Consider the following 144,179-nt stretch of genomic DNA (forward strand, 5'->3'; position numbering starts at 1 on the left):
ATGAAATAATTAATGATAAATATTTTCTTCATTGGCCTAGTGAGTGCATATTGAGATTTATTGAACCAAAGACAGAGAGAAAGGATCAATGTTGAACTAAACAAAATTTGTAATGTCCTCGAGTGTGTAGACCATGTGAAGAAACACATTACTAGTGAGTTTGGTTTATAGTTGAAGGTGAAAAGAATTTTGTTCAATGTCAAAACAATAATATGTTATTTCTTTATTTGGTGTTTGGTAAAGTATGAAGCTCCATTTGCAACCGAGGCAAACGGATTCTTAAACATGCCCTACATTGTCTCTATGTAGGCTGAACATTTTGAAATGATATAAATGAAGAATTTATAGAATTTTGTGAAAATATTATTATAAAAATTAATTAAATTATATCTTATATTTCATGATAAACGAGTTTAATTAAATAAAAATAAAGACTTAAATATATTTTGTCCCTATATTACAAGATTACTTTGATTTGATCTTCTTATTTTTTTTCTTCCTGTTTTGATTTTTTTTTTCTCTTTTCTTCTGTAGTCCTTTACATCACTGTTTCAGTCTTTATAAAATTGTGAACTATTTTACATAGTCTCTCTTATATTAGAAAGTTTTTATTTTTAGTTCATATATTTTTTTAAAACATTTTCCAATTTATATAGTCACGTTATCAATCTTTTTTGGTGCACTCCTTATTCATAAAAGTAAAAGAAGTGTGATTTGGGGCAAGCATCTGAGTATAGAATGTAAATTTAGTTTTGGGAACTGCTAAAGTGTGCAATGAAGTCATCGATCGGGAAACTTGACACAGAAGAAAAGAAAAATGATGGAAAAGAAAACATGATGAATTTTGAGATTTCAAGCGGCATAATCTTGTTGGTATCATGTTTCGTAATTCCGTCACTAAATTATTTAAAAGGACTAAAAGTTAGGATTTTATTAATAAAAACTTGATAGTTAGGCTATTAAACAAGAACATTAACACCTCACATGATTTAGACAAGAGTATGTTTATGTTATGATACCTAATTATAAGTGATAAATAATTTTTTTAAATTATAATCAATAGTCATAAAATTTTAAAGATATTTAAATTTATTATTTTTTTATATTCTTTATTTATTAATTATATTTTCTATGCTTTCACTTATAATCAATATTAAATATAACAATTACTTAAACTAAAAAGATATATTTGGTATAAAACAAATCTATAGCAAAATTAATTAAAATTAACCATATTACGTTTTTTAATCTTGATGATTTGTCCTATATTACTTATATTTATCACTACCAATAGTTTATTAATATCTTTCATTTTTATATTTATATTTTTCTCTTTTTTATTTACCTATTTATGTCTTGATGCATCAAGTAAGATATAGATGTACATTTATCATTATATTTGTATACGTGTGTGATCAATAACTCTAGACAACTAGTTATCATCGATACATCAGAGAATTTGTTATAGGATGATAATTGGGTTTAGTTGTCTCACAATAAATGTAACACCCCAGTTTTCAAAAAGGTTATTATTATTATTATTATTATTATTATTATTATTATTATATGGTATTTGGTCATAATTATTTTAATAATTATAGAGAAATATTATTTTGTACGTTTTTTGGACAATTATTTTGTACGTATTAAATAAGTATTTTTATTATCATTTTTAAATAAATATTTATATGTTTTAAGAGAATGTTGATTTTATATGATATTTTGTTATTGAAATTATATTATTATATTTTGGGTCAAAAATATATAATATACATGTATTTATTTTATTTAATTATTTTGAGGAAAAATAGAAGTGGGTTAGAAGAGAAGGAAAATGGGTTGGGTTGACCCAGCCTAATGGATTAATTTTAAGAAAAGGAGTTAGGTAACGTTAATCCTATCTACCTCATTTGCGTTCTGAAGGGTTAGGAAAAAAAAAGGAGAAACAAAGAGCTCTAAGGAAGAGTACTCAAGAACGATCTTAGATCACACCAAGACCATTTGTCTTTTGCTCATCCAGGTAAGGGGCGAGTGAGAAACCTCGCTTTGGGTGTGGGAATATCTGTTGGGTAATGGGATTGACCCCCAATCCTGTGTTTGTTGTATTTTTTGTATGCTCATGTACGAGGGATTTTTCTCCAATTGTATCTATTTTGCCTATTATTTTTCTTATATGTAATTAATGGTATGATCTGAGATCTCTATGGGTTCCTATGGGAAATCCTATTGCCGAGTTATACCGATTACAAGCGGCCAATGTGAATAAAATGCGATGTGTTGAAAATGTAGTTGCTAGTAGATGATATTGTATATCTATTGTTGTAGATGTTGTGTTGCTTTAAGTTGCAAGTTGAAAGTGGAATTCCATTGTTATTTATTATATGTTGATGCTATTTTTTTATGATTATTTTTGTGAGCTTACCCAACGTGTTTTCCCTATGTGGTTGGGATTGCGATGACCATACCTTAATATGCGAGTAGATCAGGTGTTCTGCTAGACTAAGTGAGCTTTTTTTTTGTTGGGACTCAAGAGGAGGGCTGACGTTGTATTTAGTTGATTGGTAGTAGGGATGGCAACGGGGCGGGGTGGGTACGAGTTTCATGATACCCGTCCCCGTTCCCGCAAGTTAAACCCATCCCCGTCCCTGTACCATTCGGGTATGTGATTTTCATCTCCATCTCCGTCCCCGTCGGGTATCGGGTATGTCAATTTTTTTGTTATTTTTTGTAAAAAAAATGATATTTTTAAATTATTTTTTATTATATTATAAATATAATTAAATTATTTATCTATCTCATACTATAATAAATAATCACACATAAAAAATATTAAAATTCTTTAATATAATTAAATTGAAAGTGTGTAATAAATTAAAAATGGGAACGGGGACGGGTACGGGTACGGGGTGGGTAAGTACATACCTGTACCCGCACCCGTACCCGTACCCGATTTAATATATCAGGTTTTACCCGTACCCATACCCGGTCAAACCGGATATTTTCCGTTAAAGTCGAGACGGGTTTGGGTATTACCCATGGGTACGGGTATATTTGTCATCCCTAATTGGTAGCTTTTGACTACCTAGTTGTTGTATAGGGTATTATTTCTTACTTTCAATTATATATATTATGGAACTTTTTAGTTGTATATTCTCATTATATATATAACTGTTTAGTGGTGAGATTTTATTTTATACTTGTATCTGAACACTATAGACAGTGTGAGACCTGACGGGTCGTTACAACACACATGCCTTTAATGCTAATAGGAAATCCACTAGAATTTAATTATATTTACAAGGATGTCTTGTGAGTTTCTTTTACTATTCAAGGAATCATGGGCTTATGTAGCCTTCGGATCAGATTTAAATATTACTGAAAAACATGAACAAACTATTAGCACACAAATGAGAACTCTTCTATTTTAAGATTTTAAACTAAGAAATTTTCATTATTAAAACTATAATTAGGCGTGATTCAACATCTATTTCATATAAAATGAGAATAATTACATAGAAAAAGAAGTTAAGTTATAACATGAAAACATCCATGCAACATAAATCCACTACAAATTTATCTTTTTAACAATATAAAACAAAACAAAATGAGTTGGTGGGTTGATCCATCAAGTTGGCGAGTTTGATGGGTTGATGGGCTTATTTACCCAACCCAACCCACCAAAAATAGGCGAGATGCCACATCGGCTCATAGGGTTTCACCAATATTGTTATCCCTAATCAATGGTGATTTTATCTAAAGGAAAAAATACATAAATAACAAATAAAGGTAAAACTAAAAGTATTTGAAACAAATATAAATAAATTAGTTAATATATATTTATTAATATGTAATCATCTAGTGTTTATTGTATTATTGATTAATATTTGTTATAGATAAAATAAATTTATTAACATTAGTATTTAAAGTAATATTAATTAATATTTGTTACAAAACTATTAGTATAAGTTATTATTAAAACAAAATTTGTTAATTCAAGTGGTTTGACACTTGTGTTCTTTGACCAAGGACAGGGGCTCAACCTTATCTCGCGATTAGAGGTACCATTTTATACTTATAGGTGTCAACTAGGTAGGAAGAAGATATATCTCCTTATTAAACAAAAGAAATGTAAGGATTATTATAAATATGTGATAATAAAGAAGTTATTGTAATTTTGAAATCAAGATCCATTTAAGACTCTTTAAAAAAAAATCCAGAATTAATTGCACAAAATCTTACATTTACTTGCCTATTTCTTAGAACTTCTATATAAATGCCTTCAATTTGTTTATACTTTCACTCAAACTTTGACTTGTATGAAAATCAATAAAAAACACATCCAAGTAATATAAGTAATGGCTTTTAGAGGGTTTGTGTTTTGTCTAGCTGTGATCGTGGTGATGATTATGTGGAGTGAAAATGCTGCTCAATCTGATTGCAATAGTGAAATCATTAGCCTGAGCCCTTGTTTGGAATACATAAAGGGAACAGGAAATTCATCTACCCCATCAACTACATGTTGCTCACAACTCTCAATCGTAGTCCAATCTTCACCACAATGCCTTTGTCTCGTGGTTAATGGTGGGGGTTCCATTTTAGGAATTCCCATAAATCAAACTCTTGCTCTCAATCTCCCTGCTACTTGTAAGGTGCAAACACCACCCATTAGCCTGTGCAAACATATTCCCCCTCGTTTTTAATATGAAACCACACTAATAAGGAATGTTGAATAAAAGAATTTCATGTCGAGTTATTTGTTCATGATACATGTCATTTGTTTTGCTTACCTACTTTAATTTTTTTATTAATTTTTTATTCCCCCTATAATTAAACAAAGAACATGATTAGTTAAATTGGTCAATGAAGTTTTTACCAAATACAAATTTACTCATAAACTTATTTACAAAGTTTATTAAAGTAAATTAAAAAATTCATAAGAAGGTCTAACTTTTCTCTATATAAATGAATGAGTTAATTTGTATTTACATACAACTAAATTAACTAGATGGATCATGAATACTTCAATAAATTATTAAGTTAATTATTTTTTATTTATGTTTATAGATAAAATCATTTAGTTATATATATATATATATATATATATATATATATATATATAATTGATTATGTTGACATATCAATTATATATGATATTAATGCAACATGTTGTCGCACTTTGAAATAATGCAAGTTATTTATTTTTATGATATCTTCTCTCTTCCCTCCTCTTTCACTTTATTTCATCTCTCCTAAAAAATTGTCAATAGTAAATGTTGATGTCTTGGTAAATATACCAATATCAACTTGTAATAAGTGATGAGTACAAGTTGTCTCTATAAGGACTTGACCGATATTGATCATATTTCACACTTAAGTTAATTAAGCAAGTAATTACTAATCATAGTTCTATTAACATAAGACACAAATTTTGTTTTGTAATTTGAAATTAAAACTAAAGATAAGATGCAATAAGTAATAAAATAGAACTAAATTCGGTTAATCTAGACTATTGGGACCAAACTTCACTAATAGGCATGACTATTAAATTTGCATCATTGGTACCCATTTGACCTTGACCATTTTTAATAGAAAATTCCAACTTTGATTGGGTACAAGTTTTTTCCAACAAGGAAAATCAGGTTCACGTATATAACACTTTGCCTTGCCCCCACCTCTGTACCCACTTTGCTGCATTTTTTTACATTTTTTTTTACCATGAACACACACACAGACACATACATATATGTAAATTAAAGATAAGTTTTTAATTTTTGTAAATATTAAAAATAAAATTGAATTATTTTAATAATTAAATAGTTTAAATTATAACAATAATTAAGTAACAAACTTAAAATAATACATTTAATTAAAAATATAATTTAACTCATAAATTTTTATTTATAAGTTTTATCATATTTATTATTTTTTTAATATATTATTTGCATTATAATATAATTATTAACTAAATGTTTCTTTTATTTAAAATTTATAAGTAAATAAAAATTATAAATAAAAAAAAACTATGATGAATTTCTCATAGGTTTACTTGAATTCAAAATTTTTTTTATGGATATAAAGAGATTTTAAAATTATATTATTTACATTTATGATATTATTTTATTTTACTAAGAGATAAAATTGTTTTGATGAAATAAAGGTTAAAAAATTAAATAAATAAATTTTATTCGATGGGAGAACTTTTATCCAACTATGTAACACGTATACAATTAAATAATTTTTTTAATATTTTTTAAGAGAAAAAATTGTTTGATAAAATAAAAGTAAAAAACCAAATAAAATAAATTTTGTTTGAACGGAAAAGGTTTTTCAGCTATGTGACACGGATATAACCAAATATTTTTGTTAATATATTTGATAGAATATAAAAGTAAAAAAGTAACAATAAATAAAATAAATAAATTAGTTTGAACCGGAATTTTTTTCCAGCTACGGGAAATTTTGTTTGATATAATATAATAAGTAGTAAAATCAAACTTAATTTAGTTGATCTAGAAAAAGTAATTAATATAATGATAATTGTAACACCCCAATTTTTTAAAAAAGGTATTTTTGTAATTAATGGCATTTTCGCAATTTTATTAAAATTTAAGGGGTAAAAGGGTAACTTGGAACGGGCTGTTCCAAAATTGGAACGGGCAGTTCCAAGCAATAAAAATATACTGAAATTCCAAGTTGAGAACGAGTCCAGAACGGGCCGTTCCAACAAGGAGAACGGGTCGTTCTGATGAGATTGAGAACGGGCCGTTCTGGTTTCAGAACGGGTCGTTCTGCTTTTTGAAAATGGGACGTTCCGATATTAGAACGGGCCGTTCCAGTTGAGAATTTTACGCATATTTGAACGTTCCGGAACGGGCCGTTCTGAAATCAGTACGGGCCGTTCCGGGTGCGTCAGATTGCCTATAAATAGGAGGCAGGGGGTTGTGAAAAATCATACAGCCAGAAGTGGAAATTTAGAGAGAGAAAGAGAAAGAGAGAGAGAGAGAGAGAGAGAAAGAGAAAGAGAAAGAAAGAGGGAAAGAGAGGGAAAGAAAGAGGGAATCCAGAGGGAGGAGATTCTGCTCAAGTTTTAGCTCTTACTTATCCAGGTAAGGGGGAGGAGAACCTTATCTCTTTAAAATTTTGTCTACTACTATTTTTATGTTATTTTTTATGTATATTTATTTAGTGGGGTGTCCCTAACCTCATTTATTTGCTTAACCTTTGATTATTTTTGTCTATAATAATTATTAAGGTGTTCATATTTTATATTGTTTCATTATTTTATAATGATTGTCATTTTTATTTATATCATTGGTATTCTTAATATATTCTTTTTACATGGATATATTTATTGTAAATATATTTATAATCAACTATGTTATAGTTGTGATATCTTTGACTCGTTTTGTTGTTATTTCTTCACGTATTTATGAAGATAAATATTGTTCTATGGCCATAGAAGATAAAGTTTGAATTATTTGTAGCTGGAGGTTTGACCTTGGGGATTTAAATGAGTAAGAAATGAAGGTGAAATATTCTATTGTTGATTAAGGTGAAATATCCTTTTATTGGTTGATGTTATGATGATGCTCATTTATCCTGACTAGTCACTACAAGTATAATTCAAATTTTATTGTATCATGAAAATCTAATATATGAGTTGTATATATATTTATATTTATATATATACCTATATATACGTTTAATATTGATTACAAATAATTCTGTTTATTCTTTTGAATTATTGTATTTATTGGATATTGTTCTTACTCCTCTCTTTTCTTTGTTTTTATAAATTAAATATATTACAAAATAGATGGATCTACTTTGGATTCCAGATCATTTTGCAGTTGATATAGTTGTGGTATTCCTTGGAAGGAGGCTATTTGATGAATCTATTACAATTTTTGTAAATTTATTTTCATTATCAATGTAAATATTGTAACAAAAGTGAAAGAAAAATATATTGTGTAAAATAATACATTATTGTAAATATTTTAGAATGATATATCATGTATTAAATTCACAAAATATGATTGTTCTTTACCTTTATCTTTATTATGAAAAAAAAATATTGTTAACGATATAATTGTGAAAATATTATATAAGAAAATATATAATTATTATATAAATTGGGCGTTAGAATCGGGCGTTACATTAAGTGGTATCAGAGCAGGTCGATCCAATCGGCCGTGAGTTATGAGTTTACCGTGCTCTTTTGGTAGAGTTTATAGTTTTAGCGAATGAATCCAAGAAGGTTTTGAATGTTTTGATAAAAAGGCTCAAGTGTACATCTCTGTTATTTTATTTTACATGATTTGGAAGTTATAAATTATTCCTAACTAGGAGGCACTGCCACCTTTACTGGAATCAATTTATATTTCCTTTATTACTTTTAAAATCTTATTATATGATTTATTATATTTGATGCTTATATATTGATTTTTTATGGGTTAGGTTGAATAAGGGTTTTATTTTAGTTTCTAAGTTCTTTGTGCTAAATGTGTAAGTTATTTTGGTTTAGGATTGTAGGAAGAAGCTTAAATAATGGTTTGAAAGTGTTTTAAGGTATTTTTGTGGCTTTAGACTTTGGTGCGCTCTTTTGGCTGATCAATACAAGGAATGTCTTAGCTGCAGTTTTGTTGAGCCAGTACAAGTATTATATTGATAGAGTTGGATTTTATGATCTTCATAAAGTTGTAGTCTTAGATGTTAACTTTTCAAGGGCACCAAAATCAAGTACAATGGAGATTAGAACTTTCGTTATGACTATTTTAGTAAACAAAGGTCTAGCTGTTAGCGCTGATTATATCTATTACAATTTTTGAAAATTTTAGCTAAGTATATGATCATTTTAGAATTTCAAGTCTTCATAAGAGTGATAGCTTATCCTGTTAGCTTTCTTTTGGTGATAGGTTTGAGATCATTTGGATGATTATAATTTTCTATGTATCATTTTCTTTGATAGTTGTTAAAGAGATATATATGTTATCATATGATGTTTGTGAGTTACTAGGAAATCAATTTTATTCTGATATTCTGAGGTGTTGTCTTGTGGATCAAAAGTTTCTTTGAGGTTGTATGATGTTATGGGGAAAAAGGTTGTTCATGTACAGGTCATACGTAGTAAACGGTAATTGATTCATACATGCTTAAGGATGGTATATATGAAGGATTAAAGTAAGTATTTTGATATGATTTGATATGCATGTATGTTGATATGTGGATAGATAACTTTAGGGATCAAGTAATGAATATTTGTGTGTTTAGTGAGATTGACCTTAGGATGTGATATTATCATATTGGAGTTAAGGGTGAAGATATATCCAAGACAACATTACGCTAAGTTATCTAAGTATGAATTTTTATTGTATAAAGTGAATTTTCTAGATCTTGTAATTTCTAGTGGAGATATGATATAGATCTATCTAGAATTGTATTTAAGTGGGAGATACCTAAGTCAATTAGTGAGATTAAGAGCTTTCTTGCATTAACTTATTAATATAGGAAATTTATTGAGAAAATTTCTAAGATATCATTACTTTTGTCTGGATTCACCAAAAAGAGAGAGTTGCCTTTATGGAATAGTAAGTGAAGGTAGTTTTCAAACTCTTAAGGAAATATTGCTTAGTGTTAAGATTATCGGATTTTAGTAAGTGTTATGTGTTATATAGTGATGCTTCGAAAACGGGTTTGAGTGGATCGTTGATGTAAGAAGTAAAGGTAGTAGCTTATATTTCTAGGTATCTAGGTATGAAGAAAAAATTCATGAAAAAAAAATATTACCTTACCCATAACCTTGAATTAGAGATTGTAATATTTACACTTAAGATTTTGGAGACATTACTGGTATGATTCTAAGTTTGAGATATTTAGTGATCATAAGAATCTTACACATCTGTTTGATCCAAAGGAGTTGAATATGAGACAAAGAGATAGTTGAAAACTGTTAATGATTAAGATTTTAATTTTAGTTGTTATTTGGAAAAAGTCAATGTGGTAATCGATACTTTGAGTACGAAAGCTCTGTATATATCTCCTCTTATGGTTAAAGGGATGTATATTTGCTCACATTAGAAATTTAAGTTTGACTTGGGTGTAGATGGAATGATGAAATTAGAGATCTGGTATGTGTACCTAGTGAACTTATGCTTAAGTGTTTGATCTTTGGAAAGGTTGTGGAAAGACTCACAAAAGTTAAACCAATATTGTGACAGGTGCCTTGATTATGATGATCACTGATATATTATTTTTGATTATTTAAGGATTGGATTTGATTGAAGAATTTAGAAACTTAAGCGTGATGTGTAAGCTCACCCTTAGGAACATTGAATTGAGTATGTTGAAAGGACTAATAGATTAATAGATGTGATTAGAGGACTCAGGAGTTAAATCTTTTTTTTTTTTTTTTTTAGTGAGCTAAGTGGAAAAGATTGATAGAGGTATAAATAGCTCTTTACGCTTGAAAGTTGATGATGTTTTGAGATTCAAAGATAGAATCTATGTGCTTAGTAATCTCGAATTAAGGAAGATGATCTTAGAAGAAGGACATAAAAATACTTTTAGTATTCATTTAGGAGATACTAAAATGTATCAGAGTTGTGCAGCGGAAGCATGGCCTAAGGAGAAAAGAGAAGTAGAGGAATTTGGATACTAGTATATAATATGCCAAAAGTTTGAGGTGAAACACTAGAGTCTTTAATATTTTTACAGTCTTTAGACGTCCTAATTTGGAAATAAGATTCTGTATCCATGGACTTAGTTGTAGTTATGTATGATATTCTTAAGAAATTTGATCTTATGGATAGACTTACCGAGTTTGCGCATCTTGTACTTATGAACATTAGATAGAGAGATTGATAGATTTGTGCATCAATAAGGTAAAAAGTGCTACATGGGAATTAGAAAGCAAGATGCAAGAAGCTTATCCATTTCTATTTTCAGGTAAATTTCGGGGAGGAAATTTCTAAAAGGAGGGGAGAATTGTAACACCCCAATTTTTTTAAAAAGGTATTTTTGTAATTAATGGCATTTTCGCAATTTTATTAAAATTTGACGGGTAAAAGGGTAACTTGGAATGGGCTGTTCCAAAATTGGAATGGGCTGTTCCAAAATTGGAACGGGCCGTTCCAAGCAATAAAAATATACTGAAATTCCAAGTTGAGAACGGGTCCAGAACGGGCCGTTCCAACAAGGAGAACAGGCCGTTCTGATGAGATTGAGAACGGGCCGTTCTGGTTTCAGAACGGGCCGTTCTGGTTTCAGAACGGGCCGTTCTGCTTTTTGAAAACGGGCCGTTCCGATATTAGAACGGGCCGTTCCAGTTGAGAATTTTACGCATATTTGAACGTTCCGGAACGGGCCATTCCGAAATCAGTACGGGCCGTTCCGGGTGCGTCAGATTGCCTATAAATAGGAGGCAGGGGGCTGTGAAAAATCATACAGCCAGAAGTGGAAATTTAGAGAGAGAAAGAGAAAGAGAGAGAGAGAGAAAGAGAAAGAGAAAGAAAGAGGGAAAGAGAGGGAAAGAAAGAGGGAATCCAGAGGGAGGAGATTCTGCTCAAGTTTTAGCTCTTACTTATCCAGGTAAGGGGGAGGAGAACCTTATCTCTTTAAAATTTTGTCTACTACTATTTTTATGTTATTTTTTATGTATATTTATTTAGTGGGGTGTCCCTAACCTCATTTATTTGCTTAACCTTTGATTATTTTTGTCTATAATAATTATTAAGGTGTTCATATTTTATATTGTTTCATTATTTTATAATGATTGTCATTTTTATTTATATCATTGGTATTCTTAATATATTCTTTTTACATGGATATATTTATTGTAAATATATTTATAATCAACTATGTTATAGTTGTGATATCTTTGACTCGTTTTGTTGTTATTTCTTCACGTATTTATGAAGATAAATATTGTTCTATGGCCATAGAAGATAAAGTTTGAATTATTTGTAGCTGGAGGTTTGACCTTGGGGATTTAAATGAGTAAGAAATGAAGGTGAAATATCCTATTGTTGATTAAGGTGAAATATCCTTTTATTGGTTGATGTTATGATGATGCTCATTTATCCTGACTAGTCACTACAAGTATAATTCAAATTTTATTGTATCATGAAAATCTAATATATGAGCTGTATATATATTTATATTTATATATATACCTATATATACGTTTAATATTGATTACAAATAATTCTGTTTATTCTTTTGAATTATTGTATTTATTGGATATTGTTCTTACTCCTCTCTTTTCTTTGTTTTTATAAATTAAATATATTACAAAATAGATGGATCTACTTTGGATTCCAGATCATTTTGCAGTTGATATAGTTGTGGTATTCCTTGGAAGGAGGCTATTTGATGAATCTATTACAATTTTTGTAAATTTATTTTCATTATCAATGTAAATATTGTAACAAAAGTGAAAGAAAAATATATTGTGTAAAATAATACATTATTGTAAATATTTTAGAACGATATATCATGTATTAAATTCACAAAATATGATTGTTCTTTACCTTTATCTTTATTATGAAAAAAAAATATTGTTAACGATATAATTGTGAAAATATTATATAAGAAAATATATAATTATTATATAAATTGGGCGTTAGAATCGGGCGTTACAATGTTATGGAAAGAGGTCATATTAGACTAGACTTTGAATATATAAGTCAAATTGATTTTAAAATATTATAGTCTAAGTGTGACCATTATTTATCATAAACTTTTTTTATAAGTTTGGCTAGGTCTTGTTAATAGTTTGGTCCGACCTATTAACTTATTTAAAATGCTATTTCACATTAACAACAGTAAATAGGTTAATAAACTTAATTTTAAATAAGTCAATAAACATAAAGTAAGATGGACCACTCATACATATTCATGTATAGCAACATATGCTCACGAATAGGCTATAATGGAAAAAAGGATAATTTTGTAAAAAAAACTTACTAAATATTCCTTATATCCTATTTAGAATATGCTAAATAATCAAATGAAGGAGAAGAGCAGGTGAAGTTGTTGATGATGAAATTGTTGTTGCTAGAATTTCTATTTTCAGTTTATTGATTTCATAAGTACAATAAATGTAAAAAACTTAAATATAATAGAAATGTAAAAAATAATAATAATTTAATTTTTTATTATTACAAAATTAATTATTTAATTATATTGTTAATAAATATAATATGTATATTAATTTTTTTATATTATCCTATATAGATAAAAAGAGGTTAGCTTATCAAGTTTAACAATTTTTTTTAGAAGTCTAAGTCTAACTTGTTTTAATTAATAATTTTTTTAAAAGTACAAACCTGACATTCTTATTAAATAGGCTAATCCAAATCAGACATTAAAAAGGTCAAATTATAGACACATATTTAAAGACTAAACTACTTTGATCCCTAATGTCACGTGATATCTATCAATGTGTTAAAACTTTTTTTGTAATAAACTATTGAGGTTAAGACAATTCGTGTCGCTATATATTTTATTTAAATAAAAATAAAATATAAAAATAAGAAAGAAAAAGAAATTTAAAATAAGAAAGGTGGTGAGTTATACACGTATTGCAGTAGTTACAATAAAAAGTAAGTTAGTTCAATCTAAATTCTTGCATTACATATTAATTAAGTTAATTAAGTTAAGTTATAACATTCTACATAAAACACATTAGAAGAGGTTTATATTTATCTTAATTTACATTGGATAGTAGTCCTCCATATGAGTATGATGCCCTTGCTAACACTCAAGGTGTTACGTTTGTTAGAAAGCTAATATTTTATCTCTGTTTTCATGTATCCCTATGAAGAATTAAAAAAAAAATCAAATTATTAGCGAGGTGTAATTGCAAAAGATACAGTAGAACTTGAAAGTGAAACGAGGGATAGTTGCATTAATAATAATTATTATTAACCATTTCTAGTTAAATAAATATTTATTTGTTTTACATTTTTTATCGGTGTTTTTGTTTTCTATTTGAAAAGTTCTATTCAACAAAATTCGGTTTCGTTAAATTTGCATGAACTATGATTTTCACCAAAAACCATTTATATATATATATATATATATATATATATATAATTTTATAATTAATATTTATTTTAAAATGAATTTATGAATAAAAAAATCAAAATGAGTTTGATCCATATTTAATTTTTTGTTTGTCATTTCTCCCCTCTTATATCTTTGTTATGTTCACATATTAAGATAATAATAACTTTACCTAGGCGACCAAAGTTCATAGATATGTTTGTGTTTTCCTTTTTATCCTTTTCACATTATTGAGCCCACTTGTGCGACAAATGAATCTTGCCAAATATTTCGGTTATTTTTAAGACTTATTTCTTAGGCCGGTGGGACGCAACTTGAGACCAAGTGATGCAAAACTGGTCTATGTCGACTGGTTAAGATCCAATGACCAAAAGTAAACTGAGTCCTTACTCTCATAAAATGGTGAATTAAAGTATGAATACTCACTGATTAAAATATTTATATTTAATATTTAGTCGTGTCTGGAATAACATTGTTCTTAGAAACAATGAGACACATGAAAAATGTTGGCTACAGATGTTTCTCTTTATCCAATGATGAGAGAACAAATAAAATATAATAAAAAAATTAAATTATATTTTTAATCTCTCTGTTTTTATTAATTTATAATCTTGATTATTTTATTTTAAAATTTAAATATTTAGACTCTTATTTTTAAAATATGCAATTTTGATCCTATGTGAATTTGATGTTTGATAATTGTTAAATTTTAACATTAAATTGTACTTTAAGGTCTAAAGTAAGTGGCACCAACAACATCAACAAATAACAAATAATATAATTGTTGTGATCTAAAATCCCACACCACTAGAGGTAGACCCCATTTTGGTTAGCATGTTTGTGCACTTGTTCCTCTCACGAAAGATACGAATGAAGGTGATGTTCTAGACACTTGAAATTCTAAATGTGATTTATAACAATAACATAAGGACAAAAATGGTTATTCTGGACAATAATCTGAAGGACAACTAATGAGTCTGATTTACATATGTGATGATGAATGTTCATGGTCCAAGCAATCAATCCCTTTCAACATAGCTAACAATTATGCATAAAGGTTTGTGACGAGGTCACGCGAACCTCAGAAGCCTTTCACCCAATCACCAAATGAATTGTGTAAGAGAAGCCTTTCATCCAATCACCAAATGAATTGTGTAAGAGACCTTCATAACCCGAAGGGCTTAGGTTGCCCATAAAGCTTCCATCCATGTTGAGCTTAATAACATGTTTAATTCAGGGGATGAATCAAAGTTACTTCTCCCCTAGAAGATGTTGTTTTGTTGACAAATCCCCAAAAATAATGTCATGCACATTTTTGATTTGGTTAACAATATACCAAAATGACCACTTCACATTCTCCAAAACTTCTCTATTTCTTTCTTTTCAGATAAACCAGTAGATGCAAACTATTAGCAAGTAATGCCACATTACTAAAATATGAATTAAATCCTAACAATTAATAGATAGTAATTTGAAGAGAGGACTAAAATTTTATGTTTTTGATAATAGAGGGATCAAATGTCTCTAATTTAGAATAGAGAGACCAATCTTACATATTAACAAAAATAAAAAAATCTAAAGTCCCATTTAACCTAAAAGAAAATAAAGAAAAAAGTCACAAAAATTTATTTAACCTTATTCAATTCAGTTATATGTCCACAACAATATCTCACGTGACCTTTTTTCTCTCATGTAGGGTGTAGCCCTATTTACAAATTTGATGATTCTTTCCCTATCTAGAGTATGTATCTTAACATTATAAGAGGAAATAAATTCTTAAAATAAAAATAATATTTTAATTCAGAACAACATTATAGATAAAAAAAATGAATTATTTCTTTAAAAAATTACCAGTTAATTTACGTTTCAAATTTAACAAAAAAAAAAAATATTTTCAAATGTATTTATAAGTCTAATATGTATTATCGCAGATCAAGTGGTAACTTTAAATTCCTCTCCGAAAGTTGTTTCAGTAATCTTAACAAAGAACCGGTGATCGGCTAGGGTTGATGTTAAGTTTAAAGGGAAAAAAAAGTGATTATATATGTGTATATATATATATATGTTAGCCACTCTGATGTAATATAACTAAAACGAATGCTATGGTGGGGAAGTTTGATAAATGTTGTACGTTGAAAAAGTGTGTTTTCATTCATTTATTTATTTAAAATATATAAAATTACAAATAAACCATTCTTAAAATATTTGTAAAACTAAAAATTGTTCCCTCTTCTATGATGATCTTCCACTGGAAACTCTCTACAACCTCGCCTTTGATGCCTGTGACTCCCACTCCGGACAATGGTGTTTAGGAAAAAGAAAGAAAAGGTTAAAGAAAGTCATTAGAGTAGCAATAGCTTTAATGTCGTATGTTTCATTATGTAAGAAATATCCTTCTGAGACCATTGAAAGAACCTTAAAATTAATAATATGGATATAGGAGAGCTTATTTAATACAAATTGTTTCCTTGAGTGGGATTTCACTAAAGAAGAAATTGACAAGGATTCTGGCTTCTTCATCCTCCATCCTGCCATGGAGTCCCTCTCTGAGATGAAACAGTGGTGCCATCATGAAAAATGGAAGGGACAGACAAACATTCTATCATTCTGGTTTAGGACAAAATAGACATTTATCAACAGATAATAAAATTAAATCAATAATAATTTTTTGTATCAAAAAATCCAATTATAAATTTGAACGTCCATATTTTTTTTTTAATAAATATATCCTATGACTTAAAATAATTGATTCACTAGTGAACCATATTTTCAAAAGATATTTATTTATTTCTTTACTGTGAACCACATCACATGTGAGTAAGGTTGATGGTAGAAATTGCCTTAAACTAGATTTTGTTGCACTTATATGTGATATTTATTTATTTCTTTACTAACGTTGTTGTTCAGTGTTTCAGGTTTCAACTTCATTCAACTTGCGTCCGCCGTTTCAATTACTACAATCTTAAGGACTTATAATGGCTGACGCATCAAATAACGCTACCGCCAACGCTACTGCCGCTCCACCACCCGCAACCACGTATGCAAAGACCTTGCCTGATGTCTCCAAAATTGAAGTCTTTGCTGGCCAAAATTTCCGCCGATGGCAAGAACGCATCCACTCCATACTAGACATGCACGGTGTTGCTTATGCTCTTACTGTTCCCAAGCCAGATTCCTCCACTTCGGCATCCGCTTCCAAATCAGATGACTGGTCTTACGCCAACAAGGTTTGCCGTCATACTATTCTTAGTGCTTTATCTAACGATCTCTTTGATGTGTACTGCTCATACAAGGAAGCCAAAGATATATGAGACTCAATGATATTGAAGTACACTGCCGAGGACTCTGTTAGACAACGCTTCATCATAGGTAACTATTATCGTTGGGAGATGACCGAAGAAAAAGACATTAAAGTGCAAATAAATGAATATCATAAACTACTGGAGGATCTCAAATCAGAAAATCTTTCTCTACCTGATGAATTCGTTTCGGAGCTGCTCATTGAAAAATTACCAGAAAGTTGGACTGATTACAAGCAACACCTAAAGCATAGGCACAAACAAATGTCGCTCACAGATCTTATCACCCACATCATAATAGAGGACGCAAACCGTAAGGAGTGTGCTGCAGCAAAGGCAAAATCATTGGCGGCAAAGGCAAACGTGGTACAAGTGCAAGAACAACCCAACAAAAAGAGGTACGATCAAAAGAAAAATAAGTACAATTCTAAGAACTCTTTCCCTCGTGCTACTAACCCTGTCTTTAAGAAAAAAGGCAATTGCTTTGTCTGTGGAAAGCCAGGTCACCATGCACCTTAGTGCCATTTTCGAGCAACGAGAAACGACAACCCTCCTAAAGCTAAGGTTAACCTAGCTGAAGGGGATGATATTATTGTTGCGGTCGTTTCTCAGGTAAATATTGTGACCAATGTAAGCAAATGGGTGGTAGACTCTGGGGCTACTCGCCACATATGTGCAAATAGAAATGCCTTTTCATCTTACACTGCTGTGGAGGATGGAGAAGAGCAAGTCTACCTTGGTGATTCTAGGACCACTCCAGTTCTACGAAAAGGCAAAGTTCTTATAAAGCTTACATCTGGTAAAACATTGGCTTTAAACGATGTGCTGCATGTTCCTTCCATCAGAGTCAACTTGGTTTCTGTAGCACTGTTAGGCAAAGTGGGGGTTAAAGTATCATTTGAATCTGATAAAATTGTTATGACCAAGAATAATGTTTTTGTGGGAAAGGGTTACTGTGACCAAGGTCTTTTTGTACTTAATGTTTCTGAAATAACAAGTGAATTTGCATCTTCTTCTGCTTATATGATTGATTCTTATGGTATGTGGCATGCTAGATTAGGACATGTAAATTCTGCGTATGTTTTAAAATTGAAACGACTAGGTATGATTAACATGCATGATGAACAAATTGGTAAATGTGAAATATGTGTTGAATCAAAGCTTATTAAGAAAACATGTCATTCTGTGTTTCGTGAATCTGAACCGCTTAGTTTAATTCATTCTGATCTTGCTGATTTAAAACAATCTATGTCTAGAGGTGGTAAAAACTATTTTGTGACTTTTATTGATGATTTTTCTAGATACACAAAAGTTTACTTGATTAAACATAAAGATGAGGCATTTGACATGTTTTTATCTTATAAAGCGGAAGTTGAAAATCAATTGAATAAAAGGATTAAAAGGATTAGATCTGACAGGGGTGGTGAATACATGTTATTTGATGACTATTGTGAAAAGGAAGGTATAATTCATGAGGTAACCCCACCTTATTCACCTGAATCCAATGGAGTAGCCAAAAGAAAAAATAGAACCCTTAAAGAAATGATGAATGCTTTATTAAATAGTTCCTCTGCTCCTGATAATCTTTGGGGAGAAGCCTTATTAACTGCATGTTTTCTACAAAATAGGATACCTCATAGAAGAACTGGTAAAACACCCTATGAGTTATGGAAAGGATATGTCCCTAACCTTAAGTATTTGAGGGTGTGGGGGTGTCTAGCTAAAGTTTTGTTACCTGATCCTAAGAAAAGGAAAATAGGGCCTAAAACTTCTGATTGCATGTTTATTGGTTATGCTGATCGTAGTGATGCCTATAGATTTCTTGTCCTTAAAAGTAGTGTGATTGATTGTAATACGATAGTAGAAACTAAGAATGCTGAATTTTTTGAGAACATCTTTCCTTTGAAGTCTAGTATCAACACTAGTTCTACTCAACCTTCACCTTTAGAGACCTCTAGTGAACATATGTTTGAGGACTTGAGGAGAAGTAAAAGACAAAGGAAAGAAACATCGTTTGGGAGTGATTTTTATACCTACCTAGTTGAGAATGATCCTATAAGTTTTTCAGAAGCTATTAGTTCTTCAGATGCAATATTTTGGAAAGAAGCTATTAGGTTTGAAATTGATTCTATTAAAGAAAACAATACATGGACTTTAGTAGACTTACCTAAAGGAGCAAAACCAATAGGTTGTAAGTGGATCTTTAAAAGAAAGTACAACCCTGATGGATCTATAGAAAAATATAAAGCTAGATTAGTAGCTAAGGGATTTACTCAAAAACAGGATATAGATTTCTTTGATACCTTTGCTCCTGTTGCCAGGATTTCCTCTATTCGAGTGTTAATAGCTTTAGCATCTATACATAGGCTTGTGATACATCAAATGGATGTAAAAGCCGCTTTCCTGAATGGTGAACTGGAAGAGGAAATTTATATGACTCAACCCGAAGGGTGTGAGGTCCCTGGTCAAGAAAATAAAGTGTATAGACTCTTAAAATCCTTATATGGTTTAAAACAAGCACCAAAACAATGGCATGAAAAATTTGATCAAGTGTTGCTTAATGATGGGTTTAGTTCCAGTAGTGCTGATAAATGTGTGTACACCAAATCTATGAATGATGATTGTGTTATCACATGCTTATATGTGGATGACATGCTCATTTTTGGTACTTGTGATGATATAGTGTTTAAAACTAAATCTTTTCTTGCATCTAATTTTGATATGAAAGACATGGGTGAGGCAAGTGTAATCTTGGGAGTTAAAGTTGTAAGGAAGGGTGATAGTATTTTACTATCCCAAGGACATTATGTTGAAAGACTTCTTAAGAAGTTTGATTATTATGACTGTAAGTCTGTGACTACCCCTTACGACGTTAACTCTCAACTGAAACAAAATAAAGGAGAGTCTCTGATAAGTGTCTAATTAGTTTGATTTAATACTCGCTTGGGACACTTATCTAGCACATTTTGTGTACATATTGATATTATTTTGATCTATATATGCTTAGAATCAAAGAGGTGCTTTTGATTAATGTTAGTATAGAAAATAGGAAGCCTTTGATCCAAATTGGTGCTTATTTTGTAGGTTTTGAAACCTGGAGAAGAATGGCTCAGCCATTCTGAAGCGCTCAGCGGATTCAAGTCAGAGAACTTCCCAAACTGAAGGCGCTCAGCCATTCTGAAGCGCCCAGCGGATTGGCCCCTGGAGGAGAAGGAATGCTCTCTGCCTCCAATCCGCTCAGCCATTCCCATCCGCTCAGCGGATTTCATCCAGGAACAAGGGGTTCTCTCTGCCTCTAAAGCACTCAGCGGATCTAAGGCGCTCAGCCCTTGAGGTTTCTTCATGGTGAAGAACTCCCAATCCGCTCAGCCGTTTCAAGGCACTGAGCGGATTCTTCTCTTTCCTGCCTACTCTATTTTAATTCTAGCAATTATAAAAGGGCAGGGGAGAGAGAAAAGGAAAACGGAGAGACGAAAACAAAGAGAAAAACAAGAGCTGGGAGCACAGGAGGAAGAAAGAACAGAGTGGGAACGAAGATTTGGAGGCTGGATCACTTGGGAACGAGGATCAACTCCTTTTCTTCATCTCTTCTTTTGTAATTTCTTCTTCCACTCCTTTGATCTTGTAAATGGCCATGAGGGGCTAAATCTTTGAGGATTGGTCTAGATGTAACTACTAACTCTTCTTCTTCTTAAATATATATATGCATTTCATTTTCATTACTTGTGTTTGATTCTTCTCTTAATGCTTATATCGGCTTGATCAGTCTCTTGCTCAATCTCAGTATGCCCAAATTATAGGGAGCTTACTGCATTTGATGAACTTTTCTAGACCCGACATTGCATATGCAGTAAGTAGACTGAGTAGATATACCCATTGTCCCAATCAAGATCATTGGGAAGCACTTGAGAGGTACCATGGATTATGGTATTGAGTATAGTGGATTTCCCGCTGTACTAGAAGGGTACAGTGATGCAAATTGGATCTCTGATTCAGATGAGACAAAATCCACTAGTGGCTATGTGTTTACACTTGGTGGTGGTGCGATTGCTTGGAGATCAGTCAGGCAATCTATTATTGCTAGATCAACCATGGAGTCAGAGTTTGTAGCTCTTGAAATGACTAGTACTGAGGCTGAGTGGTTAAGAAACTTCTTGGCAAACATTCCTCTAGGAATGAAACCAACCCCATCAGTGTCAATACATTGTGACAATCAGTCAGCAATAGCCATAGCTAAGAATAAATCGTACAATGGGAAGAATAGACATATACAATTGAGACATAATATAGTAAAGCAGCTGCTGAAGGATGGGACAATTTCCATCAATTATGTGAAGTCAGAAGGGAACTTGGCAGATCCTCTGACAAAACCCCTAGGGAGAAAAATGATTTATGAAACATCGAGAGGAATGGGACTAAAGCCAATTGAAAACAAACAAGTGATGGTAACCCAACCTTTGTGATTGGAGATCCCATGAATAGGGTTCATATGGGTAAGAACAAGTTACTTGTTAGTTCTGCTAGCACTAAAATTACATTCTTGTCCCTTCCTTAAATATGAGAAAGTGCTAGAGCTGCATTACTGAGAGGGTAAGTTTTATTGTCAAACTTTATGATGAGAAAGCTTGACACATTATAAAACTTTTAATGATTTTCATATCCCTTACGGGTGGTGTATGATTTGCAGCATGCACTTGATGAAATCACCTATATGAGTGTCAAGTGGGGCCGCTTGCATGAGATCTTGGCAAGATCTCTAAAGCACTCATGAATACCGGGCACGCGCATGGCCTAATAGCGCAAAACAGCGATAACGGCAGTGAATTGTGGGGGTGTAATATGATTGATAAAACCACTAATATACATCAAGTGCATTGGTTCATATAGCTTACTACTACAATCTCACTATATGTTAAGTATTATCAATCTAGGACTGGTTCATATAGCTTGCTACACCAGGTCCACTGTATTACAACCAATATGAGAACTCAGTTTCTTTTTCTATCCCTCCTTTAATGTAGTTAAATTTAAAGTATTTCCTTTCGAAATATGTGGGGGATTGTTGCACTTATATGTGATATTTCAAAAGGAAATAGTCCCACATTGCTTGGTCCACCTATATGTAGAGCCTTTATATATTAAAGTGCTCCTTAAGCTTCCAAAGAGGCAAGCAATGGGTAGTGGGCTCGCGCACGCGAGAATGGGCCTTGTGAGCCCATTGTAGTTCAAATCTGTCGATTTGCCCCCCCCTGCGCGTGCGATAATCGTATTCGGAAATATTTTTATTTTTGATTACATTAATTTTTCTTAAAATTAATTAAAGAAACCTTATCCGAATATGACCGTTTTTCCATTTCAAAATTCAAACTTCATTCTGTTTTGAAAAATCGATCAAATCTTATCACTAAAAATTCGGATCAGTTTCTTTAATTATACAGATTTATTATTTTAATTAATTCGGGTTAATTTCTTAAACGGTCAGATCCTTTTAGGGTTACTGAGACTCTATACATACAGGATGCGACATTTTTTTAATTAACCTACCCGAATACTTTTCTCTGCCTCTCTCTGAGTTCTCAAAACCTCGACTGCCAGTTCTGCTCCTCGTTACTGAGAAGACCCTGCTGTATCCTGGGGGGCTTGCGCGTATACCGCGAATAAGTCCTTAAGGTTAGTGCTATCACACGCCTCAGGGGATTTTACTAACGTTGTTGTTCAGTGTTTCAGGTTTCAACTTCATTCAACTTGCGTCCGCCGTTTCAATTACTACAAATTCAAGACAAGAATTATCTCAAATGCAGTATTTAATTACTTGCATTATTTACATATCGTCTTCAAATGCTTCATTTATAGACTTTTGGACCAACCGTATATAATTCGTAAGATGTATTTGTGACTTGTCCTTTATTTTCTCATTTGAAGCAGCAGACTTATTTTTCAATGTCTCAAACACTGCTTTAAATGTAGTTTATAAGACGTTCTTCTAAAATTCAATCTAAATTAGTTACAGTTTTTCATCTATTTATATGTTTCTGATCATGTGCTTTTTTTTACAAGATATTGAACAACTTTTATTTTTCCATATTTTTGTTCAGATAATATATGTTAAAATTATTGCAGATATAAAAGTTTTGTTAAATAGCCTTTTGGTTCAAAGAGTTTTGGGATTCGTGATGCTCCTTAAACAAACACACCCTTTCATGCTCAAATTAAGAAATATGATTTCACCAAGAGAACAATACAAATGTAAACTAGAGTTTTAACAACTTTAGTAGGAGTGGAGTTATGTATATTTACAAATGATGATAGTTGACTTTGGGGACATGTAATGTTTATCGACTCTAATGAGCTGGTTGGCTATATACAATTGTATTTTGATGTGAAAAACGCAGAACCATTGAATATATATTATTCTAGCTGTAATCAAGAATCACAAATCATCATCTAGTAGTTTTTTCAAGAGATTTTGATATGAAAAGGAAAGACTAATGTGACGAAAAAAGAGGTGTAGGCTTTAAGCAAGCAATATCTCATGATGTGCCCTAGAGTAGGGATAGCAAAGTGGGCCATGGCCCGCGGGCCGGCTCGTTGGCCCGCCAAAAATTGGCGGACCGGGCCAATCATTTCAACCCACAAAGCCCGCCTCGCCAAGCCCGCCAACCCGCCGGGCCAAATAGCGGTCCGGCCTGCCACAACCCGCCGGCCCGCATATTTTTTTTTTAATTTAATTATTTTTATGTTTATTTTATTTTGATGTAGAAGATGAGGATGAAGATGATTAAGAAAAAAAATAGAGATAGCTTCTTTCAAGAGAGCTTCTAATATTCTTAAAATAAAATTTTAAAGTTAATTAATTGTATTTAAACTTGTTTTGTAGACTATCAAAAAATTTAGTTTATAAATAATTTGTAAGTTTATAATTTGGTTTTGATTTTGGTGTAAATGGATTAATTTCTATTTGATTTTGTTTTAAGTTTGTAATTTGTTTTTGTTGAACATATATTAAGTACAATATGTTGTTAAGTCTCAATTTTACCTCTTTTTGGATGAGACTTATTGAACGAATTCCACTCATCCTCTGAACCATTACAATATAATTGTTCTCTTTTTGGTTCTTTTTGTGTGCAGATATAACTAACCCAAATTTAGCTAACAATACCTTAATACACCTCATTTTTTGTGCAGGTATTGAGCTAGGGACTTGAGGATTGAAGATCCATAGGATTGGAAACTAAAGAGGCTAAGGAGCAGAGAAGAAATTGCGCCAGGCGCAAGATGACTCGCATCGGGCTTGAGAAGAACAGAGCCTGGAAGCCATGGCGCCGGGCGAGATAATACACGCGTCGGGCGTGGTCGAGACAGAGAGTGCTTGAAACTCTCTGGAAGACATCGCGCCGGGCGTAAAAGGAAATTGCCCCGGGCTTACACTGAGGCAGAAAGTGCACAGAAGAGTACGCGCCGGGCGCGAAGACTTACACGCTGGGCGCGGAACCCTAATCTGATCTCCCCGGCCCGTATTTGAAGCCATTTTCGGGGGAGAAACCCCCATTCTCACATTGGGCGCCTCCATGAGCTGCGAAAGGGATTCCCAGGGCTTGGGATCGTCCGTGTGCGGATCTTTCCTTCGGTTCTTCACTTCCTCTTCCATCTCTATTTTTGTATTTGCCCTCATTGTTGTGAGTGGTTTCACCCATTTTGTGGGGTTAGATGTAACCAACGTACTCTATTGTAATCTTTACGGTTTTAATGATATATATACATGTTGTTTTATTCTTTGTTGTGTTTGTTTCTATTCTTAATGCTTGCTTTGGATTGATCACCCTTTGCATGATTTAAGGTTCCATGGGTATTGGAAAATAACCTTTGAAACTAGTTCTGAAACATATGCCTAGTGGTGATTGTATCTAGGGATAGAGCTTGACCCATTAGTAGTCTTAAACCCTAGTCCGTAATGCGGGTGTAGATATTGGGTACTCAAGGGATTGATATTCAATATCCGCACCTAGGCTCTTTCTCTAAGGGATTAGGTTTGAATAAACTCTTGGGTTGACTAAGCAATGAATTCAACAAGAGATTAAGGATACATTAGTGTTACGTTTGGTGAAATCTGACCCCCACAACCTCACAATACCACAATACCATTCCTTACCTTTTCCACTCACAAAACAATATTTATTTACAGCTTTCATTCCAATAGTCACAACTTTGAATTCACTGCACAAACTATGAAATTGGAATTATTCTTTAGTCACAAATAGTCAATAAATGCTTATATTACCTTCTAATCCCTGTGGATACGATATTTTTACTACTTGAACGGCCGGTATTCTTGCCGTGTTTGAGACCGTTGATAGAATTAAACGAATTTACAAATATTAACAAAAGTGTTTCAACGGAAATCTCAACAAGTTTTTGGCGCCGTTGCCGGGGATTAGCAAGGCAATTTAGTATTTATAGCTATTTGTGATTTAATCCTTTATTGTTTTGTTATTTTTTTTATGTTAGCAATGAGTTGTTGAAGCTAACCTGTGCGCTCTAGTCCTCTGCTTTCTCTTGTATGCAAAGTACTGTGAACTCGATTGACCAATTCCTCTGAGCAGTTGCTGAGCAATCCTCAGATTGAGCACAAAGCAAGGAGGAACAAGAGCAACAGGAGGAGAAGGAGAGTAGAGCACTTCAAGTTGGTCACCGTTAGGCTCGGGACAGTAAACAAGCGCTTCCTGGGAGGCAACCCAGAGATCTGAACTGTGTTTTAGATTTGTGTTGCATGTTGTTCTGTGATATATGTGTTGTTTTGTATTATGTGTTGGATTGTGTTATATGTTGTTTTATGTTATATATGTTTTGTGTTATATGTTGTTGTGTTATGTGTTGTTTGTGTTAATTGTTAAGTGTTTGAATCATGTTTGAATGAGTAAATATAGGGTATATTTTGTTTGGAGTGTGAGAGATGAGGTAACTCTGTTTCCGGGTGGTTATAAGGCCTCATTTCAAAGCAAATTTAGGCAAAACTGACCATATCAGGGTTACGCGCCCGACGTGATTTACCTTAGGCGGGGCGGGCCAGCATCTCCATCCCGTTTTACGGCCCGCCCCGTTTTTGGCGGGTCAATGGCGAGCCGGGCCAAAACGGGCCGGGCTGGCCCGTTTTGCCATCCCTACCCTAGAGTAAATCCATGGAATAAATCGAATAGTGAAGCATGAACTTTAACGAATGAACTTATTTTATGATTTTCTTTAGTCAAGCCAAAATATCATACCTTGGTTGATTGTGGGAGAGAAACTAACCTTTGTATTAAACCTATCAATTTAAATTTCTTGTGAAAATAAAGCTAAAGTTAATATTTTTATTTTGAATTTAGGGTTTATTATACTCAAGTCCTTAATATATTATACATTTATTAAAAATATATTGTTTTCCCCCATTTATCTATTTATGTTCCATTGTAATTTAACCCTACATTTAAGAACATGTTTTATTGTATCTCGAATATATATAAAAAAGTTAATTAATATAATATAATTAATTTCAGCTAGTTTCATTTATAAATAAAAAAACCTATTTTTTAAACCATTGCTCGTTGGAACTAGATATAAAAAAAAGTGTCAACAAAAATTCAATTTTAATTAAATGATGAAAGAATATTTTATGGAAGCATAATTATTAATTAAATAGTGAAATCAATTAAAATTTATTTATATTTAAAATTAATATGTACTACTCTATTTTTATTTAATAAGACCCAAATCATATTGTCTTACATATTAATTATCTTTAAACTAAAGATACTTCTAATTAAAGTGTATTCTCTTGATTTAGTAAAATACAATAATTATAAACATTTTAAAGATTGTCCATTCTAATTGATTAGGAGAAAAAAAAAGTATTAATTAGGATAAAGAAATAGTATAGAATATATACTTTAATTAGTTAGAAGATATATAAGTATTAATTAGAAAAAAAATATAAGAGTAATTTAAAAAAAACTCTTGATCCCATAATAAATGTTGTATTAAAAAAAATTATTTTCAAGTGTTATATTGTTATGTTATCTTTTCAATATGATATTAATTGTTTATTTTCTATTTATATCCTTAATAGTATTATGTAGAAAGTGATTATTATGTTACATTATATTTTACAAAAAAAGATTATTTATAAGATTATATTTATAAAATTATTATTCTCTTTCATTTATTTAAACTTTTGTTAATTGTATAAAATAATATAAGAGGACACTTATCATAAAATTGATAAAGTATATAATCGAAACAAATTTATTATTATCAAACAAATTAATTAAATTAACTATTTTTTAATACGATAAATCAGATAATTGGGCAACAAATACTTGTGTTTAAAACAAAGTATTATGTACGAAATAGTTTTACATTGATCAATTGGAGCATATATCTTTGCATTGTACTGTATTACTTTATGCGCCAAATCCAACTATTTTCATGTTGGAAAAAATCTATTTAAAAGTTTTATGTCGAAATGACCTTCGTTTTCTGCAACATGACTATTTTCATTTCAACTTATTCTTCCTAGCTAAAGATATGCTGTGAAAGCATTCAATATAGGCTACTTTAAAGTGTCACATGGTTGCTGACATCATTTCCAATAATGCCTACTCATGCACATAATAATAAAAAGATAATCACTCATACGTTTAGTATAATTTTTTTTTTATATTAACAATTAATCATATTTTTTAATAATAACATGTCATTTACTTATTTAATTAAATAATAATAAAATAAAATAATTTAAAAAATATGATTAATTGTTAGTGTAAAAAACTTTACACGGACAGTATATAAATGATTAACTCGTAACATTTCCTTCACTAGTAAAGCAAGTGCTATTCAATTTTCCCATTATTATTAAGCCCACTTCTTTCTCACAATCCTATTTCTCAATACCTTTTTTCCTCTTAATTTTGAAACAAAATCATTCCCACTATTTTACAATTAATATAGTTTAAGATTCTTTCACACAAATTAAGATCTATGATAAATATATTATTTTTAATTATGATAGTTGAATAATTTATAAAAAAAAATAAATTAAGAAAGCATAACCGTTAAACAGTTGTATTATAATTATTAAATATACTACATTGGAGCTTGAAAGTAGTTTAATAAGGAGGACGTAGAAAACAATGGATGTTTACATATTTTATTGCCATGATATATATACCAACTTAATAATTTATTAAATAAAGTCGTATTCTTACCACTCCTATAAACAATTGTAGTATATTAACTTTCAAAATTGAAAGAAAATTCGTCTGAGTTTCCTACTTAAAGCGGTGTTTTTAATGTGAATGGGAGAGTCATAAAACCTCCCTATTTTATATTTATTTGAGAGATTATATATACTAATACAATAATTTATAATATTATTTTTATCTTTCATTATCACATTATTTATTATTGATCAGAATGTATTAACATTAAATATAAATTTAAAAACTTACACTATTTTATTTTAGTATATAATATAATATTTAAAATATGTATAAATATCTATTTTTAAATAAAATATTTAAAATTTTTAAATTATATAAAATTTAATATATATAATCTTAAACATAATATTATATAATTCATAGATTGAATTGTTTATATTTATATTATATAAAAATTTATTAAAAATATAAAATTTGACTAAATTTTTAAATATGCATATGAAGTCAACAAATCCCAACTCATTTATTATATATCATGTAATTTAATCATTGGAATCAAATTAAATTTAAATTTTTTTATTATTATTATTATTTTATTAAAAGAACATATTGTGTACTTCTCTTAGTTATAAAATTTAATCATTGCACAAATAATAATTTACTTTTTTTTTTAATCAATCGTGTTCCTAGAAATGGCACTAAGTTGGGAGTTTTATTTTATTCGAAGTTGGAGGCGGAACGAATAAAAAATTGTTGGAGCGTGGTTGTGTCTGGTGTGCGTGAGAACAGCACATAGTGTGCTTTTGTTTTCTTTGAACAAAATAAATAATGAAATATCCTTTTACATAGAATTGTCACACCAATAGATATTTTCTTAGTGCACCCATCACAAACCTCAACAGAGAGGTATATTACACACAAATTCTTCTACCAAGCCAAAATATGCCATTTTAAAAGTTACATATCTTATTTTTCATCCTTTTTTTCTTTTTTTTTATTCTAAGATTGCATATCTTAAATTTTAGTTTTAGTTAAAGCAACAATTGTCATGTAAATTTTAATTTTAGTATTTAATGTTACATTAAATAAATAATTTATAGTGTAAAAGACTTTTATACTGTCTTTAAATTATAGATTTAAATGTGTTTTTTTTATGAATTGTGTAATTTTAATCTTTTATATTTTAATTTTTTAATATTATAGTGATGTAATTTTAATTTTTAATTTTTAATTAAATAATTTTAATCTTTTTAATATTATTATTTTATAATTTTAATTTTTCAAATATTATAACTATATAATTATTTATCAGAGTAATAATGTAAGGTATCATCGTACACCCATTATTACAACTCACATCTTGTTTGACTTAGGCTTAAAAGCTTTGGAATGGAGGATTGGACTTTCCCATGTATGAAATGGAAAAATAATGAGAAAATTGTTTTGAATTAAATGTGAGTTGAGTTGAATGTAGATTCTTTTAAACACACTCAATTGATGGGAAATTTCTGCTTTCCAATATTAACTAAAGAAAGGTGTGTTTTCAATCAAACAAAAATACAAACAAACATCACATGTACATGTACTCTCTCATTGGACTCCCCCATTTCTTAAATTTTATGTATATTTAAAAAAATGGCTATTTGTATTAAATTTTATTATTTTTTTAATATTATTTTTAAATTATTTTTTTTATAAATATTAAAAGGAGCAATCTTCAATTAAAAAGAATTTACTATCCCATTTTTATATATATAAATTGATTTTTTAACTCACAAAAATTTTAAAAAAGAAATATTTTTACTGTATAAAAAGGTAATTAATTTAGTTGATGAAAATAAATTTATTTTGTTTTATTTTTTCTAAAACTGTCCTTAAATCACTTCTCTTTCTTAATTAATACTCATGTATATCTTATAATTAATTAGAGTTCATGTCCTATATTAAAATAGTTTTAGATAAATATTAATTTTTATTTAATTAATAAAATAAAATTACTTAAATATCCTAATTTTAAAAAAGGAGTCTACAATTATTATAATAAATAAAGGATAAAAAATATCTTAAAAAATATATAAATAAAAATATTGTGTATGACGTTTATATATTATTATAGATAAATATAAGAGAGAAATATATTTAAACTTACATTTGAATTTAAGAAATATATACTAATAATTTATACCTACATATAAAATAAATTATAGCTATTTTTGTCTCTATATTTTTTTATAGATGATTTTATCTTTACATTTTTAAATAATAAAAATAATATTAAAAGTTAATTACTTTTGTAAGATTTAAAACTCAAATTCAAAATTTTGAGATTTAAAGACTAATCATAACATCAATTAGTTCAACAAAAGTTAACAATTCTTAAACAATTTTGTTAAATAAAATATGGAGATATAAGATGTTTTGACACTGCTAATAATAGTAATAATAATAATAATAATAATCTATAACATATATAAAAAGGATAGTCTCATTTGTTATATACATTTTATTTAGGTAATTTTATTCTTAAATTTTTAAATAACAAAAATAATATTTAAAATTATCTATCCTTACAAATTCAAAATTTAAATAGAAGATTTTGAAATTTGATGGTCACATGTATAATACTAATTGATTTAGTAAATATTATTAATTTTAAATATTTTTATTAAATAAAATATAAAAATAGGATGAATATCGCTAATAATAATAATAATATAATAATAATAATAATAATCGAATATTCTTTTAAAAGAAAACAAAATTCGAATTTTTGAGACGCTGCGTAAGGGAGAAAAACTAATGGTATAATATAACTTGAAAAGGAATAATTTTTAATAATATGAAGAAAAAGAAAATAGTATTAAAAAATGCATGCATTATGAAATGAGGAAAATGCAAGATCCAATTGATATAAAAATATTCGAAATTGCATGGGAATGAATGCAGGTGCAGGAAGCGCAGAGAGTCCACGCTATCGAGGTTGTTGAGCACGCGAGTGGGTGGCGCGTGGATGAGACTTACGCAGAGCATTACATAGTATAGCATAGCAATAGCACAGTGCGAAGGCAAAGCGCACTTGTTTCGTTTAGTTTTAGTTGATCACCGTTCACCTGCCGGTGACGGAATTCAAAAACACCCGCCTCTTTCTCTCTCTCTCTCGAGAATCTGTTCCATTCATCTCCTCTCGCTTCGATTCCCATTCGCTTTGGTAAGAATTTGATACACCGTTTTCGTAGTCGTCTAGGGGTATCTGATCTCTTGTTTTGCTTCATTTTCACGTTTTTTCCTTGCCTTGCTTCTCTCCTCATCGCATCGCATTGCCTAACTCCTCTTCCCTCCGATTCCACGCTGGTTTTCCTACCAACTCTGTTCCTCTCTCTCACTCTTTTTTATTTTATTTTTAAGTTTGTTGTTAATTCAATCGATTTTCATCTGTGCAACATCGTTTGTGGTGTGGTATCAATCTGTATGCCTATTCCCGTGACTATGAATTGCTTTCATCCTTTCTTTATGTGCTGTTTGCTGAGAGAAAGTCTTTCATCATCGGTTTATTAATTCCTTTTTATGTGTGAGAGAATGAAGATGTTCGCCTTTCTAGGTTTTTCCCTTCTTCTTCTCATGTTTGGTTTGTAAATCGAAGCCATAGTCATTATCTTTTCAAATAAGTGAATTAACGAGTGTTAGAAGGAAAGATGAATATGAGGAAGCTATGCTCATGCTTTACACTTTAGCTTATGATAAATTTGTGTAGCAGTGAAGGTTGTCAAATTCTCAAGCTAAAGTTTATGATCCCAAGTATCAAACTCTGTTTTAGATAAACTTTTTGAACAAGTGTAAACTCCTTATAAACTCTCGAGTCAACAAGTAGGTTAACGAATTTGAAAACAAATGTAATTTTTGCCTCCCATTGACTCCATAGTGTGTGTTTTACTATAACTCCAATGATTTGAAGAAATTAACTTATTTTTAAAATAATTTTCTCTTTAGGAGCTTATGGTTTTATGAAATTATGTATAATTTGATCATGTATGTAGTTTAATTTTATTTAGTACTAATGTACTATAACGCTATATTATTGTAGCTTATTACTTTACCTTTTTATGGAGTTGAAATGTTGAATTATTTTTTTGTTAAGAATAACATGTTATACTTATGCATATATTTCATTACTTGTTTTTTTAATATTATTTTTATGATAAATAAACTCTAACAAGCTTACAAGTCAAGCCTACATAAGTTTCAGGAGTTTATTGCAAAAATGAAAGATTGGGGCTGAGTATTTCAATCTGAATTTGAGGTTTATTGTCTATAGTTGGACTCTAATGCCATTTGTAGAGTAGGTATTGTGTAATATGAAAGAAAGGTAACATTGCTATGGTTGCATAATGATCACGAGTGGTGGTTCCTTGTTGCAAATGGCCTTTAGGCCATTGGTTTTTCTTTTTCTTTTTCTACTACAAATGAAAATAAACGCCTGACTAACTTATTGATCAAACAATAATGGTTTTGGATAGGGTAGAGAGAGACAGAGAGGAAGTGGTTGTGACTTCATTCTGGACCTAAATCACTGAACTATGAATTATTATCAGACATTGAATATCTATCTTACATTAAAACTTTGAGGTTTATGATCAAATGCAATGATGATTTACATTTAGTATGTTTCTGTTTTTACTTGTTTTCAGGATTGGACATGCTTTTTTATCTAGTCTGTCTTTGATGATGATGAGGTTTTATAGTCTTCAGAAGTTCTTACTAGTGAGTTGCTTTCATTTTTGAGAAACATTTTATATTACAGATTAGAGTACTTTTTTTCTTTCACAGATCTGAAGATTGATGACAAATAGTCTGGTTTGGGTATCAATAACAAAAGTCAAGTTGAGTAGTATTTTTCTGGTGAGCATTATCATGAGGGAAAATGAAGGGTTTAAGATTTTATAAATTGACTGAAAACTGATATTTATCCTTTTAATCATCAATGAAGGAAAATAATGGAAGCACATCCTACTTTCTCCATTGAAAGATCAAAGCAACTCAATAACATGGGGATGTCTGGAGCATTTTCTTCATCCTTGTCAGTCCTTCCAATACCCCCGGAAGAGATGTATCCCAAGCTGCCTGAATCACAGTTGGATTTTGTAGAACAAGAGCTTATGACAATGCCTCTTACTCATTCAAGTTATTTAAATTCCAGTGGAGTAGTTGGGCATATTTTTTCGTCTTCACCTGGATATTCAACTGATCTTCATCATTCATCTCTTTCACCTGATGAAAAAAACTCAACTAATGCTCATTTTATTTCACAATCATCAACTAACACAGCCCAATTTCCATTATCTTATTCTTCAAATGCTGGACCACCAACTTCAGCAGCACCAAGCCATTATTCCAAAGAAAACAGTGCTTCCTGGCATGCAGATCCCCTGCCAAGCTTTCTGGATTTTCCTGAAAATGGCTCTATTAATAATAATCGGGTAGAAAGTAGTGCCTGCCCTATCATTCCATCTGAGGAGTATTGCAAGCAAAATGATTGGCAGGAGTGGGCTGAGCGGCTAATCAGTGATGATGAAGCTTTGACTTCTAATTGGGATGACCTTCTTACAGACAACATTCAAGATCTTGAGCCAAAGGTGAAGTTTTTCATAACTCAAATCAATATTAGCTTTTATAGGAAACTGATAAGTAATTTATTCAAGCATTGTGGAAGGATCTCATATTGTTGCTTTAGGTGCCATTCCAGGTTTCAAAACCATTTTCACAGTTTCCAGGAAATCAATCCCAAGGCTATCAACAACCTCCTGCTGCATCATATGGAGAAAATTGCACTGGTGCTGCCCTCGCTTCCTCGGCAAATTCTGCTCCTGCCAAGTCACGAATGCGTTGGACACCAGAACTTCATGAGGCGTTTGTGGAGGCTGTCAACCAACTTGGGGGGAGTGAAAGTATGTTCATCTCCTCTTTTCTGTTTGTTAAGTCCTTAGCCTTAGTTTGTTAACCTCTGTCCTCATTTTTTTCCTGGTTTCTGTCTTATTTCTACAGGAGCCACTCCAAAGGGTGTGCTGAAGCTCATGAAAGTTGAAGGATTAACTATATATCATGTTAAAAGCCATTTGCAGGTATGTGCACTTTGCTTTTAACTCCCATGGGTTTGTTTGGTTGCATGTGTTTTTACTGAAACAGATTTGGCTTGAAATGAAGAAATACAGGACAGCTAGATATAGACCGGAGTCATCTGAAGGTACATAAGATATGGCTCGAAAAATATATAGTATGTACTAGCATGCTTATATTAAATATATGTTTTGTTTGAGTTTAGTAGTCTCTTGATGATGGCTTAAATTAAAACCAATATTTTACACTGCAAAATTTAAACTGTAGGATTAAACGCTCATATCATGCAGATCATTCTCGATTGGAAACTAGTTTTTCTTTAACAAGCTTTTCAAACATAAGAAATTTTACTAATTGATTTAATACCTATCAGTACATAATATTTTGTGTATTCAATGGTCATATTAATGCAAATAACCTTGAATGAGAAGCTATTGAATGGTGTAAAGTGCTTAATCTCTTGATTGATATACAAGTTTTGAGTAAGATTCAAGTTCACACAGATTCTTTTCGTATACTCTGCATAAATTAGTTGTGAAGTGCCTAAATGTAGCATTATCTTTTACACATATTCGAATATACAGATAAAATTAAAGCTAAAATATATTTTTTCTCTTTATAATATATCATTGTTTTCGTTTTACCCTTTTTTTTCTTCTTATTTGTGTCCCAATTAATTTATCTATTTCTTTTGTTTCATTTTAGTCCCTCTAGGAGTCTCTATTGAATGATGATGTGGTTAACACAGATTGAAGAATAAACCTAATGTTTCCTAAAAAAGCTAGGACTAAAATGAAAACCTTCCAATATAAAAGGAATCTATATCAAAAGTTCACAAATTTATAGGGACCGAAACAATAAGGTAAGAGACTAAAATGGAAAATAACTTAATAGGGACACAAAAAAAAATAAAATTAAGAGGATCAAATCGGAAAGGTGCTTAAATATTATTAGGATTAAAAATTTATTTAAGCCTAAAGTTACTTTTAGTAAATGACAACAAGGGGGTGTAGCAATTTTTTACTAATCTAAGCCTCTAGGATCTTAGAAACCTGTGCTTAATCAAGAAACAAAAAATTACCTTCTTATTTGTCCGAAAAAATTGACCCAGACCACTGCAATTAATGACTGGATGTGGTGTATCTTGAGTCACTTCCTTGAAACCTAGAGCGATACTCGTCTGTGTCGTAAGCTAATCTACAGTTTGTTGACTACTGTTGGCAGGAGTTATGGAGAAAAAAACAAGTTCCGTTGAAGACATGTCATCTCTTGATTTGAAAACGTAAGTACACTATTTACTGCTATTTTAAATAATTTCAGTTATGTAGTATTACGATAAATGTTGATGTTGGTATTTCAAATTGATAGACATCATTTCATTCTTTAACGTGACTTTGCTGGTACAAATGTTACATTCTCAGGAGAATTTAAATTGATTACGTTACATGGAATGTACGATATGTGGGATTTTGGAATTTAGCCCTGTTAAGTTTATTTCTTCTGATGACAGTTATTGTTCCATATCTCACCATTTAACCCTAGAAGAATACAATTAAACTCTCAATTAAGGGGGCGTTCAAGAATGGATATAAGGGGATTAAAATAAAAGAGAAAGAGATTACTGTACCTGTACCATCAAACACGGGCTGCTGGAAGGACCAAAATAGATTAGAATGAGGCTTTGCTAGTGACTTGTTTAGAATTTTCAGTGATCCGGGATTAAGACTACAATAAGGCCAATATATGGTTTTGTTATGATATAGAATAAAGGGAATTAGAGTAGTTATTAATTCAAACTTGCTAGGTGAGCCTTTATCATGTAAAGTTTTTGATAACATTTCAGATGCGGTAATTGTTATGATGACTTTACCGTTGCATTATTGACAGTGGTATTGAGATCACTGAAGCTCTACGACTACAAATGGAGGTTCAGAAGCGGTTGCATGAACAACTTGAGGTTTGAACTTTATTCCTCTAGGATTTCTTTTTACATATTAAATGAATTGTTAGAAGGGTGATTCAAAGATTTGTTCAACTTGCAAGCTTTATTTCTGTTGCAATCAATATTTTTGAAACTAGATCGGTCATTAATCATAGGAACAGTTCACTAGTCATGATTGAACTGTGGTCATGACATACACTCACATTCACAGAGAAAGAGGTTGGGGGTTCATAAACTTGCAACGATGCTATACGTTGCACCAATTCTTACACCATCAGTAACTTTTATAAGGGGGGAATTTTATTAATTCAGCCATTGAATCATAAACATATATTACTTCAATTGTTTGTATTAAAATTTGTCAAAATTGAACAACTAATAAGCATATGATCAAAAAATTCTTTATTAAATATGTTTTTTCAAAAAATTATATAACATTGTTAGTGTATATGGGTTACAACAAAAGGGAATATTTGTTTGTTTGTGCTTTTTGCTTTTTGCATTCTGTGATATCTTTAGGATATCTTCAGAATCTTTTTAGTGGACAGCTGTCCTGCCACCTCTCTAATTTTTCTCTCTCTGCTGGTTGCTTTTACAACCGTTTTCTCTCTTTTCTCTCACTGTTGTTTTTAGAAAAGGTTCCCTATATATTCAGCTCTCCTTGTATTCCTTTGTAAGCATCAACGATAATAAAACTTCACTATTACATTTTACCTCTCTTGATTTTATCTAACATGGTATCAAGAGCCTTCTGATCCTGTACCCGGATCTTAATTTTTCTTCCTCATCTCTTCTATGGCAACTTCAAATAATTCCTCTCCCTTTTCACAATTTTTCTCCAACTCCATAGCTGAAAAACTTGATGATTCAAATTATCTTCACTGGAGGCAGCAGATCGAACCAGTCATCAAATCCCACAAACTTCAACGGTTTGTGGTTAATCCGCAAATTCCACCCCGGTATCTGACAGATGCTGATCGTGATTCTGATATTGTTAATCCAGCATATGAAACCTGGGAGGTCCAGGATCAAATGCTTCTCACATGGCTGCAATCGACGCTCTCGAAGTCTATCCTTTCCCGTGTCATTGGCTCCGTTCACTCTTATCAAGTGTGGGACAAGGTTCACGAGTATTTTCATACTCAAACTAAAGCTCGTGCTCGACAGCTCCGCACTGACCTGCGTTCCACCACTCTTGATGGTCAGTCTATGCGTGATTTTCTGACTCAAATTAAAACTATTGCTGATGAACTTGCTGGAGTTGGGAGTCCTGTGTCTCTTGAAGAATATGTTGATGCTGTTCTTGAAGGTCTGCCTCAGGAGTATGCACCTGTGGTCTCTGTTATTGAAAGCAAGTTTGTCACTCCTCCTATTGCTGAAGTGGAAGCTCTTCTTCTTGCTCATGAGTCAAGAGCTAACCGGTTTCGTAAGCAATCCTTTTCTCCTTCAATTAATTACACTCAGGGTTATTCTCGTGGCAGTGTTAGTGGTGGTCACAGTGGGCGTCGTGGTGGTCGAGGTTCGGGCAGAGGCCGTGGTGGTCGTTTTGCTAATTTCCAGTGCCAGATTTGCTTCAAGTATGGCCATACTGCCAATGTTTGTTTCTATAGAGCTGATGTTAATTATCAACCTGCAGAATCCCTTGTTCTGTATGATCCTACCACACTGCAGCCTGTGCAGGTCACTTCTTCTTCAAATCTTAAAGGCTCCAACACTTGGGTGAATCCTAACCCGAAACAGCCCAGCCAGGAGGCTCGTGTTAATGTCACACCAAGTGCTATGGTTGCTAATACTTCTCAACCAGGTGCTAACTCTTCATGGATTCCTGATTCTGGTGCTTCATTTCATGTTACTGGTGAGCCTCAGAACATTCATCAACTTGAGCATTTTGATGGTCCAGACCAAATTTTCATAGGAAATGGTCAAGGTTTGCAAATCAATGGTTCTGGTACTTCCATTTTTATTTCTCCTATCAACTCTCAATTTAAGTTTCACCTGAATAATCTTCTCCATGTTCCTCTTATCACCAAAAATCTGTTGAGTGTCAGTAAGTTTGCTAAAGACAATTGTGTTTTCTTTGAGTTTCATGCTAATCATTGTCTTGTCAAATCTCAGGACACCAATGAGGTTCTTCTTCAAGGTGTTGTTGGTGCTGATGGGCTTTATTCTTTTCCTCATCTAAAGCTCCAAGGTCCCTCGGCATTGGTCTCTTCTTCAGCTCAAATACCCTCTCAGTCTGCTGTTTCACCTTCTGCAGTCTTAGATAGTTTCAATTTCAATAAAAATTCTGATGTATCTAGTTCTTCCACTATGTGGCATACTAGACTTGGTCATCCTAATTCTCATGTTCTTAAGCTTGTTCTTACACAATGTAACCTTCTCTCATCAAATACACATGTTACTGAATTTTGTTCATCTTGTTGTGTTGGAAAATCTCGTAGACTTCCTTCTTCTGCATCTCAAACTATATATTCTGCCCCCTTGGATGTAATTTTCACTGATTTATGGGGACCATCTCACATTACATCTTTTTCTGGTTATCTTTACTATGTTGCCTTTATTGATGCTTTCTCTAAATACACCTGGATATATCCCTTAAAATCAAAGGCTGAAACTCTATCTGTTTTTCAACAATTTAAGGCTATGGCTGAATTACAATTCAACACCAAAATTAAAAGTGTTCAATCTGATTGGGGAGGGGAATACCGAGCTTTTACTTCCTTTCTTGCCACAAATGGAATCCAACATAGAGTGATTTGTCCCCACACACATCATCAAAATGGTGTGGTTGAAAGGAAACATAGACATATTGTTGAAATTGGTCTCACCCTTCTTCATCATGCCTCCTTACCTCTAAAATTTTGGGATTTTGCTTTTACCACTGCTGTTTATCTTATCAATAGATTGCCTTCTGCTGCATTAAACTTTAATGTTCCTTTCACTACTTTATTCAACAAATCACCAGATTACAAATTCTTAAGAACCTTTGGTTGTGCTTGTTTTCCTTTCTTAAGACCATATGCCAGTCATAAACTTAATTTCAGATCCCAGGAGTGTGTTTTTCTGGGATACTCAAACTCTCACAAAGGGTATAAATGTCTCTCTTCTTCTGGCCGAATTTACATTTCAAAGGATGTCATCTTTAATGAACATAGGTTTCCTTACACAGATTTGTTTCAGCCAAGCCTTACACAAAATGTCTCTCCATGTCAATATTTCAATCTCAATCCAGATTTGTCTCCTCCTTGCACCACTTCAACTGTTCTCTCCCAGCAGCCTCCTTTGCCTTCTCAAATTGGTGATTCAAGTGTATCAATCATTCCTTCCGTGTCTTCTTCCCAAAATGTATCTCCTTCATCTCCTGAGTCTTCCTCACAAAATGTCTCTTCTCCTACCTCTTCCACTGCCCCTGCCAGTATACCAAGAACCATTAATAACCATCCTATGCAAACTAGGTCTAAATCTGGCTTTCATAATCCTCGGATACATCCATCCCTGTTCTTAGCTCATAGTGAACCTAAAACTGTTAAGCAAGCTCTTGCTGATCCTAACTGGTTCTCTGCTATGCAACAAGAGTACAATGCCTTAATGCTCAATCATACTTGGGATTTAGTTTCTCTGCCATCTGATCGCAAAGCAGTTGGATGTAAATGGGTTTTCAGAGTCAAGGAAAATGCTGATGGCTCTATAGATAAGCTCAAAGCTCGGCTAGTTGCAAAGGGTTTTCATCAAGTGCATGGTTTTGATTTTCATGAGACTTTCTCCCCTGTTATTAAACCTATAACTATTCGCATTATTCTTACTCTTGCTCTCACCAATAATTGGAATCTATTTCAGCTTGATGTAAATAATGCTTTTCTGAATGGCACTTTGGAAGAAACTATTTACATGGTGCAGCCTCCTGGATTTGAAGCTGGGGATAAGAGTCTGGTTTGCAAGCTAAACAAGGCCCTCTATGGCTTGAAACAAGCTCCTCGTCAATGGTTTAACAAATTAAAATTGACTCTAACTCGGTTTGGCTTTCAAGCTAGCAAATGTGATCCATCTCTGTTTCAGTACCAACATCAAACTCATACCATTTTTATTCTAGTTTATGTGGACGACATCATTATCACTGGCAGCTCTTCTTTGCTCATTCAACAAATCACCAACCAACTTGACTCAATTTTCTCTTTAAAGCAATTGGGAAGCTTGGATTACTTTCTAGGTATTGAGGTTAAACACTTGCCTGACAAGTCTCTGGTTCTGACTCAAAGCAAGTACATTCGAGACCTTCTTTTTAAAACTAATTTGGCTGAAGCTCATGGTGCTCCTTCTCCTATGTTCTCTAACTGCAAATTGTCCAGGTCTGGGAATGACTTCTTTCATGATCCCACTTTTTTTCGATCTGTTGTTGGTGCCTTACAGTATGCTACACTTACAAGACCTGAAATCAGTTTTGCTGTTAACAAAGTTTGTCAATTTATGGCTACTCCTCTTGACTCTCACTGGGTGGCTGTCAAACGTATCCTCAAGTATTTAAAAGGCACACTCTCTTATGGTCTTCATATTCAACCTGCTGCTGTAAACGGCCCCATCTCTCTCACTGCCTTTTGTGATGCTGATTGGGCCTCTGATATTGATGACAGGAGGTCCACTTCTGGTTCTGCTATCTTTTTTGGACCCAATTTGATATCTTGGTGGTCCAGGAAACAGCGTGTTATTGCTCGGTCCAGCACAGAAGCTGAATATCGCAGTATAGCCCAAGCCTCTGCTGAATTAACTTGGATTCAAGCCCTTTTGCAGGAACTTAAGGTTCCCTTTTCTACACCTACTTTACTCTGTGACAATCAAAGCGCGGTGGCCATTGCTCACAATCCTGTTTTCCACAGCAAAACAAAGCACATGGAGATTGATGTGTTCTTTGTTCGTGACAAAGTCCTATCCAAGCAACTTCTAGTTTATCACATACCAGCTCTTGATCAATGGGCTGATCTTCTTACTAAGCCTTTGTCTGCTGCTCGGTTTGAAGTTCTTAGGAACAAACTCAAAGTGCAAAGTTTTTGTGTCAAAACTTCACCTTGAGTTTGAGGGGGGCTGTTAGTGTATATGGGTTACAACAAAAGGGAATATTTGTTTGTTTGTGCTTTTTGCTTTTTGCATTCTGTGATATCTTTAGGATATCTTCAGAATCTTTTTAGTGGACAGCTGTCCTGCCACCTCTCTAATTTTTCTCTCTCTGCTGGTTGCTTTTACAACCGTTTTCTCTCTTTTCTCTCACTGTTGTTTTTAGAAAAGGTTCCCTATATATTCAGCTCTCCTTGTATTCCTTTGTAAGCATCAACGATAATAAAACTTCACTATTACATTTTACCTCTCTTGATTTTATCTAACAAACATCAATTTTGATATATATCAATGGAGTATTAAATATTTTTAGCTTAATATAAGATTTTGCAAATATAATACGAGAACTTTCAATCTAATGATAGATTTTAATGTAAAATTATCCAATAAAAAGTTATTAAATAGTATAAGAGATTATGTAACTTATAACAATATAAGTTGATCTCAACTTACATAGATAGATAGATAGATATAGAAAAAAAATTAAATTATTCTAAGAGTAATTCTTGGTAAAGTTACCGAGTTTAATAGCTTTTAAAATACATAAAATTTTAAGAATTTATTTGTTGAATTCAAACTTCTTATTAAATAGATTAAGTTAACAATTTTTTTTATAAAATTTAGAAACTATTTAATATTTCATTAAACAAATTTAGTTAACATATACTAATTTTTTTAAATATAAGTAAATGTTGACCCTAAGATTACATAATTATAATTGTTTGATTTATAAAATATTTGGTGCATGATTGTTCGAAATAATAATAGTTAATGCACTAATTGGGTGTTTGGTTAATGGTTCAACATCACATCAAAGGTTACTTGCATGTTGCATCTATTTGTCACACTTAAAAATCTTCCATTGACTAGTGATATAACTAAAATAGAATATATATAAGTAAAAAATAACTCTCATTTTTGAGCTGACTTTGGAATTGAGTTAGGCCTAAATTTATATTCTAGTACGGTAACAAAGTCTATCCTAACAATTGTTGTTAGGCCTATGTGGACATCCATTATTGGATCACCTACAAATATTTAGTCTTGCAAACTTTATAATCAAGATATTCAATTTTTGATGTGAAGAGTGTGTATTGAAAATCTCATATAGACTAGAGAAACAAATCCAAATTATATGATCAAAATAAAATATATAAGTGAGAGAAAACTTTCACCTATTAATCTAGCTTTTGAGGCTAAATTATGCTCAAATCCAAATTCTAAAACTCACATCACATATAAGCAAAAGCAACTTTGTACAGCTTCTCAATTTTTATTTTTTTAATGCACATCTGGGGAGTTTAATGTGAAACTAAGCACGCTCTTAGTGTTTGTTTGGTTCCACATTTGGAACAATCAGATGTTAATCTTAACAGATATAAACACAAAATTTCAACATTTTATAGATGTTTGGAGACCAGTACCAAACATGAGTAAAAAAGAGAGACACAAGTTCGAGTTGAAGCTACCAGGAGTAGCTTCTGCACCAACCCAAAATAAAATTTCTCTTTTAGGTACGTTTTTGCCCTTTCCTTCTCAAAGTGCAAGAATGGTTTGCTGAAGAAAGCCTTTGAGCTACCTGTGCCATGCAAAGCTGAAATTTGCCCTCTGAGCTATTTGTTGTGCTTCTGTTAGAGATGTCATATTCTTGGGCAACCCTCTCCTAAATATATTTTCAGTATCACTAATGGTCTACCATATTAAATAGTAGCGCTTAAGTTTCCATGTCTATTAGAGATCTGATGTTCTATTTCTCTCTATAGTTGCACATAAGATAGAGGAACACAATTTTTCAACTACAGCCACACACACCCAAACACGTACTTCGGAAATAGTATGTTAATGTATGACAATATGACATAATAAAATGTATTTAGCGTTAATGACTCGTGAATTTTAGTTTGTAGCAAGTCGTACTTAATTAATAGTAGCATGGAAAATAGTCTCCAATCCATGAAGTCTATTAGGAGACTATATACTTATGCAGTACCTGCTAGACCATATGAATGATATGCAGAACCTGTACGCGACTACATTCTTTTGAATAAGAAAGCTATTTTCATTCCCTAAATTCTCTCTCTCTCTCTCTCTCTCTCTCTCTCTTTCTCTCTAAATTCATGAATGATCGTTGAGATAATATCAAAATATTCACCATTTGGATTATTTGAAATTTAATATATTATATATAAAGGACTATTGATCAGAGTACTCTCAGGATTAATTTGATCCTCAAATAAATATTTATAAGGTGATTTTAAATTCAACATAGGAAGATCATATCAAATCTCCTGCTACATCACAAAAAGAAAAACAATAATAAATGGTAACTATTATGTTACTTGGTGGTTAAAAGTGTCACATTGACCGGTGAATGAAACATTCAAATATTCAACATATGTAAAAATTAAGAGGATGCTGTACTTTTAAGTCTCCATAGAATAGTAAAAGTAGAACATCAAAGCATACAACATACATAAAAGCTAAGAAGTGGGCAAGCCATCTCATATTCTCATTCATTGCATATAATGTCCCTTTATAGTGTGGCATTGGCCTTCCTTTGGCTCAAAAACGTTTTTGGTTGAGTTAATTATTTTTTTAAATGAAAACTCCAAACTGATTGTAATTTTTTTTTTACCAGTTTGGCTGGTTCTATGTGCGTTTAATTTTGTGGGTTTATTGGCCAAATACCAACTCAACTCACTGGTTTTCCAGTCAAACTAGCCGGTTTGGTTTGGTTTTCTCAACCATGGTTGCAATTGCCATGATTATAGAAAATCATGTTTTATAGCACATTGGCACCTGTGAGAATAAATTTGTACTAGTAATTGAAGTCAACTACAAGTGAAGTCTGTGTCTTTGTAAGCTTGGAGAAAGAAATTGAAGGCATGTAACTCTGTTGTGAAGAAAACATTTAATATTGTTTACTATTCATCTTGTTCTCTGTATTTTGGTTCTTATTTATTAGTTGTATTTTTTAATAAATTATCAGCTTCATTTACAGGTCATGCCCAATATATATTTTTGACTTGTTGAAGATACAAATTTTAGTTCTCAAATTTATAACCCTTTCTCATGAAAATTGTGTTATGTCGTTTTCATCTTAAGAAGATCAAAAGAATATGGTTACCAGGCTTGTTATGTAGGCAATTATTGGTATTTATTTCTGGCCGCGTAGGCAAGTACGTTTGTTTCTTTAATTAAGTATGGAACTAATGTCTGTGATATTGTGAATTATCTGAGGCATCCTACTTGTTTCTTTTATGGCGATCATATATCTTTCATAGGTCTAATACTGTTCTTCTCCTCCCCTTTTTTTCTCCGTCAGATTCAAAGAAATCTTCAGTTGCGAATAGAAGAACAAGGAAGGTACCTCCAAATGATGTTTGAGAAGCAATGTAAACCTGGAATGGAAACGTTTAAGACACCATCATCTACCATTGAGACTCCATCTGGAGTGTCTTCAAATACTACGAGAGATTTCACTGCCATAAATGAAACGGAAGCATCACAAGCGGGCCATTTCAGGTCAGGATCTGATCAAGCTAACCGCAGTACCACAGTTGAGGAAGGCTCACTAGAAAAGGGTGAGAAGCCCGATTCTCCCAAAACTCTACATGCTATTGCTAATGACGATAGTGCACAAGCCCCAAAGCGTCAAAGAACAGAGTAAGCCGTATGAATCTGCTGAAGCACAGTATCAACAGTGATAGTACAAGACAGTAATGAATCATGAAAATTTTCATTTAAGAAAAGATTAGGCTGAATGATTGGTCGAGGTCCGTAACTTATGAGTTCCTCCAGCCCCATTGTGGTCAATGAGTGCATTGTACATTTAGCAAGAGATGTTGCCTCAATTGCATTAAAGGCTTAGGTCAAGTTTTGCCGTTAGAAATCCTCCTTGGTAGATAGTTTGTAAATATCAATGTAAACCCTTACAGTAGTTTGGCATACTCTATGTTCTTAGAATGCGGAACACTTCCCGTGCCCTATAATTTACCGTGCCCCAGAAATAGAAAATAATGAGTCAAGTCAACGAGCTTGTAGCTCAACTTGATGATATCGGAGGTTCAACTGGTCACTTATCTTTTTTCTCTCTTTGCTTGCACCTCTAAGGCCTATCAAGTGGAGTATTGAACAACTACGTTATGTATTGGGACTGATTAAGATGGGTAAATTTCGATCTTCTTTTAGATCCTCAGTGTAATTAGAGTCCAGAAATCAATTTAAGAAAATATAACTTTTTTCAGAGCCTATTGTTTTCATTTACACGAGCTAATCTAAAACTTTGGTTAAGAAAAATCAAGCTTCGTGCGGCTTAGATTATCAGGTATTAATCTATACACAATTGCTAAATTATATAGACTTCCATAATAGCTAAATTTGAATTTTATTCCAAAATTTTACCATACAATAGAGCGAAATCGAAATGATTTGTACTATCTTTAATCTACACATGGTCCAGTCAAAACATGACATGAGTGGAAATCTGATCACCAACCTTAATAAAGTAAACCATGTCGCCCCACTACCACATCAAAATTCGATAGGTGGGTCGTCAATTGCAATGAATAGGTGGAAATGCACCCAATAGTAAATTAGTAAATTAGAACATGCGTATATTTATATTCTAATAATATTTGGATCTTTCAAAATCAGGAAGAGCTGCACCAGCAACATATTATATTAATGTAGTTATAAGCATGTGAATGATGGATTCATATATAAATATTTATGGAAGACCGAAAATAACAATGATTTTTTTTTTTTTTTTTTTAAGGAACGAGGAGTTTTAATAATATATTTTGAGTTAATCACTTATACACTTTCGGTGTAAAGATTTTTTACACAAGCAATCAGTTATATCTTTTAATTGTGTCATGTTACCGTTAAAAATAAATATTTATAGTGACATGACACAATTAAAAAATATAATTAATTGTCGGTGTAAATTTTTTTTTTACACAAGCAGTATATATGTAATTAATTCATATACTTTTTAACCCATTTCTCTTTATCAAAAATTATAAAATTACGAGAGACTTGTCAAAGAAGTGTGACACTTGTCAAATTTAATTTTTTTAATAAATTTCAAATAAGAATATTATAAAAAAAAATTATTTCCTAACATTTCTCATATTACAATTGATGAAGGTAGACAGTACCTCAGTCATAATTAGCCTTTTTTTTCGTACAATTTTTTTCTCAAAGGGAAAAGGAATAAAGATTATAAACAATATACATTAATTCATTTGTACATATGAAAAAATAAAATTGGTTGGTTGGTTGTAAATATGCAAATTAAAACCTCAGACAGTTCACAATCCATCACAACTACTTGTGCTGATGATATACAAGAATCAATCAATCATAAATGTCTCGTAATTAAGTAACATATATCATTATTAACAACGAGAGTTGTAGCTTGGTTCCAACTGTAGTAGCCAAACTTCCCAAGTCACGTCATGTCGAGAACCAGGGAGATTCTCCTTATTATTCACAATGGTTTCGTATTGTTCCATGAAATGGTGGGGACGTGACGCTGCAACCTGCATTTGCATGAGCATTTCGTTTTATCCATTAAAAATTTAGGAAAGACGCCTTTGAGGCCAAGCAATCTAGAAAGTCGAAACAATAATATTTTATCTTATTATGTTCAAACACTAGATATTTTATTCTCAACTCACCAATCCATCACTTACATCTTAGACTCAAATTAACCCACACGTACGACTTCCCAACTCGCTGTTTGATACATACTTTTCTCCTAATTCAAACACTTACAGTTGATATCTTATTGTCAAGTCACCACCCTATACTCTTCTTATGCATATAAGTACCATATTCTTCTACATTCTTCTCATCTTCCCTTAAATCTTAGTTATTTCCACTCCACTTGGCCTCTATCATATATACATACACATTATGAACCAGCTGGTGGCATAATCACTGGATCTGACTCCCGAAATGAATCCCATGCATTTCTCGCAAGACTCTGATGGCTCATGAGGTACATGTTATTGAGACCCTTCTTTTACTTTTGTTGGTTCGTTGCATGTTATATTTGTTATACTTATATACCCGCTGTGACACAAAATGTTTATTGTTTCCTGCTAGTTTCTCATCTCGTACCCATGAATTGGATCAAAGGAAGATGTTATGTGCATTTCCTTGTAGACCCTATGGACTCCATTTCGGGAGTGAGAGCTAGTGATTATGCCAGCGCAGCTCTCGATGCAAAAGCCTCAGATGATGATCAGTCATGCAATACATAGGATGCTATTCATGTGATAGAGACGCAAAATCATTAACTAATGAATCAGAATATATATTAGTGCATGGAGGGTAATAATAAAATATTCTCTTTCTCATTTTTCTACAAATAAGGTTTTTTTTTTTAATAAAAAGGAGAAGTTTTCTTACATGGATTGAGAAATGACAAAATGAAAGTTGCTCCCACGTGCACGAGACATTGGACATATAAAAGCATTAATTATTTTCTTCTTTGTTTCATTGACGTGCGAGAGAGTGCTGGAAAACATCCTGGCGTGGGAATGACAGTGATGGATCACCACCGGACACCACCACCAGAATATTCATTCAGGTTTGACAGTTTTTTCATTCTAATAAATTTATGTTTGATGTGCATTTCAATGTCGCCGCAAGAAGAATAAGAAGAAAGAAATACACGTTTTAAATGAATCAATGGGGCTATATTAACTTTACATTTAGATAAACTTTTTAAAAACATTTTGTAAGAAAAAAATATTAAGAAAAAATGAGAATAAATTCTTATATAAGCTAAAATTAGATTATACATAAACATAATTAATTTTTAAACTGTCATATACTTTCTCTGAAAAAAATTACAAATTAATTTGTATATAAATCATATCAATTTAATTTTATGAAATTTGTTTCATTTTTTCATTTTTTTAAAAAGTTTCTATGAATAATTAAGTTTATTCAAATAAATCTAGTGACTCATTTCACTCACGATTTTCATGAATATAAGAGGATAATGGATGATGTTACTTAAAAATTCTCCAAAATCTAATTTATTTTTATTTTTATATCTATACTATTAATATAAGATTTATCTTTTTTCTTTTAACACAAATTTTAAACTAATTTATTTATGTGACTACCTATTAATCACTTTCTCCTTCATTGTTTCTTAATTATTTATTCTTTCTTTCATCTACTTTAACATAACATTCAGTTTCCAAACCTTTCATTTATTTATATTATTTATTTAAATAGAAAGTCACGAAATGTGTGTCCATTATAGTCGACAGTAAAAACAATAAATCAATTTAGTATACACATTAACATTTTTTTAATCATTTTTACTCTTATTTTAAACCACACCTTCTCTCACTATATTTTATTTCTTTATTTCACTGTAAGTTTTACTTTTCAAACCCCTCTTTCTTTAAAACATTACATATTCTATTATTTGTATTTTAAAAATACATAAAATTACAAAATAATTATTCTAGTAATCTATAACTATAATAAGAGATCAGACCTTTGACCGTATACAATTTTTGTCCAGTTTTACCTTTCTAACTATTATTTTATAAATCATTATTTTTATTTTATTTTTTTTATAAATGCCACTCATAACTGCTTATACTTTTAATTAACCACATACTATTATATAATTTTTTATTTAAAAAATTTTCCAGAGGGTGTTTTTTTTCTTCCATATTAGTAATTATAATGAAGATGAGACGAGTATGATGATAAAAGAATGTTTCTAATAACTTTAAGTAATTAAATGTGTTACGAGCTTATACGAAATAGCTTCTATGAATTTGTCTCGTCCAAATTAAGTCACATGTCGTCTCAAATTTCTTTATCGTAAGAAACTCCATGCATATGAAAATTTTATCTAAAATTATCAAAATAATAGAATACTTCATTTGAAAGAATATTTTTTTGCATGGTTTAACCAAGATTTATTTCTTTTACCGACTTTTGGTTAAGTTCCTTTTATACCCACATATAAATGTAAAACAACATTTTTAATTTGTGAAGATATAGTTATATTATCACAATTTATACTTTTTAAAATGATTACATGCACATTCTTTTTCACACACACCACGACATTGAAAATCTAATCTCTCGGGTGAAAATTTAAACCCAATTTTTTCCGCTGTTTTTGGAAAATAAAAGCATCGTTAAAATCAAAATACTAAAACACTAAATTGTTCATCCCAAAATTGATAGGTAAATTGGGGTGGAAGGAAGAAAGCGATGGAGAAAAATGGAGAAAAAAAAAATTGGTGGGGAAAAAGGGGGAATTAGAAAGAAAATGAGATAAAACTGAGATGAAGAAAAAATTGGTATATCCTTAAAATAAACCAACGAAAGCCATGATCTTATGTGTATTCTATTTACGTTCATAATGCTTCAAATAATATTGATAAGTAATCAATTAATGTGGCTTTTAAATTTTTTACTCTCCTAAATTGTCAGTAAAAATAATATATATAAAAAAAAAATGAGGTTCAAATGACACTGATATTTCTTTAATGTTGTATATTCCCGTGGTACGATATTTTTTGCTTCTTCAATATTTAGTCGTTCATATTTTTTGAATATATGGATAGATTTAATGCAGATAAACAAAAACATTAAAACAAAAAGTTGTATTAAAATATTATTAATTAGGCATATACAAATATTGAAACAACAAAACTATTTTTTCTTTTCTTCGTTTTAGTCCGAAATAAGGGGAAAAAAAATAATGATAACAATTACTTGACCAAGTCAAACCCTAAACTCTAAAAAAAAATAAAAATTAATTTGTACCGTAAAAGATTAACCAAAGTTGTCGTACGTGTTACTTAATTATTAGTGTCATTTTAACATTTTCATGTTTAAAATGACAGTTGATCTGCCATAATAATAATCTCCCACTTAAGTAGCTATTATCTCGGTTAGGTCTAATTAATTATTGCTCATAACTCATTATCTCTACCATACTTCTAGATTATTACCATCCTGTCACGTCCAAATTCAATTAATCAGAAACAATTGTAAGGTCGTTTCACAATTTCCAAAAAGTTACTCCTTAAATTATCTTACCCGCAACTTTTAAGTTTTCACTGCTTGTATATATATATACCTTCAATTATACATATTCAAGACAAATTGTTTAAGATTAAAAATAAAATAATTCGATAATATATTTTGTAAAATTATCATTTTCACTGAAATATTTTTTTCTTTAAATTTTGTTTTTATTTATACAGTTATGTGTTATATATTTTTTAAACCGTATCTTTTAATAAAAATTAATTATTTAAAAAATCTTAAATAAATAACCGTTAATAGAATATGGCCTTTTTAATAAAAACCTACAATGAATAAGTTAGCTATAATTAATGAAAAAGTTTAGTGTATGTTGTTGTTATCAGCTGTCTTGCTCAATAGTGATACCAAGTCTTATATAAGTCTTTCAAAAGCATCAAATAACCATTAATTCATTATTTAAGTATCTAATTAATATGAGGATCCTTTTCAAATAAATATATTTTCCAATAAAACAGCAGATTTATTGAAATGGAGACCACTTGCAGAGGGATAATCTTAAAATGACACATCAGTGTTAATATAGAATAAAAACATTTTTTATTTTTTATTATATAATTTATACCTCTTTAATTAATATCTCTTTCATTTATTCTTTTACAATGTATATGTATATATGTATTTAGGGATGGCAATGGGGTCCCATGGGGTGGTAATAGTAAACTCGTCCCTGCCCCGTTAGATGAAAAAAAATTGACTTCATACTCATCCAATATTCGCGCGGGTATCCATTAAGCAAGTATTCATAAATTTCTTAAATATCCATGGATATTTATAAAATTTAAAAAATTAAAAAAAATTATTATAAATAATTTTAAGTTTATATTTAATGTCATTGAAATATTAAAAATAAAAATTCAGTGTTAATTTTGAACTTGTACTTAACGTTAATTTTGTTGAGATAATAACAAAAATGCAAGATAATACATAAATATATCAATAATTCAATTTTATAATTCCAACGAAAGTAAGCAACTTAAAATACATAAATCTTATTGGTCCAATCAAAGCTAGAAAATTAATCAAATTACATCCAACATAATTTTATAACATGCTTAACACGTGTCGGTAACTTCATCAACCTCACTTTTTATAAGAAAATAAGATGAGAGAATGTAGTTTTAGGGTTATGTGGTACAAAGATAATTAGGATATTTAAGAAATATTATTAAACGGGTACCCGCGGTTATGGATATAATCATACCCGCTCCCGCCCGTTTATAAACGGTAAAAAATTATTCGTCTCCATTATCTGCGAGTACCCAATTAACCTATCTATTTATTATCCGTAGCGCATTTTAGCCGCAAATACTCGCGGGTGCGAATATTTTTGTCATCCCTATATGTATTCAAATATATATATAAGTTACATTAATATAAATACACACCCATCAATCCTGTAAATAAAATCAAGAAAAATAAAAATAAAAGTAATCAAGGGAGTCTTTAAATCTAATTTTTTTTATTTTTAAAAATCAATTTTCAAATAATTTTTAAAAGGATGCAAAAAAGAGTAAGTAGTTAAAAAGAAATAAGAGTCACAGAAATTTTAAAATGAATAAATAAACTATTTGGAAAGCCTATGGAGCCTAGTTGAAAGCAACGTTCAATTCAATGAGTTTGATGACATTATTTTATGAATGATGATGATTTCAAATGCTGTAAAGGAAGCACAATTGCGATGGTTGAATTGCAACCTTAGTTTCCAAATAATTATGATGAATGCATGTCTCTCTTTCATACATTTACTGTGAGTTCAACTTTTTGTTTATTAAAAAAGAATTTTGATTGTGACAGTGTTCAACTGTGGAGGAGTCACAGAAGGAAAAGGAAGAAAGAATGAGATTCATGGATTAAACGGAGGTAATGATGTAAATTTACATTATAATTGTTTGAAATTTTAATCATTATTTTTAAGATATTCCCTTAGCATTCTTATCTAAGTTAAATATAATTATTTTATATTATTGACTATGTAATTTTATGATTAGACTCACTGATACTTTATTATCTTCACTTTTATTATTATTATCACATGCGTTATTATTCAAGGTTACCATTATTATTATTATTATCTTCTAAGACTCACAAATTTTCCGATTTTTCTCACATGTAACAAATTAAACATATATACATGTTTCTCTATTATTATTATTATTTCGTAAATTCTTAGGTGACCACTTTATATATCTTCTGAGCTTTTACATTTTTCTTTGAATACTTAGTTTGTTTAAATTTTCTTGTAATTGAACCTACATCAGCCCAAATGTGCTACGGTTGGTTTTGGGTCTAATTAAAGGTTTAGGTGATGCAATTACTTTGGGTTGAGAAGTGGGTTTTTAGAATGTATAGGCCTGTTTAATTTTGTTTTTTTATTCTATTTTTGTTTTTAATTATAAAATTGTTACCTTATCTATAATTTATTTCTTTTTTCCAAAGATGTGTACAAGAAAAAATATTTGTATAAGAAAAATTTTATATTCAGTATTTTCTAAATAAATATTTAAAAACGGAAAACAAATTAAAAACATAGAGACAGTTTTATAATTAAAGTAAAAATAGAAAATGAAAATACAAGTAAACGGGCTAAACTTTCCCTCTTTATAAATTAGGTCTAGGTTTCACAAAATTTGAGCCCAAAGTACAAGCCCATAATTTCCAAATTCGTGTATAGTGGGCCATAAATTCTAATTACACCTATTGGGTGTCTCATTTTTTATATCGAAGTCTTTCAATCTAGATTCCATCCAAATAGTTGTAGTTAAGTTATTGTTTGTGGGTTTAATCGTCAAGTATATTATCCATCCGTGTATTAAACACCATCTTAAAAATATTATTATAAAAATTAACAAATTAAGTGTATTAATTAATTTGTGGTTAAGTAATAGAGTAAAATTGTTTTATAATGTCTATATATATATATATATATTCATTATTTTTATGACAACGATAAATAAAAAAATTTCTTTCTATTTTGAATAGATCAATGAATTAAATATTAAATAAATTTGTATTGAAATGAGGGCATAAAGGTGTTCTTGTATTAGGATACACACTACTTGTCCTTGTTGTCGTGAGTCCGATCTTTGGTCTAGATCTTCTTGTTCCTTTTCGTGTAGTTCGAAGTAGGGGAGGGGTGCCTACAAAGACACTCCAACGCTCAAGTGCTCGGCGTATTAAATGCGGTAGTTGAAAGTTAGTTACGTACCTCGTTGAGGGTCTATTTATAGTAGTTGTTATTGGGTCGTGATTAGGGAATGAGCCCTGAAAAATTAGGGGTTAAATCAGTGTATTAGGTAAATTAATCTCTCCTTAATTGTCTTGGCATAACTCCGTAACTTGGCCGACCAAACCGACGACCTCTTACCCAGGCCGAATGGGTCGGTGTTCCCGGTTAGGTCGATCGACTCGGTCGAGTTGAGTGTTCGGCCTTGTCGACTACCATCCGGTATACAACCCCCGCAACGTCAAGGACTGTAAGGACGAAGGCGGTGATAAGTACTCGTGGCACGAAGCTCTGAAATCGGACATTACATGGGCTAACTATAAGGCTTGGGTTCTCGACGTAAGATAAACGAGCAGAGACGGTGCTAGCATGTTAGGCGTGGGGTGTGATGCCGGCCACTAGGAGTCGGGCGTGCATGGTGGTCCCATGGCACAGTGGCTTTCACCGACCTCGGTACTCGGACCTGGGTTTGGTGTTACGCTGGGTATGCATGGGAGGCCTTTCCGACCCCTCGAGATGAGACGGGTCGGTGTTACACAAGGCGTGGTTAGCCTTGCCAACCCCTCGAGATGAGACTAGGGTCGGTGTTATGCAAGGCGTGGTTAGCCTTGCTGACCCCTCGAGATGAGGATGGGCTCGTTTGTGCCACATTGATGGTGGATTGTCTTTCACCGACCTCAGTACTCGGACCTGGGTTTGGAGTTACGCTGGGCATCGGAGGCCTTGCCAACCCCTCGAGATGAGACTGGGGTCGACATTATGCAAGGCGTGATCAGCCTTGCCGACCTCTCAAGATAAGACAGGTCGGTGTTACATAAGGCGTGGTTAGCCTTGTCGACCCTTCGAGATGAGACGGTCGGTGTTACGCAAGGCGTGGTTAGCCTTGTCGACCTCTCAAGACGAGACTGGGGTCGATGTTACGCAAGGCGTGGTTAGCCTTGTCGACCCCTCGAGATGAGGATGGGCTCGTTTGTGCCACGTTGATCATGGACCGTCTCGGCGACCTGAACGGCGGTTGAGAGTCCCAACAGTCATGAGATCTAGGCTGTCCAAGCGTTTGGATCTAACAGCTGGGGATGCGAGGCGTCTTTTCACCTCCCCTTTTTTACCTTGCCTATAAATAGGAGGGGTGTGTGTGGATTTTACACGCTGTAAAATCTCCAAGAACCCTCAACCTTCAAGACTTATCCGAGATAACCGAGCAAGGTAAGAATTTGTGTTATTTAGTTCCTAGTACTAAATGGAGAGAGGTTACTCCTCGGCTAGGAGCTGGACATCGTCCGAGGCGTCGGGTGTTTCAACAGAGAAAGAGGGGTCGGACTCGAGTGAAGTCTCAAGGTTTCCTTCTTTACAATGTGAAGTGGTGTTCCCCTCGGACTTTGCCAACCAAGAGGATAGCGGGGACGAGGTGGTGGAGTTGTCGCCGCCTGTTACGTTAGCGGTGACCTCGGCACGTGTAGATGAAATGACCCCCCGAGCCGAAGCGAGTGGTGATGGTGCGGGTTGGTTTGATGATGTTCGGGACGAGGTCACCGGTCGCGTGAGTACCCGTGTGAAGATTGACTATGGGACGATTGAGATGCCCGGGTATGAGTGGGTAGATGGGGAGGTCGGTATCTATTTTTCCTCTTTCTCTGACTAGGGTTTGTTAGATAAATTTGTGACACTGGAGAAATGCTTCGGGAGTGGGGAAGGAGAGTTGCCCTTGATCGCCGAGGCGTGTCACGATAACGGGCCAGATACTGATTTCGTTTTTTTGGAGCCAGGGTCGGAGGAAAAGGATTATTTCTATGCTTACATGTACTAGTTTCAGGACCTTGACATAAAGCTGCCCTTCGATGATTTTCAGATGGGGGTGCTCCGAGTTCTGAATGTGGCGCCAACCCAACTACACCCGAACGCCTGGGCCGCCATGCAGGCCTTCTAGAATTTATGCCTCTACCTAGGCCTTACTCCTCGACTGCTCTCCTTTCTTTACTATTACATCTGTCGTCCAAGCAAGCCGGCGAAATGGGTCTCTTTGGCCGGCGTGCCGAAGCATGAATTTCTGAGGGCGTTCACGTCCTCATACAAGGGTTTTAAGAGTGGTTTCTTTAAGATCCGCTAGGGTTCGGACATGGACAATTGCTTCTATGATCGGTAGGGGTCTAAAGTATTCCCTTTCTATTGGACAAAGCATCCGACGCGTTTCGAGGCGATGGCTGCGTCTAAGCTCCCTGCCGAGGACCAAGAAATTTTGGATCTCCTTGACAAATTGCCGAAAGGGTTGCCTGTCCGAGGCCTTCTTGATATATTCGAAACTCCAAATTTTGAGTTAACTCTATTAGGTATGTTTTTTTGGCTTTGGTATTGTAGTAGTGTTTTAAATTGATATTAAAATTTGTTTTGTTGCAGGATTAATGACTGGTGTCGACGATGACTTAGATGTGACCGCCATGCTCGCAAACCGAGCAAAAGTTGCAAAGGTGAGCAGGAAAGTGCCACTTGCTCGGTCGGCCTTGAAGATTCAATGTGAGAAGCCACCGAACGTTTTGGTTCCGTTGGGCGACCCCAAGAAGAAAGTCAGATCAGCTCGGGTGCGATCGGCCGAGCAGAATATGGAGACTGATCGCCCAAGCTCGTCGACGAAGCGCTAGAAGCAACCAACCTTGGAGCAGTCAGGTTGCGGTGCCTTCGCCGTGCTGGTGGTGGTGGCCGAGTCCAACTTACTTGTGCCCTCTACCCAGACCGAGAAACTGGTCAGCCTGGACCTGACATCCAACGGCGGGCTTCAATACTTGGAGGGGATGTCTTCGGAGGCCGAATATAAGCTATTCTGTGAGCTTGATGCTCGGACCTCCTTGGTCGCAAAACACAGCATGATGAGGTCGACAATTTGGGAGGGTCGGCTTCAAGGGCGGCTTAGGGAGGCTGAGAACAACCTGCAAGAAGCGTTGACTGCCAATGCTAAGGTCATCGCATCGACAGAGGAGCTAAAAAAGGCCACCGATGCCTATAGGAGGGAGGCCAACGACTTGAAGTTGACTGTCCAGAAACTTCTGGTCGAGGTCGCCGTTGCGGCTGGTGAGATTGCTCGGCTGAATGAGGCCACCGCCAAGTTTAAGGCTGATGCTACCGAGAAGATACTTGCGCAGCACGACGCCGGCTTCCAACATGCCGTCCGACAGGAATTCTATTTCTGCGAGGTTCCCTCATACTTCACGTTCAACGTCAGTCGGGACTTCTATGGAGGGAAGTTTTTAAGTTACGCCGAGTTCCCCCATGGAGCCCAACCTGACGAAGAGGCTCCTCTTCGAGGGATTTCGACCCATGCTGAGGTGCCCGCGACCAGGGAGGAAGAGGCCGACATCGACGTGGTCGGCGACGAGAACGCGGACGACTCAGCTACTGTGTAAGAGTTGGTTCGGGGTGGGGGTAGGTCAGGGTTTAGGATTTGTAACCGGGCCATTAGTGCCTTTTGTAATATGTTTCGGCCATTGGCGCCGATAAAACCTAATTAATTTTTTGTGTAAGTAGCCATGCATGATCGACCATACTTAAATGATATTTTTGGTTTTGCTTTTAACTTTACCTTGCAATGTTCACTAATGCCTAGCTTTATAAATACGTAACCGAATTATATGGTCGACCGAGGAAGTAGGCTTCGCGATAGTGTATTTTTCGTTATTTAATGTTGTGTAGTGTCGGGACTAGGGTACTCGGTTCAGAAGAGATTGGTCAAGATGCTTGTTTCACCGAGGAGGGTACCTGTGAGTCGAGTTTACAATTCAAGTGGGTTCTCGACGTGCGTTTTCACCCATATAGTGCTCGACCTAAGAGCGATCAGCCTAGGTGTACCAACCTAGAAAAATACTTGGAAGGGAACCCTGTAAGATTGGTTGGCTTGGTATATACTTGACCAGGGCGGGCACTCGAGAAGGACACCTGAGAGGCTCGAGTGCCCAGCTTGAGCGGAGTGATCGGTGCTCGTCTTTGTCGGTTGTTTGGCGGGAGTCATACTTTTCGTGTGTGCGTGCTCTAGCCGAAGTCAACTGTTAAGGTGTTTGGCCCAGGTATGTCCTTAGCCGAGGAATGTGCTCAGGAAGAAAACCTGTCGGGGCATGAGAGGGATGACTCGACGAAATTCTCGGCCTACATATGGCGTAGGTGCGTGCTAATGCCGAGGATTAAACGTTAGAGAGCTCAGCCAGGTGCATCTTTAGCCGAGGAGGGTACTCGAGAGGGAAACCTGATAGGCCGAGTTTCATTGTTTTAGTCGGCGAAAGTGCTCGGCCAGGTGCGTCATTAGCCGAGGAGGATGCTCGGGAGGGAAACCTGATAGGCGTGAGTTTCGTTGTTTATGATTGGCGAGAGTGCTCAGCCTAGGTACGTCCTTAGCCGAGGAGGGTACTCGGGAGGGAAACCTGATAGGCGCGAGTTTCGTTGTTTGTGGTCAGCGAGAGTGCTCAGCCCAGGTACGTCCTTAGCCGAGGAGGGTACTCGAGAGGGAAACCTGATAGGCACACGTTTCGTTGTTTGTGGTTGACGAGAGTGCTCGGCCCAGGTACGTCCTTAGCCGAGGAGGGTACTCGGGAGGGAAACCTAATAGGCTCGAGTTTCATTGTTTTGTGGTCGGTGATAGTGATCGACTGCTTAGAGTGTTCGGTTAATGCTTAACGTGCGTAATCTTGGATCGGGCCTATGTGAGCAGCAGTATATATATATGAAGTTATCAACAATATCATACGAATTAAGATGTGAAACTTTGTATATTAATTTGAGTGCCTCGTTAAAAACCTTGCCGACCCAAAACCCTCCTTAGGAAAAAAAGAGTCGGTCAAGGAAAAGAATGCACGGTTGTACATCAGCTATAATACATCTTTAAATAAGTAGAGTTCCAAGTTCTAGGAATTGGTTCTCCTGATAAGTATTCTAGCTTGTATGCTCTGCTTTTCAGGTTGTGTCGTATGCGAAAGGGTCCGTCCCAGTTTGGGGCGAGTTTTCCATGCCTCGGGTCCTTCCTTGCTTCGCATGTGACTCTCCAAACAAGGTCGCCTTCCCAAAATTCTCTTGGTCGTACCTTGGTGTCAAAATTCATCTTGTAGCGTTGCTTGCATGCCTCGGCTATCACTAGTGCTCGATCTCGAATCTCTTCCACGACGTCCAGGTTTGCCCGGAGCTCGTCTTCATTGTTCGGCTCGTCGAAGAGCTCGGCGAAAGGATGGCTCCCCGATTTCCACCGGGAGCATTGCATCGGATCCATACACTAAGCAGAAAAGGGGTTTCTTGTGTGGTTGACTGGGGCGTACATCTATAGGCGCACAACACCTCGGGCAACTGTTCAGCCTAGGCTCTCTTTGCTTCTCCTAATCGTTTCTTCAACTCTGTTAGAATGACTTTGTTGGCCGACTCGGCTTGACCGTTAGTCTGTGGGTGCTCGACCGAAGTGACCTTGTGTTGTATTCCTAGGCCGGCTAAGAACTCGTTCAGCTTTCGGTCAGTGAATTGAAGGCCATTGTCGGTCGCCAAGGTTGACGGGATGCCGAATCGGGTGATGATATTCTTCCATAGAATTTTTTGAACTTGATTAGCCGAAATGCTTGCCAAGGGCTCGGCTTCAATCCATTTTCTGAATAAGTCCATGGCTACGATGAGGAAATTAGATTGGCCTTTGGCAACCGGGAAAGGTCCAAGTATGTCAGCTCCCTATGTGGCGAACGGCCATGCTGGAGGAATGCAATGCAGTTGCTCGGCCGGTTAGTGGATCAAGTTGCCGTATTTCTGACATGGTTGACACTTCTTCACAAAAGTCAAGCAATCGATATTCATGGTTGGCCAATAGTACCCGACACGCAAAAGTTTGGAGACGGTCGTTCGAGCTCCGGAATGCATTCCACAAATACCCTTGTGAACCTCCCGCATTACATAATCGGCCTCTGCGAGGTCTAAACACTTGAGTAGTGGAGTAGAGAAGCCACGTCTGTATAATTGACCTGCGATGACAACGTATCTACTGGCTTGTGTTCTCAGTCGCTTCGCCTCTACCGGGTCATTCGGAACAATCCCATGGGTGATAAATGACTTGATCTTGGATCGCCAGTCAAGGGGGTTGGTGGGACCAATGTGATCGGCTTCGATGTTTCCGAATATCTCTACTTCAATGCTAGGGTGGTCGATCTCTTGTTGAATGATGGTGCGCAGTTGTCCCGGCTTTTTGCTCGTGGCTAGTCTGGCCAATTAATCTGCTCGAGAGTTATTCTCACGCGGGATGTGCTCGACTGAAACTTCTTGGAAGGTCTCCTTCATCTTTTGGTAGGCGTGGTAATATTTCATCATGTTATGATCCTTGACTTGGAAAGTACCACCCACTTGTTCAGCTACCACTTTGGAGTCAGTTAGGCACTTAACTTTCGTAGCACCCATGTCCTCAACTAGTCTAAATCCTGCCAGCAGGGCTTCATATTCGGCCTGATTGTTCGAAGCTTTGAATCGGAATCACAAGGATTGTTCCAAGATTACCCCTTCCGGTCCCTCTAGGATTACTCCCGCTCCACTCCCTTGGCTATTCAAAGAGCCGTCTACATGAAGAGTCCACCAAAATTCTTCGATCGTGCCATGCGGATGAAGCTCATTCACGAAGTCTGCGAGACATTGAGCCTTGATCGGACCTCTCAGCTTGAAGATGATATCAAATTGAGATAGTTCGACTGACCAGGCCATCATTCTTCCTGCCAGCTAGGGCTTACCCAAAACTTTAGAAATCAGGAAGTCGGTATGTACAACGATTTTATGGCTCTGGAAATAATGTCGGAGGCGTCGCGATGTGTGTACCAGGTCGAGTGTAACCTTTTCTATTAACTGGTACCGGGTCTCGGGGTCTTGCAGTAGTCGACTGACAAAGTATATGGGCATTTGGCTGCCCTCTCTCTTGAACTAAGACTGAACTGATCGCCTCCTCAGAAACAGCTAGGTACAGTTCCAATGGGTTCGAGGGCTCGGGTCTCGTAAGAATCAGTGGTGACGCTAGGGTCAACTTCAACGCTACAAACGCGGCTTCACATGATTCATTCCACAGGAAGGCCGAACTCTTCCGCAAGAGTTTTGTCATAGGGCCAATCTTATCGGCCAAACGAGGGAGGAAACGGGATAGGGCGACCAACCTCCCGGACAATCGTTGCAACTCTTTAAGGTTGATCGGACTCCTCATATCTATGACAGCTTTGCATTTATCTTGCTTGGCTTTGATTCCTCTTGCCGATAGCATGAACCCCAGGAATTTTCCCCCTTTGACCCCGAAAGTACATTTCTCGGGGTTGAGCCTCATCTTGTGCTTACGCAACTCACCAAAGATTTCACCTAGGTCGGCAATGTGCTTGGTCATGGAATTAGACTTAACCACCATGTCGTCGACATAAATTTCAATGTTGCTTCCGATCTGTCTTTGGAATACTTTATCCATTAACCTTTGGTAGGTTACCCCGACATTCTTCAATCCGAATGGCATGACCTTGTAGTAGAAGTTGGCGGTCTCGGTGATGAACGCCATTTTCTCTTCATCGCTCGGGTGCATTTTGATTTGGTTATAGCCGGAATAGGCATCAAGGAAACTGAAGATAGAGTGCCTGGATGCCCTGTCGACGAGGCGGTCGATGCAAGGGAGCGGATAGGCGTTCTTGGGGCAAGCCTTGTTGAGGTCGGTGTAGTTGGTACACATCCTCCATTTCCCATTCGCCTTTTTGACTAAAACTATGTTGGCCAACCACGTGGTGTACGTGATTTCCCTGATGAAGTTAGCTCTTAGCAGCTTTTGGACTTCCACCTCCGCGGCCTTTCTCTTTTCGTCGCCCATTTTCCTCTTTTTTTGAGCGACTGGTCGGGAGTCTCGACACACTACAAGTCGGTGGCATAGGAATCTTGGGTCTATGCCAGGCATGTCAGCCGCTGTCCATGCAAATAGGTCCTTGTTCTTGCAAATGACACTCTTTATTAAGTTCGTTTCGGCTTGATTCAGTTGGGATCCGGTGTGGGTGACTTGCTCGGGTTTTCGGCCAGCTGAAATGGAACAAGGTCTTCTGCCGACTCGACTTTCACCTCTTCACCAACCCGAGGGTCGAGATCGATGTCGTCAGCCATTTCTTGTCTTACTTCATTAACACCTTTTGACACCGGGGGGGGTCAGAAATGGGCTGCATCTTCAAACTGAAGAAGTAACACTCCCTAACTATCTTCTGATCAGCGTGGACGATTACCACTTGCCCATCCCTCGACGGGAATTTCATGCATAGGTGAGGGGTCGAAACAATGGCGCTGAGGGCGTTGATGGATGGTCGCCCTAGCATGATATTGTAGGACGTGCTGGCGTGCACCACTATAAAGCAGATCTTGACATCTCAGAATGTCTTTTGATCGAAACCAAAACGGGTGTATAATTCTACGCATCCTCTCGTCATCACTCTTTCCCTGAGAATCCTACCGGGGGTTCGTGATATGGTTATAGGCTCTCCTCTGGAATCCCCATTTGTAAAAAGGTGTTCTAGTATAGGATGTCTGCTGAGCTCCCTTGGTCGACTAGGGTCTTCTTCACAACACAATTGTGCACTTCAACAGAAATCACCATCGGGTCGTCTTGAATGGGATCAATGCCGCGAAAATCCTGGTCAGAAAATGTTATCGGCGACATTCGAGGTGCCATTGAGTGGTTCACGGTGTTCACCGACCGTACGGCCTGAAGGTGTCTTCTACATGCCGAGGAGGTGGATCCCCCTCCGGTAAAGCCTCCAACGATAGTGTTTATTACTTTCCTCTGTTGATCATTATCTTCCCGGGTGCGCCTAGAACGGTCCCTTCGCTCGGCTAAGCGGGATCGGCCTCGGTGGTCTCTCACCTGTGGGGCTTCGCGAGAGTGATGGTGCCTCCCCCTTGTTGCCTAGTGGTCTTGGAGGGTGACGAAGCTCTTGAGGTGACCTTGCTTGACAAGGTCTTCCAACTTGTCTTTCAGCACTGAGCATTCTTCAGTCGAGTGCCCCCTATTTCGGTGGAATCGGCACATCTTGGCCTTGTCTGCTCTAGGGGGAGTGTTCGCCCTTTTCGGCATAACGAGGATCTCGAAAGCGAGGGCCTATTCCATTACCTTGGCCCTACTCGCGTTGAGAGGGGTGTACGCTGTGTAACGTGGTCCTCTTGGGGGACGAGTATTCGGGGGCTCGGCATTCACCTTTCTCACTGGCTCTCGACCGGATTCTTTTCAACCGTACCCTTTTTCGGCCCTAGCTTGATTTATGGTTTCCGCTAGCTCCTCCATTTGCATGTACTTCTCTGCTCGGCATCAAAGATCGTTCATATCACCAGGCAGTTTCTTACACAAGCTATTCACAAATGGCCCCGGTCTCAGGGCAGTGCTTAACCGTTCCATCGCCACAGCTGGGTTGAGATTGCCGATTTCCATGGCAATTTTGTTGAATCGGTCCATGAAGCTTCTCAAACTTTCCTTCTTCTCTTGTCGAACCCCTGCCAGTGCTAGAGAGGTCGTCTTGTACGGTTTGCTCGTCGCAAACTATAGGGTGAACTGGGATGACAACTCATTTAACGAGTCGATGGAAGAGCTCGGCAATCGTGTGAACCAGCTCAAAGCCCTTCCCTTCAACGACGTGGGGAATATCCGGCCCAGGGCGGAGTCATCTTGAGTCGAGAGGGTTACTTGTGTCAAAAAAACATTCAAATGCTCCTCGGGGTCGGTGGACCCGTCATACTTCTCGATTGGCATGCTCTTCTAGTGGTCCAAAAGAGTAGCTTCCATTATCCTTCGCGAGAATGGGTGCCTTAATGAATGAGAGGCGGTGTCGGCCTTGCCACTAATCAAAGAGGTAACCGGTGTTCGGGTAACCTGGTCGGTTGGGGCGTGATAGGCTGATTCTTTTAGAAGCGTGGGAGTGGACGGCACATAGGTTTGGTTCAAACTCCGGAGCTTGGCGTTCTGCCGATGAAGCTCGACCAACTCCCTAGCATCGGCTTCTCTCTGTCTACGTATAACTGCCATTTCCTCGCGCAATGCGCACAAGTTATCATGAACGTCGGGTTGGGCTCCGGCGTTTGGTCGGCCCTCTTGTGTTGCAGGCTCCGGTTGTGTTTGAGGCATTCCATACGGGTATCGTTCTTGGCCGGTCATGCCAGGATTGCTCTCGGGGTTAGGGATCGGTTGAGTCGACATTGACGGTCCTTTGCGTGTAACTACCATGTCTCGGTCTTAGTCAGTAGAGTTAAAAAGAGCTGAAAACGTCTCTTCGGCCCCATGATGGGCGCCAAATGTTCCTGTATTAGGATACGCACTACTTGTCCTTGTTGTCGTGAGTCCGATCCTTGGTCTAGATCTTCTCGTCCCTTTCCGTGAAGTTTGAAGTAGGGGAGGGGTGCCTGCAAAGACACTCCAACGCTCAAGTAAATGCTCGGTGTATTAAATGCGGTAGTTGAAAGTTAGTTACATACCTCGTTGGGGGTCTATTTATAGTAATTGTTATTGGGCCGTGATTAGGGAATTGGCTCTGAAAAATTAGGGGTTAAATTAGCGTATTAGGTAAATTAATCTCTTCTTAATTATTCTGGCATAACTCCTTAACTTGACCGACCAAACTAACGACCTCTTACCCAAGCCGAACAGGTCGGTGTCCCCGATTAAATCGATCGACTCGGTCGAATCGGGTGTTCGGCCTCGTCAGCTACCATCAGGTATAAAAGGGAAACTTGAGGAACCAATTATTACAATTAGATCATGAAGATATAAAATCACACTAAATATTTGATAGCCTAAAAATGTTACTATCTAAAATAAAAAAAAAGGCTAAAAATGTAATAACGCCTAAAAATAAAACAAAACACAAATTAATTAGCAAGAATCTGGTGTCATTTAATACACCGGTTAATGTAATGTAATTAATATGATTGATTTGAAAACAATGGATATTACTTTTGTCTTGATGGTGGGTTCATAATTTTTAAAGTATGGATTTTGACCGATGGAATATATATAATATACGAGATTAATCCTGCCAAAACAAAACCTAGAAGCAACATATGTTTGACGCATCGATTTTAAATTCAAAAATTCATTGTAACCATGAAAATGAAATAATAAAAAAACTGTAAAAACTTTAGATTCAATATATATTAACTAAATATTTACCGATAATTTATTGATCCAATTCATATTAGATAATATCTTTTTTAATTTTATTACATTTAACATCTTTAACATAAAAACGTGGTTATTTATTTTTAAATAATTTACATTTTTATTTGTTAACTTAAATTGATAATTTAACAACTCTGTTAGTCTAATTGATATTAGACTTAATCTTCTTAAATAATTTGTTTTTGTTGGTCTAATTAATATTAAACTCTTTAAATATTGTAATAAAATTTTAAATTTAAGTTTTGTAAATAAGTATAATAAAATATGATTAAAAAGAGATATTCTATTAAAAGTAATCAATCAATTTTTTTTTAGAGATATTAATTATTTTTATAGATATTTTTTTATTAATAATATGGTTATAAAAAAATATCAACCGAATATTTAGCTAATAAATTTTTATATTTGAAATTTTTGTAACAGAGGGACTATTTAACAAAATTTTAATAAAATAAAAAGTAGTACCGTAATAAGAATTAAATTTGTTTTTCTGAATGATTTAAATAAAAAATGTCTGTTGTTACATATGTTACTTCTTCGATGTTAATTATGCAAGTCTTTCAGGAAAACAAAATGATAGCATTATATTATCTAACATATTTTTTTAATGATAGTGGATAGTATTTTTTTTTTTGGGTTAAAAACCTTTTTAGTCCCTTATAATATTTTTTTATTTTAATTTAGTCCCACTTTAATTTTAGGTCTCAATTTGGTCTCAATAATTTAAATTATTACAATTTGGGACTTCCGTCTAAATGATTTAAACGGAGTTAACTCCTGCTGATGTGGATGCCAGGTGGATGCCACGTAGATGTCATGTAGGTGGATCCCAAAATACTTGAATACACTTGAAACCAGAACGGCCCGTTCTGGTTACACTATTGGTGTGTAAATTTTGTACCTGGAACGGGTCGTTCCAGATGCAAAATTTGTTGGGATACAAACAAGTCTCACATCGATAAAATAATACAACAAATAACAACTTATATAATACAAACATACTTCAATAATTGAGAGGCCTTTTGGGTGATGACCAAAAACAAAACCGTGAGGGCTAAGGCCCAAAATCGACAATATCTCATCATTGTGGAGTATGTTTGTGTAATAACCTTATAAAAATAACTCATAAAATATCCTCTCAGACAAATACCATAAAAATAACCTCATCAGTGGTATCAGAGCCGCAGGTTGGATTCGGTGACAATCAATAACCCTATAACCCCTTGTTTGAGAAGAGGATTGTTGGGATACAAACAAGTCCCACATCGATAAAATAATACAACAAATAACAACTTATATAATACAAACATACTTCAATGATTGAGAGGCCTTTTGGGTGATGACCAAAAGCAAAACCGTGAGGGCTAAGGCCCAAAGTGGACAATATCTCATCATTGTGGAGTATGTTTGTGTAATAACCTTATAAAAATAACTCATAAAATATCCTCTCAAACAAATACCATAAAATAACCCCATCAGTGGTATTAGAGCCGCAGGTTGGATTCGGTGACAACCAATAACCCTATAACCCCTCATAACTCATAAAATATAATGTGCTATATAAAGACAGATTCCGCTGCATGAAAGGTTAGGTCCCTTGTTTGAGAGGAGGATTGTTGGGATTCAAACAAGTCCCACATCGATAAAATAATACAACAAATAACAACTTATATAATACAAACATACTTCAATGATTGAGAGGCCTTTTGGGTGATGACCAAAAGCAAAACTGTGAGGGCTAAGGCCCAAAAACGAACAATATCTCATCATTGTGGAGTATGTTTGTGTAATAACCTTATAAAAATAATTCATAAAATATCCTCTCAGACAAATACCATAAAAATAACCCCATCAAAATTAACACACAAACAGTGTAACCAGAACAGGCCGTTCTGATTTCAGAACGGGTCGTTCTAGTTCCAGAATTTCGTGAAAAAAAACCAAAATACAAAGCATTTCAAACACTAGATTTGGTAATATTGTTAATCGGGATTCATAACTTCAATTGCTAAACATTTGGGCTATACATTGTATCATTAAGAACGATGCAGTGTATCACTAAGGACAATGGTAACAAGTTTTATTTCATTGTTAGTCAAACTGGAGTGAACCACTTACTACCAAATTGACACTATACAGTCAAGGATGAAACGAAACGGTATTTCCCCTTGAAGTCATTGACGATGTATTCCAACAATAACAATTTGTTCTTGAGGAGGTACAACCTGAATTTTTGTGGTTTAGGATTTCCCTTCAGCATTACCTAGATGATTTCCTTTCTCAATAATTTCTTTGAACTTTTTTAGTATATGTTATGTTCTGAATTTTTGTTTTCAGTTTCTAAACCATGTTTCTGTCTTTTGAATTTATGATATATTATGAATTTTTATTTTAAATTTTTGAATCACATTGCGGCATTTTAGTCAAGATTTTGAACTGGATAAGTTCAAATCAAAGAAGGATTTTGGAAGGTTTTATCTTATTTGATTCTTTTTTTTTTAGTTTTATTCATAAATGAATATTAATTTATTGTATTTTTTATTTATTATATTTTTATTAATATAGATATAATAAAAAAAATACAATGAAAAGCATGAAGTTGGCGTTCTAGAACGGGCCGTTCTGAATTCAGAACGACCCGTTCTAACAGTAGAATGACTCGTTCTAACAGCAGAACGACCCGTTCTGGTTTCAAAACGGCCTGTTCTGCTGCACTCATGTTGTGTTAAATTTGCATTTGAAATGGCCCGTTCCAGTTGCAAATTTAACACATAACATGTGCATGCAGAACGGGCAGTTCTGGTTTCAGAATGGAACGTTCTGGTTCCAGGTGTATTCATGACATATGGCATCCACCTATGCATCTACGTGGCATCCACCTAGCATCCACGTCAGCAGGAGTTAATCCGTTTAAATCATTTGGACGGAAGTCCCAAATTGCAATGATTTAAATTATTGGGGACCAAATTAAGACCTAAAATTAAAGTGGGACTAAATTGAAACAAAAAAATATTATCAGGGACCAAAAGAGGTTTTTAACCTTTTTTTTTTCAACTTTGGATATATAATGTTTGCCGAGAAAATGACGAGATATTTTTATAAATTTTTATTATTTGATTTAATTTTTAAGAGGGAATGAGAGGGGAAATAAAATCTCTCATATAATTTTTTCCGCGAGGAGAATTAAAATATTTTTATTTATAATTTAAAATTCAAAATTATAAAGGTGTAAAAGTAAATTTTTTTGAAACCTTCCTCCTCCAATTATGAATAAAATAGAGTTATTTCCTTTTTTCTTTAATTAAATTTCTTCTTTCCATTCTTCTTAACCAAACAAATTGGCTAACCATTTTCGATTTTATTACTATTTGTCAAACAAAAAAAAATTCATAATTTAAAATTATATATTTCATAATATATCAACTAATGCAATTCAACCAATGACTCATTAACTCCATATCCTAACTTAGTTGATAATTATTCTCCCATTTGAGTTTTAAAATATTACATATTATGTGTCATTTTTTCATTAATAATTTTAAGAAAACCTATTGAACTTATCATAATTTTACAAATTTTTTTTATAATTAATCGAGATCTCCAATAACTCTCCTTATATTAAAAATTAGACTTTTGCTAATAATCTGATAACAATTTAATAATGAGTGATCCTATAATATAAATGACTTAATAAATCTAATAATAATTATTAAGATAAATTGTAATATCATCATTTTAAGAATGTTGATTTTGACCTAATTCAATCTTATAAGATAAAATTATAAGGTGAAAATTCTCCTCCCTTACATATTCTATCACCTTATAATTTTATTTTATTGTACATCACTAATAGATGTGTAAAAGAAAAAAGGTTGTACAAAAAAAAAAGCAACAATAAGAAACAAGAATAAGTTTTTATGTCTAATCAATGTACCAAGTTGGAAGAAAAATTACAAACTGAGGGGAATTTTCACTGGAAAGTAAGCAAGTTATTAAAAGAAAACGAAAAGGACGTAAATAGATTTGTTCACCCCCTTTGTTCATATAAAAGAAGTTAATAATAAAAGATGCCAAAATTATAACGTGCCAACTTAAAATTGACGTTTATAAACCAACAATTTCATACAACGGGTGCAAATGCAAAGAACTTTTAACAAAACATACTTATCCTTTATATATCAGATCTCTCGCATAAGACAGCGGAGGGTAATATTTCCATCAAGAAATAAGTAAATTAAATCAACACAAAAATTAGGAAATAATTTAGATATATATACATCAGCTTTCTACTTCAAACAAAATCTAGTCCCATGAGATCAACAATCTACATTGCTGGAATAGTCAATGTGCAATGTAAAAAGACAATTTTGATTTAGCAAAAGAACCTCATTATATTTTTTTAACTACTACAAGAAATATCATATATACAGTAATATATAAAAAATATTTTATATATATAATATATGTAAGTATAAATCTATTTGATATAGAATTATATATAATTTTAATATTAATTTTAAATAAGATTCAATAATATATGTTGTAGTTATTATAGCATATTTTTGCAATTTTTAATAATAAACTAACATATATTATATCTATAATATACGTAAAAGTAATTTTTAATTAATTATTATGCCACTATAAAATATATGTCATTATATGATATTTTTTTTAGTGATGTCACAAGGTGATAAACTCAAAATTTCATCATCGAGATTAAGAAATTCAGTTTATGTTTCGTTTATAGAACTATTATGTTGTGAAAGAAGAGATGGCGTTGTGAAATACCATGCACCTGCTTTGTTTCTTTTGTTTTGTTTATGCATATCTCAAATAGGAGAATTTTTTAGACGTTCAAGGGAGCAAAAATTATTTTTCTTACCAGCATGTGTAATGTATATTGTGTCAACTATGTATTTTATTTTTTCTGCTACAAGTGATATACATTTCAAAAATATTTGTCATGATTACCACAACCGTGCACATGTTTGTTTTTATTATCTTTTATTTTAATTATATTTTTAATTTAATTTACTAATTATGGGTTAATTGATAATTATTGTAAGAAATTAAAACTACAAATAAAGACTATTAATTAATATTTGAAAGGTTAAAATTTATCTTAAAAAAGAAGTAGTTATATATTATTTCTAAATGATAATACTTTTTTATTTGACAATGTCACTCATCTATCGATCGGTTTGTATCTCAACCTAACCAACCTATAATTATATATAGACAATCCTTTTTATTGTCTAAATCTCAATGAAAACATCGATAGATGAGAGAATCTCAAAACTTAAATATTATATTAAGTTTTATATTTTACTGAATTTACGACTCCTAACTTTTGTATAGCTAGGATTTGAAAATCTTTCTTTTTATATAATAAAAAAGTTTCCACTTTACTTACTAATTTTTAATTCATCAATATATATAGTTGAATGACTCAAATTTATAATTCTTGTTCTTTACAATAGAAAAATCTCAATTATATATGCATCATGTTAACTAACTTTTAATATTGATATCATACACGCATAGTTGTATGAGTCAAATTTAAAATTCTTATTTTCCACGATAAGAAAAATTCTCACTTATACATATCTAACTTTTAATTTTGATTCTTCATAAGAGAAACTGTTCGCTTATTCCCGGATCAGTGAACAATATCTGTAGAACAAGAAAGTAGAGTTTAAGTTAGGTAGCTACATATGCATACGTACTAGCTAGTTGCATGGGCATGCAGAAGTAATTAATTAACGTAGCACAGTAAGCAAGTGAAGTGATCACGATGATCCAGCAGATGAAGTAATTTTCAACTCAAAATCAAATCCACGACTTGCCAACTCTAAGGGTGATGCTAACATTACATTCAAGTGCTTATCTTTCTTCCTTTATCATCACTCTTAACCCCCCATTTCTTATAAAAACACCACCCTTCTGCTCTCTCCGCAATCCACGCTTCCTAGTTGCAATGGCTATGACTTCAGCCTCAACCACTGGCTCTCACTCCCGAAATCGATTCCGTTTCTCGGACGAGGTATATTCAGTTTGCTTGCTTCTTCAAGTATAAATATTGTTTTGTTATTACTAACACTATAATTTAATTAAGTGCTGAGGTTCTGTTGTGTCTTTTTGCAGGAAAATGGAGACTATAATCAACACATTGGTGGTCAAGCATTCTCTGTGGCTGGAAGTGGTGAACATTTTTTTTTATTAATTTATCTTTGGAAATAAAAACAAATGCTAATTATAATGTTCCACCATTATGGTTTTCTGGTCTTTCTGTGTATTTATGCACACTTTTCTGAGTTGGTCTTCTGTTTCTTTAGTTGCTAGTGGTTTTGAAGGGCAGGAAGCATTCTATGGGAATGCAGATAAACGGAAAGAAAAGAGAAGTTTAATGAGCAATGACCAAGGAGAAGATGACTACCTGTAAGTTGTCTTCTCTCAAATACACCATTAATAAATTGAACAACTTTTTTTATTTATCCGTTAAAATCACATCAACAGTAATAAGGTTTGAATCTAAAATCTAAACATATTATCTCAACTTTCCACCAATAGGTCGATGCTAATGATTCTAATAAATTGAAGAACTCATAATACATGAACACTTAATTAGTAAAAACATTCATTTAACACTTCATTTTTTCTTGATTTTTGTCGCATTATATCATTTATCATTGAAAATTAAGCAATTTCTTCTTTTCACCTCTTTTTGTTGTCAAAACAACCATGACTAAGATTGGAGGTGTTGCTCCTTGCAGTTTGGCTGAGGGAAGGCAACCACTGTGGCGCAAAGTTCCAATAGCTTCAAGCTTAATCAACCCTTATCGCATAGTCATAATCATGCGTCTCGTTATCCTAGTTTTCTTCTTCCACTTGCGCATCACAACTCCAGTTCATGATGCACTTGCCTTGTGGATAATCTCTGTAGTCTGTGAAATCTGGCTTGCACTATCTTGGATAGTTGACCAACTCCCCAAGTGGTTCCCCATTACTCGTGAAACTTACCTTGAACGTTTGTCCATAAGGTTTGAACGTGAAGGGGAGCCAAACCTTCTAGCACCGGTTGATATCTTTGTGACCACTGCAGACCCTTTGAAGGAACCACCTATTGTAACTGCAAACACGGTTCTATCAGTGTTGTCTGTTGATTATCCTGTTGAGAAGGTTAGCTGCTATGTCTCAGATGACAGTGCATCTATGCTTCTCTTTGATACCTTGTCAGAAACTGCTGAGTTTGCCAGAATATGGGTTCCTTTTTGTAACAAGTATAACATTGAGCCAAGGGCACCTGAGTTTTATTTCTCTGAGAAACTTGATTACTTGAAAGATAAGGTGCACCCCACGTTTGTTAAGGATCGCAGGGCCATGAAGGTGGGTGGGGACTACATAGATATGCCGTGAAAAAAACAGTTTTTCTTTTAGATGTTGTTGTTCTATTGTCCATGTGAGACTTTGAGGCATTTTCCTTTGCACATTTGCAGAGAGAGTATGAAGAATTCAAGGTGAAAATTAATGTGTTGGTTGCAAAGGCTCAGAAAAAACCAGAAGAGGGGTGGGTGATGCAAGATGGTAATCCATGGCCTGGGAACAACATTGACGATCATCCAGGAATGATTCAGGTTTAGCCTTTGTTTGATGTGAATTAGGATCTTGTGCCAATAACAAATGTTAATTATTATTGATTTAGAACTTGGGGAAGGGTGTTGAAATTCAGTCTCAAAAATTAGTCTTTCTTCAAAACTCTGGGTAATAAACAAACCTAGGAATCATGACTTGTCTTTGCAGGTATGTCTAGGAAGTGCTGGTGCACTGGACAAGGAAGGCAAGGCACTGCCAAGGCTTGTGTATATTTCAAGGGAAAAACGTCCTGGCTATCAACACCACAGAAAAGCTGGTGCCATGAATGCTCTGGTAAGTAGCTTAAAGCCTAAAACTTCAGTAATTTAATGAACATGATATTAGAAAAACAGTTTATAACTCTTGCAATGCTGTATTTCCTCTATAGGTGCGAGTTTCTGCTGTGCTTAGTAATGCACCTTTTGCATTGAATCTGGATTGTGACCAATACATCAATAATAGCAAGGTTCTTAGGGAGGCTATGTGCTTTTTAATGGACCCTCAACTTGGAAAGAAGTTCTGTTATGTCCAATTTCCACGAAGGTTTGATGGCATCGACTGCAATGACAGATATGCTAATCACAATACTGTATTCTTTGATGTAAGGAACATTCTTCTAAACTTTGATACAAATTACAATTTCATTGACTGATCCTTAACTTCTTCCTTGAATTTTGCTTTGTTTATATCGTAGATCAACATGAAATGCCTTGATGGGATTCAAGGGCCTATGTATGTTGGTACTGGATGTGTGTTCAACAGGCAGGCATTATATGGCTATGAGCCACCTTCTGAGAAAAGGCCAAAGATGAAAAGTTGCTGCTGGCCTTCATGCTGCAGCTCTTGTTCTGGTGACTCTCAGTCCACATCTGATGTTGAAGAGAGTGATCAAGAGCTTGAAGACTTTGATGAGGAAGAGGAATTATCATTCATGTCCCTGAAAAATTTAGAGAAACGATTTGGACAATCACCAGTTTTCATTGATTCTGCTTTGATGGAAGATGGTGGACTTCCGAAAGGCACCAACACCCGATTACTGATTAAGGAAGCAGTTCATGTAATAAGCTGTGACTATGAAGAGAAAACTGAATGGGGAAAAGAGGTAATCCTGTTATTACATTGAGCGCTTTGAAATGGAAAAAAACAAACATTGTAGATTTGTTGATAGAAGGGCTCCTTCACACATCAAAAAACAAGAATGAATTTTGTTTTAACTAGACGTTCATTTCCTATATGAAAGCAGTTACTTAAAATTTCATGACTGCTAAGGAATCAAGTCATCTTGACATTTCTTTTTCTGCAGATTGGGTGGCTTTATGGCTCAGTCACAGAAGACATCTTAACTGGGTTTAACATGCATTGTAAAGGATGGAAATCAGTGTACTGCATGCCAAAGAAAGCAGCTTTTAAGGGATCTGCTCCTATAAATCTATCAGACCGATTACATCAAGTTCTGAAATGGGCTTCAGGTTCTACTCAGATTTTCTTTAGTGGCTATTGCCCTTTGTGGTATGGCTATAGTGGAAAACTCAAATGCTTACAGAGGTTGGCCTACACCAATTCCATTGTCTATCCATTCACTTCCATCCCTCTGCTGGTCTACTGTACAGTTCCAGCTGTCTGTCTTCTGACTGGAAAGTTCATCATCCCCACTGTAGGTGCAAATAATCAATTTATCATATATGATTAACTTGAATACACTATGACTCTAGCTTCCTCGTTACCTATATGAGAAATGCTAGCAAGTAGCAACACTTTTAAATATGCTCTTTTTTTTATTGGTTGATATTTATTAAAAACTACAATTTTGATAAGACTCAATTTTTATTAACAAGTTTATCTCCTGACTTTTAAATGAATCGAAAATTGTGATTTTTAATAAATTTCAATCAATAAAAAAAGTATTTCAAATAGTATTACTAGCAGCCATTTTAACTATATACATGCACAAAATTTTACTTCTGTCAGGCTCTCATTCTTTCATTGAGAATGTAATGGGAGCTATGTGAAAGATAAGCCTAAGGACTTTCAAATGATTTTGGCTTGTTAGAAAAACAATAGTATTTAAGTTGGTTTGTATTAAATGAGAACTTTGATCGGAAACCAATACTAATTTCTTTTTATTACTAGGATAACTCAATTTGTTAAGCTCTAATTCACCATTACTTTTGTAAGAAAGGAAAACAATGTTATTGACATTGGGTTCATGTATTCTGACCAAAGTTCTCTTCTGTGCAGCTGTCAAACCTTGCTAGCATTTGGTTAATGGCCTTATTCATCTCCATCATCTTAACCTGTGTGCTAGAGCTTCGTTGGAGTGGGGTTAGCATTCAGGACTGGTGGCGCAATGAGCAATTCTGGGTCATTGGGGGTGTTTCTGCACACCTTTTTGCTGTATTTCAAGGTCTCCTTAAAGTTGCTGGAGTAGACACTAATTTCACTGTGAGAGCAAAATCAGCAAATGACACTTCTTTTGGACAGCTCTATCTCTTCAAGTGGACTACTCTTTTCATCCCTCCAACCAGTCTTGTAATCTTAAATATGGTGGGAATCGTGGCTGGAATCTCTGATGCCATTAACAATGGCTATGACTCATGGGGACCTTTCTTTGGGAAGCTATTCTTCTCTTTGTGGGTCATTGTGCACTTATATCCTTTCCTCAAAGGTCTAATGGGAAGGCAAAACAGAACCCCTACCATTGTAGTCCTTTGGTCAATACTTACAGCGATAATTTTCTCAATGATTTGGGTGCGACTTGATATTTTCTTGCCCAAAGAAAGAGGTCCAGTACTCAAACAGTGTGGCATAAAATGCTAAGTGCATGTTTGTGTTAACATTCTTCCAACGTAATTTTGCAAAATGATCATGATCCCTTTTGTTACTTAAGTGTTTATAGTGTACTGGAATCACGCTACCAAGATTTCAACAAAAATACAAACATAACGTAAGGTGGTGGAATGGAGACAAGAAGGGGTAGCTTCCTTCTCACTTCAACAGAACCAGGTTCTTCTGTTGGAGTATGTTGCGTATACCTTTATGAGAAAAGTGAACGGTGTATATATGCACTATGCATAAGGAAGTCACCTAGTAGGAGTACAGATGAGATTTATGGTTTTAAGTGTGCATATATACACAAGTTGTGTCCTTAAAGACCACTTGTAATGTTGAGTGTGCATATATGCGCAAGTTGTGTATCCTTAATAGAATAGATTATGATGCAAGATTCATCATCGTTAAAAACCAAAGATTCCTTTATAAGATATGATATGATTTCTTTATCATTCAAACATGAAATATGATTTCAGCAAGACTGCACAGATATTATCATTAATATTACATGTTATAATCTGCACTTGAATTTTCCAAGGGAAGCGCACCACAGGCTGAACTTTTTAAAGCCAAGTACAAATTATAATAGAGAAGTAGACCGTTACACTCTATCACGTTTACAAAAGAATATAAAAAATACATTCCTGCACAATTCACTCCCTCCCCAAAACCACACACTATTGCAAGCTTGTCTAGAATACACGAGGAACATAAGCAGAAGCACCATCTCTATTCAAAGCCTTCTCTAACCTTGTCTCAAAAGGGGTTGAGTGCCAATTCACTGTCTTATCCTGCACAACCATACCATTGCATGACTAAATCAGAATTCACCCTCAAACTAATCACTAATCAGTAATAACATCTCTTAAAAGTTCACCTCATCTTTACCTCTCTGTACTTGCTTGTTGTGTTTGGAATCCCTTTAAAGGAAGAAGCTGAGCCAGAATTCTCAGCAGAGACATTCCAGTAGGTTCCAACAGTGCCAATAATAGGCATCTCATCTGGACTCCTACTTGGCGACTTCCTTGGAGACGAAGTAGCCGAATATTGTTTGATCTCTTCCAATGTCAATGCCCCTAAAATTGGCCTATCTTCATGACTTATCACAGAATATGAACCTTGTGAGGTTGTGCTCCTGTCAGGGGTACCAGCATCAAAAGTCACTGAGCCAGCCTTGTTTGTTTGTGGTGTAGTTTCTGATGAGAACAACCAATTTGACAAGCTGGCATCAACTGGAATATCCTGGTTCAACTTCTTTGGTGCGTCAGTTTCTGAATTCAAGCTGAAAGATGGTTTTTTGACACCAAATGGCAAATCATTCTCTTTCTGAGGCCTTGATGGTGGTGTTCTTTTAGCCTTAACAGCTTTCCACTGAGTGAGATTCTCCACTGGGTTCAGCACAGGATGAACATAAACACTTCTGTCTCTAGCATTGGGGTTGGATCCAATTGACTTCACATCAACATCCTCTTCAGCAAACACATGATCAGAAGCAGCAGTTACCACCACCCCATCTTCTCCGATGCATTCTTCTCTGATGACATCATCATCCTCATCTTCATCACTAAGATCACTGTCCCCATAATCAATCTCTTCCTCCTCCTCATCACTGTCCCGGCAATTCTGGTACCTATGGTTGGGAGGGAAAGATCCCGTTGAAGTCAGAGAACTATCTTCAGAGAAAGATGACTTTGATTGGGCCAAAGCTTCCTCCTTTCCACCTTCCTCACTCTTCCTCTCTTCAAATTCATCAGCCAAAACAGGCTCATAGGTCTTCACATGGGAATCAAATGTCACTTTCTTTCTGCTACTCACACTGACTTGCTCCTCACTTTTATCCCTGCATTAACATTCATACATATCAAAAGCTTCCAAAAATAGCAAGTAACCAATGAAACTGAAGATCATGGAAGGGAATTGCTTACTGGAGTTGTGGTGAAGGGTTCACAGCATTTTTGGAGCAATCCTGAACCAAAGAGACACTAGGTTGCTCTTGCTTGCTGTTGCTACTACCATTTCTCTGAAACAGAAAAAAGAAAGCAAGTTAGCTCTGGTTGGGTGGTGAGAAAAGCAAGAAAAGGGGTCATGGCAATGAAAGAAAAGAAACAGAAAAAGAAAATCTTGGTGGTGTTGTGAACTAGTGTCTAGTGAGGGAATTGAAGAGTCTTACATGAACATGAGCGTTGTGCTTGTGCTTTCTGTGTTTGGAGGAACCAAAACAACCAAGAAAGCAACCCATTCAAAAGAAGAAGGTTTGGATGAAGGGTATGGTGGTGATAGTTGAGAGTGGTATCAAATACATGTGTGTGTGTGTAAGAGAAAGAGGAAGAAGAAGTGGGGAAGAGGGAGAGCGTGTTGGGGACAGAAACGGTCAACAAAACCTGAAAGCCTCTTTTTCCTTTCAACAAAACTCTAATAATAATATTTTATTTGAAAAAGTTGTAATTGACCGTTATAAACATGATGATGTGATTTACACCCTGTAAAATACAGTTTCCTTCTTTTTTTTTTTAATTTTATTAATAAACTTATCTGAAAGGGGATCTTTTTTTGTTTACACCAAAGAGGAATTTATTATTAATTAGTATTTTTTTTTTTTCCTTTTTGATGTTTTGGTGTGTAACTATTACAAGAAATGGGTTCAATAGAGTTATTTTGTCTTGTCTTTTGCATTGCAACTATTTTAACTCTTCAATGACATTTAAATGAATGAATTTTATTAAATGCTAATGGGTCCACAAAAAAAAAAAAGAATCTTACGCCATCTACCTACTAATTATTCAAAGAGAGATTTAAATTAATTTGAATTTTATAAGCTGCATCGCACAAGTAATAATGTTTTAACTTGTAAGAAGTTTGGTATTTTATGATGAATATCTTTCTTCGCTTATTAATTTTGTGATTTTTTTTTTGCATATGTCATTATTAGTAATTTAATTGTAAAATTGCTCATTTATGATTTGCAATATTTTGATTTTTTGCGGGTATATTCTTGTTCATTTAGAAAATTCAAATTATAGATATGAAAGAATCTAATTTTTTTTATGAAGAATTATAAAATTTAAGGGATACCATTTAAGGAATTTGGAAACTAAAAGGTCTTGAGAAGAGTTTTGGCGGCATGAGAGAATGTGCAAAAAATTGAGTACGGGTTATAATCAGTTTTATAATATTTTCTTCTCATAATTGAATTATTGTGTCATAAGAAAAAATTGTTAAAGGATAATTAATTATCCTCTATATTTTAAAAGATAATACTAAGAAAATAAATAATAACTACTATTATGTTAAAATATCTCTCAAAATATATTATTTCTCAATTAATCAATTAAAATCTTTAATTAATTTATTATGAACAGTGGGATGTTATATCTATATTTATCTTTTTCAATTTTTTTAGTTTCTTATAGTTTAAGATAATTTTTTAATTCTTATACTTGTAATTTTGTAATTCTTTTAGTCCTCATCATTATTTTTTTTTATAACATTATTGTGGAGAAAAAAAAAGACACTAGAAGAAAGGTTAAATAATGTTTATAAAAAATTCACATTTTCAAACAAGTGAAGAAGTATGAAAATGCTTTAAGAGTGCAGATGAAGAGTTAATCAAAAGAACAAAAAGTATTTTTATATTGGTTTCTCTCAACTATTGATACTGAGTCTAATTCTTGATCAAATTTGATCAAGTTATACTATCTTTGCAAAGATAATAGTATTCTTTCACAAGTCACTTCTGGCTCAACCTAAGTATTTTTTGACTTACTTCTTTAAGCAGCTACCCAAGTATTCTTTAACACAAAGCTTTTTCAAGTGTTAAACACCCTAGTATTCTTTTACAAACAATCCTTTTTACGCTCAAAACACGAGTATTCTTTTACAAACTAGTCTTTCCAAGCCAAAGCAATAACACAAAGTTCAAGTTAGGTAAACTAACAATGTTGTTTCATTTTACTATCAAGACATGATACAACTAATTAAGTACAAAGTTTTTATAGAAAGAATGAATATGATTTTTTACAATGTGTGTGTTCTCTCTTTCTTTTTGGATTTCAAACTTACTTATATAAGTGCTTTAGTGAAGATGACCATTGCAAATTCTTGAGCATCTCTCATAGTCTTACTTTGCCTATATTCAATTTTCCTTTCCTTATGGAGAGAGGTGTTTGTTGGTGTATTAATTGCTTGCATTAAATGTATTTCACCAAATTGTCACTTCTTATCTAATCAAGAAAATTACTTATCACCTTTTAGGTACCAAATAAATGGAGTCATGCATGTGTCAATTCAAAGCAACTTTTTTTGATGATTTATGTGATTCAAGGGACCTACTTGACTGTTTTTAATGAAAAACATGTCCTCTTTCTCTTTTGTCATTGTGGGTATCGAGGAATCTATTTTGCTTCGATCTAATAAGAAATCATACACACAAAGATCGTTTTGGTTATCAGACATCATACATGATATTGATTCAAAGTAAATGTCTTACAAATGAAGTATTTCGTCTATTAAACACTTATGTCGAGACAATAAATCGTCTTAAGGCATTTGTCTTACTGAATCATTTAAAAACTTTTCTCTTAAAATGTCTAAATTTGCTATCATTATAACTTTATAGCTTGAGAGATCTAAGATCGTCTATTAACTTAACAATTATTTATTTTATATTGACGTGATAAAAGTTTTCAATTTTATGAAGATAAAAAAAATGGTTTCTCAGTAATGGACATCATGTCATAGGTAAGGATACAAAAGAGACACGAAATGTTGAAAGACTTAATTTAGAGTAACTCTAGCAAAATAAAATTGACATCAAATACACAAAATTAAATTAATATCTTTGTCATATTAATATGAAAGAGACAACGTTACAAAAAAATTAACTACAAGGACTCAAATGATTAAAAAAAAACTATAAGTATAGGAACTAGAAAGACCTATCTTAAATCATAAGGACTAAATAAGATTGAAAAAGATAATTATAGGGACTAAAAATGTCTATTTTAAACTATAGGAACTAAAATGTAGAGTAAATGAAACTATAGGGACTAAAAATGTATTTTAACTAAATTAAAATTATACTTTGACTTAAGAAACGAGAAAGTACTAAAATGTATTTTTGAATTTTTATTATATAAAATTTAATGTAATAAAAAAAATTATTAAAAAATGCATAAATGACAACATTATTTGAATTTAACCATCCATATCAGTTAATCTCATGTCATATTATCTATTCCAAAGCCATCCAAGTCTATCATCACATCCTAACATAATTATTCACCATGAACATACTCACACCAATGCTCATTCACTACAATCTCCTAGGAAGCATTGACTTGGAGCACCGCACAATAGGAAAACCTTATCAATCGCCTTAAGCACCACCACGCACGTCCCCATTGTTAAACACCACATAGGCCAAGGTAATGCACTACTCTGTTAATTACAACACAAGCCAAGGTAATGCATATGCGTCTATCGATGGTCAATCCATACCACCAAATTCATTCCTCATCTTCATTCATGCTAATGCACATTTATTAACCATTCGCATACAACCACATTTATATATCACTCATTCAAATACAAACCATTCATACTCAAATATACTTAGCCAAATATACACCATTTATATCTATTTATATAGTAGTCATTATTGGACATTATACAATTCACAACCATCATCAAAATTCATCAATATAATACCAAATTTCACAATCTCACATCAAACTTATTCAATCATATCATATGTATTATAAAGCATCACTAAGAATTCATAAAGTATCACAAACATGCCAAAAATGGGTCCCAAAACGTCAAAAATGCAAACTGAAATAGAATACTCGTGCCAGGCACCGTAAATCTTGACAACTTGACCTCTACTCACTATTTTCACCATAACTTGAGTTATACACATTCTTTTTTAGTGATTCCAACACCAGCGAAAAGATAACATTCGAGGCTACAACTTTTGTGAAGAACATGAAGCCTAAAAATGTCTTTAAAGTCAACTCGCATGGATGACAACACAAAACTTTATATGTCGCGCATTAGAATAGAGACTAAACTTATAACTAACATAACTCAATCAATTCTTAATATTTTTACATGATTCTAGAGTCTAAATTATAGTCTCAAGTGTCTACTTTCTAGCCCAACAAACGAAGAATGATTTAGTTAATCACACAGAAATATATTACAAAAATATTAAGGTACATCCATGAGTAAAATCTCTCAATTACTCATCAATTCATATAATTAAGGGTGTTCATCAATTTACAAGAACCCTAACTTACAAAGCACATCCCAATGAATTCAATTATTATCTGTCATCAATTTTACCAAACAATATAACAACCACATTTATAAATCAATATAAAACTTAATTCAATAGTCAATTTCAGCTTCAAAAAAGAAATAGAAAAATCTTAGAAATTTAGGGATTTCTCCCGCTACCCATTCTCTCTTGTAATCCCACATATGAATCATTTGTTTCCCTCCCCGTACCTCGTTGCATTAATTGAAACAATTTTGTTGTCGTTCGAGATTGATTCTGAGCACTCCTCTTCAAAGCTCCCTGTTTCTCTTCTCTTTCCCTCCTAACCCTTCAGAATGCAAAATGAGGCAGATAAGGTTAACTATGTCTGACTCCTTTCTTAAAATTCCCTTGGGCTAAGGCAACCTAGCCCACTTCTCTTCTCGACCCACTCTCTCTTCCCCAAAATAATTAAATAAATAAATAATATAAACTACTTTTCTCCCTATAATAATAAAAATATTTTTTTGTCTCAACTTTGATAGAGAATACTCAATTTGATCGGATACGAGTATAGGCACAAGTAATGTGTAACTTATTAAATTGAGGACGGGGATGGAGATGAGTATATACTTAGCCACCCCATCCTCGTACCTATTCTTGTATTTGTACCCACTTTAAAATTTTTAAAATACTTACATTTTTCATCACTTACTCCCTTAAGGTTACAAATTAGACACATCAATTAAAGAAACACTTCAAAGTTCAAACATTTTCACAAATTAGATTCACTCACCGATGTGTCTTCCTCACAAGGTCAAACTCGCTTCCTTCAACTTCCTCATGATCGAGCTTGCTTCTAGTCAATTTTTATCCCTGTTTTAGTCTTTCTGGTTGTACCTGTGTGGTGACCAGCCTAATACGATGGCTTAAGTCTCAAAGATAGGGCGTGGTGGGAGGGCGTGGTGGGAAGAGGGCTCGAGGGTTGGTTAGGGGTTGGTCTCATGGTGGTTGGGGGTTCTTCGCGTGGCAGCTAGGAGACTAAGGATTGGTCATGTGATAGCTGAAAAGGTAGGGGTTGGTCACATGGCAACTGGTGAGTCAGGGTTGACCTAAGGGTTGCGACAACAGGTTTTGGTCATGAAGGGAATTGAGGGGTTTGCAGTGACGTGTTCCTTAATCCTTGGTCAAAAAGTATATTTAATTATTCTTTTTCAGATACGAGTACAAGTCTGCCTAATATTTGGCGGGCATAGCATAAGACACAAATTTCATATCTATTAGATATTGGGAATAAGGATAGGTATAAGATATGAAAATAAGGATAGTGATCGGGATGTTGAAACTTGCATCCGCCCTACCCGTTGCTATACCTAAACCCAACAACCAACTTTACTATACCTTTCTCACATTATAACTTATTTTTTTCTTTTTTTCATTTAGATTAAATAATTATGAACCTTAAATAAAATGAAGATATACATAGGGATGAATAATTAAAAGTCTTGTGTATGAAAAAAATTGGTTAAAAGAGAAGACCCTAAAAGATAGTCAACTAGATTCTTCAATAGAGATTAGTCACAACTTTTTTGGTAAATATTTCTTACTAATAACATGATTAAAAAAACTGAGATAAAGAGTTAGAAAAGGAAAGTACTCTTTCGGTCATGGATTCAATTTCAAGGTTGACATCATTGAGATCACTGTTAGAGATGGTATCATGGCAGAAATGATGCAAACCTAGGCTTCGATGAGTTTTCAGATTCAGGTTCTGAGTGATCTTTGAAGCGAAACTTCGGATGAGGAGTGGATGAAGATTCCATTTCCATGCAAAACTAATGAAAAGGATTTTAATTTGGTGTTAAAATGAAAGTGAAGCAAAAAATCCATAATGAACATATAGTATTATTTGGAGATTGTATACAACATCTTTATTTCTTTGTCATTTGAGCTTCGGTATTTTCAATTCACACTACTAGCTTTGTCCATCATTTTTGTCCTACGTATCGTCGTTAACCTATAAATAAACTTGTTCGATTTTCATGTCGTTCTTGCCTTCATCAACGTCTCTTTTTGATTTTGCAATTGGTTGTGAAATGCTTTTATAGTTTTGTCAATTTTATATATTGAATAAATTTCATCCCAATTAGACGCTCAAGAAAATGTAAATTATGAATAATTGAAAACTGTGTTTGTAGTCTAAACTCTATAAACACATTTTTGCACACATTCGTTGGGTTTGGTGTTTATTTTTCAATTATTGCATACGTTGTCTCGTAAGGACACTTAAGCATACCTAGTATTCTCGATTCCATTATTAGGCTGTTAAATTCATTGTTGGCAATCTCAGACTTAAATGCATGTTGCTGGAAACATATACAATATGCTACTGGAAACTCTCATCAACAAGACGCTTGTAATTGATTGCATCATCACATTTTAATTAATTCATTTTATGATAATACTTGATGCAGATAAATGCATCAAAACATGGTGGTTAAGTGTCAATAATATGAAATAAACTTTATGTTTTCAAGGTGAAATTCACACCCCCAAAATAATTTTATAGACAATGAGACAAGAAAGATAATCTCTTGTCAACATAGATAAAAATTTGTTTCATACTCATTCTAATTTTTGATAAGCATGCATCTATAAATTTTATTAATATTTATGGATATATATATATATATATATATATATATATATATATATGAATATTTGTTAAAAAAAAATAGTATAACTTCTATACATGCAAAATAATTTTACATTCTCAATCATATATGACTTTTAAATAATCATTATAAAAGTTGATAACATATCATACATAATATTAGATAATAGTGTATTTTTTTTTATGTTTTTCGAAGTAACTAAGTATTTATCTATTTTATTAAAAATTAATTTCTGTCAAAAATTTAACTTATCACTCTTAGTGGATTTTCTAATCATATTTTTTCCATTCAAAAAATTGGAACCTGAGATTTTATTTAAGATGATGAAGTTTAATATTACTCAGATCAATGATTTGTTGATAATTTTTTTATAATTAATACATAAATATTTTTTCTTGTTAAAATATAAAATAATATATCTCAAAAGTCATATTTTCTTTTTAAATATTTGATAATATTACATCTTATTCATACTTAATTATTTATGTATCGCAAAAAATGGTATGTGTGTAGAGATAAGATACAAGAGATCAAAACAAATTAAATACTTAAAGATAAGCATAATTTTGAAAATCAAATCAAACCAACTAATTAGATTAGTTGACCGAAATCCTAAACCGGTTTGATTGTCTGAGAGAACAATTTTGCATTAAATTGATAGAATTGATTAAAATTTTCAAAAAAAAAATCAGTCTAGTTACATAAATTACTTTTTTAATTTTTGACATTTAGTTTAATATAGTTTTAATAAAAACAATATTTAATAAAAAAATATAAGTTAGAATAATTTATTTTTAATACTTATTTCATAAATATAATTTAATCATTTATGTTAATTTATACTTTTTATTATCTTTATTATTCATATTTTATATTATAATTATTTAATATTTTTTATTCTAGATGTAAATTTGTTATTATTAATAGATATTGTTATATTTTATTAAAATTTAAACTTAAATATTATATTATATATAGTTTAAAATTTTACGTACATATTAAATGTCAAGAATTTATAAATAATATTTTGTTTTAATTCTAGTATTATAAAATTATAATATTATATTAATTTTATATTAATTATTATTATTATTATTTTATTAATATTAATTTGATCACAATTTAACTATAATTAAATCATTAAATTTTAAATTAGTACTTAGAGCGATTGAATGACCAATTGTATTTTTAAAAAATTTAGATATAAGGATAAGGTATATATAAAATATTTTTCATTTCAATTTGACGAAAATAATAATGGTCAACAATATGAAGATGGCAAGTGACTACATTATATTGGTATGATATGACCATGGTCAAGTGATAAGATTGGAAAGAGCATGAAATTAAATATGGATATATAGATCTTTCTTTTTCTTTCTCAATATTTTTTTTTCAAAAGTTAACTTATCTGACAGATCTGACAGATCTTTACAATTGTTTCCAGAGTCAATGATCTTAACTTGAGCCTTACATTGAGAATTGATTAGCTACAAAAAAAAAATGAACCTCAACATTATTTGAAAGAGGAATTTATTACTAATCAGTTTTATTTTTTTATTTTTTTTTCCTTTTTGATGTTTTAGTGTCTAACGATTACAAGAAATGGGTTCGACAAAGTTGTCTTATCTTGTCTTTCGTATTGCAACTATCGTCTTCAACTCTTCAATGCCATTCAAATGAATTGTATTTAATGCTAATTAGTCTAAAAAAAAAACTCACGCCACCTACATATTGATTATTCAAAGAGAGATTCAAATTAATTTGAATTTTATAACCTGCATCCACACAAGTAATAATGACCCAAGTGTATTTTGTGATCAATATCTTTCTTAGCTTATTAATTTTGAGATTCTTTTAGCACATGTCATTATTGGTAATTTAATTATCAAATTGCTCAATTATGATCTGCAAACAATGGATTTTATTTATTTTGATCTTATGTAGGTACATATTTGTTCATTTAGGAAATTCAAATTAAAGATATGAAAGAATCTAATTTTTTTTATGAAGAGATATAAAATTTAAGAAACAGATACCATTTAAGGAATTTGGAAACTAAAAGGTTTAGAGGCATACTCCATTTCTAAATACACCAATTCTAAAATTAAATGTGTAGTGAAGCATAGATAACCATGAAAAGGGTTTTGGGCTATGGGAGATTGTTCAAAAAATTGAGTATGGGTTGAGATTTTCAACTCCATAATCATTTTTATAATATTTTCTTCTCATAATGAAATTATTGTGTTATAAAAAAAATTTGTTAAATGATACAAAGGAGAGATAAAAGACATGGAGTTTAACTAAAGAAATTAATCATAAACTACACCAAAATTTATTGCTTGCATTTTAAAATTACATTTACATTTTTATTGGAAAAACAAAAAAATGTTGAAATTTATTTTTAATTTTTTATAATATAAATTTTAATATAAGATCAATTTTTTAAAAAAAAAATTCATAAATGATAACATTATTTGAACTTGACCATTCTGGTAAATAGGCTTAGTCATGTTGATGAGTTATGTGTGGCACTAACACAACACATTAGTCTAAAGGCATTCAAATAAGTACCTTAAGGCAAAGTATAAAATTAAATTTTGTAAATATATGCTAAATAAATTATATAAATAAGGATCATTCATTTGATATTGATTTAGTTCCTCAAAATTCTATTCTAATAACTCACTAAGGGAAGATGTTGTAGCCAATTCATCATTTTTTGTATCTGTAGCTTCTTCAAAATCATTATTCTCTATTTGCAAAGTCACAGTAGAAGGTGGTCTCAAATTTAAAGTGTTTGTATCAACATAATCTTTATTCATTGATCCCTCTCCAGGGCTTGATACTATGTCTTGTGAAGTTGTTTTTGCATCAATATCAATTTGTGGTTCATGTTTGGCAACTTCATTTTTCTCTGCAACCAATGTATCTCCTACATTATTCTCTGAAGAATTTATATCATCTTCCTCTGAAAAATCTCTTTCATATGTTGATTGATTGATTAGATTCTCATGCTCTTGTGACTCTTCTTTGATGGTAACTACAGGTTTTTTTGGATGCAAACTTGTTTTCTCAATCTCCAACAACTTTTGAATTGTTTTAGTAGCAACATCTATAGCCCAATCATCATTATCTACATCTCTGAAAAAGAACACCATCAAGAGATATCACCTTATTGGTCACTATTTGAAACTTTGGTTGCCTTTAATATCATGCATGACATAACAACCTCTTGACTATTGTAGACTATATAAAGAAAATGGAAATAGTTTCAAACTATGTGATTATGAAAACAAGAGAGAAAAATAAAGGACCAAATAATATGAATTTGGAAGAACCATGTTTTTTTTTTTGCAAATGTAATCTTAAAAGAGAGCTTACAGGGGTTAGGAAAGACTTCCACTTCAATATGCCATGAAATCGTTACTCATAAAATTTATTTGTCCTTTTTCACATGATGTCATGTGTGTATTGTTCATTTTTTTTTCAAGAATTACGTGACATGAATGACTAAATAGTTTTTGAGTTTGAAGAACTATGAATGATAATAATAAAAACTTTGAATTTCTGAAGCACTACAAATGAAAATGCATTACTTGAAAAGGTTTAGTCCGACTGAATTGAAGGTTGATTTCATGAGAGTGAGAATGAGTAAAGGATCGTTGGAGAAATATCCTCCATACATTCCAATTTCCACCAAGAATTGCACATCCAATATAAACTGCTCAATACAAAAATGAAAATGGATGAGAATCACTTTTCATAGGTAAAAATCATGATAATAGCTACCTTGTTACGATGCTTCATACCCTCATAAACTTTTTTACAACTAACCTCGTGTCACCAACAATATAGTCTTATAAATGAATTTGTGTTTGGGTTAACTTCAGTGTCATGAAGAGTACAAAATTGCAAATTAGCTACAATGATGTTTTTACTCTATTAGCAAACCTACAAGATAAAGAAAATGGAGGGAATTAAAAACCTGTTTGGCTTCATCAGTTTGTGAGCTTGTAAGCATCTTTTTGTTGGTTGAAATCCAAATAAACATAGATTCCATTAACTCTCTTAGTAATCCCACCAACCAATTTACTTCAAACACATTTTCTTCCTCAAGTCGTTCTATTTTTCTCAATTCTAGAAATAAAACCTGTCCTTAGTGAAAAAATAATCAAAATAAAAATATTGCATAAGCTTAATGGGATGCAAAAATAGATAGCAACTACTTATCCATAGTTATCTACACCTTTTTGGTGCTACAAAGTAAGAGAAAACTTGAAAATTTCATTCAACCACCTAGTGTCTCAATCTCTTGTGTTCATGTATCATCATTATCAATAGTCTTTTACTAATTTTGTGAAAATAATACCTGAAAGATACCAGAAGGCATTGGATTATGGATGGTGTTAGCATCAAACTTGTCATTGTAATGACTAGCCGAAAATATTTCATGCTTTTGGTAAGTTGACGATACTCTTTGAATTAATTGTTGGCCGAACACATTTCTCAACTTATTGGAACCCTCTTCAATAAACAATAGGAAATCATCAAGTGCTTGTTGTTGTTGAACAATTGAATGATTTTCCAATATCTGTAAATGGCCACTGCTGCCAAATATATTTTTGACCATGATGGAGAGAAACTGCACTAACGTTGATAAATTGGCCAAAATAGAAACTTGTTGTGATAGTGTCTCAGCTTTTATTCTTGGACTACCTTGTTCCATTGTAATAGTTTCATAAGTAAGGGCTTTTTCAAGTATGACAATATACTCTGTGAAGAGGTTCGTGATTCCACTAATGACTAAACTTCCCATTTGAAGGGATACTAAAGGAGAAATATCTTCCATTATTGCCTGATTACAAATTAACAATAACAAATAAATCAGAATATAATAAACTCTCCTATTTTTTTCATGCAATAGTTGTCTTTTCGGTCAGAAAGATTACATAGATAACAATGAAAATTAAACCTAATTCATATCTACTATTCCCATCACTAGGATCCTAGTGATTGATGTAATAGTTTCCCTTTTATAATGCAAGCAAAACAATAATAATAATAATAATAATAATAATAATGATAAATTGTCTTATACTATATTTTTAACACTTGTAATGTTAAAATCCACCTAGTCATCTTTAGAAATATACTTTCCATTAAAGAGCATCTAATACTATATAGAACAAACCTGCAATAGTGTCAGAACCTTCCTGCCACTGGTAGTTAGTAAGCAATAGTCATGTTGTTCCCTAACAGTTAAACTTGAAGATCCAGCCCCAACAAACACTCCAGATACAAGATACTTCTCCAAAACCCAAGGATCACTTGTTGAGAAGATAAAAATCACTTTCTTAAAGTGGTTTATATGTGTACTTAAAACCTCTTCCATGTAGGCACAAAGATGCTCCACTAAGTATGGCCTCAACACCAATTTCTGATTTTCTAACAAAGAACAATACATGATAGCAAACTTGACAGCTTTTATGGTTGAATTCAACCCTCCACTTATTGTAGAGGCACTTTTAATATATTTGTCAAAACAAATGATAAATGATTTTGTTTCTTCATTAGCCCACAATATGAGTTCTGAGGCATAAGGAGAAATTTCTCCACACAACATGACAAAGCTCCTTACTGCTTGTGAAATCATTGAGAACACAAACCTTGCAAGTTCCCTTATATATATCTCACTTGATGATGAATTTGCCCACTGCAAATTATTTGTTCCAGACTCAATTCGCAAATGGTAATGTTGAAGCAACAAATTAATAGCAAGTTGACTATTTCCAAGTTTGCTAAGTCCAACTAGTGCCCTTTGAAGTGTTGGTCTTGTTGTTCTATGATTCTCAACTATTTGTGTCAATTGTTGTATAAGCATGGACTTTTTCTCAGAAATTAGAGAGTTGTATAACATTATATCACTATGGGAACAATCTTGTGACTGAATGTTCTGATAATGTTCATCTGCAGATTCTAGAAGGTGCAAGGCTTCATCTATCTTGTTTTCTGATATGAGAATATCAAAATTGTCTAAACATTCATTGATATGAACTTCCAATTCACTGCGGGGAGAAGGGACAACATTTATGTGGTCTTCCAATGCTATGTCTATGGACAATATCTTTGGATATATTCGATCTATAAGATCATTTACTTGCTTTTTATGAGACACGAAATGATTTCCCAGTTGCACAAACTCATTATCCACTCCTATCACTTCCTCTAATATTCTACACACATAAGAGCATAAACAAGTAATATGAAATGAACATTTTTGTTAGGAATTATTCGAAATTGAGGGTTGTTTAAAAAAATAAATCATGAATCATATTCATAGGTCTATAAGTTTAATTTAAAGATAAAAATAACATTTGTTTAATTTCCTTTATAGTGTGCATTTTTAACAAAAATTCCTTATGCGAAAACATTTTCATTTCACATCAAATTTTTTTACACCCTCTTTAATTATCAAATGTGAAAAAATGTTGAATGAGGAAAAAACATAGTTAGAAAGAGTAAAGATAACTCTTTTCACAAAGTATATAGAAAAAATAAAATTAAAAAAATTGTTGTGAACTAACTTTTTGTTTTAAAACTTGATATATTTTCTTCTGTCCATTCAAAATTTCAATGATGACATTTGAGTTTGAATTTAAAACTTCATGTATATTACCTCATGTCAAATATTATGATCTAATTATATTATTAGAAAATTCAATTAATATTAATACCCCAATAAGAGTCGTAAATCATATACTAGTTGATATAGTTCACGATAAACATTAAAAAAATGTTGGAGATTTTAATTACCTAAGGAAAGTGGAATATTTGCTAAATATATTTTTCTGCAAATCTTCATTTGCTGCGTCCTGTAGCTCTCGAAGTTCATCACACAGATGCTTGATGCCCTGTCATCATCAATAACCCAATGACCAATTATGCTATACCTTTCTCACATCATAACTTATTTTATTTATTTTTCCCATTTAGATTGAATAAATATGAATATTAAATAAAATAAAAATATATAGAGAGATAAACAATTAAAATAATCTTGTCTAGGAAAGAAAAAACTGATCGGAGAAGTGGCCAATCTCTAATAAAAATTTCTACCAAAAACATAGTAAAAATAAATAAATAAATAAATAAAGAGTTGGAAAATGAGAGTACTCTTGCGGTCATGGATTCAATTTGGAGGTTGGCATCATCGGGATCAGTGTTGGACGGTGTCACGGTGGAAACGACGCCGGAGCTTGGCTCCGATGAGTTTTCAGATTCCGGTTCTGAGTGGTCTCTGAAGCGGAACTTCGGAGGAGGAGGAGGAGGAGTTGATGAAGATTCCATTTCCATGCCAAACTAATGAAAAGGATTTGAATTTGGTGGTAAAAACAAATCAATAATGCACAATACATTATTATTTGGAGATTGTATATAGCTTTGTTTCTTTGTCGTTTGGGCTTCGGTATTTCCGATTCACACCACCTGCTTAGCCCATCGTTTTTGTCCTATGTATCGTCGTTAAGCACTACACCTAAACGCGTTCGATTTTCACGTCGTTCTTGTCTTCATCAACGTCTCTTTTTAATTTTGCTATTGTTTGTGAAGTGCTTTTATAGTTAGATAAATTCTGAAGAATTGAAAAGTGAGTTTGTCGTCTAAACACATTTGTGCACACATTCGGTGTTTGTTTTTCAATTATTGTATACGTTGTCTCATAAGGACACTTGAGTGTAACTAGTATTCTCGATTCAATTATTAGGCAGTTAAATTCATTGTTGCCAATTGCAGGCTTAGATGCATGTTGCTGGAAACTCTCATCAACAAGGCGCTTGTAATTGATTGCGCCGTCACATTTTAATTCATTTTATGATAATCGACTTCATGCAGATAAATGCATCAAAACGTGGTGGTTGAGTGTCAATAATATGAAAGAAACTTGATTATCCTGTTGAGAAGGTTAGCTGCTATGTCTCAGATGACAGTGCATCTATGCTTCTCTTTGATACCTTGTCAGAAACTGTTGAGTTTACCGGAATATGGGTTCCTTTTTGTAACAAGTATAACATTGAGTCGAGGGCACCGTAGTTTTATTTCTCTCAGATACTTGATTACTTGAAAGATAAGGTGCACCCACATTTGTTAAGGATCGCAGGGCCATGAAGGTGGGGACTACATAGATAAGCCATGAAAAAAGTTTTTTTTTTTTTTCTTTTTTTTGATGTTGCTCTATTGTCCATGTGAGACTTTTAGGGTTTTTCCTTTGCACATTTGCAGAGAGAGTATGGAGAATTCAAGGTGAAAATTAATGTGTTGGTTGCAAAGGATCAGAAAAAAACCAGAAGAGGGGTGGGTGATGCAAGATGGGTAATCCATGGCCTGGGAACAACATTGATGATCATCCAGGAATGATTCAGGTTTAGCCATTGTTTGATGTGCATTAGGATTTTGTTCCAATAACAAATGTTAATTATTATTGATTTAGGTCCTCTAAATCAAACTTGGGGGAGGGTGTTGAAATTCAGTCTCAAAAATTAGTCTTTCTTCAAAACTTTGGATAATCAACAAACCAAGGAACCATGACTTGTCTTTGCGGGCATGTCTAGGAAGTGCTGGTGCACTGGACAAGGAAGGCAAGGAACTGCCAAGGCTTGTGTATGTTTCACAGGAAAAACGTCCTGGCTATCAACATCACAGAAAAAGCTGGTGCCATGAATGCTCTGGTTAGTAGCTTAAAGCCTAAAACATTAAGTATTTAAGAACAACATGGTATTAGAAAAACAGTTTATAACTCTTGCAATGCTGTATGTCCTCAATAGATGCGAGTTTCTGCTGTGCTTAGCAATGCACCTTTTGCATTGAATCTGGATTGTGACCAATACATCAATAATAGCAAGGTTCTTAGGGAGGCTATGTGCTTTTTATGGACGCCCAACTTGGAAAGAAGTTCCGTTATGTCCAATTTTCACAAAGATTTGATGGCATCGACTGCAATGACTGATATGCTAATCACAATACTGTATTCTTTGATGTAAAGAATATTCTTCTAAACTCTGATACGAATTGCAATTTCATTAACTGATCCTTAACTTCTTTCTTGAATTTTGCTTTGTTTATATCATAGATCAACATGAAATGCCTTGATGGGATTCAAGGGCCTATGTATGTTGGTACTGGATGTGTGTTCATCAGGCAGGCATTATATGGCTATGGCCACCTTCTGAGAAAAGGTCAAACATGAAGAGTTGCTGCTGGCCTTCATGCTGCAGCTCTTGTTCTGGTGACTCAGTCCACATCTGATGTTGAAGAGAGTGATCAAGAGCTTGAAGGCTTTGATGGGGAAGAGGAATCATCATTCATGTCCCTGAAAAATTTAGAGAAATGATGTAGACAATCACCAGTTTTCATTGCGTCTGCTTTAAAAGGAAGATGGTGGACTTCCAAAAGGCACCAACACCTGATTACTGATTAAGGAAGCAATTCATGTTATAAGTTGTGATTATGAAGAGTAAACTGAATGGGGAAAAGAGGTAATCAATCCTGTTATTACAATGAGCTCTTTCCCTTTTGTGTTGTGTCCATAAAACTCCTTGAAATGGAAAAAATAAAAATAAAAAATTCTAGATTTGTTGATAGAAGGGCTCCTGCACACATCAGGAAACAAGAATGCATTTTGCTTTAAATGGACATTTATTTCCCATATGAAAGCAGCTATTTAAATTTTCGTACTGCTAAGGAATCAAGTAATCTTGACATTTCTTTTTCTGCAGATTGGGTGGCTTTATGGCTCAGTCACAGAAGACAAGTTAACTGGGTTTAACATGCATTGTAAAGGATGGAAATCAGTGCACTGCATGCCAAAGAAAGCAGCTTTTAAGGGATCTGCTCCTATAAATCTATCAGACCGATTCCATCAAGTTCTGAAATGGGCTTCAGGTTCTACTCAGATTTTCTTTAGTTGCTATTACCCTTTGTCGGATGGATATAGTGGAAAACTGAAATGTTTACAGAGGTTGGCCTACACTAGTTCCATTGTCTATCCATTCACTTCCATTCCTCTGCTGATCTACTGTACAATTCCAGCTGTCTGTCTTCTGACTGAAAGTTCATCCTTCCCCACTGTAGGTGCACAATAATCAATGTATTACATTTGATTAGCTTGGATACACCATGACTCTAGCTTCCTCATTATACATGTGAGAAATGCTACCAAGTAGCAAGACTCTAAAATACCCTCTTTTTATTGACGTTGAAATTTATTGAAAATTACAAATTTTGGTGAAACTCAGTTTTCATTAATGAGGAGTCTATCCCCGGTTTTGAAGTGAATTCCACCAAAAATTGTGATTGCTAATACATTTCAACCAATGATCTAGAGAGTGTTTGAAAGTGTGTTACTATCATTTATCTTAACTATATACATGCACGAAATGACACTTCTGGCAGGCTCTCATTCTTTCATTGACAATGTAATGGAAGCTATGTGAAAGATAAGCTCAAGTACTTTCAAATGATTTTGGCTTGTTAGAACAACCATAGTATTGAAGTTCGTTTATATTAAAGGAGAACTTTGATCAGAAACCAATACTAATTTCTTGTGATTACTAGGATAACTCAATTTGTTAAGCTCTAATTCAACATTACTTTTGTAAGAAAGGATACAATGTTATTGACATTAGGTTCATGTCTTCTGACCAAAGTCCTCTTCTGTGCAGCTGTCAAACCTTGCTAGCGTTTGGTTAATGACCTTATTCATCTCTATCTTCTTAGCCTGTGTGCTAGAGCTTCGTTGGGGTGGGGTTAGCATTCAGGACTGGTTGCGCAATTAGCAATTCTGGGTCATTGGGGGTGTTTCTGCACACCTCTTTGCTGTATTTCAAGGTCTCCTTAAAGTTGCTGGAGTAGACACTAATTTCACTGTGAGAGCAAAATCAGCCAATGACACTGCATTTGGACAGCTCTATCTCTTCAAGTGGACTACTCCTCTCATCCCGCCAACCAGTCTTGTAATCTTAAATTTGGTGGGAATCGGGGCTGGAATCTCTGATGCCATTAACAACGGCTATGACTCATAGGGACCTTTCTTTGGGAAGCTATTCGTCTCTTTGAGGGTCATTGTAGTTGGGAAAACTCGGACTTTCCCGCTTCGTGAAGTTAAGATAGGCACTTAGAAATTAAAGGTAGTAATGGGAGCACACGAGTTAAATTCTCCAATATGGAGATTCTTCCACTATGCAAAAGAATAGTAGGATTACAAGAATGTAATTACAAAATTGACTCACTCTATGGTGGCACACTCAAAACTTGAGACTATCTCTCTTCTCTCACAAAGAGGCTTTCTCACTTTCTCACTCTAAGAAGTGGATTCACTCTTGGCTTGGATTGATTAGGAATGAAGCCTTCTATCCCTATTTATACTACTCCACCTTCAAAATGAATGGTGGGGATCAAGGGTTGAGATTGGTTCTCTAGAATGCTCCACACATTCCAGGAATCTCTACTCCCTTCTATATCCTTCTATACTCTTCCATAAGGTTCCGGAAGGCTCCACACATCTCTAGAATGTTCCAGAGGGTTCCACACTATTCCACAAACTTCTAGAGAATTCTACAATTCTCTAGGATTCTCTAGAATGTTCTAGAAAATTCTATACTTCTCTAGAAAGCTCTAGAATTTTCTAGAACCTCTCCAATTAAGGAGGGATCCTAACAAATCTCCCCCTCCCGACTTAATTGGGGGGCAGTAGTAGACCTGCACCTTGACAGCAATCTTCAAACTTCTTTGTCGGTATTACCTTGGTCATCATGTCTGACCAGTTCTTGTCTGTGTGAACCTTGTCAAGATGCAATTTCTTTTCCTCGAGGACTTCTCGGATCCAATGATATCTTGTGTCAATATGCTTCGTGCGGGAATGAAATGTTGAGTTCTTTGCTAAGTATATTGCGCTTTGATTATCACACTTTAACACATACCTTTCTTGATCTACTCCCAGCTCAAGAAGCATGTTCTTCATCCACAGCATCTCTTTACAAGCTTCAGTAGCTGCAATGTACTCCGCCTCTGTGGTGGATAATGCGACACACTTTTGCAGTTTTGATTGCCAAGAAACGGCTCCCCCTACAAAAGTAGTTAGGTATCCAGATGTTGATTTCCTTGAATCAATATCACTGGCCAAGTCTGCATCTGTGTATCCCTCTAACACATTTCCAAAGCATAAGCATCTTTTGGAAGTTCCACGTAAGTATCGGAGGATCCATTTGACCGCTAGCCAATGTTCATTCCCGGGGTTGGCTAAGAAGCGGCTGACGACTCCAACTGCATAGGCGATATCTGGTCTTGTGCATATCATCGCATACATGAGACTGCCTACTACAGATGAATATGGAATCTTCTTCATCTCCTCCATTTCTCTCTCACTTGTGGGACTTTGCTTCGAACTCAACCTGAAGTGTCCAGCAAGTGGTGTGTTAACTGGCTTACATTTGTCCATGTTAAATTGTTCCAACACTTTCTCTATGTATCTCTCTTGGGATAGCCACAACAGTCTCTTTGATCTATCACGAGTTATTCTCATCCCAAGGATTTGTTTAGCCGGTCCCAAATCTTTCATGGCAAAACTCTTGCTTAGATCTTTCTTCAAAGCAGCTATCTTTATGCGATCTTGTCCAATAATCAACATATCATCAACATAGAGTAGAAGTATGAGGAAGTCGCCACTTGCATACCTCTTTATGAAGACACAATGATCGCTTTCTGTCTTTTTGAAGACACAATGATCGCTTTCTATCTTTCTGTCTTTAGAGGGATACACAGATGCAGACTTGGCTGGTGATATTGATTCAAGGAAATCAACATCTGGATACCTAACTACTTTTGTAGGGGGAGCCGTTTCTTGGCAATCAAAACTGCAAAAGTGTGTCGCATTATCCACCACAGAGGCGGAGTACATTGCAGCTACTGAAGCTTGCAAAGAGATGCTGTGGATGAAGAACATGCTTCTTGAGCTGGGAGTAGATCAAGAAAGGTATGTGTTAAAGTGTGATAATCAAAGCGCAATATACTTAGCAAAGAACTCAACATTTCATTCCTGCACGAAGCATATTGACACAAGATATCATTGGATCCGAGAAGTCCTCGAGGAAAAGAAATTGCATCTTGACAAGGTTCACACAGACGAGAACTGGTCAGACATGATGACCAAGGTAATACCGACAAAGAAGTTTGAAGATTGCTGTCATTGTGCACTTATATCCTTTCCTTAAAGGTCTAATGGGAAGGCAAAACAGAACCCCTACCATTGTTGTCCTTTGGTCAATACTAAAAGCGATAATTTTCTCAACGATTTGGGTGCGAATTGATGTTTTCTTGCCCAAACAAAGAGGTCCAGTACTCAAACAGTGTGGCATAAAATGCTGAGTTCATGTTTGTGTTAACAGTCTTCCAACGTAATTTTGCAAAATGATATTGATCCCTTTTGTTACTTATGTGTTTAGAGTGTATTGGAATCACGCTACCAAGATTTCAATAAAAATACAAACATAACCTAAGGTGGCGGAATGGAGACAAATAGGGATAGCTTTCTTCCCACTTCAACTGAATCATGTTCTTCTGTTGGAGTATGTTGAATGTACCTTTATGAGAAAAGTGAACGGTGTATATATGCACTATGCATAAGGAAGTCACCTAGTAGGAGTCCAGATGAGATTTATGGTGTTAAGTGTGCATATCTGCACAAGTTGTGTATCTTTAATAGAATAGAATAGATTATGGTGCAAGATTCATCATCGTTAAAAAATAAGATATGATATGATTTCTTATCATTCAAACACGAAATATGATTTCAGCAAGACATTATTATTAATATTACATGTTATAATCTGCTCTTGAATTTTCCAAGGGAAGCGCACCACGGGCTGAACATGCTAAAGCCAAGTACAAATTATAATAAAGAAGTAGAACGTTGCACTCTATCACGTTTACAAAAGAATAAAAAAAATACATTTGTACACAATTCACTCCCACCCCAAAACCACACACTATTGCAAGCTTGTCTAAAATACACGAGGAACATAAGCGCAGAAGCAGCATCTATATTTAACGCTTTCTCTAACCTTGTCTCAATAGGGGTTGAGTGCCAATTCTGATGGAGGACCATCCTTGAAGACACATGTGGGCCCCATCACTAGGTCCATGGCTAGGAGAGTTGAAGAGGAGGAGGGAGTTCACACACCAAGGGACACTCTCCTCATGATCATAGAGTATTAGTTCTCTCCTAAGCCTCATTAGTATAGGGTTTATTTTATTTGCCAATTTTACCCTTGTATTTTTGGGTGTTTAGGACTTAGAATTTATTTTCCCTTGTATTTTCCATTTTACCCTTGTATTATGGGGTGCTCTAGATAATTAGGTTTTTAATTTGGGCTAGGGTGTTACATTAGAAGGGTGACGCATTTTTGGTGTTCATTGAATCTATTTTTGGTGTTAGAAAGGCTTAGGCCCAAGTAGAGGACAAAGGTTGCATGGTCTTATCATGCACCTAGATATAGCCAATCTAAACCCAAAGATTCCATCCTTGGCCACCAAGTTGCATCTAGGGTTCATTTGCATTTCATTTAGAGTGCATTTGTCTTATGAAATGCAACCCTAGATGTCTCCCCTCCTATAAATACACAATGCTCCACACCTTGTAAATACTTTAGATTATATGATATTGAGTGAGCATTTTATGCCTCAAAATCCCATCCTTAATCCCTAGGTTAACTTCGGCTAACCCCTTTCATTCTCCACCCTTGGAGAGTGAAACCCTAGAGTGGCCTCCACCTACACTTAGTGAGCCAACCTTGAGCAACCATACACCATACACCATACACTTCCGCCAATCATCACTACTTCTCGCCTAGCTTCCTTCTTCCACCATAAACCTCCCTTTGTCTAACCTTTGGTGAGCCTAGATCATGGGCAAGGTGTCTCCCTTCAACACTTCACTTACAACCATGGAAGGAGGGACTCCATCAAATTCACTGCACAACCACACCATTGTATGACTAAATCAGAATTCACCCTCAACTACTGAGTAATAATATCTCTTAAAAGTTCACCTCATCTTTACCTCTCTGTACCTGCTTGTTGTGTTTGGAATCCCTTTAAAGGAAGAGGCCGAACCAGAATTCTCAGCAGAGACATTCCAGTAGGTTCCAACAGTGCCAATAATAGGCATCTCATCTGGACTCCTACTAGGTGACTTCCTTGGAGACCAAGTAGCCGAAAAATGTTTGATCTCTTCCAATGTCAATGCCCCTAAAATTGGCCTATCTTCATGACTTATCACAGAATATGAACCTTGTGAGGTTGTGCTCCTGTCAGGGGTACCAGCATCAAAAGTCACTGAGCCAGCCTTGTTTGTTTGTGGTGTAGTTTCTGATGAGAACAACCAATTTGACAAGCTGGCATCAACTGGAATATCCTGGTTCAACTTCTTTGGTGTGTCAGTTTCTGAATTCAAGCTGAAAGATGTTTTTTTGACACCAAATGGCAAATCATTCTCTTTCTGAGGCCTTGATGATGGTGTTATTTTAGCCTTAACAACTTTCCACTGAGTGAGATTCTCCACTGGGTTCAGCACAGGATGAACATAAACACTTCTGTCTCTAGCATTGGGGTTGGACCCAATTGACTTCACATCAACGTCCTCTTCAGCAATCACATGATCAGCAGCAGTAGTTACCACCACCCCATCTTCTCCAATGCATTCTTCTCTGATGACATCATCATCCTCATCTTCATCACTAGGATCACTGTCCCCGTAATCAATCTCTTCCTCCTCCTCATCACTGTCCCGGCAATTCTGGTACCTATGGTTGGGAGGGAAAGATCCCGTTGAAGTCAGAGAACTATCTTCAGAGAAAGATGACTTTGATTGGGCCAAAGCTTCCTCCTTTCCACCTTCCTCACTCTTCCTCTCTTCAAATTCTTCAGCCAAAACAGGCTCATAGGTCTTCACATGGGAATCAAATGTCACTTTCTTTCTGCTACTCACACTTACTTGCTCCTCACTTTTATCCCTGCATTAACATTTGTACATATCAAAAGCTTCCAAAAATAGCAAGTAACTAATGAAACTGAAGATCATGGAAGGGAATTGCTTACTGGAGTTGTGGTGAAGGGTTTATAGCATTTTTGGAGCAATCCTGAACCAAAGAGACACTAGGTTGCTCTTGCTTGCTGTTGCTACTACCATTTCTCTGAAAGAAAAAAGAAAGCAAGTTAGCTCTGGTTGGCTGCTGAGAAAGGCAAGAAAAAGGGTCATGGCAATGAAAGAAAAGAAACAGAAAAAGAAAATCTTGGTGGTGTTGTGAACTAGTGTCTCATGAGGGAATTGAAGAGTCTTACTTGAACTTGAGCGTTGTGCTTGTGCTTTCTGTGTTTGGAGGAACCAAAACAACCAAGAAAGCAACCCATTCAAAAGAAGAAGGTTTGGATGAAGGGTATGGTGGTGACAGTTGAGAGTGTTATCAAATACATGTGTGTGTGTGTAAGAGGAAGTGGGGAAGAGGAAGAGCGTGATGGGGACAGAAACGGTCAACAAAACCCGAAATCCTCTTTTCCCTTTCACCAAATTTCTTTAATAATATTTTATTTGAAAAAGTTGTAACTGACCGTTATAAACATGATGATGTGATTTACACCCTGAAAATTCTAACATGATGATGTGCACACATTCGTTGGGTTCGGTGTTTGTTCTTCAACTATCGTACACATAAGGGCACTTGAGTGTATCTATTATTCTCGATTCAATTATTTGGCAGTTCAATTCATTGTTAGCAATTGCAGGCTTAAATGCATGTTGCTGAAAACAGATACAATATGTGGCTGTGGCTGAAAACTCTCATTAAGGCGCTTGTAATTGATTGTGCCGTCACATTTTAATTCATTTTATGATAATACTTGATGCAGATACATGCATCAAAACGTGTTGGTTAAGTGTCAATAATATGAAATAAACTTGATTTTTTCAAGGTCAAATTCACACCCCAAAAAATGATTATATAAGCAATGAGGCAAGAAAGATAATTTCTTGTCACCATAGATTAAAAATGGTTCCATACTCATCCTAATTTCTGACAAGTATGCATCTACAAAATTTATTAATATTTATGGATATATACAGATGAATATTTGTTAAAAAAAATATTATAGTTTTTATGTATGTATAAAGAATTTACATTCTCAATCATATATGATTTTTAAATAATTATTATAAAAGTGAATAACTTATTATATATAATAGTTTGTATTTAAATAATAGAGTAATTTTTTGAGATAATTATATTATTGGTATCGATTTTATTGATAATTAATCTTTATTAAAAAAAATTTAATTGATCATTTTTAGTAAAATCTCTCAGTCATTTTTTTATACATAAGATTGGAACTTAAGACTTTAATTAGAGAGATCAAATTCAATATTATTCAAACTAACGACTTATTGATAATTTTTTATTTATGATTAGTATATAAATTGTTTTTCTTGTTAATATATAAAATAATATTATATCTCAAAAGTTATATTTTTAAATCCTTCTTAGATATCTATTTATGTATCACATCCATGTGTAGAGATAAGATACATGAGACCCGCACAAAATAAATACTTAAAGATATAAGGATAAGGTATATATAAAATTTTAGAATGCCATAAAATCTTTTCCATTTCAATTTGACGAAAATAATAATGGTCAACAATGTCGAAGGTGACAAGTGACTTCATTATATTGGTACAATATGACTATGGTCGGGAGATAAGGTTGGAAATGAGATAAAATTAAAGATGGGTATATAGGTCTTTCTCTTTCTCCCTTATTTAATTTTTTCCTAAAGGTAGAATATTTCACAGATCTTTACAATTGTTTCCAGAGTCAATAATCTTAAGTCTTCCGTTGAGAATTGATTAGCAGCAAAAAAGAACCTCGGTTATACCATTGTTTCTGGGGTTTAGTGACTAATTTTCTCGCTAGTGACTAATTTTCTCGCTACGTTGGAACCCATTGATGTGCTTTAAACCTGAAGCGGAGCATCTAAAGTAGATTATATTCTCATCATACATTTCAATCCAAGGAATACATGAAAATCATCTAGGATGTGGTTCGTTATCCGTTTGAAAGAACCTGAAGCGGAGCATCTAAAGTGATTATATTCTCAAATCTTAAAAGTCTCCTGTTTAAGTTTTGTATTTGTAAAAATAATTATTTTTTATTATTATTTGTTATCATTTAAAAGTAAAATCATTTAAAAAAAAATATATATGTATATCAAATTAGACTATCAATTTTATATTATGGTGCAGATAATATGTATGTACTTTTATGAGTAGTCTTTGAATGTTGAGGTCTTCTTGATCTTACTAAACTATTGGGATCTAACTTATATAAACATTTAATAGAATATATATATATATATATATATATATATATATATATATTAATTTTCGTGTTTCATTTTTTTTCCTTGGTGTACACGTCGCTAAATTGTCACCTCATTCTATAGATATATCTAATCTACATAAGTTTTTTTTCTTACCATTTTTATAACCTAACAAAGTCACAAGAAAGATAAATATGAGATAAGATTAGTGATATGATGAAAAAGAGAATAAATCATTAGTGGTTAACTGGTCGGCATATTAAGAGTGAATTCTCAGTAGTGATAAAAAATCATTAAAAAAAAGTTAGTCATGAATTAGTCAGCATATTATTTGAAGATATCATGAGTGGTTAGTTTTTTAAAAATGAAGAGTCTTCCAAGAATAATTTATATGTTAGTAAAAATGGCATGTAGGTGATGATGTAGATTATTTTATTCAGAAGAAAAATATTATTTAATTGTTTGTTTAAAAAATTATGAAGAAAAGGGTTTTGAATTCACTTTCAGCTTTACGAAAAAATAACTACTCAAAAGGACAAAGAACATAAATTATGAGAAAAGTATATGATCAATAGAAAATGACATTTTGATGAAAAATATTAGTAATGAGATCAAACATAAAATCAATTAATCCAAAGAACAATGTAATGGGTGCAACTGTTAAAATAATTGTTTTTGAATTAAAATTATTCAAGTCTCATCCAAAATCAACATTTTACAAAATAAATTGAATAAATTAATCACTTTATTTATCCAGAGTGAAATCATTTTGATTATAAAATTTCAATAAGTTAAATATTTTTCTATGGCTCAAAATAATGAATTTTTTTTTTTGTTTTTAATTCACTCAAATTTTAAATGTGTTGTTTTTTGGTGCAAAAAAGGGTGAGTTAAAATATATTATGTACAAGAGTCAATTGCCATAAAAGCTTAAAATGTTTCACTTTATTTAATATGTCTGTTAGTCTAAGTAGAATTTGAGTTCGGATTACTTAAAACACTTTAAATATCAAACCTTGAGAATAATATATATATATATATATATATATATATATATATATATATATATATATGATTGAAAGAAAAAAATCTCACTAAAAATAAAATCCCATAATAAAGTTTAGTTATCAGTTAATAGATATCACACTTATAATATAATGATTTTAAAAAATACCATACGTATAATTTTATAAAATTATTCAAAAAAACAAATCAAGTCAAGTGATTTTCTTTTAACAATCAAATTGGAGAATAAGTCTCTTTGTTTTAAGTGAGTCACTCCGGAATGGCCCACTTCACCGATCCCTCCAAAAAGCATATAAACGTTACAAGATTAGTGAAAATGCATTAAATTATGAACACTATCTTCAATTTATTTATTTTTTTTAAAATACTATCATTTTTTAGGTAAACATCTTTTTCTCTGGTCAAAATATTGATGAGTACTTTCGAAACACTTGCACCGTTTTCGATCAACATTCAAACTTGATATGGTGATGCTTCCTTTTCATGCCACCTTTGAAGCAAACGGTTTATCTTATTGTCACTTAGTGGGACCTCAATCATGTTATTTTGATCGATAATTAAGGAACCACATCTCCTAAAGTTACCAAAGGAACTGTATGAAGTAGTTGCATCCAACACTGATAATTAATGTATTCATATTGTACCTATTTTATAGCTACAAAATTAATTAATTCTCATGCTTCAGATCATTTAAAGTTGATTTCTCAACCATATAGGAAGTACTTTTCAGCTATCCAAAAATATTGGATTTTGCATTACTATAGCGCTTTGAAAACTCTCGTGGATTGTTTGTGTACAAATGAGAACAACCATTGTGTTTGTGTAGATAGATTAGCAAGCAAGTATTGTCACAACTCACAACAATAAATGAGAACTTTGAGTACTGAATAGCATAATTAACAATAACTTCAAAATTAAAAAGAATTCAAATTATAAAAAAGGACGCATTATGAATGTGCCATCAACCCGGACTACCTCTTCTTTATCTCTAATGAATACTTGAGTTCCATGTGACACCTTCTGTCATCATCTTCAAACTGTAACATAGCAAACAAAGAGTGCCAAGTTTATGGGCATAGTTGTGCAAATTACACACATACACAAAAGATGGTGTATAAAACACAAGCTATTGTCTAACAACTTCAACAACTAGAAAAAGTATAGAAGTCATTACATCTTCATATATTTGCAAATTAGATAACCATAGCACAATGATAAGTTAGGAGTCTTTAGGATTTTCAAATTTCAAGCACACAACAGAGCTGTGAACCAGTATTCAGGCTGTCTAGACTCTAGAGCATGATATGAATCAAACAGGTACAAGTTGAAATCTCATAAGGGAAAAGAAAGAAAAAGAAAAATGGATCACTATTTCCAAGTGTTATGATAACATTCTTAAAGTTGCCGATCTCAGATGCAAGTATGAAACTTACATAGCAAATACTAGTTAATAAAACTATGCAGATAAGTAGCCATATAATTTGCCTTTCAAATCAAGACACTGAAGCAAAATGCATTGTTTAGTTAAAGAATACTTCAACCATGAGGCCCAAGACAGTGAAGACACAGCAAATTCACTACAAAATAAAGTATAGCACACGTTATTTTTACTTTTCATACCTTGAGCTTGGCAGAGTAGACACCCCTTGCAAGCACACCAGAAGGAGTGATATCCTCTTTTAAGGCATGTACGTATGGTTCCTTTTGGGGAGCAAAGGTACCCAGCATTCCTCTGCTCTGTTCAACTGAAATGCCCAAGAATATATATGAAATTATGAATTTTCAATGTAATGCATGTCATCACCAATTAACTAATGTCAACAAAAGATGTGCGTCTTTTGCACAATCATACTACCTACAAAAATAGAGACAGAAGTGCAAATTGACAAAATGTAAGTGCCAATGAATAAACCAGGTAATTAAAATGCAGGGAAAACTACACTCCCCTCCTTTGTGATTTGCTTAAAGAAGCCATTATTTGACAACTACAAATAGCCTGTTTGGATACAAGTTTGGAAGTACTTTTAAGAGCTTGAAAATAAGGAGCCTTTTACAGCAAATTCTTTAAGGTTCTTACTTTTAGCTTGTATTCAAACATGTTCGAAGGACTACAGAGTTTTACTACTTTATTTTCCTTTCCAACTTATGAACATATCATATCACCTAGAGGAAAGGAAGATCTAACAGACAGCATTTACTATACCACAAGCAAGCCACCATTTGTGGACTGGTGCTCCCTTTTCCCTCCTATGGGCTATGGGGATAATGAAACCTAAAAATTCTTCCCACAAGTACAATGAAAAGGGACTTTAATGATCGCCAAAAATGCAACCTTACTTTAAGGCCAAACCCAGACTTGAAGGAAGACAAATAGACCAAATAATCAATAATAATTTCAATAGCTTCTCAAACAAATCAAAAGTAAGAACATTAAAGAATTTGCTCAGAACTCACGAACTTAACTAAGTGGGTATTGTACGATCATTTATTTTACATTATCCAAAAAAGCTAGAGAACCAGGTTTGCAGAGCCATGAGACAAGACATTAATGTTTTAAACCTATGATTTTTAAAAGTCAAATAATAAAAAAAAAATCTGGCAAGTTAAGCAACAGAGAAATTGCAGTTGTAGTTGTATTGTAATCAGCAATATTACGGACAAATGTGGCCACGTGCAGTTGCAGAGATCTCAAAAACAGCAATATTGGGGCCACAGTTGTAGCAGACCACAATTTAAAACCATGTGAGAAAAGCATTCACAGTTTACCTTGAAGCCCTCCTTTCCACACAGTGTTGCAGTACGTCAGGCCAGAAACAATGTTGTGCAGAACACTAAACTTGAGCTTAAGCTGATATTGAGAACCCTCCCTGAGGGTGAACAGAATATGACCATTTTTGTTTTCATCCACAGGTAAAGGAGTAATGACTTCACCAAAATCCTCAGAGATTATTCCAATGGAATGGAATTTCACTTCAGGATCTATTTGACCTATATTGACAATGAAAAACTTAAACATAACCAAGCAAAAGTGGTGTGAAGGTTAAACAAAGATAATAAACACAAACTCCTTAAGCAAGCACACCATCTAATTCACTTTCCATGCAACCCAACAGCTTCTCTTTCCATCTCCTTAGGCTTTCATCCTCCTGCACAACACAACCATCATTTATGTCAAAAAAGTGTCAAGTAAAAGTCACTTTCATAACCGATTACAAGAAACCACTTGTGTTCTCAGCACAAGAGGAGTTAAACACCAGGGAGATCTCCATAATGGAATCTCGACACCACATCTTAACCTAAAATCTTAGGACATCAAGTTTATATGTCTTTCTCACTTATATGTTATTTAACATACCCAACTCCCTCAAGCGGAAACAGTTTTCCATCTACGAGTATTTAATAGTGACCCTTAGAATTTAGCTTGTTAGGAATAAAAGGGGATTAAACACAGGAGAGATCTCCACAATGGGAACTGGATACAACATCTTAGCCCAAAACCTTAAGACATCATTTTTGTAGATTTTCTCACTTACATGTTACTGTACATACCTAACTCTATCCAATGTAAAACTTTCATTGACACTTGCGCACCAACAACTAGGAATGTACATCAAGAAATCATTTGATCCTATGCAGTGTTTATTCACACTCTCACATAGTATAAGACAAGTTATAAAACAAAAACTAATGAACTGAAAGACATTTTGCAGATATTGCCAATTAGTTGAACCATTTTATACTAAGCATACCAGGCATTTTATACTAATTTCTATCTACTATATGGTTTAGCCAGTGAAAGTTTTCAACATATACATGAATTGAAAAGCATTATCCGAAAGTATTATTAAAGCAACCCAATAAGCAAAAACAAATAAAAATTCAAACTTGCTGGAAACCCAGGATTTGAAAAGTAAATGAGGGGAGAGAATCGGAAAACCTTGTCTCGTTCGATCTGGTCCTTGAGAGAGAGGAGAGGACCGGGAACAAAGGCGGTATTTTTATGATGATCAAGGTCGTCTTCTTCCTCTTCCTCAGTTTCGTCTTCTTCTTCTGCCTCCTTCCTATAATGATGATGATGATGGTGGTGAAAAGTTTCATGTGGGTTTTGTTGTTTACTTGCAGCAATCCCAGAAGAAGAGGATGGCCCTGCTTCGTCCTCTGCTATCTTCCGGTTACCACCTTCCATGTCTCTCTAGAAGATGAAGAAGAGAAACTCCTCTGCTATGTTTGTTCTGTGGACACTTCAAAATACAAAAGGCGAAACTGGGGTGAGGGAGACAAGAGGTATTTAGTACAACGTATAAATACACTGTCTCGGTGTCTGCTCTTGCACTCCCTCCTTGTCGCTTTTCTTCGTTTTACTAGGGATACGTGCAACGGTACACTACACTACATTGTGCACTAAATTCCTAATTGATGTATAACTAATCCAATTTATATTGAAAATTTTGATTTATTTTGAAAAAAATTCTTAATCGAACTACCTTATAAAATCGGTTCAGTTATTTGATCTATTTTTACAAAATGAATCGATTCAGTTTGGTTTTTAAAAAAAATGATTCATATATGAGTAAAAAGTGGATAATTGCACCGCACCGAACCGATCTAATTTCAAAAAAACCGATTCATATTTTAAAAAAATAAAACCGATCCACTTTTATAAAACAGTTTGGTTTGGTTTGGATCGGTTTTTTAAAAAAATTGATCCATGAACACCTCTAGAGAATTTTAAAATGTAATACTCCTTTTTATTTTCAAAAGAATCGGAAATTGTAAATAATGGGTTAAAAGAGGTAGATAAAAGGAATAATCTTATATAAATTATTATATGTCTACGAATCACTCATACTTCAATTTGTTTCACGTATCCGTATTTAATATGTATCTGATACGATATTTTTGGATATTTCACCGATACACGTCAATGAAGTATCCTAGCCTTTAAAAATATTATAAAAAATTTATTCAATTTTGATACTCTAAAATACTTCACCGATACTTATTGGTGATACATATTGATAAAGTATTCAAATTTTTGAAAAATTATGAAATATTCATTATAACTAGATAAGATATGTAAACATGTTTAATATAGAAAGATAGAAATATTGATTCTTGATGAACTGTAAATAAAAATTGTCTTCTATATAGATAATTTTAAGAAAGATATAAAGTTGATAATATTATTTCTATTTATAAATAATAAAAAGTAATTTATGATGAAATGATTTATAATTTATTTATTTTTAGTAATATACAATAAGTATGTTTTTAATTTGAATTTGAAAAATAAAAATTATATATTTAATATTTATGAATTTTGATCAAAATTACAAGTAATATTTATTATATTATATGGACATTGATACATATGATAACACGTATCTTACAAGTATCGTATCTTATATATTTTTAAATAATTATATCATCGTATCCGATACGCGTATCGTATTGGTGCATCATAATTGTATGTATATCATTATTATTTTATTTATATATTTAGTTTTTATAACAAATTATATATTACAGAAATAAATATGTAAATGTAATAAAAATTAAAAAAAAAAAGTATAAAAAAATCTAAATCATTTTATTATATTAGAATTTTAACTTTAAGTATAAAATAAATTATATTAGGAGAAGAATATTTATTTTATGTATATATTTCATATCAATATCATAATTATAAAATAAAAATACATAATTGATGTTTAATCACACTTATTCAAGTTCAGTAACTCAATAATAGAACGGTAGGATTAGAAACAGATTCAAATGTAAGATTAGGAGATGTTGGGTTTAAAATCTATGTATATGACAATCACAATCTTCAGGTATTTATTATGGGAGGAGATGGAACGACAAGAACACATTTAATACAATTAGATACAAGCACAAATAGTAATCACTAGAAAGAGTGGAATAGTATATTAGTATCCTTTAAGTCAGATTTTATAGTTAATTGTTATTTATATTCATGTATTGATATAAATAGAAATTAACTATCGAAATTTAAATATGATTGATAATTGACCTTTTGTACATGGATTCTTGGTACTTTGATACCAATTTTTAATATAAAATTTTATTTGTCAATAAAAAAATTGATAAATATTTATGATAGTACACGCATGAAAAAATGATTATTTATGTGCATTTCATTACTATGATTTGTTAGAATTATGTTATAATATTTGTCTGAAAGGAATATATTCAGAAGAAAGGAGTGTTACATCTTCATTTCATTTATTTCTATATAATCTTAGTAATGGAGAAACAAGGAATGAGAGGATCTTGACTCACAGGCATGAGTGTTGTACAACGAAATATTCAATGTATTGTAAACCTTCCTATAACACAACCTTGTAGATGATGGGTGTGAACTTATATTAAAGTCAATATAGTTAACAGAGTGTTGGATTTTTTTAATCATGTTAGTAGGGATCAAATCTTGATTATGTGCATGGGATTAAAAAGAGATATCTCAGTTTGATAATTGTTATATATATTTATTTATTTTCATGAAGGTTGCACTTTTCACCATAATTCCAATAAGGTGGGTTGCTGCGACACAAAGCAACCTCTCTGCTCCTTGTCTCTACATTTGCATCACTTGTACTGTCACTCGATCACCAGATTGTTGTCGATGTTGACAATGCCAAGGTGTGTGTCCCGATCATGCCAATTTCTAAGTTAATAATTGGACTATTCATATCTCTATATTGTGTGATTGTGATTCTTGTTGTTAGAGGAAAAACAAATGTCTTGGTGTGAAAAACATGAAGGCCACCAGTGAGTTGTGCAGTGATGTTTTTGGCTTTTTCATGCAGGAAGAAAGAAAGAATGGCGTATGGGAGAGAAATCGATGAATAAATAAATAATATAAAAAAAATTGGATGAATAGAAGAAAAAAATTTTCCTATCTTTAATGAGGTGTAAATTTTTAATTAAATATATCTAAATATGAGGTGTTAGGTTTGTGTATATCCAAGTATTTATAGATTTTGATATGTGCATAATTGGTCAAATTTGTAGACTAAATATGTATTTGGAAAATAGTTGAAAAAGCTTTTTCTATTTTCCAATGAAAAAAGTTAAAAGTAAATGCAGTGTTACTTTCTTATTACTCTAAACATAACTGTAATACAAACACACTCTAAGTAAATTAGAACTACTTAAGATGTTAATCTATTCAATTCGCAAGCTAATAGTTTAATCTACAAGCTAAATATTTTTAAAATATTTTTTCTTACTTTATAATGTTATATTTTTATCTACTTAAGATCATTTGATATGTGGTTAGCATTATTAAGTTTTTGAATATCTAAGTGCAAAGGCTAAAAGGTTAAAGTGGTTAAGTATGAAAATTAAAATGTAGAAATAATATAAGAATTAAAACACACATAAGTATTATATAACCATCACATCATTTGGTGTTAACAATGTTAACTTTTAAAAAAAATTGATAAAAGTACTTTTTTAGAGACAAAATAAAAGAAAAATATTTGTAGAGATACTAAAATAAATTATTTTTAATAACAAGGACTAAAAAGTAAATTTTGTAACCATAGTCACCAAAAACAAATAGTTAAAAGTTTAAAACCTGTAATTTATCTATGAGAATCATTTAATTGACTTATTGTGTATATGGTTCTGTATCGGTTTAAAGAGAGAGAGTAAAGAAAAAGGCAATAGACCAAATGAGTCAAAACTTGATTAGATAATTACGACTTATATTCAAATATACATGTTAATTCAACACCTCATTCACGCCAATTGCATTAGACGGTGTCAACCATCATAATCTAAATTAGGGGTATTCAAATTGCTAAATTGAACTAAACTAGAAGAAAATTAAACTAAACTATAATAAATAGTTCATCAAACTAAATTGAACTAAAATAAATATTGACTAAACTAAATTAAATTATTATCTACTTTAGTAAACTATAATTCTAGGAGTTTGAACTAAACTATAATATCAACTAAATAAAACTATTATTAATTATAAACTAAATTAAATTACATTAAAAAAATTTAAAATCAACATTTTTAAATTGAGCTACCAAATCATTGATATTAATTATGAATTAACACTACTATAATTTTTTTTATTACATGCGATTTTTCCTACGAATTTTTCATAAAAATTTGTAGGAAACATTGTTCCTACAAATTTTTTTGCGAAATTTTATCTACAGTAATAACTTCGTGGATAATATGTTTTTGCGAATTTTAAAATTTGCAAGAAATTTCCAGCGAAATTTCTTGCAAAAAAAATCGCAGGAAGGTTTCCTGCAAAAAAAATCGCAGAAAAGTTTCCTGCAAAAAAAAATTCGCAAGAAAGTTTTATGTGAATTTTTTTGCAAAAAATTTTGCAAGAATATTTTTTACGAAAAAAATTAAAGAAATTACTAATGATCACAATGAATTTATCCGAAGCATTTGTTTTCACGCCCCAACATGTGATATATAATCTTTTAAATTCTAAGATTGTAGATTATAAGCCTAACACTCAACCATACAAATCAATTTATAAAGTAAGTATTGCCCCAATTTATATATTCTTTAATTGTTTTATTTTCAATTGATGTGAGACTTGAAGTTTTTTTTAAAATATTAAACTTATAAATTTAAATATTTTTTTTATTTTTCTTGCAGATTAAAATTGACAGGAAAATCCGTAGGAAAAGTTACCTGCAAAAATTTTCTACCATTTAGTAAACATTACTTGCAAATTTATTTTTGCAAGAAACAAAATAAAATTCTTACAATATTTTCTGTAAATTTTGACCATAGAAAATTTTTTCTATGATCATTAAAATTGTAGCAAAATTTGCAAAAATTTCTTGTAGATTATTTTTCATAAAAATATTTATAGGAAATATCTGTAAATTATTTTTATTAAAATAATAATATTTTTTAGCGTCAAAAATAATTGGATAATAAAGAGATAAGTTTGTACATATATATATAATACATTTTTTTAAATTTTATAATATTTATATTAAAAATATTGAAAGAGTAATAATTACGAAAGGTATATAAATTTTTATTCAATTAATAAATAAAAATTATTTTTTTTAATCCTATAAATTAATTATTTATTTAGAACTATAGTGCACTAAACTACTGCCGGAAACTATAGTAGCTTTGATTTTCCATAGAACTATAGTGCACTAAATTACTTTTTATAATAGTTTAGTTTTTAAAACTAAAACTTAAAATATAGTTTAGTCTAATTTTTATAAAAATTAGTTTAGTTTTTTATAATCTAGTTTAGTTTAGTTTTTACAATAGTTTAATTTAATATAGTTCTTTGAACACCCCTAATCTAAACACCTTCCCCGACCTTAAAATACATTATCCTGTTCTGCATATAGCTTTTCATGCAAATGATCCGCGTATGGTATCCTAGATATTTTAACCTTTTACTTTGGACACTTAGATGTCCATTATATTTCTGATTAATCAAACATTTTAAAATATAATTTGATACTCATAATGAGTATGTTAAGAACTAAGGTGGTTCTTAGGAATATGAAAGATCAAATATCTATAAAGGCAAACAGCTTTTGAATGGATGTAGCTTAAACCTCGTACTTCTGTGGCTAAACAGGCATTAATATTTCACCCAATGTGTGAATCAACTGGTGTATGATTTTTCTATCTTAATGTCTTGATTTGAATCTTCTAAATAAAGAAATATAATTAAAAGAAGAAATTCTATTAAAAAATAGTCAATCAGGTTCTTATCAGAAATTAGTCAACAACATTAGTAAATATTTATCTTCCAAAAAAAACTAGTATATATTTTGGAAAACATTTTAATAACATAATGGTGTAACAAATGCTATGTCCAAAACTTTTCCTATTTTTATTCTTTTTGACACGTTTAGCAACTGAATTCATTATGCTTGGAAGAGAAAATCGCAAGCAAGGAAATCAAACACAAATCAAATCATTAAACAAGAAACAAGCCTATATTTTTTTTTTCATTTCCTTTTATTACTTTCTGAATTGACCTCTAAAGGAAGACATTTGAAAATTATACATGAATACACCAAGCGTGAATCATTGCACCACAAAACTGCATGTAGAGTTTGCCATCTTTCTTCTTTTGCTTATCACTATTATTTCTTTTGAACTAGCTTTCCACACCAAAGGATTCGCAGGAAAATTCCTTGCTATTTAATCTCTATAGAAACATGCTTGCTTTTGCTTCTACCCGTAGACCAACTTTCATAGAATGAGTCATCTGAAAGGCTCAACAGGTTCAGATTCTTCAAGAAAGTGTGCTGCTTGAAAACACTCCGCAGCTTCAACTAATGATGATGGTGTACCCTCAGCCTTGAGAAGAAGGCCAAGATTATACCATGCAGAAGCACTGAATCTGTCGTGCCGTAGTGCATCCATCAGAAAGCTTTTAACTGCTGGATTCGATTGATTAGTACATTTTTTAAGAACTAGAGCAGTGGAGATTAAGCTGAGGACATGGCAAGGATCAATGTCCAAAGCATCACCAAAAGCTTTTAGAGCCTCTTTGTAAAGGCCCTTTGCTTCGTACATTATGCCTGTGAATTTTAACAAACAAAACATAAGTCTGAGAAGCAACTATAGTGGAAATTTTAATGCTTATTCTCTACTTTATCAATTTCACTGGATTCTACAATCTGATACAACTTATTCTGCCGACGATAACAAATTTTCATCTATACATTAGATATATTTTGATTTCTAAAGAAGTTATATATTATACTTTGGGACTATTTGGGTAAACAGTTTAATTGAATCTGTTTGAATACAAACCGAAAGTATTTTGAGGGCTTGAAAATAATTATTTTTCAATAGAAAAACTCTCAATTCTTCTAAGCTTAAATTAAATAAGTACTTTTCATGTAAGCACTTATGTATAAATTGTTTTATAATTAAAGAAGAAATGAGATTAAATTGTTTTTATATAAGCTGTAGTATTTTCATAAACTATCGTATAGAGTTTATTGAAATAAGTTGAAAACAACCTATGAATTAATCATAACCTATTTTTATAAGCCCTCTCAAACACTTATACAATAATTTATGTTATAAGAAAAGTCCAAATAAGATGTAAATAAGCAAATGGAGCATTTTTTAAATATATTTACTTATGCATGCAGACTTGAGTTAGTTTGCTTCCCCTAAGGTGCATGCATCCGGAGTCACATTCAATCTTTGATCTCTTGGCACCTCAATGTACCAACATATTGCAAAGCTCTAAACAAATAAGAATTTAATTGGAATACATTCACAATTCATTACAATGTCATCTAATCATAGATTATTATATAATTAAAAATTGTTAAGTTTTAAATAATTACTTTAGAAGTCATATCTAGAGTGATTTCTAATTAGTGGATTATGTAAAAAATCGTTGCTATGTATCAAAAGTTCAACTCAAATAGGGCATACTCTGTGTCGACCAAAATCTGCCAGATCTTTTCAAGTGATTCAAACCTGTTAGCCTCCTTTCCATCTCAGGAGAAAAAATAAATGGAAAAACTTAAAAATAAAAGTCATATATATATTTTACCTATTGCGTGACATCTAGAAGCAGAGAGTGGTTTGATGGTCTTGGATTTTGAAAGACACATCTCTGCATCATGCCACTGTGAAAGACTAATATATACATAAGCAATATCATGCCATATTTCCACTTCTAAGTTCCTAGCACGATCTCTATTATCCTGTCATGTGGCATGAAAGAAAAGGTAAGCAGCTAGAAGTTTGTCTTATTGCACAGGTAAAATTTAAAATTATTAAAAGAGAAAAGAAAAAACTTACAAAGAATAGAAAGAAAATGTATCCAGATTCAATAATGTTTATCTTGGATTTTGAATTTCCAAATACAAATAGCCATTTTAAATTTAACAATAATGAAAAATGCATATGCCTAAAGCCTAATGCCTTACATGAACCACATCAACTTCAATTCATTAATAAAAAAATTCTTCAGCATATAAACTGAGCATCATACAGGTAGAACAAAAAACATTTATTTTTTGTTTTGAGAAACAGCACATCCTGATAGATTGCATTTAAGACATGAATGGCAAACCTAGAAAGAAATCATCTAACTATTGAACACTTTCATAAATAATTTGACAGATCAACAGAAGATTGTAAACAGCAAATACAATAAGACGAATTCAGTAACAAACAACTTGGGACTCTATGCATTCTTCCATCTACTTTTCACGAAATGACTCCATCTCAAACCAAATAAAACGATGACCAAATATTCAGTACTCTCACTATTACTGTTCCTATCAACATTCTCACTCTCTCAGGTAGAGACTAGCAGGATACTTCCTTTGTTTGTAACTACAAACCCATGGTTATAAATTTCTTGAAAAATCTTATAAATTAAAATTTTTCATGGGAGACTACATCCATCCGAATTCTAACTGTAATAATAACAAGAATAAAGGCCCGAGATTCAGAAATATTCAATCAGCATAAGTTATTACAACAACAAACCTTATATAGCTTCTTCCCTGAACCAAAACCTTTACTCTGAATTTGAAGAACTGCAAGAATTTGAGTATATGTCTCAATGGCACTCCTTAACTGGCCCTGTGCAATTTGAAGTTTAGCTTTTGTTCGCAACAAATGACCCTGATCCCATTTTCCAGTTTCATCCAAAGCAGCATTAATAATAGATTCAGCATCCAAAAACTGTTTTTGAGCAGACAATATCCGGGCTAACAATAGCCATCCTTTAACATTAGAACCACCTTCCAGTTTTAGAAAGCACTTAGCATAATAAAGTGCAGAATTCAACTTCCTTTGTTCTGCATATTCTAAACTGAGATGGTATAGTACAAGGGGGTTTCTCGTTCTGCCAGCAGTTTCTAGGGCACGAAGTGCCTCAGATTGTCTCTTTAACCTCTCAGAATCAGAAATGGCCAATTTCGAGTGTGCTGAAAGTGAAACACCGAGAAAGAAATTGGCAAGATCTTCTAGCTTATCACATCTTCCATCCAAGTTTTGAAGCACTAGCTGAGCAAAGCTTACTCCTTCTTCTGCAAGAGTAGAGCTCTCACAACAAATCTTAGAAGCCATTACCAAACCAGGCACATGGTGTTGGCCCTCTCTATTACTCAACAACTTTCTAAGAAGATCCAGTGCTACCAAGTCCTTACCTGCTCCATAATAACAAAGAGCTAGAGCAAAGTACCTTTCACTTCGATGGATAGTCCCAGGAAGCAATTCTTCTAATTGATTGGCTAAGGCTGTCAAATCTCCTGAAACAGATAGAGCAAATGAAAGGTGGTCTAAAATTGAAGGATCCCACTCAATTCTGTTTAGAGTGACTTTTCTTAACAAAATCATTAAAAGAAGTATAGCCTCTTCTATGTTGTTTCTAGGTACAAATGAGCCATCCATTTGGGAACGGAGATTCGGTGGTGTTGCTTCTCCTCCGCTATAAAGGAGAAAAACAGCAAATTCCTTCTGAATCTTTGCTATAATCTCTGCATCAAGATTCCAATGATGAAGTAGTGCTCGTCGGTAAGACAAAATAGCTTCACGTGAACAATCAGCAAGTTTCCATAATTCTGGAAGCAGCTCAACTGCCTTGCTCAGGGTCTCCTGCAATTTACATTCAGAGCCAAAGTTATCGGGCAAGCCTTCAGGCAATGAAGACTCCACTATATCCAGAATAACTTTGCATGATTGGGCAGCCTCTGCAAGAATGATTGGAAAGATATATTAGAATATCCTTTGACTTCTCATGTAGACCTCAACAATTTCATAATTTTTAAAACTGCTTGTGTTAAGAAAAATTCCATCACGACGTAAAATAATTTCTGCCAAAATGCCAATATTGTGGTTACCGGGATCTTTAGGTTATGTAGTTCTCAAGTAATGCAGGTAAATAACACAAATATCAGGTCAAGTGACATGGCATATCAAGGAATCAGGGGGTAGAGGCATAAAAGGACATTATCTAGAAAGCTATTACATGTCTCATTGTGATGGAAACCAATTCCAGAGCAATATTTCACAGATTGACAATGAAATAATTATTATTATGAGTGCTTATGCTACCACATCATCTTTTGGCTTGATCATTGAAACCCAGGTTAAAACATCATCATAACAATGTAATATGACAATTAATATTAAAAAACTTCTAGCATTGAGAATTTTATAATATAGTCTACAAAACTCCACGTCTACAATTATATAACAGTTTAAGATAGCATAGCAAAAAGTATGGCAACAAAAATAATATTAGCCTTGAAAAGAAGTCTCAATTTATTTTGAGAGAGAGAGAAACAAAGAACAAGTCTATGAATCAAACAACCAGTGACCGGTACCTTTAAACCTTTCAAGAACCTGCAAAGATTTTGCTTTTAGGAAGACAGCTTCCAATAGTAAGCCAACAGAATGTATAGACATTTGTGATTCAGCATAATTTTGGGAATGCCTCTTGCGGCGTTCTCTACTTCTGGAAAGGGCAACTTTGATCTTAGGAGTCACAACACCTACATCTATTCCCTCAAAGACATGCAAAGCAGCTACTATATTTCCTTTCTGATATTCATATCTTCCTAGCAGAGCTCTAGCTTCCTGCACATTACAGACATGTTTTTCTTTAAATCATAGTAGTAACCATAATCACTAATTTAAATTAAGAAGAAACACAAATACACCTGCAGTTACAGAATGCAATTATGTCAAACATATGTATACACACTCACTCTCTTTAAGGCATAGAGTAAACAACAACGAACAAATCATATCTGATTAATGATTATTCGGTATAACAACCAAAAGTAAAGTGTTTTGATGAAATCAACCTCATAGTTCAAGACACCACTCTCACGTAAGGACGATTCAGCTTCTTCAATGTTGCCAGTGTCCGGCTTCTTATCAAAATGTTCAGCAAGGAAAGAATGTCCACTAGCAGAAAAGTCCTTGGCTGCACTTGCAAGAGATCCAGACGAAGGAAACAATTCATCAACTCCTCCCAACGACTCCCCCGACCGTAGGCACTTCATTATCTTCCTGCAAACTCCTTCCAATTTCACCTTCCCTCCTCTCTCTAATCCTGCTTCCCATACTGCTCCTCTTCACTCAAAATTCTGCAAACACCCATTGTCACACACACATACTATAAAATTCACACATCACAGAAAACTGTTTCAGAACTCTATAGAGTACCGAGTACACCGTTATATCACTTATATGAAATTTCCAACCGAAGTGATCCTACGGAGTAGGCCGCAATATGCAGTGGAATTGAAATCCCATAACAGAAAATTATAAAGTACTTATAAAACAAGTATAACCCTTTAAGTCAACAAGCACAAACCCCACCACTAAAAAGTAAAATTCGAGTCAAACCCGTTAAGATTCCCTCATCTTCGCTCCGTTATATTGACGCAAACCCCTTTAAAAATTTGATTTTTAGAACCACATGTCAAATAAAAACGAGGAAAAGGAACCAACATCACAAAATTGAAACTGAGCCACAGTAACTCAGCATTAGCAACTGCAAAATTCAGAAGAAGGGTATAAAAAATGGAAAACATTTCCACAAAAGTTGGTAGTGAATTCAGCTGATGAAAAGGTTTGAACTTGAAGCGTGGAAAGAAGTAGAATACACAAGAAAAGAGGAAACCCCTCACCCTTTGAATTTCCTGAAAGAAAAGCAGAGGGTGAAAACAGCAACAGCCATTAGAAAGAGGAAGGAGGAAGATCTGACAGGACAGGAAGAAGAAGAAGAAGATGAAGCAGAAACTAGAAAAGGGGAAGGGTGTGGTTAATGTTAATGTTTTGTGTGCTGTGGGGTCCACTGAATGTTTTTTAATTATTATTTACGGTGGTAATAAGGTAGTTACCGATGGTGTTGCCACGTGGGAAAGGAGTTTGAATGTTGTTGGTGCGTGCGGTGGCTCTCATTTAAACCGTCATCAACAACTACGTTGTCACGCCTTCATGCATCACGCTTCACACCTTCCTTCTACTCATCAATTTGTTGGTACAATAGTATACTAGTACTACTCACGCCAACGACAACTATTTTATCTAAATTTTCACTTTTCTAATTCAAGTCCTTTCTAAAGTGACAAAACTAAACCCATTATCATTTACTAATAAAAATTACATTCAGATGTAATTTTATTCTTCAAAATTATAATTGTTCGCTTACAATTTATTTTCTTAATATAATAGTATAAGAGTTAATAACTTATACACTGTCAGTGTAAATTATATCTCTTAATTGTGTCATGTCACTATTAAAAGTAAATGTGTTTATAGTGACATGGTACAATTAAGAGATATAATTGATTATCAGTATAAAAAAAATTTACACTGACTATACAAGTATTAATTAATTGCGTTAATATTTGATTTTTTTTGAAAAATCTTACTAAAATCTTTAGTAAGATTTTTTATTTCAATATTTTTTTACATACAAAACTTGAGTTCGAAACTCACTTATAAGAACCGACTCTCATACAAGAATTTAGATAAAATTAAATTATGTTAATAACTTAACATATATATATATATAATTGATTATTATTAAGACACATTTAATATAAGAAAATCTTTCATACCGGAAAAATCATATATTTTATATATCATGAATCTTAAGAAAAATTAAATTTGTAGTTAATAATAAACTTTTTAAAAATATTTATATATATTACTTGATAATAAAAAAGATTACTATACTAAATAAGAAAATAAAAATAATGACATATTTTTATTTAAAAAAGTTAGATTCTCACTTCTGTGAGGACCCTACCTTTTCTTTTTCCCATTTCACCCTCCCACCCTTGCTCACCTTCAGTCTCGCTCACTCTACTCTCACTTCTCTTTTTCTTTCATTTTTACTTGTGGTGTTCTTGGTGGCTGAAGGTGCAAGTGGTGTGAACTAATTTTCTTCTTCATAGGCTGATTTCTCAAGTTTCTTCTCGCCCCCGTTCAAGCTCATTTCTTATTCTCCATTGTCTTCTTCCCGGAAGCTCGGATTTCTTCACCAAGGTAAGGGAAGCTAGGATTTCTTGCCGATTTTGTGTTTAGTGAGCTAGGACTCACAAATTGCTGAGATTTTCGCAGGATTTGAGCGGTTTTTGGATGAAAACTCATTTTCGGGGTTTCCGGGTTTTGCGTGAAATTTGGGTTTTTCCTTGTTTATGGTTGCATGTTAAAAAAGGTGATGTTTTTAAACTCTTTGGTGAAAATGTGGTGTTTTGGGCCGATTGCATGTGTTGGAAAGTTGTTTTAGTGCAAGTTTGGGAGGAAATTTTGAAACTTGGTGAGTTGTTGCTGGGTATCACGCCGGGTGCAGTTCTTCGCATAGGGCGCGTGACCATCAGAGGGCTTCATTTGGGCAAGCATGCCAGGCGCAGTGGTGTATGCGCCGGGTGAGCTTGAGAATGTGAGCCTCTGGATGGCCCACGCCGGGCATGGTGTGAGGGCGCTAGGCGCGATATCAGTAGGGGACTCGTGCTTTGTGGTTCTGGTGTGGCACCGAGCGTGACCTTGTCTCGCCAGGCGTACAGACTCCTTGGGAGTCTCTGCTAGAGGTGGTGCCGGGCGCAATTTATATTGCACCGGGCGTGGGACCCTAGGAAGGTCTCTGCTTATCTTGCGCCGAGCGCGGGTTTGTACGCCGAGCGTATGAGACCTTGTGAGGTCTCTATCTCCTATCACGCCGGGCGCAATAGGAATTTTATCGGGTGCGATAACCCCTGGTGTTCTCTGGTTGTGCTACGCCGGGCGCGATCATGAGTGCGCCGGGCGCGGATAAGATGATGTCTTATGTGATGAAAATTTCTGGTAATTGTTGTTAGACGATGAGCTGAGCTGTGCCGAATGCCGTTATGCTAATTTAAAGTTGTATTTGATGTGTGTTGCTGTGCTGGATGCTGATATTGTTGTGCTGTGCTGAGATGTATGTTGTGAGACCCTACTTCCCCTATTCATTTTTTTTCTCTCCCCGACACCCCCCTCTCCCACTCACTCTCCATTTCCCTTCACCCTTACTCTCCTTACTCCTCCCTCCTCACTTCACTAATCTTTCTCCTTGGGGTGTGAATTCAAGGTGTTGTTTCGCGTGTTGAGGACTAACTGAGGCGTGGGTCACTTTCTTCTTCGTGGAGCTTTTCCCCTTCTTCTCCTTTTCTCATTCCCGGAAGTTGCGATCTTCATTTTGAGGTAAGGGAAGCTAGTCATTTGGTTTTTCTGGGGTTGAAACGAGTTCTACGAACTCTTTGGTGGTTAAAAATGAGTGATTTTATTGGCTGAGCTGCTGAAACTTTGGGGGTTTTGTGGTCTTGAATCCAAAGTTTGATTTTCTCTGATTTGTGGTTGCATGCATATAAAGCTGGTATCTTTGAACTCCTTGATGAAAATGTGACATTTTGATCCATTTGCATGTTAATTTTCTATTAAGATCTGCAGGATTGTTGTTCAAAAATGGTGGAGGGATTGTGTTCGCTGTCGCAAACGGCTGAGCCGTTTAAAGGCGCTGAGCGCTTTGGGGGCAGAGAGCCCCTGGAACCAAACGGCTGAGCCGTTTTAAGGCGCTGAGCGCTTTGGGGGAAGAGAGCCCCCTGGAGCCAAACGGCTGAGCCGTTTTAAAACCGCTGAGCGCTTTAGAGGCAGAGAGCTAGAGGAGAATCTCTGGAGGCAAAGTGCTGAGCGCTTTGGAGGCGCTGAGCGCTTTGGAGGCGCTGAGCGCCTTTGTACTTTCAGAATTGGACTTTGTAGTCTTCATGAAATTTGTAGCCTTGGATGCTATCTTTCCAATGGCGCTGGAATCACTCAAAAAGGAGTTTTAGAACTCCAGATATGGCCGTTTTAGTGAAGAGGGGTCAAGCTATCAGCATTAGTTATAGCTGTTTCGGTTTTTAAAATTTTTCACATGGTAGATGAAGGAATTAGGATTTGGGGTCTTCCTGAGAGTTGTAGGAAATTTTCTTATCATTAATATGATATAAGGATGAACATGATAGGAGCATTATGACTCCAGATATTCTATAATTAGTAATGGTTGTCGTTTTACAATGAGTGATTATGATAAGTTGAAGGTTGTTTTGGATGTGTTTTTTTTTTTGAATATGCTGATTTATGCTGACTAACATTGATTAATGTTGTTGAGCCAAGCTGAGTTGTATGATGTGTTGAAATGTTGTGATGTGCTGTAATATGCCATGCTGTACTATGCTGAATGGTGTGGTGCTGTAGCCGTTAAGTCGGTGCTGTTGTTTGCCACATACGTGGTGTTGTAATAACCGCTAGCTGGTGCTGATATGTGCCTAATTGAGGGGCCATTATAACCACTTGAGGTGGTGCTGTTGCTATTGCTGTTGCTGTTGCTGCTGCTAAGCAGTGTCGATGTAGCCGCATCGCGATGCTGATATTGCTGAATAGTATGAGCTGTGCAAATGTGCTATTAAATATGACGACGGACTTAATCATATTATTATGCATTTAATTATAGGTTGATTTTTAAAGTATACTAGCTTACCCTTTGTTGTTTTCCATGTTGTTGGACTGCGATGATCATACTATGTATAGGAGCAGAACAGGAATAGGTGGGCATCTTGGGATGAGTCTCCGGCGGACCTTGGAGCTGTTTTGCTTGTGTGGATATTTTGCTTGTAGCTACTTGGGATAGTAGTATTTGGTTGTAATTTTCTTTAGTGCACTTTAACCCTAGTCAGACCAGAACTTTGTATATTTATATATTCTAGATCCTATATTTATATACTTGTTCTATCTGTCTGGAGTTTCTAGTGTACGATGCCGTGTGTAGTGACTAGCCGGGTCGTTACATATGTTGTTATAGCCGCTATGTCGGTGTTGTTATTAGCCACTATTGTGGTACTATAGCCACTATGTCGGTGCTGTTATTAGCCACTATTGTGGTGCTGTTATAGCCGCTATGCCGATACTGTTATTAGCCACTATTGTGGTGCTATTATAGCCGCTATGCCGGTGCTGTTATTAGCCACTATTATGGTACTATAGCCGCTATGTCGGTGCTGTTATTAGTCACTATTGTGGTGCTGTTATAGTCGCTATGTCGGTGCTGTTATTAGCCACTATTGTGGTGTTGTTATAGCCGCTATGCTGGTGCTGTTATTAGCCACTATTGTGATATTATAGCCGCTATGTCGGTGCTGTTATTAGCCACTATTGTGGTACTGTTATAGCTGCTATGTCGGTGCTGTTATTAGCCACTATTGTGGTGCTGTTATAGCCGCTATGTCGGTACTATTATTGCTGAATGCTATAATATGTTAAGCTGATATTGTTGAGCTGGTTGATGTGCTGATAGCTGTAGTTGTTTATTCTTCATATTTCACATATGTATGCTGATTCTTTTCACTAGCTTACCCTTTGTTGTTTCCATGTGTTTTGGACTGCGATGATCATACTATGTATGGGACCAGGGTGTGCCGTAGCAAGTTGGTGTTTTAGTAGCCCAGAACGGGTCGTTCCCAATCTGGAACGGGCCGTTCCAAGCTATTAAAATGACCAGTAAATCGTAGCTGAGAACGGGCCGTTCTGGAAGGGAGAACAGGTCGTTCTAGTTGAAGAACGGGCCGTTCTGGATGAGTTCCAGAACGGGCCGTTCTTATTTCAGAACGGACCGTTCTGCATGTAATTTTTGTATGTGTTGAGGAGGTGCGGAACGGGCCGTTCCGGTTTCGGTACAGGCCGTTCTGGTCACTCCGGAATGTCTATAAATAAGGGCTGTGGGCAGTTGAGGGGAGGAGGTTTTTTTTAGAGAGAAGGGCTCTGGACTGGAAAGCTGACTTTTGAAGGATTGAAGCTCCGGGCTGAGCTTCGAAAAGGGGATTCCGCTTCTTGGCTATCCTGATTCAATCTTCAGGTAAGGGAAGCTAGTTGAAGTTAAGTTGATAAGTTGCTATAGGTGTGGACATGTTTATGTTGTAAAGTGGTTGATTATGCTGATTAATATTGTAAATGTTGTATGATGAAAAGTCGAGTTGTGAAGTATGTTGTTTATGTTGTTAATGATGTAACGCTGAGCCATACTGTATGATGCTAATACTGAATTTCGTTGTTGAGCTGATTAATGATGAGTTATGCTGTGGGATGTTCATGCTGAATCATGATATTTAAGTCGTCTTGTATAATATTGAGCTGTTTTGATGAAAACGGGTTTTCGGAGTTTCCGGGGTTTTGATAAAAATCTTGAGGTTTTTTTGATTGTGGCTACATGTGGGTAAATCTGGGATTTTTGGGATGGTTGATGAAAATGGGAACTCTTGGCTGGGTTGCATGCTGGTTTTCTGGCTGCTTTTGCAGGATTTGGTGAAGTTTTTCGAAAATAGAGTGTTGTTGCTGAGCTTCGCGTTTGGCACTATTCTTCGCGTCGGGCACGTGACCACCAGGAAGCTCTATTTAGGCAAGCCCGCCGGGTGCAAAGGTGTGTGCGCCGAGCGAGCTTGAGAATGGGAGTCTCTGGTTGGCCCCCGCCGGGCGTGCTTGAGCTGCGCCGAGCGCGATATCAATGGTGATCTGTTTTGGGTGTTCTGGTGCCGCGCTGGGCGCGTGTTTGGACTCGCTGGGCTAGGAGGCTCCTTTGGAGTCTCTGCCAAGAAGGCGTTGGGCGCAATGTGAATTGCGCCGGGCGCGAGACCTTGGTAGGTCTCTGCCTTCCCCATGTTGAGCGCGGGTTAGGCCACTCCGGGCGCGTGAGACTCCGTCTCTACCTGGTATGCGTTGGGCGCAATCTGAATTGCGCCAGGCGCGTGAGAGCCTTGGGCTCTCTGGCTGAGGCACGTCGGGTGCGGGAACTCTTGCGCCGGGCGCGTTGGCCCCTGATGCTCTCTGGTTGAGCCGCGCTGGGCGCGACCATGGGTGCGCCGGGCGCGTTGGAGGATGTTGACTTGATGTGCTATTAGCTGTTAAACTTTGCTGAAATTGCTGAGAGAGGTTGTTTTATGCTGAGCTGAGCTGTAGTTGTTAAATATTGTTGTGCTAACTAGTTGATAACGTTGAATTATGCTGTTGAGATGAAATTGACGAATATGTCGTGCTGTTAGATGTTATTGCTGATTAAGGATGTTTAGGCTGTGCTGTAAGTAGTTTAGCTGAGCCGTAAGCTGTTAATTGATGTATGCTGATATTGTTGTGCTGTAAGTTGTTTAGCTGTGCTGGATGCTGATATTGCTGTGCTGAGCTGGGCTGTTATTGATGATTTTAAATGCTAAAATTATATTATTGTTGTGCTCTAGAATGATGAGCTGAGTTGTGAGTAGTAAGCTGTGTTGAATACTACTTAGTCGTGTTGTATGCTGATTTGTTGTGCTGTGCTATGAGCTGTTTGGTTGTGTTGTGTTAGCTGAGCTGTATGCTGTGTATGACCATTATTGTGGTGTTGTTCTAGCCGCTATGTCGGTGCTGTTATTAGCCACTATTGTGGTGCTGTTCTAGCCGCTATGTTGGTTCTGTTATTAGCCACTATTGTGGTGCTGTTATAGCCGCTAAGGCAGTGCTGTTATTGCCGCTATGCGGTGCTGTTATAGCCACTAGAGTGGTGCTGAAATTGCTGCTATGCAGTGCTGATATTGTCGCTTTGCGGTGCTGATATTGTTGAATGTTATGGTGTGGTATAAGTTGTGTTGGTGTGCTGATAGTTGTAGCTATTTACTGTCATATTGTTATATATGTATGTTGTTTCTTTATACTAGCTTACCCTTTGCTGTCTCCATGATGTTTGGACTGCGACGATCATACTACGTATGGGAGTAGAGCAGGGATAGGAAGGTGGCTGATGGTGAATCTGCAGCTAGCAGATGGAGTGGATCTTCTAGGATCTTTTGATGTTTAGCTACTTAGTGTAGTAGCTTTTGATGTATTCTGTACACTTTAACTCTATCCAGATTTGGATCATGTATATGTATATATTCTAGACCCTATATGTATACACCTGTTCCTTTCTGTGTGTTGTTTCTAGTGTGTTGTGCAGTGTGTAGTGACCAGTTGGGTCGTTACACAGGGCAGGGTTAGGTTGGTGTTTTGCTGAAGAAGGTCTGCAGCTGGCAGATGAAGTTTTATTCTTTTGATGTATTTAGCTACTTAGTTAGCATTTGCTGGATGTATTTTGTACACTCTGATTCTAGACGGATTTGAACCTTATATATATATATATATATATATATATATATATATATATATATATATATATATATATATATATATATATTCTAGATCCTATATGTATATACTTGTTCGTTCTGTATAATATTCTAATGTGCTGAGCTGTGTGTAGTGACTAGCCAGGTCGTTACAACTTCTCATAAAAATAATTTTATAAAAAATCATATATAAAAAATATTCTTGAGAAATTATGTTTATTAGGACTATTAAATATGAAATCTTGATTTATTTACTCTTGATTTTTATAATTTGATAAACTTTATCTTTATTTTTAAGTTAAAAACATCATGTTTTAGTATCTATGTATATTGTTTATGTTTCTTTTAATCTCTATAATTTCATAAATTTTACATTTTAGTTCCTTTAAATCTATAAATAGATGACAAAAATTAAAATAGTCCAAAAACAATATGTATAAAGACTAAAATTGAATGTTCACATAAATTAAAAGTAAAAATCATAAAATTATAGGGGTAAAAAAAGTAATTAAACCTTAAATAATTAACCAAACATGAGTAATCAAGGAAACATTTGATAGAAGAAAATATTTTTATACTAAGAAATTGTGATTCCTATAAATGATATGATTTAAATATATTTATTTACTCTAGGGACGAACCCAAAAAAAAATATATTTATTTAGTTATAAATAATTTTAGAAATATTTGTATATGTTACAGTTGAGTCAATGATTTTTAAATAGATAAATAAAAATAATGTGACATTTTTATGACAATAAAATTTCTTTTTTAACTCATAAATGTTAGATTTTTACCTATCTCATAAGAGTAATTTCATGAAAAGCATAATATATATAAAAATAAAAAAAACATTTCTAGAAAATAACGTATTCATTATAATATTATTTTTAATTAATAAACTAACATTCTCAACTTTATATTTATGAAAACTAAAAAAACTTGTATATTAAACACTCTCTATCGATGATGTATTGACAATGTAAATAATTTTATACTATCAACATGTTATATATGACTATTAATATGACTTTTTACTTAATTATTATAAAAGTCATCAACCTACTATAAATATTAATTTGTAACCGGGTGATAGTGTAATATTATTATACACTTACTGCGCCACCTATTTTTTCTTATTATTATAAATTTATTATATAGGTAGTTTTGTTGAAAAAAGGTTTTTAAAGTATTTAATTTTGTTTGAATATAATAAAAAATCACTACTTTTAAGATATTCAACTTTAAGAGGAAAAAGTTATTGAAGAATAATTAAATTTCTAGATCCATAAAGATAGCTTATTTTCTAGAGAATTTCTTTTTACAAATTTCAGTTTTTATTCTAAACATATAACTTATTCTGTAAATATTTTTTTCTAAAAAAAATAGCTGAAAGTGGGAAGATTTTTTTTTCAAACATACTATTAATTTCTAAAATCATTATAATTTTACTAGTAATATTATGGTTAAAATTTATGTATTTGCTGTAGGGAAATCAATTATCTACGAAAAGAATACCTAAATTTGTAAGAAATTTGCGTACAATTAGAAGAAAAAAAAATGTCTAGTATTAATTAATTTTAGGATATGTCACTTTTTTAATGGACGATAATATATACTCCACCACATCTGATTTAAATTTTATTGAAAAATTAAAATAAATCAATATCAAGTAAATATATATTCTCTTTCGACAAATTTCACTTTTGTGGTCTAAATAAAGTTTGAATGTTATAACATGAAATACCCTTACTTTCAAGTGTGTGAATCCATGGTTATTAATTAGTAGTTTTCAACTTGAGGCATAGGTATCTAATTGTATTAATTATTTGAAAGTGAAAATTTTCCATCTATAACAGTTATGTTCAACTTAAGCATATTGCCTCTTGTACTTAGAGGTAAGATGTTGTTTCTTAAAAAAAAAATAATAATAATAATCTCTTTTTAATATATTAACCAAAAAGAACTCTAGCAAATTGATTTAGTTTGTTTAATTTATTTATTTTTCATATTAAAATATCATTTTAATCTTCAATATTTTGGAATTTTGTTAATTTTGATCTTAAAGTTATTAAAATTTTAAAATAGTGTTTGAAATTAAAACCCATCGATCAAGTTTGTTCAATCATGAAACCAAATCAACAACATTAAACATGTGTGTCACATTAAGGGACGTTTAGTAGGAGAAAAGTTTTTTTATACCTAAATGTAAAACTTGTAGCGCATTCTTCCCCCTTTCCTTTTCCTCACCATTTTTATTTTCTCCTCACTCTCTATTCTCTTGTTCCAAATTGTTGAGCTCCCTTGTTGTGTTGTTGTTGCTGAAGGTACTGAGTAGACGTGTGGGTTGCTAGCTGGAAGCACGAATATTTCTCTTCTTCATCTTTCTCTTCCCTCGAAGCTCGGATTCTTCTTCTTCGAGATAAGGGAAGCTAGAAATGTGGAGTAGAAATGTATAGTGTTGCATTGTTGAGTTGATTTCAAGTAGAAACATGTAGGATTATCAAGCATGGTTTAGAAATCGAGTTGGAAAGTTAAGTTTTGGGAAATAGTTGAAAATGTGATGGAGTTGTGTTGTTTAAGGTTTGCATATGGTGGTTTTTGATGATTTCTAAGTTGCATGTTGTGTTGTGTGTTGAAAATGTATGATTTATTGTGTTAGGCCTTCTTGCATTGATGATTCTATATGTTTTGGGTGCATTTGCATTACTAGTTTTGGTAAAAATGATGAAGAACATGTGTGTTTCTGTCATCAACGATTGAGCCCTTTGAAATGACTGAATCCTTTGGGGGCCGCGTGCAAGGGGAGCATTCCCAGGAGGCAAAAGGTTGAGTTGTTGGGAACGACTAAGCACTTTGTGAAACGGCTAAGCCCTTGGAAAGGGCTGAGCCCTTTGGGGGCCGCATGCTAGGGGAGAATTCCTGGAGGTAAAGCATTGAGCGCTTTGGGAGGCGCTGAGCACTTTCATGCTTTCAGAATTTGACTTTGTGGTCATCATGAAAGTTGTAGCCTTAGATCTTAGCTTTCTAATGACATTGAAGTCACCGAAAAAAAAGAGGTCTAGAGCTTCAGATATGGCTATTTTCGTAAACAGGGGTCAAGTTGTCAACATTAGTTATAGCTGTTGCAGTTTTTATAATTTTTAACAAAGTAGATGATGGAATTAGGACTTGATGTCTTCATAAGAGTTGCATGAAATCTTCTTAACTTTTGAATGAGATAAGGATGAGCATGATAGGAGTAGTATAACTCCCAATATTCTATTTTATGTGAAGGTTGTCATTTTACAATGAGTGATTTGGTTAAGTTGATAGTTGTTTTGGGTGTTTAAATTATTTATGTTGTTATATTGAGTAATTTGGCATGATTTATGAGTTTTAAATATGCAATAGGAGATGTATTAAGTAATGAAAATTTTATGTATTGATATACGATAAAATGTTGAAAAATGTTGAACGTTGTAGTATGATGAGAAAACATAGTTATGAGTTGAGAGTTGCATGTTGAACCCTAGTTGTGTAGTTGTGTAGAGATGTTATATGAGTTGAGTGAGTTGTTGTGTTGTTAAAATGTGTTGTTAAACAATGTTGATGAGTTGTTGTGTTGATAAACTGTGTTGTTAAAATTGTGAGTTGACTATGTTGTTCAAGTTGAAAGTTGGTTGAGATGAAGAGTTGTTGATCATTAGGACTAGAGGAGATATTTTTGAAGTTTCTCATTCCATTGTGTAGATTGAGATAGTTGTGGTGCTCTAAGAGCCCAATTTGTTGAAAAAAAACCCCTTGGAAAGTTGTCTTTTGGAGTGGATGATGTGTTGTTCTCCTCTAAGACTTAGTTGATCTTGTGTGTGGGTAAGGTCGAGGCACACGTGTATGAAGTGACCACGGTATAGGGGTCAGGTCTAGCTATACAGATTATAAGTGACCAATTTGAGTAAAATACGAGGTCGGGAACTCAGTTCCTAACCGAGTATCAGAGGGTTGTAGTATTTAGAGGATAGTCAGTAGGCTAATCTCATAGGTGGCTTAGTTAAGCTAACTAATGTCGTAGTAGGCCTAAACCTAGCTGTCCTATCCTGACATAATACTATACTTCCTTGTTTGAGTGGCAAAGTTTGAGAAACCGTTATCGTGTTATGAATTTTTATCCAAATTTGTTGTTTATCTAACAAATCCAAAAAAAGTTATGTGTTGTCAGTTTGATAGGACCTAACCACTTAGAATACTCACCTATGTTGTAAGAAATATCCAAGTTGTAATTTGTGACGACACATAAGTTGTTGATGAGTTGATTTGTGTTGATGTAAGTTGTATATATGTTGTGTTGTGAAGTTGTGGTTGAGTTGTGTGTTGTTATGTGTTGTATGTTGAACCCGTTGAGGATGATAATAGTGTTGTTGTGTTGTAAGTTGCTTATATATATGTTGATTCTTTTCACTAGCTTACCATTGCATGTTTTCATGTGGCATGGACTGCGATGGTCATACTATGTATGAGAGCAAAACAGGGATAGGCTGTTGTGAGCTGTTGGAGGTCACTTGGTGGTAGGAGCTGGAGTAGATGATCTTTTTTTTTTTGTGTAGACTACCTTGGAGTAGCATTTTGTCGACATTGTATATATTCATTTGGCCTGTTGAGCCTTTATGGTTGGATAGATGTATATATTTATATATAGATGTGTGTGTATATATATATATATATAGGTTAAAACCCTATTTTGGTCCCTTATAATCTTTTTTTGTTTCAATTTAGTCCCTCATTAATTTTTGGTCTCAATTTGGTCCCAAATTAATTAATTGGTTTCAATTTAGTCCTAAATTAATTAATTGGTTTCAATGTGGGACTTTCCGTTCAAATTACTTTAACGGTGTTAACTTTTGGCCACATGGACACCACGTAGATGCATACGTGGCATCCACGTGGATGAGAATTTTTTTGAAAACACCTGGACCCAGAACGGCCCGTTCTGAAACCGGAACGGGCCATTCTGGGTGCACTTTTGGTGTGTTAATTTTGCATCCGGAACGGCCCGTTCCAATTGCAAAATTAACACACCCAAAATGCACTAGAACGGCCCGTTCCAGTTTCTGAACGGGCCGTTCCAGTTTTATTTTATTTTTTATATATAAAATATTAATAATTTTATAAAATATATATTATTAATTATATTTTAATTAAGTTATTATATCCAATAAAATAAATATATTAATATTTTTTTTATATTTTATTTTATTATGTTTATCTTATTAATTTTTATCATTTTATTCCTTTAATCTTAAATAAGTTGCAAAAAATTATAAAGTGATATTCCTTTTATCTTATTAATTATTATATTTTTTAATAAAATTAATTAAGAATATTGGTTTAGTTGCATTTTTTATCCCTCAAGTATTACAATTGTGCAGTTTTGTGATCTCCAAGATTTTAATTGCATAATTTTAGTCCTTAAAGAATTGCAATTGCGCGATTTTGGTCCTTCAATTTTTAATTGAACAATTTTAGTCCCTCAAATATCATAATAGTATGATTTTTGTTTCTCCCATTAAAAATTAATAATTTTAATATATATATATATATATATAATGTTTTAAAATTAAATAATTATTTATCTATTCAAATTAACGTATATTATAATTTTCGATATTATATCAATAATATTATTAATATATTTATAGATAAACTAATAATTTGATAAATATAACTTGTTATATATTAATATACTTTTACAAAAATATAAGTATATTAATTAGAAATATATATCTGATCTTATATATTTATATTTTTGTAAAAGTATATTAATATATATTAAGTTATATTTATCAAATTATTAGTTTATTTATAAAAAGGGTAAAAATATTATTGATATTAATTTATCAGTAATATTAAAATCTAATAATATATAAATTTTATTTATTTAGTAATAGTAAATATATATCATTTGATACATTAAAAAAAATATACGTTAATTTAAATAAACAAACAATTATATAGTTTTAAAACATTATATATATATATATATATTAAAATTTTAAAATTATTAAATTTTTAATGAGAAAGACTAAAATTCCACAATTATGATATTTGAGAGATTAAAATTGTTCAATTAAAAATTGTGAAACTAAAATTACACAATTATAATCTTTTAAGGACTGAAATTACTCAATTAAAACCTTAGAGATCAAAATTGTATAATTATAATATCAAAAACACAATTAAGTAAAGAATATTTTATTCACAGTTCTGGAACGGGCCGTTTTGAAAGCAGAACGGCCCGTTCTGATTTCAGAACGACCCGTTCTGCTTCACTGGTGGTGTTTTAATTTTGCAACCAGAACGGCCCGTTCTGAAACCAGAACGGGCCGTTCTGGGTCCAGGTGTTTTCAAAAAAATTCTCATCCACGTGGATGCCACGTATGCATCTACGTGGCGTCCACGTGGCCAAAAGTTAACAACGTTAAAGCAATTTGGAGGGAAAGTCTCACATTGAAACCAATTAATTAATTTAGGACTAAATTGAAACCAATTAATTAATTTGGGACCAAATTGAGACCAAAAATTAATGCGGGACTAAATTGAAACAAAAAAAGATTATAAGGGACCAAAATAGGGTTTTAACCATATATATATATATTTTATTGATATACTATTTGGTATATGTATTTATGGTAGTTTTAGTTGTTGTTTTGTAGTGTGATGGTTAAGGCAGGTCGTTACACTAAAAATTATGATTTCAATGAATTACAAATTTCGAAAATCACAGGAATAATAAGTAAAATTAGTTTAGTTACTCATAAATGTTACTAGAAATATTCATACAAATTTTCTCAAAATTAATAATTTTAACATTTGGTTACAATAACATATTTTTAAATATATAAATATTTAGGATTTAGGGTTTACTAAGATAATCTCATTAGATATATTTGTTTACTCAAATCTTATTAAAAATATAACATTCAACTTTTTTATGATCTAATTACTTTTGAAGATAATAAAAAATTAATTACATATGTAAATAATTTTTTATATAATAATATTTACATTTGATAAAACTTAAACTATTTCAGAAGGTTGCAAATTTATAGATAAAATTATTTAATTATTTAATTCAACAAAAAAATAAATAAACAAAGAAAAGCATAATCTTATAATTAAGAAAAATAAAAATATATTATTTCATCATTAAAAAAAATAAAAATAAACAAGTGTTAATAAATATCATCTAATTATAGAAATAAAATAGATTTTAATAATATTATTAAAATTAATAAAATTAAGAAATAATGAAATAAAATACAGACATAAAAATAGAGATATTGAAGATAAAGAGGGTAAGGGAGGAGAGAGAACAAGAGAGAGAAAGAAAGTAGTACTAGTAGGAAGAGAAATATTTTTATTCATACATGTATTTTTAACAAATAAAAAATATTTAATAATATTATTTTAGTCTCTCATAATAATTAAAAGTAGACTATTTTCATATTAGAAAGATTAAAAAATATTTTTAAATTTGAGAAAACACAAAACTAACTTGTTTCAAATTTAACAAGGGACTAAAAGATAATAAAGTGTATAAAAAAGTTATGTCATAAATTAAGTACTCATACTTAATATCAGTGGTGTATCTATTATTCTTCTATACTATTCTATAAAGAAAATATTTTTCTAAAATGTTTTTTGGTTTCTATTTTTTTGAACTGATGTATTCTTAAAATTATTCTAATTAATAAATCACTCACTCTCAGTCTCCAGTTATAAAATCGCTTACTATTATATAATTTTATTATTTTATTTATTTTAAAACAACAAATAAAGGTGCCTCTTTTTCCAAGTACAAGTATCTATATCTTTATTTATTAATAATAAAAAGGATTCACACATTTAGTATCTACTTTTATTTTTATTATTTCACATCTAATAACTATATATAATTTTCGACAACAGTACAAATAGGGATGGCAAAAATACCCGCACCCACGGGTATCTGTGGATAAAATCCGCTACGGATAATAAATGAATAGACTAATTGGGTACCCGCAGATAATGGGAACGGGTAATTTTTTACCCGTTTATAAATGGGGCGAGGGCGGGTATGATGATATCCATACCGCGGGTACCCGTTTAATATTATTTCTTAACTATCCTAATTATCCTTGTACTACATAACCCTAAAATTACACTCTCTCATCTTATTTTCTTACAAAAGTGAGGTTGATGAAGTTACCGACATGTGTTAAACATGTTATAAAATTATGTTGGATGTAATTTATAATTTTCTAGCTTTGATTGAACCAATAAGATTTATGTATTTTAAGTTGTTTACTTTCATTTGGAATTATGAGATTGAATTATTGTAGCTTTGTAACGAGACTTTAACTTACTTATCAGATTGATGTATTTTAAGTTATTGATTATCTTGAATTTTTATTATTATTTTAACAAAATTAACGTTAAATAAAAGTTCAAAATTAACATTGAATTTTTATTTTTAATATTTCAATGACATTAAAATATAAACTTAAAATTATTTGTAATATAATTTTTTTAATTTCTTAAAAATTTTATAAATATTCATGGATATCCATAGATATTCGTGGGTATTCAAGAAATTCATGGATACCCGCTTAATGGATACCCGTGTGGATATGGGGTGGGTATGGGGCCAATTTTTATTTAGTGGGGCGGGGCGAGTTTACTATTACCCGCCCCCATGGGCCCCATTGCCATCCTTAAGTACAAACTATTATGATAATTTTGTTATTTTCTATTTTATTTTTTAAACAGAGATAAGTAGTTTTTGTTTTTTTTTCGCTATTAAACATGAAAGGGGTTAACGCATTCTATACGTATCTCAATAACAAATTAAAGGTTCGTAATATTGAAAAACTTTGGTCCACCAATGTTTTAGTCTGAAAGTGAAATATGATGCTGTAAATTCTCACCACATAAGAGAAGATGATTAAGCTATCTATAGAGAATACTATGCACATGAGAGTATAATTAAATCCACATATTGACAGTTTATAATCATTAGGTCATGACTATTATCTTAGGAAAATTGTCTTGTTACGTAACATTGGTATAGTATATGTGAATATTATGGAGCAAAGTTCAAAATACACCATAATGGCCACGACCCCTCCAACTAGAGGTGTCTATTCATTGCTTGTTAGGTGCCATGATTAATATAGAATCAATCTTCTAAGTCTAAAATTAAAGAGTCGTTAGATCAAATATAACTGAATTCACTTTTTTATTTTAGTAAAATTTTACATTCAAAATTTGTAAATGAAAAAAAAAATATAATTAAAAAAATTATTAAAAATACTTAATCAATTTTTTTAATATATATTAATCATTGATATAAATATTTTGTACCAATAATATATTAGCAAGAAAATTTTCTGCATCTTAAAAATCATTACGAGACGTTATATTATATGTAATCCATATAAATATTAACACATTCTCAAAAAAAAAAATATATATATATATATATATACTTTGTTCTTATATATGTATAATTACATTTATCCTAATTTGATAAAAGAGTTTAATATTCATGCGTTTAGATGTAAAAAGTTTTACTTAATTAATCAATTAAAACAGATGGCTTTTATATTTTTCAAAGTAATTATTATAAAAATTAAGAAAATTATCTATTTGTAGTGAATTATAATTAGGTGAGTTTTAAAGTAACTACACCTTCTGTGCATCACATTAAACAATGGATATAATCATATAATTATATTAATCCTAGTTAAAAAGGCATATTCAATATGTTAATTTTGAATTTTGTCACATGATACGTGTGCTAGTCAAAGTAATAGTAGTATCTAAGTTCATGGGCTCTTAGGCAACCAGTGCCTAACTTTAACATTAAAAGTTATATTTCCAACAAAATTAATTAAATCACAAAGTTATAAGTTATAGTAATGAGATTAAAATATATAATATCGACCATTTTAAGATAAATTCAATAAAATTATGGGTTTGATGGTTATGTAAATAAATTTTGTCTTGATATTATTTTAAAATAGTTACGGTGAAAATCAACAAATTTGTTATATATACATATATGAAATATATATATATATATATATATATATATATATATATATATATATATTTTTTTTTAGAGAGACAAACAGACAGAGGAATGATCTATTTATTGTAAGAATAAATTTACTTCACTCAATAACTTATATTATACATCAAATTTCTGATCTAATCCTCAAATTAAAATTTTTTAATACATAGATCAAATTTGTAAATTTTTAAAAATTTTAAAAATTATTTGATACTATATTTCATTAATTCAAATTGACGAACAATCATAAAAATATTTTATACGTTAATTTGAATTAATGAAATAAAGCATCAAATAATTTTAAATTTTTTAAAAACCATATGTTTGTACTTTTAGACCAAAAAATCAACCAAAATTTTTATTATTATTTTAAAATGGACTAAAATTATGAATCGATAAAAATAAAAGAATCAAAAGTGTAAATTAACCTAACTAAAATTTAAAATAAGTTATATAAATAAATAATATGTTTAAGTATATAAATTATATTTTAAATTTATGATAAATAATTTATATTATAACAGAAGATTTTTTTTATTTATTGATATTTTATTTTTAAAATATTAAAATTTAATTCATAAATAGTTATAATAAATAAAATTTAAATTAAATACAAAGGTAAAAGAATCTTTAAAAATAATCTCGTCAAATAAAAATCTCTTAAAACACTCTCATACAAAATAATCGTTCATATTTAATATATAATAAAGGTTGATTTGATTTTTATTTATCTTAATTATGTATAAATTAAATTTTAATATCTTTAAAATGAATTATTAATTAATAAAAAAAATATTGTTATACTATAATTTAAATTATTTATCATAAATTTAAAATATAATTTATATATTTTAAATATTTATTTATATATATAAAATTTAAATATAGTCGTATATTTAAATATAATATTTATTTATATATTAATTTATTATAAATTTTAATTATATATGATAAATATTTAGTTACACACTAAAATATTAATATATTATATATTTTCATCGAATGAGGCCATAATTTATAAGTTATCATGGTCATTATAATTACTAAGTGATATATATACCGAATTTGTAATATAAAGTCAGAGAGGGTTAACGGTTGGGGCAAGAGGGCACAATTATTGGACCATGCACTATAATTATTCATATGCTTGTAATGTGACGGATCTAAGACTCTAATCAGTGAGGGTCATTTTTCAAAAAATAATAATAATAATATATTATTATATTTGTAAAACATATTACATAAAATGATAATATTATATGACTCAACGTTTAAGATAACTTTTCATACTTTTTATATTATTGCACTCTTCATGTTAAAAATCATTTTATATTTTAATAAAAACTTTAACTTTTATATCAATGGTCAGGGTTCATGATATAATATTAGTAGTACATAATATTAGAGTTTTACACATACATATATAAACTATAATTCTTAAACCTTAAACATATTAACACATGCACAATGATAGATATAAATGATAAACCTTAAGCCTTAAATACATTAACACATGCACAATAATGGTAGTCTTATATTTAAGTGAGAGTTTATAATATATTTTCTCATTTTAATTAATTTATTAATACACATAAACACACACTTAAAATGTAGGATTATCATTATCCATATGTTAATATATATATATATATATATATATATATATATATATATATATATATCATTTTTTATTTATTTATATGTATGCATGTGTGAAAATCAATTAATTTATTTGTAACTTAATTAGATTTTTTTTATAAATTAGATAAAATCATTTAAATATGTTTAAAAAATAATCATGTTTTAAGTTTGATTTTAGATTTTTTGATTAATAGTTTGATTTTAGATTGAAATATTATACAAATGAATTAATTTCAAGTTGTATATATATAACATAGTTCTAAAAAATGCACTAAATTATTATCTAATTCGACTTACATGCCACTATTCTCTTTATATATAAATTTAAAAATTATTATCGATATAAAATTAATTAATTTTTGAGAGTGTTTTAATCTTTTAGGATTATTTTTTAATGGGTGTTTTTAGATTTATTTTCAATAAAAAAAATATTTTTAAAATTTTTTCTTAACCTTTTATATCTTTTAACCTATAATTTTATTTAATTTTTAAATTAAATTTCAATAATTTGTAATGATCTATTAAATCTCTACATTTATTATAACTTAACGATTAAGCAACAAAAAACACAATATCATCAAATCAAAGATTTTCGGGCAAACAATATTTAGATATTCATGCAACATATTGTATGTGTGTGTCTATATATATATATATATAGGAAGGTTCAAACGACACCGGTGTAACTTTTACTAAGTGTTACACCGCTCAATAACTTTATATTAAATGTGAATTTTGTAAATTCAACCGTTAGATTGAAAGTTCATATCACTTTATATGTGCATATCAAGTTTTGTTAAAATTGAACAACAACTTGAGGGTAATCAAAGTGTTCATATTTTAGTATATTTTGAAATAAATATATTACGTCAATTTTGTTTTATAAGAATGAAGTATCAAATCATCTTGGATTAATATAAAATTTTGTATATATGATCTAAGAGTAAAGAACTTTCAATTTAACAGTTGGATTTACAAAATTCATATTTAATATAAAGTTATTGAGCGGTATAACACTTAGTAAAAGTTACACCGGTGTCGTTTGAACCCTCTTCATATATATATATATATATATATATATATATATATATATATATATAAGAGTAAACAAATGAAAACATAAAAATCTCTCAATGGAATTACAACATAATCCTATACACATAATACAAATCATAAAAGTTCTTAATTGTCAGTCAAGAAACAACTAATTGTTTAAGAATAGCCTCAACCAACTTGAGGTGAGTCTCTCTCCTCACACTCAACGTCATCAATCCTACGCCTAACATGATCAAGATAGAGGGTCTCAAGTTAGAACGATATTTGGCGCTATGAAGTTGTGCCAAGCATGACATCAGAATTCTGCATATGCAGAACCTGATTTTGAGCAACAACTTAAAATCCAACAAAGTTCCAACACATGCAACACTATAAACCAACTATGTACATCAAAACCAACTTAAAAATGTAACATGCAACAATAATTCTATATAAAATCAACACCTTTCATCTACAACCTAAAAACTAAACTTCCCACATACTTTAAATTTCAAATTCATCAAAATAGTCACGCATCATTGAGATTTCACACTACATACAACTCAAAATTTGTTCACCAACTAACAATTCATCCAAAAGACAACAATTCTAGCTCCCTTTACCTCAAACTAAGAAGACTGAGGAAAAAGAAAAGAACTATTGACTCTACAACTCTTATAAGTGATCTCAGCAACTACTAAATTGGATCCAACAATAACACAACGCTAATAAAGATCAAAAAGGAAAAAAGGAGCTCACATACTAGAGACCTTCTCTCTATAATCCTCCCTCTATAAAGCTAAGGAAAAGAGTTTATTAGACTCCATTCAAAATAGAAATCTTGTATATTTTTCCTTTTAAGGTCAAACTGAATCTTTGCTCAGAAAAACTCCCATCACTACTAATCTCTTAAGGGATCCTCAAATCTTAGAATCTCTCAACATGGATTAGCATCTCAACTCATCAACATGAAATAACTTGGAATTACTATAATACTCCCACAACTCACATTGTTACATAACTAATAAAAATCATTTAAAACTATCAAATTCAACGTTTCTAATGTTTTATATTATTTCATGTGGACTTGCGCTAATGATTGGTTAGACAATTCAAAATCTCACTTGAAACCCTCAAAGAGGTTGGTGATTGACTCTAATCTTAGGTCGTGTTTTACTTAATATAAACTTTTCAATATAAAAAAAAACTATTCATATATAAATTATATTTTAAATTTAAGATAAAAAATTATATTTTGACACAAATTTATGCTTAATTATTGATAATTTATTTTTAAAATATTAAAATTTAATTTATAAATAAATATGACTAAAAGAAGTTGAGTTAAATAAGAAATTAAAATAATCTCTAAAATCATTTCCACCAAAGAGTAGTTTCTCAAAACACACAAGATACTTATTTGCGTTTAATATATATATATATATATATATATATATATATATATATATATATATATATATATATATATATATATATATGAGGGAGATTATAATAACACCAGTGTAACTTTTACTAAGTGTTTTACCACTCAATAATTTTATATTAAATGCAAAATTTGTAAATCTAATTGTTAAATTGAAAGTTTATATTTCTTAGATCATATATACAAAATTTTATATTAATCCAAGATGATTTGATACTTCATTCTTATAAAACAAAATTGACGTAATATATTCATTTCAAAATATACTAAAATATGAACACTTTGATCACCTTCAAATTGTTGTTCAATTTTAACAAAATTTGATATACACATATAAAGTGATAGGAACTTTCAATCTAACGGTTGGATTTACAAAATTCACATTTAATATAAAGTTATTGAATAGTGTAACACTTGGTAAAAGTTACACCGGTGTAATTATAACCTATATATATATATGAGGGATCCATTTAGTGTATTCAATAACTCATATTTTATGGTAGAGTTCAACTATATAATTGTTAAATTAAAAGTTTTTAATATATAGATTAAATATACATTTTTCAGAAAAGTATTATTAAATATTAATTATCTTATTATTTACTTAATGTAGGTCATAATCAACATTATAATTTTAATGGTTAAATGGATTAATATTTAGCAAGAAAACTAAAATTGTAGTTTTTATAAATTGAAATACTAAATGTAATGACTCATCATGGTCCCTACACTTAGAAAAATCATGTTAATTATACTAGTCATCTAAGATAAAATATTAAGCTGGATAACATACTATACATATAAAGGAAGTGATAAAAAAATCAAATATTTATATACAAAATATATTACTATGTATATACAATCATCCAAAATATTATTGTCCTAATGCCGGTCAAGCACAGACAAAATAGTTACCCAAATGGTAACTCTGACACAAGGACAAAACTCCACGTCTTGTAGTAGTCATAACAACCAGCTCCAACCTAACCCTGACCTGTTCCCATACACAGTATGATCATCACAGTCCATCCACATGGAAACAGAAGGGTAAGCTAGAGTTCAAAAATCAACCATGTAACCATACAAATAAATATCTATGCTAGACCATTATCAAGTCACCAATCATTCTCATAGAGCCACACTATACACTCTATCCAATACTACTCATGCATAAAAATGCAACTCATGACAGATATTTATGCATATCAATCATCTAATCATGTCCCAAGGGACTTCCTTCTCAATCAATCATCAACTTATCAATCATGAAGTCAAACACCATACACTTCATCATAATAGCAATCATGCAATAAATGCAACTCATGACAGATATCAATGTATATCAATCATCTAATGCGTCGTCACTCATTTACCTAGGAGATCTCCCTAACCACAAAGTAGTATAAATGACATCTCATCCTACCAAAACCACCCCACCCTACGCCTGGTGCCATATCAGTAAATTCCATACAGAGTCAATATTTGATATTGCGCCCGGCGTGGCTCTCCTCACACCCGACGCAAGTCATCTAGAGGCTCCCATCTCAAACCATGCCTAGCGTGACTAACCTTGCGCCCGATGTGATTAAGAAATGGTTGTCTCTACTGAATACACGCTCGGCGCCAAGAACACGCGCCTGACGCAAATTCATACAGCAACCTCCAAAACTTAAAAAAAAATTCCATCAAAACCTGAAAATCAGAAGATCTAACCACATGTAATCCAAGAAACACAATACATAGACTCCATACAATTCGAAAACAATCTTAGATTCAACATGCATTCACCTGATGCATCAAAATCACCAAAAATCTCATTTTGTCCAAAACCCTGAACTGAGCAAATTTTTTAGTTAAACCATTGATTCTCAAAACTCATGCATCAATTGAGTTTCTAAACTCACATGCAACCAAATAACCTACATTCTAACTTCCCTTACCTGAAAATTGGCTCAGAACAGCCAAGAAATGAGAAGAAGAAGAAGAAGAAGAAGAAGAAATTCCTCCCGAAGCTCAACCCGCGGACTTTAATCCTCCAAAAACAAGCTTCTTAACCTGAAATTCAAGAAAAGATAGAAGGGATTAGTGATCTAGAAAAGAAGAAAAATCAAACAGAGAAATTTGGGAGAAAATGAGTTCATAGATTCAGAGCCCTTCTCTCTAAAACTTCTTTATAGAATTCCTTTGAGAATGAGTTTATGAGGCTCTGTTTTAAAAAAAAACCTTATATACTCTTCCCTCTAGCATCCATTAAACTCTGAACCAACTTAGTATGTTACACTAAATTTTCAAAATTAATTATTTAGAGACCAAAATTATAAATAAAATATTATAATGAGGTCAAATATACAATTTAGTCAATAAAAATTATATTATTTTGAGAATTAAAAATATTCTCTTAAAAATATTTTTTTTTCTTTAATATCAATTTCCTAAGGTTTCGTTTTAGAATAATCTGATTCAATCGAAAAGAATATAATCTATCCAAAAATTATTTCCATTAAAAATTGAATTCAAATATTATCCGAACAAATAAAAATAGAATTTTTTAAACCTTTAATAATCGCATGGTATATAACTTTAATAATAATAATAATAAAGTGAATTTAAAATAAGTTTTATGCCTATTACTTAAAAGATAATAGTCAAGTGATTTTAAAAAAACATTGTCAATGATTTAAAATAGATAATAGTAAAGTAAATATTTATTAAAAATTCAATGTATTAATCAATAACAAT

The 144,179-nt window shown here is 32.9% G+C and overlaps 8 protein-coding genes and 2 pseudogenes across 18 annotated transcripts; 5 read left to right on the top strand and 5 right to left on the bottom strand.

Annotated features, from left to right (window-relative positions):
- Positions 1-4,355: 4,355 nt before the first annotated feature.
- On the top strand, positions 4,356-4,700 carry LOC145950012 (non-specific lipid transfer protein GPI-anchored 5 pseudogene; annotated as a pseudogene).
- Positions 4,701-31,463: 26,763 nt separating this feature from the next.
- LOC109815187 (protein PHOSPHATE STARVATION RESPONSE 1) lies at positions 31,464-45,774 on the top strand. Of its 9 annotated transcripts, none has more exons than XM_083059597.1 (10): positions 31,464-31,766; positions 33,244-33,316; positions 33,383-33,454; positions 33,543-34,188; positions 34,287-34,500; positions 34,598-34,674; positions 34,757-34,796; positions 35,894-35,951; positions 36,557-36,626; positions 44,356-45,036. In XM_083059597.1, the coding sequence occupies exons 4-10, from the start codon at positions 33,550-33,552 to the stop codon at positions 44,503-44,505; spliced, it is 1,248 nt and encodes a 415-aa protein (XP_082915723.1). In that variant the 5' UTR covers positions 31,464-31,766; positions 33,244-33,316; positions 33,383-33,454; positions 33,543-33,549; the 3' UTR covers positions 44,506-45,036. The 9 variants fall into 9 exon arrangements, with proteins under 9 accessions (XP_082915723.1, XP_020235457.1, XP_020235428.1 ...); XM_020379839.3 differs by lacking the exon at positions 44,356-45,036 and adding an exon at positions 45,043-45,774 and having other exon boundaries at positions 31,479-31,766; XM_020379854.3 differs by lacking the exon at positions 44,356-45,036 and adding an exon at positions 45,043-45,774 and having other exon boundaries at positions 31,479-31,766; positions 33,244-33,288; positions 33,362-33,454.
- A 1,742-nt stretch (positions 45,775-47,516) lies between these two features.
- On the top strand, positions 47,517-58,993 carry LOC114916454 (uncharacterized). The gene is made up of 3 exons (XM_083059598.1): positions 47,517-47,724; positions 47,832-48,318; positions 52,617-58,993. The coding sequence occupies exon 3, from the start codon at positions 56,832-56,834 to the stop codon at positions 57,438-57,440; it is 609 nt and encodes a 202-aa protein (XP_082915724.1). The 5' UTR covers positions 47,517-47,724; positions 47,832-48,318; positions 52,617-56,831; the 3' UTR covers positions 57,441-58,993.
- Positions 58,994-66,047: 7,054 nt separating this feature from the next.
- LOC109795133 (cellulose synthase A catalytic subunit 4 [UDP-forming]) lies at positions 66,048-76,125 on the top strand. Its single transcript, XM_020354555.3, has 10 exons — positions 66,048-71,255; positions 71,357-71,414; positions 71,548-71,650; positions 71,986-72,598; positions 72,709-72,846; positions 73,013-73,138; positions 73,233-73,445; positions 73,539-73,946; positions 74,148-74,498; positions 75,083-76,125. Exons 1-10 carry the CDS (start codon positions 71,073-71,075, stop codon positions 75,659-75,661), a joined length of 2,772 nt encoding a protein of 923 aa, XP_020210144.2. The 5' UTR covers positions 66,048-71,072; the 3' UTR covers positions 75,662-76,125.
- A 15-nt stretch (positions 76,126-76,140) lies between these two features.
- On the bottom strand, positions 76,141-78,079 carry LOC109795134 (uncharacterized). The gene is made up of 4 exons (XM_020354556.3): positions 77,844-78,079; positions 77,599-77,693; positions 76,562-77,513; positions 76,141-76,464 (listed from the first exon to the last, which is right to left on the bottom strand). The coding sequence occupies exons 1-4, from the start codon at positions 77,910-77,912 to the stop codon at positions 76,366-76,368; spliced, it is 1,215 nt and encodes a 404-aa protein (XP_020210145.2). The 5' UTR covers positions 77,913-78,079; the 3' UTR covers positions 76,141-76,365.
- An 8,995-nt stretch (positions 78,080-87,074) lies between these two features.
- LOC109811789 (exocyst complex component EXO84A) lies at positions 87,075-93,126 on the bottom strand. The gene is made up of 8 exons (XM_029269534.2): positions 92,498-93,126; positions 91,781-91,992; positions 91,421-91,518; positions 89,799-90,840; positions 88,977-89,462; positions 88,593-88,757; positions 88,204-88,328; positions 87,075-87,748 (listed from the first exon to the last, which is right to left on the bottom strand). Exons 2-8 carry the CDS (start codon positions 91,958-91,960, stop codon positions 87,277-87,279), a joined length of 2,568 nt encoding a protein of 855 aa, XP_029125367.1. The 5' UTR covers positions 91,961-91,992; positions 92,498-93,126; the 3' UTR covers positions 87,075-87,276.
- On the top strand, positions 92,409-94,764 carry LOC109811799 (cellulose synthase A catalytic subunit 4 [UDP-forming]-like; annotated as a pseudogene). The gene is made up of 7 exons (XR_014428201.1): positions 92,409-92,441; positions 92,543-92,650; positions 92,885-92,974; positions 93,126-93,330; positions 93,427-93,638; positions 93,732-94,137; positions 94,378-94,764. The product of XR_014428201.1 is annotated as a cellulose synthase A catalytic subunit 4 [UDP-forming]-like (transcript).
- Positions 94,765-98,575: 3,811 nt separating this feature from the next.
- On the bottom strand, positions 98,576-101,133 carry LOC109795135 (uncharacterized). 2 transcript variants are annotated; one of them, XM_020354558.3, is made up of 4 exons: positions 100,997-101,133; positions 100,754-100,848; positions 99,727-100,668; positions 98,576-99,627 (listed from the first exon to the last, which is right to left on the bottom strand). In XM_020354558.3, the coding sequence occupies exons 1-4, from the start codon at positions 101,063-101,065 to the stop codon at positions 99,555-99,557; spliced, it is 1,179 nt and encodes a 392-aa protein (XP_020210147.1). In that variant the 5' UTR covers positions 101,066-101,133; the 3' UTR covers positions 98,576-99,554. The 2 variants fall into 2 exon arrangements, with proteins under 2 accessions (XP_020210147.1, XP_020210148.1); XM_020354559.3 differs by having other exon boundaries at positions 99,717-100,668.
- Positions 101,134-104,784: 3,651 nt separating this feature from the next.
- Positions 104,785-108,395, bottom strand: LOC109819157 (rho GDP-dissociation inhibitor 1). The gene is made up of 5 exons (XM_020384783.3): positions 107,991-108,395; positions 107,136-107,199; positions 106,820-107,041; positions 105,674-105,798; positions 104,785-105,090 (listed from the first exon to the last, which is right to left on the bottom strand). The coding sequence occupies exons 1-5, from the start codon at positions 108,237-108,239 to the stop codon at positions 105,025-105,027; spliced, it is 726 nt and encodes a 241-aa protein (XP_020240372.1). The 5' UTR covers positions 108,240-108,395; the 3' UTR covers positions 104,785-105,024.
- Positions 108,396-114,017: 5,622 nt separating this feature from the next.
- Positions 114,018-119,879, bottom strand: NPGR2 (no pollen germination related 2). The gene is made up of 6 exons (XM_020380528.3): positions 119,728-119,879; positions 118,897-119,181; positions 118,414-118,666; positions 116,570-117,777; positions 115,623-115,776; positions 114,018-114,627 (listed from the first exon to the last, which is right to left on the bottom strand). The coding sequence occupies exons 2-6, from the start codon at positions 119,095-119,097 to the stop codon at positions 114,308-114,310; spliced, it is 2,136 nt and encodes a 711-aa protein (XP_020236117.1). The 5' UTR covers positions 119,098-119,181; positions 119,728-119,879; the 3' UTR covers positions 114,018-114,307.
- Positions 119,880-144,179: the final 24,300 nt, after the last annotated feature.

The sequence above is a fragment of the Cajanus cajan genome, chromosome 7 (genome assembly GCF_000230855.2).
Source record: "Cajanus cajan strain Asha chromosome 7, NIPB_CcT2T_4, whole genome shotgun sequence".
Taxonomy (NCBI): Eukaryota; Viridiplantae; Streptophyta; class Magnoliopsida; order Fabales; family Fabaceae; genus Cajanus; species Cajanus cajan.

What these genes read in the sequence shown, in the direction of transcription:
- LOC109795135 (XM_020354558.3), bottom strand. Translation starts at nt 101,065, where the DNA reads ATGGGTTGCTTTCTTGGTTGTTTTGGTTCCTCCAAACACAGAAAGCAC. An exon ending in AACCCTTCACCACAACTCCA is followed by an intron (nt 100,669 to 100,753) that starts GTAAGCAATTCC and finishes ATGTTAATGCAG; the next exon opens with GGATAAAAGTGAGGAGCAAG. An exon ending in ATTCCAAACACAACAAGCAG is followed by an intron (nt 99,628 to 99,726) that starts GTACAGAGAGGT and finishes GTGGTTGTGCAG; the next exon opens with TGAATTTGATGGAGTCCCTC.
- LOC109795134 (XM_020354556.3), bottom strand. Translation starts at nt 77,912, where the DNA reads ATGGGTTGCTTTCTTGGTTGTTTTGGTTCCTCCAAACACAGAAAGCAC. An exon ending in AACCCTTCACCACAACTCCA is followed by an intron (nt 77,514 to 77,598) that starts GTAAGCAATTCC and finishes ATGTTAATGCAG; the next exon opens with GGATAAAAGTGAGGAGCAAG. An exon ending in CAACAAGCAAGTACAGAGAG is followed by an intron (nt 76,465 to 76,561) that starts GTAAAGATGAGG and finishes ATGGTTGTGCAG; the next exon opens with GATAAGACAGTGAATTGGCA.
- LOC114916454 (XM_083059598.1), top strand. Translation starts at nt 56,832, where the DNA reads ATGTCTTCGGAGGCCGAATATAAGCTATTCTGTGAGCTTGATGCTCGG.
- LOC109795133 (XM_020354555.3), top strand. Translation starts at nt 71,073, where the DNA reads ATGCTAACATTACATTCAAGTGCTTATCTTTCTTCCTTTATCATCACT. An exon ending in ATTCTCTGTGGCTGGAAGTG is followed by an intron (nt 71,415 to 71,547) that starts GTGAACATTTTT and finishes CTGTTTCTTTAG; the next exon opens with TTGCTAGTGGTTTTGAAGGG. An exon ending in GAAAGTTCATCATCCCCACT is followed by an intron (nt 74,499 to 75,082) that starts GTAGGTGCAAAT and finishes TCTTCTGTGCAG; the next exon opens with CTGTCAAACCTTGCTAGCAT.
- LOC109819157 (XM_020384783.3), bottom strand. Translation starts at nt 108,239, where the DNA reads ATGGAAGGTGGTAACCGGAAGATAGCAGAGGACGAAGCAGGGCCATCC. An exon ending in CATGGAAAGTGAATTAGATG is followed by an intron (nt 107,042 to 107,135) that starts GTGTGCTTGCTT and finishes TTGTCAATATAG; the next exon opens with GTCAAATAGATCCTGAAGTG. An exon ending in GTGGAAAGGAGGGCTTCAAG is followed by an intron (nt 105,799 to 106,819) that starts GTAAACTGTGAA and finishes TGGGCATTTCAG; the next exon opens with TTGAACAGAGCAGAGGAATG.
- LOC109815187 (XM_020379868.3), top strand. Translation starts at nt 33,550, where the DNA reads ATGGAAGCACATCCTACTTTCTCCATTGAAAGATCAAAGCAACTCAAT. An exon ending in CCAACTTGGGGGGAGTGAAA is followed by an intron (nt 34,501 to 34,597) that starts GTATGTTCATCT and finishes TTATTTCTACAG; the next exon opens with GAGCCACTCCAAAGGGTGTG. An exon ending in ATGTTAAAAGCCATTTGCAG is followed by an intron (nt 34,675 to 34,756) that starts GTATGTGCACTT and finishes CTTGAAATGAAG; the next exon opens with AAATACAGGACAGCTAGATA.
- LOC109811789 (XM_029269534.2), bottom strand. Translation starts at nt 91,960, where the DNA reads ATGGAAATGGAATCTTCATCAACTCCTCCTCCTCCTCCTCCGAAGTTC. An exon ending in TTGAATCCATGACCGCAAGA is followed by an intron (nt 91,519 to 91,780) that starts GTACTCTCATTT and finishes TGATGATGACAG; the next exon opens with GGCATCAAGCATCTGTGTGA. An exon ending in TGCCTTCTGGTATCTTTCAG is followed by an intron (nt 88,758 to 88,976) that starts GTATTATTTTCA and finishes CACTAAGGACAG; the next exon opens with GTTTTATTTCTAGAATTGAG.
- NPGR2 (XM_020380528.3), bottom strand. Translation starts at nt 119,097, where the DNA reads ATGAAGTGCCTACGGTCGGGGGAGTCGTTGGGAGGAGTTGATGAATTG. An exon ending in GGTTCTTGAAAGGTTTAAAG is followed by an intron (nt 117,778 to 118,413) that starts GTACCGGTCACT and finishes TCATTCTTGCAG; the next exon opens with AGGCTGCCCAATCATGCAAA. An exon ending in TTCTAGATGTCACGCAATAG is followed by an intron (nt 114,628 to 115,622) that starts GTAAAATATATA and finishes TAAAATTCACAG; the next exon opens with GCATAATGTACGAAGCAAAG.